A 138715-nucleotide genomic window follows, 5' to 3' on the forward strand; every position below is an offset into this window, starting at 1 on the left:
GAAAAGCAATTGCACATTGCCATAAACCAAATACATAATACGACTCAGGGACAAGAATGTCATAATTAAAGACCAAACACATGTTTCAGAAAGAAAAGAGGCAAAAGATGACACGAACCGGATAAATAAAACATGACAAATGATACACATGTATTAAGGATGTGATACCTGAACGTATTTGCGATTGAGTTGCTCCAACCAATCAATCTTCACGGTCACCTTATCACCAGAAAAGACATGGCTACTTCTTTTCAGGATGGTCGCGATTGTATACCCCAAAGCCATTAGTCCTCCAAGAAGGCGTACACTAACTTCGAAAGTTATTCTCGGTGAGAACCATGAAAGTTGGTTAGAAGCCTTAAAATTTACCACCTTTCGGTCAATCTTAAAGAATATTAAGCAGAATCCTAAAAATCAGAGTTAAAAGGCAAATAAAACACCCGAATGGCACTTTCGTCTTAGGTAAGGATTTTGAGAGAGAGTCCAAAAAAAAATGATTCAAACATCTCATTACCGATATAAAGAAGAAAGCCTTTATAGACTATGCAAATGCCACTAAATCTGTTAAGATTTTTAAAATGCTTAAAATTAAAATCCAACCTCGAACATGAGATTGTATTTGCCATCCCTGTTCCTCATCCTCAGATATGACTGGCATGCTTCAGGATCTTCACCCGGGGGTAGAAGAAAAATGTCGTATGTTTCCTCTACACTTTCTTTGTATTCCTCAGATATGACTTCCTTAATTTGATCCACTGTCACTGACCTTGTTGACTAAAATGATAGAAAACACCCGGTGGTAAGGTTGAGGGAAGAAATAGTACTACAATAAGAAATATACAACCATGTACTTTGAGATAGAAATATCGGAGTTAGAGCTTGACCTTCAGAATATAAGTAGGATTCTGAAATCCAGTGAATGGATTAAACTTGTTGATGATTTTAACATGTGCTGTTTCGAGATCTGGCTCGATAAAAGCCTTATACATAGGATATACCTGCGTGAAAGAAAGTACATGATAACTACTATAACTACTCTTTGTTTTAGGGAGCATTTGATGAAAGCATTCAAGGCTATAACTATGCATGATTTCGGAGAACAGCTAAACCAGACAACTATAAAGTAAATTAGGTAAGATAAAGAAACCGTTTCAGAGATTTGATGGATAATTTCTTCAGGCTCTTGGCCAACACGTTGGATATCTCGTAAAACTCGCTTGACAAGGTCAAAGTGAACTCCCCCGTGACAGATACACGGAGATCTAGATAAGGCCGTAATTTCTCACTTAAGGCATAGATTCCTTCAATAATCACAATGCGGGAGCTAGGCACTTCAAGTGTCCTGTAATCGTAATGAATAAAACTAGATCAAGAACATGCACATTACTCATTTCCAACTGTAAACACCTTCCTTTATTTTTCTCATTTTTTTTCTTCCTAGTAGGTAGAGAAAAGAAATTAAGAGAGACATGCAACCTGTATCCTATGCGAGAGCTAGACTTGAAGTCATATATCGGAACTTGAACAGGTTTCCCAGCTTTTAAACCATGTACATTTTCAAGCAGTGTGTTGTAATCGTCAGTCGTGGGTCTGTTTCATGATACTACAGTAATGAGATCTTTGCCATGCATCCTCCTCCAGTCATTGCAATACAAAAATCTTTCTAGTAATGAAAATGGATCCCACACATTGGCGCAATGTGTGCCGCATGGTAAAGCATTAGTATTAGATATACCAAACACTCAAGTTATCTATGGTACCAGTTTCAAATGTTGACCAAAAGATCTAAAAGCTAAAGAACTGCAATTAGTATGCAGAATAAATAATAAGAATTCAGTTCCACCTGATCAAAGGCCTACATTAAGAGATGTCAAGCAACCAAATATAGTTACTGCTCAAGACGTATATTTTGGTTATCTTTAGGTCTCCTCTAGGTTTTACTTTCTAAAGATGGTCCATTTCTTATTTGGATGCACTAACCTCAACGAAAACTTTGCCTTCTGCATTCCAACTACCCAATATTTAGGACAAAATATATCACTGCATTGGAACAAATTCTATGAGTTATGTTTTACGAAGCTATAGTAACTAAATCATGAGAAATCCCATTAACTATCATTATTTGTTTTGCTTAAAGAGGTTCCAAATCAAACTATAGAACACTGATAGCTAAAAAAAGGAGCTTAAGAGCACTTATAATGCTGCATTTCATGTTCCATTTTACATAACTAGATTGACTATCTCCTTTCAATTGTGCATCCTAAATTTTATTTCAATATGAAACACAACAGTATTAGTAGATAAAAAAAACTCCTAATATAAAAGCTCCCAAAAGCTTATTGTCCTGCAAATCATCCAATGTCAGAATGCAATATCGGGTGGCAACCATTTTTATCATATATAGAAACAAAACACCATAATTAAGATGGGATGGCCTTACATAAAAGTGTTTCTAAAATGTGAAGAATTTTAGATTTTACCATCAAAGTTCCCATCAATAATTCGGCTAGCATCATTGTAGTTGTCCATGGTTATGACGGCTATGCTAGGCATAAAGTTGAGCACCTTCTCTGTGAAGACAGTCTTTCCAGCTCCAGACGGCCCAGCTACTCCAACTAAAATCAATCCATCATTCTTTTGAGCCAATAATTGGCATGCACGAATTACGATGAAGAAACCTTTCTCAAAGGACAGTTTATCTTCGATTGGAACAATCTCATAGCGATCACAGTCTTTTCTTTTAGTCAACTGCACCTGGTCTCGCAGAAGACCAGAACGCCGTCGAGGTGATTCGGCAACAGAAGTGGTATCATGAGCCATTAAAAGATTATAGTAAACTTCTTCTTTATGCAGCTACATTGAAAGATGCAACTGTCAGATATACATTTTCACAGCAATGAGGATGACATGGGATAAAATCATAAAATCATGGAGTTTTTTGAGGTGGGATCATGAAATTTTACACACAAAGGGTGAAAAATCCAGAACTCCTGAAATTTAAATATAAGATAAACATGTTGCCGAAAATTCAACAACTTTTAGGAAATATAAAGTGGTAGAAATCTAGGAGGACTAGGGAAAATACGAAAAAGACACAAGTTTGGAATATGAACAAACTGAAACGCACATGAACCAGTTATAAAATAGTGAAACCAAGGATCTTAACCAATAATACACGCCCCATATTATACAGGAATCAGCAGCTCATGTAATGGTAACATTTAAACCAGCAAAGATAAACTGAACCGTCATATTCCTTTCAAAATTCTCACACTCATAATGCATTAAAGTCTTTTTTTCTGACCAGAAAAATGTTTACCCCTTCACCAGATTTAAGACCACTAGATCCTCTTTCTTTTATGGTCTTCCATGTCCCCTCTATATCTATATAATATATTCACACAGCCTACAAACTGAAAAAAATAGGACTCAAGATTGCAGTAAAATTTAAGCGATAAATTGATGAACCACCAAACATGATAAGTTAACCGAAAGTTTTAGGCAGTTTAGGGCACTTCTTTAAGCACCACGAATCATTAATTTGTTTAAGTAATAAGCAATTATCCCAAGAAAAAGCAACTAAAAATATGATCGAAGAAGCATGGTGTTCATTCCCTTTTTGGTGCTCTTGATTGAGCTAACACAACAAACCAGTCCAAATTAAAATCTCAAAAAGACAATAAACCATCCATAAAAAAAACTTGAACTTTCAAGCTCCTATGGATTAAATCCATGAAATTTAACAGCAAACAACAAAATAAACATCAATCCAAAATACCCAAAATCCAAAACAACAAACATTAAGCAAAAGATCAACTTTAAACCAATTCCCAAGAATCACAGTTTAAAGATCATACCTTTATCTCAGTCTTTAGTGTTAAGGACTTTGCAGTCAAGCTTTAAAGACCAGGAAAAAGGATGGACTTCAAGTTACTGGGATTTTTATGCAAAAGGCGAAGAAGCGCTTAAGATTCTTGTGATTGCTAAGCAGACACAGATATATAACAGCAGATGAGTTGGTTGGATGTTATTTGCAATAAACTAAAGGAAGAAAGGAAGGCTGCTTGCTTAGCCACCTTCTAGATTTCAGACAAACATGATATGGATTTGGGAGTTGGGACAATCTCGGAATAGGTTGGTTTAACTATAATTAATTCTTATTGGGCACATAATCATAAATAATTAAATTCAAGGAAAATGACATATTCGTAGGGTTATCTATTCACATGGTAAGCTTGACACGTATGTATCGAATTTTAATGGAAGGGGGTAAATTACATCATTTCTTATTTAACTTTACTTTTTATTTTATTTTCTCCTAATTAACTCATTATACTTTTAAACTTTTAATTTATCCAATAAATTTTTGAATTATTTTTATTTTGACCACTCTGAATTATTTTATTATTATTATATGATATTTTTTATTACTAAATATAAAAATAATTTAAAATAAATAATAAAATAACATTTTTATTATTAAACTTAAAAACATTTAAAATAATCAATATCCATCGTCAATCACTGTCGGCCTTCAAAATCGACAGTCGTTCGTTCTAAAATATTATGGGTCGTTTCGTCTCGACTGCATGAGTCCGGATCTGGTGATTGTTTCACCAAAAATGCCACAAAACCCGTGAATCTCAACTATAACACTTCGATTTCTTTACTTTCAATCTCCTATTTGAGATCTTCAGAGATATTTGTTGAACTATGTTTTATAATATTTTGATATAACAAATTAAGGTAAATATTTTTGGACCTAAATTGAATATTATTTAAAGTTTTCAAAAATAATTCAAAGTGCAACAAACTATAATTTGAGCAAAAACAAGTTTTTCACGTACAAAGTACTAATATTGTTCTTACAGTATCAATACTATATGAATAATACCGAAACTGTTCATGTGGTATCGATACCATATGTAAGAAAAATATTAATACTCTATAGGTAGTATCGATACTACCAGTTTGCTCAAATTCCAGAATGCAAAATAGGCACTGATACCCAAAGAAGTATCGATACCATGGTCACAGTATCGATACCGTCAGGCTCAATGGCTAGTATCGGCTAGTTTTATTTAAATATATTAAAGGAAGTACCGATACTCCATATCCTGGGCTATTTATTTTTACAGAGAAAACATCCCTAAACGATTAGAAATCATCCCCAACGGCTAGCAACGGCCACAACCTTATTCTAACATATAAATACAAGTTCAAGACACTTGAAGAATGGTTAGAACACTTATCCAATAAATCAAACACAATAGAAGAGTTTTTCATTCCAATTTTAATTTCTCTTGTAAATATTTTTGTTCTTGTGAGTTTTAATTTGTAAACACCCTACCTCGTAGAGATTTTATTGTTTACTTCTTTTATCCTTTTGAAAGGGGTTTTGGTTCTATATTAACCATTGAAAATATAGAGAGTTTGTAAAAGTTATCTTTTTGTCCTTGAAAAAAAATAAATTAGTGGATTTGTTGGAAAATTTTATGTGAGGAACTTTGGTAGTGGATGTAGACTTTGGTTGAGAAAGTCGAACCACTATAAATCGATGTGCACTAATTTTCTATCTCTTTTTACTCCTTACTCTCTAAAATTATCAAATAGCCAATTCACCCCCTCTTGACAATATTTTCGGTTGTCAATTTGAGCTTTATAAGTCCCAACAATATTTCGATAAATAGAGGTCAGATTTGAACTCAAGGATCGAGGAGAAGCGACCCATGAAATATGAGACCGAATGATCATCATCTACAGTGGTCGATGACGATCAACGTTTCAATATATTTTTTTATCAGATTTGGAGCATGTTCCAACAAAATAGAGATCAAATTCGATCTTAAGGGGTCGAGATGAAGTGACTAATAAAATATGGGATCGAAGGGTCACCATCTATAATTGTTGACGGTGGCTTTTAATGTCGACGAATAGTGGACGACCACATTTTTTATTTAATATTTTAAATTATTTTTATATTAAATAATAAAAAATCATGTTGTATTAAAATAATAATAAAATAATATAGAATGATTAAAATAAGAACCATTCGAAAGTTTAGTGAATAAATTAGAAAAACAAAAATACAATTAGGAATGTAAAACCAGGTAATCATTTAGGTTTCAGTCGGATCCTGTCAGGTCGGATAAAATATGATACAAGTCAAGTCAGGTCAATTTGGTACTTCAACTCGGATCAAGTTCGGTCCAAATCAAATCAGGACGGGTCATTTTCAGGCTGATTTGACATCATGTTCAGTTCAGGTTTAGGTATGGTTACTTTCAGTTCAGATTGATGTCAGTTCAGGTCCGAAGCAATTAAAGACTAGGTTAATTCAAGTTCGGATGGACTTCAGGCGAATCTCGTTCATATCGGGTCACATCATTGGTAGATAAAATTCAGGTCAGATATTTATCAGATACAAATCGGGTTCAGATCAAGTCAATTTTATTTTTGGATTAATTATTTTTTTTCTTTCGCGAATGTTGAATTGCATTTTGTAATTATATATGATTTAGAGTAAATTACTAAGAATATAAATAACCATGGATCAATTTTATGAAAAATATAAAATTAATGACTAAATTGAACAAATATGAAATTGCAAATAAAAATTTAAATAAATTTAAAATGTGACATTGAAATTAATATAGAAAATGATTAAATTATACTCATTTAAAAAGTTATGGGCTAATTACAAAAATATAAATAAGAAATAAGAATGGACCAAATTCAGATGCAACTATAGATTTAATGACTAAATTGAATAAATATGAAAATAAATGAATTAAAATTTAAATAAAGTAAAGAACACAAAAAGATGAAATCAAAATAATTATAAAATGTGAAGCAAATATGAAAAATAGATTAAATTACATTCATTTCAAAAGTAAAAAAAAAAATATCAATTATAATATATTAATAGATATATATATAAAGTATATATTAATATAATATATATAAACTATATAATTTGTATTTATAATTTTATATATGTATATAAACCATGCAATATATATATATATATATATATATATATTAATAAAACATATATATATATATATATATATATATTGCACAGCTTATATAATTTATATAATTATACTAATAAACTATATAATTCATTAGTATATATAAACTATATGGTATATATAAATTATATATTATATAGTTCATTATTATATATAAATTATATAGTACATATAAATTATATAGTTCATTAGTTTATATAAACTATATAGTATATAGTTCATTAGTATATATAAATTATATAGTATACACTAAAAATTTGTTATTAATACATATGTATTGAACTTGAAAAATATTTCTTAATCCACCACTACATATATTATACACTAATTAATTATACATAAATACACACATACATACATACATTATACATTAATAAATTATACACACATTATACTTATATATCAATTCATACAATATACATTATATATTATTAATTATGCATACATACATTATGCATACGTACATTATGCATTAATAAGTTATACATACATTATACACGTGTTAACTAACATTTTTTTAACAGTCGTGACGGATCAAAAATTTAAAAAAGTAATATTAAAAACGTTAGATACATACTTTAAATAAAAATTATTTAAATATATAAAACTAATAAATAATATAATTTAAACAATTATTTTTCCAATTATGCCAACTCAAAACTTGAAAATAAAGTCGAAATCAGTTGGCTCCAAATCACTCGCCTCTAGATTCCTTCTTTTCACATTTCAAAATTTAAAATATAAATTATTCCAAAATCCCAAATGGTTAAAAAATTTAAAATTGAGCGTATAATTGATCAAATAGCGCCAATCCCATGTTTTGAAAGCAAAAGACCATATGGTCCTCCTTATTTTGCCTCTTTTATTTTCCCTATGTTTTAAATTTTAAAGAATTATTTTTTATTAATTTTATCAATACCAAGTTATTAATTTAATAAAACTTTTGAATATATTTATAGACTACAAATTATAAATATAAAAAGAAAACATGTAATAATATTTAATTTTTAACTTAACGGTATATAAGATATTTAATTTTAAAAAAAATAATATAATCTTTTAATTTATTTTATATTCAATGTATTTTTTAAATTGAGGGAAAAAATTAGTTTAACCTTTTGACCCATGAAATCGAATATTGAATTGTTGATCATTACAATATAATATAGTAGTTCACGACACTAACATAACAATCCATAAATTATAATTGTTAGATAAATTTTCTTTGCATAATTAAACTATATAATTTACATTTAAAATAATGTTATTGATCATGTTCAATGCTAATAAATTACTCTAACTTGTAATCATTATAATTAATTTAATTAATATTGTTCAATATAGATTACTTAATAAAATAAAATTAATGATTATATTAAAAATTTATAACAGAAGAATCATAATTAATATAATAAGTCTATTTATTAATTTAATTATCATAATTAATATTTTATTATAACATTTAAAAATAATCATATTAATTAGTATGATTTATTATAAACTTAAAATCTCACAGTTTTATTAAAATCTTATAATTTCATCAATAATAATATATAGTCAGGTAAATGTCAAGTCAGGTAAATATCATATCATGTCAATAACAAGTCGGATCATTTACAGGTCAGGTTCATAAAAGGTAAGGTTGAAAATAAGTCGGGTAATACCAGTTATTATTAGGTCAATCTTGGGTTCGGGTTCATATCAGTCGGATGCAGGTCAGGTTCGGGTATAATATTTTCGGTTCAATTTGAGTTCATGTCATTCTCAGGTCAGGTGCAGGTCGGGTTCAGGTCAACACCAGTTCTGACTCGAGTTGGTTTCGGATCGCCGCAACGCATGTCAAAAATAGTTTTGACTCGAGTCGATTTCAGTTAGTTTTACAAGTCGAGTCAGCTTTTTACATCCCTAAATACAATAAATGAAATAAGAGAGTGGAAAGTTTAACGAGGAATATTGTATTTTTACTAAAAAAAATTAGAATATTAGTACTTTACAAAAAAAGTGATCTAAATTAAAATATTACTCGTAGAAAACGGTGTAGAAAAATTATGGGATTTAGACAAGATTATTGATAAAATTGTATGCATTTTTAAATTAAGAACATAAACCAATGTGTACATGTAATATGTTTTCTGAGAAATTTTTAATTATAATTATATTAAAAAAACATTTTGGTTTTATTCACGTTAATAATTTAATTATATTTTAAAGAAAGAATAATTTAAATATTGTTTGATGAATTGAAAAATAAAAATTAAATACTAATTTTTTATTATTGAATTAAATAAGGTTTGGATTCAAATAATAAATTTATTTGATATTTATTAAGAATTAAGTGTTGAATATAAATATAATATAATTAGTATAGATAAACTATAAATCTAAAATAAACCACCGAAATTAATAAAATTAACTTACGGTTGGCATGCAAATGAAAGCTGTAAATGGTGAAATCTATTAACTAAAAATAAATGTCCCAGAGAGAGAGAGAGAGAGCTTATTAAGATCCGACATTTTCACGTTTCTCAATTCTAACAGCCCAAAAATGAGATCTTTGATGGTGTAAAAAGGGATTTTTTTTTATGTTCTCAGAGTTTGAAAAGCAAAAGGGTAAACAATGGGGTGTACATTTTCAGGGCTGAATGCGTTATACGACTCCACGAACGTGGGAGGTGACGTTTGGATCAACGAAAACAGGTTCAAGATCGTGAGGCAGTTGGGTGAAGGTGGCTTCGCTTACGTTTATCTGGTTAAGGAATCCATCCCCGATTCTTCCTCTGCTTCAGCAGGTGGCTTAGCCAACAAAGTCAAATACCCTTCTCATCTCTCTGGTATCATGATTTGGGTGTTTCTCCATTGGATCTCCCTTTCAATCTTAATTCGTCATTGCTTTGTGTTTCTAATTAGTTTGAATCAATGGGTGGAGATTTAACTGAATTCATGTGTCAACTGCACATTGAAACCTTCTATGTTACTTCCAATGAATTTTCACGGTAAAATTCTGGGTTTGTTTGACTTATTGATCAGACAATTGAATATGGAATCTGAGAAAATTGGATTCATAATTACAATTTCGGTTCAGTTGAATCTTTGATCTCTATTCTGTTGGTAAAACTAAGGCATTTGACTAGAATTTCATACTTAAACACTAGTCAATCATGTTTTCAGTTTTGTGAAGGTTTGATTTTTTTCCTATCAGATTTCATATTTTTGCATTTTCCCCTTATCATCTTATCTTAAATGGATTTTCTATGCCATCTTCCAGATTTTAATGTGTTTGTGTTTCATTAGATCTTAGAGAAAATTAATCTGGTTTTGGAATGAATATTCTCGGGTTGCATTTGTAGATGGTGGAACTTATGCAATGAAGAAGGTTCTCATTCAGAATAATGAACAGTTAGAATTGGTTCGAGAGGAGATCCGTGTTTCATCCTTGTTTAATCACCGTAATCTGCTTCCCCTTCTTGATCATGCTATCATTTCTGTTAAGGTAATTATTCAAATCTCTTTGTAGTATACAGTGTAAAAGAAACTGTTCTTCAAGATGCATTATTCTTTCAGTAAATCACTTTTCATGCAATTGTATTCATCTGAAACAATTTGATTCAATTGGCTAGCCTACACAACAAGGATCATGGAATCACGAAGCATATTTACTATTTCCTGTTCATTTGGATGGAACATTGCTGGACAATTCCAAAGCCATGAGTGCTAAAAACGAATTCTTTTCTACCTCGGATGTTCTTGAAATATTTCGGCAGGTAAGTAAAACTATCTTACTTGTGAACCATTTCTCATACAGATTTAATTGATAACCATGTGGAACTTATCATCAGTGGATCCAATGCATTCTTCTATTTTCTCTTGCTATGTGTCCGTTGTGGTGTTTTCTTTTCGGATTCATCAATGCCATAACTGATTAGAAATGGCTATAAGCATTTTGACTGTCCCTAATTATTTCCACAGCTGTGTGCCGGACTCCAACATATGCACAATCTCGAACCACCATATGCACATAATGATGTCAAGCCTGGTAATGTTCTTATAACCCGCAGAAAAGGGGAATCACCTCTTGCTATATTAATGGATTTTGGGAGTGCTCGTCCTGCAAGGAAGCAAATTCGCTCTTGTTCTGAGGCACTACAGCTTCAGGTGCTTATTTCTCCTCTATTTTTCTTCGGTACTGAAGACTTTTCTTAGATTCTGTTCTTTGAAACTTCCTTTTCATCTTTGCTGAAAATAACCCAAGCTCATCTAGTTCCTTAAATCTGTATGCTTCATGTTCTTCCAACAAACATGCATGTCTTGTTAAGTACATAATTGGCTTATCTGTATGATGCGTTTAGTTATCTTCATAAAATATGCTAAAAAAATTCTTGATTTTAAATGCTATAATAATTTACTGCATTGGCTTATGGTTGTCATCCTTATATTTTCTGCTGAAATTTGAAATAATATTCATCTCTGTCTATCACAGCTTAATGCATCTTCTACAATGATCATGGTCGTTTTTGGTTTCCATATATAGGAATGGGCATCTGAGCACTGTGCAGCACCTTTCCGAGCTCCTGAGTTGTGGGATTGCCCAAGCCATGCAGATATTGATGAGCGAACTGATATTTGGTCGTTGGGGTGCACTTTATATGCGATAATGTAAGAATCAATACTTATACAGTGTTTTCTTTCGTTTAAACCTCTTTTGTTGTTGTACATTCTCAAACAATATAGTAAAAGAATTGTTTGAAGCCTTTATGACTGGAATTTCCCTTCTGGCTAAATCTCGGGAGTATATTTTAAGTATTTGGTTTTAAAGTCGCAGGTCTTCGTATTTTTCGTAAGTTGCCTGTTCATGTTGGTAAAAAGAATGTTGAAGTTTTTTTTTTCTAATCAGTTGCTGCTGTGTCAAATTAGTATGATGCTATCCCTACACAAGTTAAATCAGTTACAGGATATATACTTTAATCAGATGCTTTAATTTATCTTCGGATATGTACTCTGTATCTAACCATTCTGACATATGCGGTTAGCGTTCTTTTAATCTATTTATATCTTCCGTTGTCATTTGTTGCAGGTATGGGGTATCCCCATTCGAGTATGCTCTTGGGGAATCTGGAGGAAGCCTGCAACTGGCCATTATAAATGCACAGATTAAATGGCCAGCCGGACCTAAACCGCTGTATCCTGAAGCACTTCACCAATTCGTAACTTGGATGCTTCAGCCCCAGCCTACTGTTCGCCCTTGCATAGATGATATCATCTATCACGTCGACAAATTGATCTCGAAGTTTTCACAGTGAGATATCATATCGGGACTCGGTTTAGGAGGAGAGAGCATTCAACCGGTAACTTTAGATCTGATCATCCACAGTCCTGCAACTTGTTATAAACGTGAGTTTTGAAGTACTTCTGAAGTGAAAGCTGTAGCAGTTCCTTATTGAAATGTTACATGGTAGTCCTTTTGCCTACGGTACTCGGATTCGAGGGTGAGTACGAGTATAGATATGCAATTTTTCTATATATTTAAAGAATCATATCCCGTGTCCGTATCTGTATCCGAATACGTTAGATACGGGTGTCCGAAAGGTGTAATTTATGGGAAATGAAGAGACAGCTTTTTGGAGTAGTGGTGGTAGTTGTTCTTTTGTCATAACTATTAAACTTCATTTGAAAAATAAAGAATTGACACAATCATTTTTAAGGTGGGTCGATTTCTAAATTAAATTTTTATTCACTATTTTAGTTATTCAAGTTAATCATTTTTGAGGATAAGGTTTAGGATTGAGATCAAGGTTTGACTTAAGAATTAGAAGTAATACTCAATTTAGTATTAATAACTTGGACGCGTATCAGATAATGACATTCATTATATGTAGAGAAACAGAAATGAAAAGAAAGAAAGAAAAGAGGTCGTGGAATAGGAAAGGAAGGAAGATGACAAAGAAACAAAGAGAGATGTATGGGGCCATGGTGTCTGATAGTTCCAGTGTAAGAAACCCGTAAAACAAAGTGGTGGAATGCCACAAATCATGCTTACAATTCTTGGGACAAACATTGCCCTTTTCATGCAAACTCTCCTTTTTGTTCTTTCACTTTTCATATTTTTTTCTCTAATAATGTATTTTGATCGATTAATCTAAATCAAACATTATATATATATATATATATATATATATATATATATATTATATAAAAATTATTTTTATTCAATTTATTCCATTTATAATATTAGAATTCATACCCTTAAATTAAGACTTTAATCTTAAAAGAAATTGATCACTTCTTCACCATGTTTAACTTCTACCAATGATTCTTTCTACTTAAAATTATTAGGGTTAACTTCATGATTGATCACTTATGTTTGTGTTTTATCCACTTTTCCTCACTAATTTAAAAAAACATAATATATGGTCCCTTTGTCTTTATTTAATTAGGATGTGGTCACCAAGAGTTAATTATTGTTAAATATTTTAGTATAATCACACATTTGGTCCCTGTTATTTACATATTATCTCAATTTTGTCTTACTTTTAATAAATTAATTTTTTTTAATCCTTCTGTAAACACCCAAATCTGATCCTACCCGAAGTTCGGAAGGTTTGGACATTACATGGGACCATCGGAGTGGCTAACCCAAAAGTTTTCTTTAAAACATGTTAAATTCATAAATAAAAACCGTTCATTGAAGTTGCAAAGTAAAACATAATAGTTGAGTTTACAAACAGGGGAACTCCCAAAATAAATTCTCGAAATACATCAAAGTTTGTCAAAAGAGCTGCAACTCAATTCTACATAAGGTCTATGAAATACATGCCTACTAAAATAACCGAGGCATACTTTATAGCTTGTTGATATTTGGAATCCACAATCTGACGATAAGTTCCCAAATCGACACCTACTGACCTGCTAGCAGAAATAAATTCCGAACGCTTAGCTACAAGCTCAGTGCCATAAAGATAACTCTATTATACTACATGCATATATTAGTTGAGAAAGCTAACAAGTTCAGTCATGCGATAACAAATTGCGTCAAGAATAAGTCATAGCAAGATATCGAGAAAAAAAATCAAAATGCATGAGTGTATCACTACGTATACATATATCGTGGCTCTGCTATCGTATAACAAAAGTGTCTCACCACTAATACTAAAGTGTCACTACACTGATACTAAAGTGCATTTGCATTGATACTAAAGTGCCTCAGCATTAATAAGAGAATATAAGGATATCTCGATTCACAACCAGTAAGCAAACATTCATGCATTCAAGTAACTCAGGTGTCCTCAATATTTCCCGAGTATCAAACAAGGGCTAGTTTTATGTCATCCTAGCTGGTATCGTTTCTGGCTATAACCGCATTAATTACAATTCTCACTTGTAGTTTTATTAGAGATGTCCTAACGACTCTTAGTTCCCTTCTTGTACACTTGAATCAAATTGGGTTTTTTTATCCATTCTAGGACGAATGTACTGATATTGAGCCCTTCATTATTGAAACTAACCCTTGAGTACCGATACCCACCCTTGGTATCGATACCAAAAATGAATACTAGATTTTGAGAGAAATAGGTAGTATCGATACTTTAGCTAGGAGTATCGATACTCTAGCTAAAGTATCGATACTCCTCTACTGGGGTATTGATTAGAGTATCGATACTCCTCTACTGGGGTATTGATACTACCTTGAGTATCGAAACCAAAATTTGCCTCGATGTTTTAAAAATTAATCTAGTATCGATACCCTCATTGAGAATAACGATACTCTACCCTCAGTATCGACACTCCTATGAGTACTAGTTGGACCTATTTTAATATAACAAATTAAGAGAAAAATGTTTTTGGGCTTGATTGAATTTATTCAAAGTTTTCAAAAATAATTCAAAAACCATTTAACAATAATTTGAACATAAAACAATTTTCTGGCAAAATAGTACCGAGACTGTTCTTACAGTATCAATATCATTTGAACAGTACCGATATTGTTCTTACAGTATCGATACCAAATGCAAGAGAAGTATCGATACTCATATGGTAGTACTGATACTGCCTGTTGTTTTCAAAGGTGTTTAGATTCTAGTAGGCATTTTTGGTACCGATACTCAAAGGAATATTGATACTACTTTGTATAGTAGTATCAATACCACGAATTTAGTACCATATTGTTGTAGCCCAATGATCTTTAACGGCTAGTTTATTTAAAATTTATTAGGGCAGTATCGATACTCGTATCATGAGTACCGATATTCCTTACTTTGGCCAGTTTTATTTTTGCAACAATTAAGTTCCCAATGGCTAGAAACGGTCACAAACACATTCCAATATATAAAACAGAGTTGAGGACACTTGAAGAATGACACAACACCTATCCAAGCAATCTATATCAAGAGAAAATATCTTTCAATCTTATTTTTCCTTGTCTCTTGTAAATAGAGTGTTTCTAGTGAGTTTAAATTGTATACCTTATAGAGGTTTTCTTGTTTACACAATTGTAATCTTTTATAAAAGGGGTTTGGTTCTATCTTAGCCATTGAAAAAAATAGAATTAGTAAAGATTACTCTTGAGCCTAGAAAAAGAAAGAACAAATTAGTGAATTTGTTAGAAATCCTTAGTGAGGAGCTAAGGTAGTGGATGCATACTTCATTTGGGAAGTTGAACTACTATAAATCGTTGGGCAAATCTTTCCTATCCTCTTTCCTTAATTCCCAAATTTTCAAAAAGCCAATTTACCCCTTCTTGGCCATTTTTTGGTTAATTCATATAGCCCCAAATCTCAATAATTGGTATCAAATCTCGACTCATTTGAAGGTCTTACAACCTCTTGAGACAGTCTTTAAAGAAGCTTTATCAATTTTTAACACAATCAAGAAAATGTTTATGACTTCCGGCTCATACTACCTCAAGGACTCTCACTCCATCAAGAGGCCTTCTTACTTTAATAGTGCCAACTACTCCTATTGGAATAATAATGAGAGTTTGTTCATCCAAGCCACCAATCTTGATATTTGGGATGCAATCGTCAATGGTTCTCCTAACCCTTAAATAAATCGATCGGAATGAACCAATGAAGACAAAAAGCTCACCCAACTCAACACTAAAGCCATGCATATTCTCTTTTGTGTACTTAGCTTGGACGGATATAATATAATATCTTCATGTTCTAATGCTAAAGAGATATGGGACATGTTGGAGGTGGCCAATGAAGGAACAAATCAAGTCAAGAAGTCCAAGATTGACATTTTCACTCTCAACTACAAGAACTTCAAGATGAAGCCCGATGAAGACATAAAGGTGATGTCTGATCGGTTCACTTCAATAATCAATGAGTTGAATAATTTTGAGAAGGTATATCCCAATGAAGAAGTAGTAAGAAAGATATTTTCCTCATTGCCTACATCTTGAGAAGGCAAAACAACTGCTATTGAAGAAGCCAAGGATTTGCAGTTGTACACCCTCGATGAGCTCATCGGATCATTACTCACTCATGAGGTGAGACTCCAAAAGAAGAAAAAAAATAAGAGAATAACACGAAAAAGAAGGAGGTGAGAATCTCAAATCCACCAATGATGAAGAGGTGGATGAAGATGAAAACATGACCAAGCTCTTCAAAAGATTAAAACGATTCATGAATTCGAAAGAAGACAATAAGTAGTAAAACACCTTGAGCAGAAAGTCAATGTTAGAGTTACGAGTTCTCCTAACACGGTTTAGTTTGTCCAGTGAAAGTGGATTGTTAGTTGAATTACGAATTGAGACTTAGTTAGTAGGCAAGACCAAGAGATTACATAGTTTAGAAGATCGGTTAAAGGATTGAGTTGAGTAGGTTTACCAAGGTGAAACAACATGTTTTGAGTTACATGATGGGGATGTATTGTACTTTGTTGGTCTGTTGTGTGTACCCGCAGGCATTCTATTGCATAGTAAAATCTTCCATGAGGCACACTACAGTCCACTCTCAGTCCATCCAGGTAGTAACAAGATTTACTAGGAACTTTGACATTTGCTTTGGTGGCCAAGCATGAAAAGGAAAGGGTCAGAGTTTGTAGTTTGATGATTAATGTATCAGCAGGTTAAGGAAGAACACTAGGTTCCTTCAGGTTTACTTTAGCCTATTTAGATTCCTCAATGGAAATGGGACAGAGTAATCATGTACTTTGTGACCGGGTTACCCATGACCAGATAGAGACATGACACTGTTTGGGTCATAATTGACCGTTTAACCAAATTAGCCTATTTTCTCATAGTCTGGATGGATTAATCTTAGAGAGGTTAGCTCAGTTGTACATTCATGAGATATTGAGGTTGCACGGGCTACCGATTTCTATTATATACAACAAAGATCCTCGATTTACTTCTTACTTTTGGAAAGCCCTCCATGAATCCTTAGGCACCAAACTAAACTTCAGTACCACTTTCCACCCTTAGACAGACGACCAGTCAGAACGTGTCATCCAAATCTTAAAGGACACGCTTGGGTGCACCATCATAGATCTTGAGGTTAGTTGAGAGGACCACTTGCCGTCAGTGGAGTTTGCATACAACAACAAATATGGCTCTGTATAAGGCCTTGTATGGGCACAAGTGTAGAACTCTACTACGTTAGACAAAGCTCAGTGAGGCTAAGATAGTGGGTCCAGACTTAATCAAAGAAACCAAAGAGAAAGTTCGTTTAATTCAAAACCAGTTGAGAGAAGCCTCAGATAGGTAGAGATCCTACACATATATAAATCATAAGGATATAGAGTTCTTTGTAGAGGAAAAAGTGTTCCTCAAAGTTTTTCCATGGAAGAAAGCATTTCGTTTTAGTCACAAAGGAAAGCTAACTTTACGCTTCTAAGACCTTATGAGGTACTAGAGAGAGTTAGACTAGTGGCTTACCGGTTAGCCTTACCACCAGAATTAGAACACATCTACAATATGTTTCATGTATTCATGCTTGGGAGATACTAATCTAATCCATCTCACGTTCTACCTCTAGAGCAGATCGAGGTAAGCCCATACATGACCTATGAGGATGAGCCAATTAGAGTCTTAGCGGGAGATGTAAATGAGCTAACGAACAAGAGAATTCATTTAGTCAAGGTGTTGTAGAGGAACCATGGCATTGAGGAGGCGACTTGAGAAATCAAGGAGGACATTCAGCTTCAGTACCTACACCTCTTATATCCAAGTAAATTTTGACAACAAAATTTCTTTCTAAGAGAGGAGAGTTGTAACACCCCAAATTCGGGTTAAGAGTTTTGGGCTAACTCGATAGGGACTTGGATTAAACCCTTTGGCTTCTATAAAACCTTGACCCGAGTTGAGTAGAATTTGGACTTGGATCAAGCCCATTTAGAGAAGAAAATATGGTTTTTTGGAGTTATAATCAAAACTAGGAGGACCAAAGGAGAAGTTTCACCATTTTTATTTTCAAGGGCTGAAAACCTATTAATTTGGGTGATCTCACGCTTTTCTCTCTCTTTTTTTCTCAACTCTCATTTCCTTTCTTTTTCTCCCAAATTCTTCATTTATTCATTAGTAAACTAGACAAAAATGGTAACTTGGTGGTCTTGAAATCCTTGTTTGCTATTTTAAGGGTAAAAATCATAACCTCCATATTCAAAGCTTCAATTCAAGCCTTCAATCTCATCATTTCACCTTGGTAGCTAAATATGGGTTTTATGGTGCTTTATGAGAACTTTAACCACCTAGCCCATTTTTTAAGGATTTTTTTGTCTTATGTTTTTAATACCTTTCTAAGCTCCCAAACACATTAGTAATCCATGTGTTTATTTCTTGCATAGTGAGAGAAGTTGAAGAAAGCTCCAAGAAAACAGGGAAGGAAAAACTCACACTTGGTTGAACTTTGGGTGTTTCCAACTGCTTAGGAATCCCAAGTAACTCACTTCTAACTCAAATCTACCACATGTAGGTCATTAGATGTATTTGTATAGGTTGCATGAGTTATGAAGCATGTTCAAGGTAGAATTCAAATATCAGTGTTTTCCAGCATGTTTATAGACTCTTTATGACCCCTATATTTAACATAACTCTTTAATAATGTTTGGGGACCCTAATAGGATATTTAAGAGTATTTGGGAGGCATTTTCATGCCCAAATTTCTGGACATAAGTATCTATACTAGAAGAACAATTTAGGTGTTAAAAACAAAGGGTTTTGGGCATATAAGTATCGATATTCATGCAATGGGTATTGATACTATAAGTAAAGAATCAATACTCGTAGGATGATATCAATACTGAGTTCACTTAAAAGATTCCAGTAGTCAAATTCATATATCGATACTCATGGGAGTATCGATACCAAGGGTAGAGTATTGATAATCCCTAATAGGTTTATCGATACTTAGACATTTTTCAAAACATCGAAGCTAAATTTGGTATCGGTACTCATGAAAGTATCGATACTCCAGACCAAAAGTATCGATACTCAAGAAGGAGTATCGATACCAGCCCTTTGTTATCATCCTTTAACAAGTCAACAGTATCGATACCCAGAGGTTAGTATCTATTACCCAAAGGCCATTATCAATACTGAGGAGCTTAGTATCGGTACCCATGAAAAGTTCTAGGTAAGAAACCCAAGGGTTTTAAGGGTTAGAATTGAGGGGCCCAATAACAATAGAATTCCATGAAAGAAAACTACAAATGTGAACAGTAGTAAACTCAGAACAATTAGAAACAATAATAGTTAAGATGACATAAAACTAGCTTTGTTTGACGCTTGGGACACAGTCAGGGCACCCAGTTACTTTAGTAGATACGATCGTACAATTGGATATCTCAATCAGTGCCAAGGCACTTTGGTCACCAACTAGGAGTAAATGCCCCAAGACTCTACGGAGTAAGTTGACTGGGTGTACGTTTCGATGCAGCTTCAGATCTCACCCAAATATCCAATGGTATTTTAGAAAGGCTAGAGGGATGTGTGAGCTTCGAGATGTAGAACCCTCAGTCGCACCATGATGCCCTACATGAGCATGTTAGATCAATAATTATATGTCTTCATACATGTTCCACTAGCATGCGCATTTTGTGAATGCATGCAGTATAGTACAGTTATTAGAAAGACACTGAGCTCATAAGCTCAACGTTCAGAATGTGTTTTCCTGCGCAATTTCTTAGGGGATCAATTGAGGAACATTATCTTCGCCAGCAGTTCCAACTCAATCGAGACTTCAGAGTACGTCTTGATCTTTTATTAGAGGGCATATACTATTGTATACCCTTTGTATTCAGTCGTAACTCTAATTTGTTTTAAACTCAATGTATTATTTTGGGATCTCTCCCGTACTTGTTAAACAAATTTATTATGTTTTATTTACATTCTTATGGATAATGTTTTATATAATGATTTATGATGTTTTAAAGAAAAAATTTTAGGTTAGCCACTTCAGTGATCTCGTGTGACATTATGATCTAGTGATCTTCGGGTCGGACTAGATTAGTGTGTTACACTACTAACCCGGTTTCTGGGGTGTTACACCTCCAATCGAATGATGTAACATGTCACTGATATCATGTGTTGTGTCATGTGCCAACATTTGGTTGGAGGACTAACTTTATTTTAATTTATTATATTTTTATTTTAATATAGAGCTAACTTTATTTTAATAAATTAAATATATTAAATTAAAATAAAGTTAATCCTTCAATTTAATAGTGACACGTGACACGACACATGGTACTAGTGAAACATGACATCGATCGATTGAATGATTAAATTTATTTTAATTTATTAAAAGTAGAACTAAATTGAGAGAATATGTAAATAACGTAGATCAAATGTTTGATTATACCAAAATACCACGTTACCTAATCTGTTAACTGTTAACGATAATTAACACATGATGACTACATATTAATTACATAAAAATGAAAGTAATATATCTTAATTAAATAAAAACGATAGTGATCATATATTATGTTTTTTGAATCAATAAAAAATAGACAAAATACAAATATAAATGATCAACATGTAGTTAACCTAAATTATTATTTCCCAAATGTTTTATATATAAACCAAAGATTAAAAAAAGGGTCATTTCAAGAGTGAATGCAAGAAGTAAATTCTGGGGGAGTTATCTGTCTGATCAGTATCACTATAATCTTTCAGCAGAACATACCAGCCCCCTACATGGTTTACAGCCAATTCATTAATAAATTTTGTGTCACTTGAATTAAAATAATTAATCACAATTAATAAAGAAACTAAAATATTCCTTATCCGATAAAAAAACAAAAGACATAAATCCTAATTGTTGAGAAGACAGGAACATTAAATATTAGATGAAGACAGAAGAGCAGCCATCGAAAGCTATTTTGACTGCTTCAACTCTCCTCTTGCTCCATGTAATATAATCTTTTATTATTATTATTATTATTATTATTAATTTGATTTATTTATTAATCAAAATCAAGCTTTAGTAGGGAGAATCAAGGGATAATAATATTGAAAGGTATGCACTCTAGCCTTTATTTATCACACTGTTTTGACCAACTTTTATTGGATTTGCGAAAATGATCAACAAAATCTCAATACGATCTCTAATTCGCATTGCGATTTCCACTATCGCAAATTCGCGTTGCATTTCGTGTTGAGTGATAGAGAACAAGGGGGACTCTCGCGCGCCGCCGCCGCCGTCCGTCCGTCTCGTCTCGTCTCGTCTCGGGTCGTGGTCGTGGTAGTGGAGATCGCAATGCGAATTAGAGATCGCATTGCGATTTTGTTGGTCATTTTCGCAAATCCAAAAAAAGTTGATCAAAATCGTATATTATCTGGGATTTTTGGTCACTGAAGTTATTTTATAAATGAAAAACATTTCATTGTTTGTTAGTAATAAAACACATTCTTGATAAGAATTAGGGTCATTATTCTGTCGATGGAATCAAATAAAAAAATGAATTTGATCGAGTTTAATAGTATCATTTTATTATTTAAAAGTTTGATCAAGTTGAGTAAAAAGATAATTGCTCAAATTTCATTTCAAATTTAAATGTAATTGCTTATAATTTTATAATACTAATTAGTTTCAACTTCAACAAATCTCTCAAATCATATTGTTGTTTTTCTAGTGGAGAGATTTTAAAGATAAAGTATTGATGGAAAGATAGAATTTGTAAAGAATTACAATCGAAGGATCAAATTGAATAAAACACAAATTTGAGGGATTGAATTGAGAAAATAGTAAATTTATTATAAAAAAAGGAATTAAAATTATAATCAAATGACTTAACTAACAATAAACTCTAGGCCATTTTAATTTTAATTTTTTATTCCATTCAAACTTTACAAATTTAAACTCAAAATTTGAAATAAAAATTTAAATTAACTCAAATTTAAATAATATCTCAACTGCATTCTCTATTCTTTTTTCATTTTTTAATAGTTGGAATAATTATAAGATATTATCTGCTTAAAAATTTTCTTAATTATTAACAACGTACACATATTATATAAATATGATTGTTCGAATCTGAATGATTCCTAAACTTTAATTCTAAATACTACTTTGAATATTTAACTTTAAATATACATTTCAAAAAAGATGATGAGTAAAATTATAAATATCAAATTTAATAATCATTATTATTTTTAAATGTATTAAGGGCATACCGATCAACAAATCCATAACGAGATATGCAAAACCAACAACTCTTGTTCTTTGGTATTTAAGAAACACTGGTATTATTTAAACTTTTTGTAATTTGAATTTTACTTTTTTTTTTACTGCTTCTATAGCTGTCTTCTGCTTGATTCAAGTCAGAGAATTAATGAGTCTATAGATTTCCAGGTGGAGAATATATATATATATATATATATATATATATATATATATATATATATATATTGTGGAGCTTTCAATTAAGTGATGAGATGGGTATATATTGTGTAGATTTCCAGGTGTATTTGAAAAGCTGGTTTTGACAATGAGATGGATGAAGCCTGAAGGTTTTCTCATGCCTTCTCTAAATACATATCCTTAAATTTCATCTTTACTCATTAACAATTCCCATCCATCAAATCTTTTGTTATTTTCCTCTTGATTCTTGTTTCTTCTTCTTCTTCTTTCTGTTGCTGCAATTGCCCTAGAATCTGATATGGAGCCTTCCCAGACATATGGAGCCCAGGAAGAATCCCATAGCAGTGAATCAGGGTGGACAATGTATATTGGTTCCCCCATACACGGCGGCAGCGACGACAGTGGCAGTGAAAAAGCTGCTGCTGCTGATGCTGATGATCAAAGTGATGATTCAATGGCGTCTGATGCTTCTTCAGGTCCAAGACGTCAGAGCCATGGAAGTGGGACCACGACGTTGTATTTCAAGCATGACGATGAATATGATGTGGAGGAGGAAAGGGGTTGTTTCTTGGACAAGAGAGGTAAGAAATCAATGGAGAAACAAAACCTTGAGGCAATGAAAAACAAACAAGACAAAGAAGTGAAGAAACAGACGCCATTGAAGCCCAAACGAGCTCTATCCGATCCTTGTCCGATAGGTTCCAAGTTAAGACAAAGCATCTGGTTTGGTGAACGAAACTAGAAACTGCTTCCTTTCTTCTTTTTGATGGATATGCAGGGAAAATGCTTAAGTAAGAACTTATATGCATATGTATATTATTGAGACTCTGATATAAGAGTTCAATCAACAGATACAAGCTTCCATCAATTTCAATACATCCTCCGCCATTAACGATTATTGTTAATAAACCAACACCTTAACATTTTGTTATATTAAAAATGTAGATTGTACGAAGTTATAAAACTTTAAAGATATAAAATTAAATATTTCACAACTAAATCAATCATACCTACTTGACGTATATGAATGTTATACGTAGAGGAATGACAAATCCTTGGGCAAATATTATAAACTCACAAGATTTGTAGTATTCACGGATTACTTTTGTTGTAGAGATTAATAAACCCTAATTATAAACCATAGACAATAACAAAAACAAGAGTCATATTCATGCATTAGGAAGTTCCAATGGAGGGGGGACACATTGTCGTGCACGTGGGGTGAAGGGAATTTTAGCAACACTGCCAGAGATTTAGACAGTTCCAAGACGGCCACGCCGTTGGCCAACTCAACAACAACAGGTTCGGTCGAGTCAAGTGGAGGGTCCGGACTATTAGGGTGTTCGCGGCATGTTAATCGTACCGTTTAGTCTAAACAGTCCGGTTAATTGTTATAACGGTTACTGAATTTTACTATCTATAACCTAACCATTAAGAAACGATTGTGTAACCTATTACAATTTTTTTTTCACATTTTTACTCTTTAATTTAAAAAAAATACTAATTGACACTACATAATACTTAATACGTATACATACTACATTTGCATATTTTTATATTAGTTTAAAGTTCCAACACACACAAAAAATGTAATTAATCATACTATAAATTTAAGCACATATCAATTAACAATAGTCCAAAACATCATCAAAGTTTCAAAGATACCTTTACTAAACATAAAATAAACATGATAACTCAAAGTCTCTAATAACTCCAACATAAGGTAAATGAAACTTCTATGATGCAGTACCGCAAGCCACAAAAAATTAACTCTAATAACAAATCACCAATACCCAGGATCTTTGTTGGCTTCCTCCGAAATGGAATTTGTCTCATCAATCTTGAACCTAGATTTTTTTTATATGTTTTATTGTTTTTCTTATCAAGTAAAATATAAAATATATATTTCTAAAGTTAAATAAATAATTAAAAATAAAACATCGATAATAATAAAGTAGTTTGAAATCTTGAATTTACCTTTTCGTAGCAATCGTAACTTGATTTGCAGCACTCGTAATCAATTTACAGCAGTCATGACTCAATTTATAATAGTTATAACTCAATTTGCAACACCCTTAATTCAATTTGCAACTCTTAATTTGCAAGGTGAATTTGTCGGTATAAATAATTAGGCTGATATGTTGTTATATATATATAAACAAACCAAAAAAGAAAAATAAAAGAACGAGTCTCCTAAATTAATTTGAAATAGAATTGCTTTAAAGAAAATATAGTTAATTATAAAATTAACCTTCAATTTTTACTAGGATTTATAGAGCGATCTTTAAAATTTATATTTATAATTTAATAACAGTTAATCATTTTATCAAAATTTGTAATCATAACCATAACCATTAATCTTTATTTTTAACGATTTGGTTAATTGAAACCATTTAATCTTAACGGTTCAATTAATTAAAAATGTAACAGTTACACCGATTAACGGTTACAGTTAACAGTTACAAGTTAATCTACACACCCCTATAGATCTTGACCCTCACCATCGCTCCAGAGACCCAAACCAAACAATTGCATATCGGTTACAAATTCATAATTTTCTTAATATATAAACAACGTGCACATTCCCTTCTTATGCAGTAGCTCAAACTTGAATCTTTTAAAAAGAATAATATTTCTTTTTATCTATAAGATCATTTAATGAGTTGATTATATAATATCGTTACTTAGATGGACCCTCAAAGTCACCCATAAATACAATTAATTAATAAGCTCACTACAGGGGCATGTGAGCAGTTGTTGGATTTAGCTAAGCACATTTCACTTTCAGTGTTTCAAAAGAGCCAATCTCATTACTCAGTTAGGGCTCCACGGGGCTGGTTCCATCCCTATAAGCCCTTAGGGTGACCATGTTGTTTTTCCACCAACAATTGACTCGGTTTTTCTTTTTCTTTTTTTTTTCTCGACAAATTTGATTTTATTCATATAAACATAAAAACAGTTAACCCCGATTACGAGTCTCGTTAAAAATCTCTTTAATTCTAATTAGAGGAAAAAAAATACAACACAAACGGGTAAGAAACTAGATAACTTCAACAATACAATGTGCCACATATTTAGCGGATTGCAACACAATTCTAGAGCAGCTATATCCAACAACTAGCAAAATCATTTGAAGGTGATTATATAAAAAAAACTAAGTAATTGAATAAAAACTCCCACACATGTATATGTATGTAAAGGGTTGTGTAAAATTGAGCTTTGATTATTGTATAGGTGGTGGCGGCGGCACCAGCCCTTAAGGCTGGTTGCTGGCCGCCGATTCTTTTCTTTCTTTAGTTTTCTTTTGTTTTTACCTTTTATTAGGTATGCTTTTAAGCAGCAAGGTCGGTGTTCGGCGCCGTTGTTACCTTTCATCGTCTATTAGCTTGTTTTGAGTGAGTGTGTTCGTTCGTAAGTCTTTACCTCTCTTTCGCCTTCAGCTATTGTGTTTGCTTTGCCTAGATAGATGTCCTTTGGTGTTGCTCTTAGATGTTGTTCTCTGCCCGCTCCTGTGTTTGTGTATTTCACCGTGTGTTCCTTGTTGGCTCTCCGGCCGGTGGTAGAGCGACGTTTTCAGCGTTGTCGGTGATGAGTTGTTTCCTAGATTGCAGGAGGTTTCTGCTGAAGATGATGGTTTTGTGTTTCTGGTTGTGGAAATGAGGTGCTGTCGCTACTTGTTTATTCGTCGTGCCCATAGTGTCGATTGATGAGCCGCTTAGTACTGGTTTGAGAGTACAGGCAGTTTATATGTTTTTGGGAATTTTTTCCTTTGGAAATTCAGTAATGTTGTGAGGATCGTGCTTTCATTGTCGGATCCTTGGTCGATGGCGGAGCGTGGCTTGCAGTTGCTGATGTTATTGCGGACGCTTCTGGCTTCTTAAAGGCATGTGCAGAAGATACTGGTCTCGAGAAAGGTGGTATGGGGGATGGGTAGCTCAAGGCGCTGAGTCAGAGGAATCTTTTCGGTAGTGGAATGTTGGCAGCATGTTTGGTGCTTGCGGATTTCATCGTGCTTCGTTAGTGGTTTGTGGATATTATTATATTGAGAGACATCAGTTGAGTTATTGTATTGTACAAAGCAAGTGTAGCTGTTGCAGTTATCTAATTTGTTGTTGCGCCGTTTTCTGTAGAAAGAAGGTTTATAAGGTGGTCCAGTTGGCATCCTGTTTTTGCACTGCTGTAGCTGCATCGGGAGAGCTTATTTCTTCTTGGGATTTTTATGTCTTTAGTTTGCGTGATTTTCCAGCACTAGTTTCAGGGTTTAGATTTGAGTGGTCTTTGTTCCATTGGTCTGCTGATGTGTTTATCTTAGTCGGGGTGTGATTGTTTTTTGGTTGTTGTTCATTGGTGCTGCTTTTGTTTGAGAGCTGGGTTGAAGATTGACGTAGTTATGGTGTTGTAGTGTTATGTTGCAGTGTTTGTGTCGGCTTGGTGAATTTGGTTTCAGATGATGTTTGGATACATCCCATTGTTGCTGGTTTTGGCTTTGATCAGTATTGATTGTCTTGTTGGCGATGGTGTTCTTGAACGTGGCTGCTGTGGGAGCAGCAGCACTTTCAGCTGTGTTTTCCATATTGGGGCAAACGTAGCTTCAATGGATGATGATATGCAACATGTACGGGAAATTCTGCGACCAGGTTGGTGTTGGATTAGCAGTGGCACTACTGGTTTGCTTTATCATGGTGGTCCAATCTTGTATCTCTTCTTTTGGTGTGTTCCGCTTATATGGTGGCTATAAGGCCAAGTATTCTGGTGGGTGAAATTTGGGTGTCATTATGTATTACTTTGCTCACATTTATAGGGTAATTTCCAAGTTTTATTGTGCCAGCTGGTAAGATGTGTGGAACTTTTGCTCCTTGGAATTATGCTTCTATTCTTGCTCGTGATTGGTGACAGATTCTGCATGTTCGGTGTAGCTTCATTTGGTTGTCCTGCAAGCTTTTGTTTCTCCTAGTTTTTGATAAGTCAGGAAGCTCTTTAGATTTTGGTGCGTCAGGTTCAAATGATTCGTTTTAGCTTGCGAGTATCTCTGTTTCTCAGATATAGGAATCGTATAAATTAAGGTTGATGCTATTGTTTCGTTCTGATGTTTTGTCTCTTTCCGTTGGTGTTGTTGTTATGTGTTTGCTTCCTCTTTGGTTCTCAATTGGTGTATGTTCATTGTGTGTATTTGATTCTTACCACCCCAAGGTGCACTCTTTTTCTTCCATTTAGGATTAGGGAGGTTTTTTTAATGAGGTCCTTGAAGTGTACTTTGTAAATCTTATTAATATATATGTATGTAAAGGTGGATATTTGTATAAATATACAAGTGATACTATATAAGATCCTACTATAAGCCGTACTTAAACCAGATTAACATTTTGGGAAGTACCAAGTTGAAATCTCAGCCTCATCTATAAACAACCCTCACATTATGCCATAGAAATGTGACTAATTAATCTTCATGTTTAGCCACAATCAAGCAACTGCATGGATCAGATATCCCCCATGCTCCAATTGTATTCATTATTCTTTAAATCCACGACGTCCGGTTGTTGTTGACTGGGAAACAGTTCAACATTGTCGTGGTTAATTGACGAAATTGAAGAGTATGTTTACATGAATTCAGCAGGACTATTGCAGGTCAATTGGCTAGTGCTTTTTTGATAATCATGTAATGTTAATGAAGAAATTGGAGAGTACGTTCCCATGAATTCTGCAGGACTATTGCACGTCAGTTGGCTTGTGCTTTTTTGATGATCATGTAATGTTGATGACGAAATTGGAGAGTATGTTCCCATGAATTCAGCAGGACTATTGCAGGTCAATTGGCTTGTGCCTCTTTGATGATCATGTGACGTTGGGTTACTGATATGAGAAGAACACATTTCTACTTGCTTGTGCTTCTAGATTCGAGTCCTCCAATAATATTTTATTTCGTTATCCGTCCTTCCAGGCAGCTATTTTTGACCATCTACATGTACATATATATATTATTAAAATTTTATTTAGATTAGAGTACAAAATATAAATTAAAGCTTAAAATTCAATCCAACTGTTAAAATTGAATCTAATCGAATCATGCAGATTAAAATCAGAATACAAAATATAAATTAATAACTTAAAAATTCAGGCAGATTTAGAGATCTTTTTGGAGATTGACAATAAGTCGAACCCCACATTGCTAAATCCTAAAAATATGGCTTTAGAGAGGTGCACTTCTCTCTCTCAATCAAAATTCAAAATGTTTGTACTTCAACTCATAACACACACCAATGTGGGGTTTATAATTATTTGTTAATTTGTATATGAATAATGCATATATTGTCTAATTGGTGTGTAGTATGAGTAGAAGTACAAAATAATTCAAGATTCAGACAGTTTTATAATTATTTGTTAATTTGTATATGAATAATGCATATATTGTTGCATAACATGAACTAACCTGTTTCCCCACTTAGCATGCAATTCCTTGATCAAGAGTTGTGCTTCAAGAGTGATATTGCCTCGACGTACATCCGGGCGAAGATGGTTCAACCATCGGAGCCGACAACTTTTTCCCGTACGCTTCAACCCTATCAAAACAATTTATTTGATATCGTTAGGGTTACAGTGAAAAACTGAAGTAGCACTCTGCATGTTCTTCGATAAATTAGCTTTCTCGCATGGTTCATGAAAGCTTTATAAAAGTAAGCTTAAATTAAAATTAAAATATATTTACCAGCGGTTCTAACAAGATATTCCAACGAAGTCCACCAGTCTTAGCAATATAGTTGATGAGAATAAAATCTTCTTCAATTGTCCATGGCCCTTTTCTCACTTCAACATCTTGAGATTTACATTGTTTTTAGCCATAGTTAAAAAAAAGAGATGGAAATTAATAAGATAGAAATAACATATATTTATATTAAGTGATTTTTTATGAAAAAAAGAGAGAAAAAGAAAAGGGAGATGGAGAGAATCTGCTGGAAGGTAGATGGGGTTTATAGAGAACAAAATTAAGAAGATTTTTAGCAGTAACCTTTGTTACTAATTATCATTAGAGATGAGATATTTGAACTAACTATTGTGTTAATTACAACACATGCATGCATGGCCAAATACCTTTGCATTCACAGCATCATGCTATATACATATATAATATTATTTTAGGGTTAATATTGAATAAATTATCACATTTCAATATTTGTAGACTCCACTAGAGAGTTATTGAGAGAATACATACTCTTGCACTAACTTTATTATAGTCTTAATTCGATTAAATTTATGGATTTAATCCCTTTATTATAATTTGATAATTTTTAGCTCTCTATATTTTGTGAAATTAATTGTTTTTACCACTAATATAGAAAAAAACCATATATTGCTCCTCCTTTCTTGTGAATGTGGAAATTTATTTACATATTTGGTACTTATACTTTAACAATATATTCAATATGATGCATGTACTTTTAAAGTGTCTGATGCAATACCTTCCATTTGACAAACAGTTTAGTATGATACATGTACTTTAACAAAATCTCCAATATACTTTAACACTAAACTATTATTTTATGTATTATTATGGCACCTGGATTAATATTGTTAAATGTTCATCTTGAATTGAAGATTACCTGATTGCAGGGATTCATCATGCATTGGAACTTCATCAATACCTGCATATTCTGCCAGATGAACAAAAACTAAGGATAGAGCAATTAACTTATTATACAATATAGTTTGTACGATTAGCTTAATTAGCTCTGGGGGCTTTTTCTTTAAATTGTTTTGCAGTTTGTACCATTTGTAGCTAAACCTGCCTACTCTTTTAGTTTTATAGAATGATGAAAAGAACTTTTTAAAATCATAGTAATGCCATTCTTCCGCAGGCACTTGTTTTACATTCTCAATTCTTAATCTGCATGTGAGCTCCTGAAATGAACTACCTTAACATCGACCTCACTGAAGAGAGGATATTAGTTTCTTATCCCCTCTTCTTTTATGTACAGCCTGTAATGAATAATGCCAGTGCGGATGTGTAAAACAAAAACTGTATCGCCATCGGCATAATAGTTCATTACTTGCTAATTGTCAACATAACATAATGCACTGATCTAACCAGTGGTTGGTGTGGGTGCAGATACTTCAGTAGAGAAAATTGTTGGAGGTTCCCTGTCAACATGTTGATGACTAGTTCCTAGATTGAGACTGCTGCTATCTTTTACTTCTCCTAGGCCTCCACCAGGTTGTGTCTGAGTAACATCTAAATTACTATTACTACTGGAGGTCAACATGCTGTGCTGTCTAAGGTATATGTCAGTGGCATCTTGAAGCAATCTCATCATGCTGCCGGAATCAGAACCAGGTGAAAGCTCTTCTTCTCGCTCAGGTTGGATATTCAAGTCAATTTGGCCTTTAAAAGGTGAAATTGAAGATTTTACTCTGTTAGGATCATTGTCTGAACCCTCAGTGGCAACCTTTTTCGTCTTTGGGCTGCAATTTTCTGCATTCTTGCAAGGGGGAAGGTCACCATCCTGTTATAGCTCGAGAGAAATAAAGAAGAATTCGAAAAAATATGATAGAAGAATGAGAGAATTTAGAGAAAGAAAGAGTTCATTCATTTATTGCATAAGGAATTTTTGCAATCAAGGTAGGTAATTATTTAGTTACATTGTCATACATTCAATCTAAGGATGCCAGCTGTCCATCCTAGATAACAACTAAATAACATAATTATTCTTCTCTTTCCTTTCTTCTGCAGGTACTGGGTCGTTAGGTTTGGGCTGCTCCATCATACATTGGATTTGTCTGGCCTACTCCAACTGATGCGGTAAGTTCTCCTCATGCCCCTCACGTGATTCAATTCCCAAATCCCTATCTTCAATCCCTAACCCTCGATCCTTATTTCCCAATTTATCTTCGCTAATTCCTCTTCCCTCTTCTTGTCCAACCACAACAATACTCACTCCTCGAGACGAGCCTTGTCCCCAAGGATCAAACGTAGGAAACTGTCCTTTGAGAGTCGAATAATCCTCCCAGGTGTCATTCTCTTCAGTGAGATTCTCCCATCGAACCAAAAATTGAATCACAGGTTTGCCATTTCGATTTACTATCCTTCTACACATAATCTTCAAGGGTTTGATTTTAACTGACCTTCTTCATCGACTGCAGGAGGATCTGTGGCAGTAGTGGATGAATCACCGATGAACTTGTTCAAAAGGCTTACATGGAACATTGGATGCAAGCAAGAGGATTCTGATAAGTCCAATCGATAGGCTACTGCTTCTATTTTTTTTTTCCAGAATTCGATAAGGCCTATAAAACTTTGCTGCTAACTTCAAGTTTTTTCGCAGGGCTATGGATGTCTGTCTGTATGGCTGTAATTTCAGGTAAACCATATCTCCAATTTCAAAAACCCTTTATGTTCGATTTTTATCCGCCTATTATTTCATTCGATTACTAACCATCTGTAATTGTTGTTTAAGTAACTATCTAATAACTTCTCTATTGTTCACACTCTCTAAAACTGACTGTACTGTAGACTCTGTAGGCCAAACCATAATAGGTGGTTTGTACCATATAAGGCCTGAAAAGGAGTTAGTTTTAGAGCAGTGTGATAAGTGGTGTTGTACCACCACTCTGCATATGGTAACCACTTAGCCCATTGCTTAGGTTGATAGAAACAAAGGCCTCTCAAATACTGCTCCAAACACTGATTAACTCTCTCTGTTTCTCTATCTGTTTCTGGATGACAAGTAGTACTGAAAAGTGTCTTGGTACCCAACTGTTTCACCAATTCTTTCCAAAAAAACACTTGTGAAGGTCTTATCTCTATCAGAAATGGCCATTTTAGGCTAGCCATGTAGCTTATACACATTTTCTAAGTATAATTTAGCTATGTCTGCTGCAGAGTAAGGATGAGATAAGGACATAAAATGACTGTACTTTGTAAACTTATCCATAATGACCAAAATACAGTTTTCTTGAGTGAAGTAGGTAAACCCTCAATGAAATATGTCCACTGTTTATGAGTACTAAAAATAAGTGCGGATATATGTGCAAGTATACACAATCGAACAAGTAATACAGTGATAAGTGAGTATCGTCTCCACAGGGAATTGAGGGAGTCAAATAGGTTTGTCAGGGCACTTTAGTTTGTCACCTAAGTAAAGTTAGTGATGGTATGTGCAAATGAGAATACTGTGGAAAAATGGAATGACTGACGTGGAAATGGAATGGTGGTAGTGTGGTAGCAATTGGATAAGTCATGGCAAATTCAATTGTGATGAGTGCAAACAGATGAAAATGTCAAGGCAAAAGAAAATATAAAAACAAGATTTAATTTATAGGACTTTAGATTTCTCACATGACAAGCTGCTATGGGAATGATTGATAGGAGTCATTGGGAAAATCTAAGTCTATTTCTCCGAATGGTATTTCTTCTATGCCTAATCTACCCGACAGAGTCTACTAAGGTACCCTATGCTACCGCTCTTGCAGTGATCTTATCGTTCTGCTCAGCGATCTCCTTATTTCATGGCATTTCCCTTTCTCTTTTCCTTGTTCTCAATTCATGCACATTATTAGACAAACACCTTCCCCATAAGTTAGCACTGATGATGAATTAAAATGCCGCGTCAAACCGAATTCCACCACATGCAACTAAATGCTTCTAAATGCATCTATATGGTCCTAAATGAGCTCTTAGACATTCAATAAATTAAGTGAAAAGGTCCCAAAATGTGACCTTTTTACGGAGTTATCACACCCCCAAACTTAAGTTATTACTTGTCCTCAAGCAATGGATAGTATTAAGCAAAACAAAAATACCATGGCAAGTTCAAAAGAATAATAGTTACATGGGATAAAATTTCAGCCCTCAACATTTGACTTCTACATGCTAGACTAGTTTGAGAAATCAAGTATTGTCCACTAGGGAAAGATTCTTTGTGTGAGTGTGTGCGTGTTTGTATCCAGTCCATGCTTAACAAATCTAAAAATTTTCTAAGCAAGCTTTCTTAATTTGCCACGACATTTACAAATTTTTACTCCACATTGTTTTCTTTTCTTTCATTAACTCTGCTACGAGATGAGTCAGCCCATCACTCCTACCATCCCACACTCTAAGTGAAAGGGAGCATACCTTCCATCCCGAGCTAGTCAGGTTATGTCATCCCGTGACTTCTTTCATTCACTCATATGCCATAGTTGCCATTTATTTAACTGCAGTTTCCAGGAAATACTGTGGCATAGCTGAGTGTCTCTCTACAGATATGCCAAGGCATTTATTCACAACTTCATTTTTTTGTTCGGTTTTCATCATTCAAAGTTTTATGTCATATCATTTAAGAATTCTCTTATAAAAAATTTCTAAGTTTCTCAAGCATGGAAAGCATACAATCGTGTATTCAAGGGTTCCAAAAAAGCAAGTCCTAGAGTTGGTTCTATCATCCTCAACCAGTCATGTACATTCTATCATATCCATCAAGAATTCTTCATCATCGGGCATCCTTAATTTACTCCAGAAAACTAATTCTATATTTACTGATGTCATGACATATTCATTATACTAATACTATCATCCAATGATTCGGGAGCCCTACCTCCCCCAAACTTGAGAGAAACGTTGTCCTCAATGCTTACTAAAAACTAAGGTAAAACTAGACTACATGCTATGAAATGCAATGCAAGGTACCTTGACTTCATTCTTGTGGTGGTGCGGCTGTCGCGACGTGGGCGCTTTCGTAATTGTGTGGAGCTGGAATGTTCAAAATCTGATGCTGGTACGATTGAAGGTTGTGTGGACCCTAACCTTGCAAAGAAAAACAAAATAGTCAATTAAAAGGAAACTGAATATGAGTAATTTTAAAATTTCACGGCATCCTTAAGATGTTGGGCCAATATCAACTTCATGCAAGAGAAGTGCAGTTTTATCACGCAATGGTGGAACTCCTTGGTATGCCTTCAGGCGCTAGCCATTGACTTTAAAGATAGACCCATCGTCCATGTTCTTGATATCCACAGCGCCAAACTGAATATGAGTAATTTTAAAATTTCACGGCATCCTTAAGATGTTGGGCCAATATCAACTTCATGCAAGAGAAGTGCAGTTTTATCACGCAATGGTGGAACTCCTTGGTATGCCTTCAGGCGCTAGCCATTGACTTTAAAGATAGACCCATCGTCCATGTTCTTGATATCCACAGCGCCATACGGGTAAACATGGTGGACTTTGAATGGTCCTGACCATCGTGATTTCAGTTTTCCAGGAAAGAGTTTGAGCCTAGAGTTAAACAGGAGCACTTTCTGGCCAACATGAAAATGTCGTTGCAAAAGCATTTTGTCATTCCACTTATTCGTTTTTTCCTTGTAGAGCTTGGAATTTTCATATGCTTGTGCTCGAAACTCTTCCATTTCATTCAGATCGAGCAGTCGTTTCTCCCCAGCTAGTTGTGCGTCGAAGTTCAACTTCTTGATTGCCCAGTATGCCTTATGTTCTAGCTCAACTGGCAGGTGACAGGCTTTTCCATATACCATCTTAAAGGGCGACATTCCTAGAGGTTCTTTGAATGTCATCCGGTAGGCCCAGAGCGCTTCGTCCAGTCTTGGGGACCAGTCATTCCTTCGAGGGTTCACCACATTCTCCAAGATTTGCTTGATTTCACGGTTAGACACTTCAGTTTGCCCATTAGGTTGGGGGTGATATGCCGTGGAAATTTTACGTCGCACCCCGTACTTTTGTAATGCCTTGGCAATTAGCTTATTATCAAAGTGGGTGCCCTCGTCACTAATGATGGCTCTCGGTACTCCAAATCGAGTAAAGATGTTCTTGTGGAGGAACTTGAGTACCGTCTTGGAGTCATTCCTCGGTGTGGCAATCGCTTCAACCCAGTTAGATACGTAGTCCACCGCAAGCAGAATGTATAAGTCTCCAAAAGAAGATGAGAATGGTCCCACAAAATCAATGCCCCAAATAGCGAATAGCTCTATTTCCAAAATATTTTACAGCGACATTTCGTGTCGTCTGGAAATGGTCCCAGTGTGCTGGCATCGATCGCATGCCTTGCAAAATTCGTGGGCATCTTTAAATAGTGATGGCCAGTAAAAGTCTGATTGGAGGATCTTTGCAGTAGTCCTCGCACCTCTAAAATGCCCTCCACATGGTGCTGTGTGGCAATTATGTAAGATGTCTCGTTACTCCTCTTCGGGGACACACCGTCGAATCATTTGATCGGCACATTATTTGAATAGGTATGGATCGTCCTAAAAATAGAACTTGGCATCATGCATAAACCTCTTCTTGCCCTGGTTGTTCAAATCATAAGGAAAAACACCACTAACAAGAAAATTAACCAGGTCAGCGTACCACGTAATTGTCGTGGCATATAAAATTTTCTCGTCACGAAATTCTTCTTTAATATCAAAAATGCCATGGTATTCAGAAATGTTTTCTAGCCTAGATAAATGGTCTGTAACCTGGTTCTCTGTACCTTTCCTATCAACTACCTCTAAGTCGAACTCTTACAATAGTAATACCTACCTAATGAGTCTAGGCTTGGCATCTTTCTTGTTCACTAAGTATTTTATAGCTGAGTGATCGGTGTGAACTATGACTTTGGTGCCTATCAAGTATGACCTAAACTTGTCAAATGCAAATACCACGACAAGTAATTCTTTCTCAGTGGTAGTGCAATTCAATTGTGCCTCATTTAAGGTACGACTAGCATAATATATAACATGAAAAAATTTACCTTTACGTTGCCCAAGCACAACTCCCATGAAAAAATCACTTGCATCACACATTAATTCGAACGGTGTCGTCTAATATAGGAAAACCACGATCAGTGCAGAGATAAGTCTTTGCTTCAGCTCTTTGAATGTTCCATGACATTTCTGATCGAACACGAATGGCTGGTTTTGTTCCAGCAACGTGCATAAGGGCTTGAATATTGTGGAGAATTCCTAAATGAATCGTTTATAAAATTTAGCATGCCCAAGGAAACTCCGAATGCCCTTGAAAAAAGTTGGTGGGGGGAGCTTCTCAATCACCTCGATCTTGGCTTTGTCTACCTCAATGCCCTTTACAGAAATTTTATGGCCTAGAAAATGTCTTCGGTTACCATGAAGTGACATTTTCCCCAGTTTAGCATGAGGTTGGCCTCCTCGCATCGCTTCAGTACCTTTGCCAAATTGCCAATGCATTTTTTAAAGTCATCTCTCGAAACAGAAAAATCCTCCATAAAAATTTCCAGAAAATCCTCAACCATGTATGAGAATATGGCTTGCATGCAGCGCTGAAAAGTTGTCGAGGCATTTCAGAGTCCAAAAGACATTCTTCGAAAATAATAAATGCCATAGGGACACTTGAATGTTGTCTTCTCTTGGTCCTCTGGTGCGATGACATTTTGATTATACCCTGAGTATCCGTCTAAGAAACAATAAAATACCTTGCCTGCAAGTCGATCCAGCATTTTATCGATGAATGACAAAGGGAAATAATCCTTCTCGGTGGTCTTGTTGTGCTTGCGGTAGTCCATACAGATTCGCCACCCGGTGACAGTGCGTGTAGGTAGCAACTCGTTGTCTTCATTTATCACCACGGTCGTGCCTCCATTCTTTAGTACACATTGGATGGGACTTACCCAAGAACTATCCGAAATGGGGTAAATCACTCCAGCATCAAGCCATTTGAGAATCTCTTTCATCACAACTTGCTTCATGATTGGGTTTAATCTTCACTGTGGCTCTATGGATTTGTCGTGGCATTCTTCCAGAAGGATTTTATGCATGTAGATTGTTGGACTTATTCCCTTCAGATCTGCCATCGTCCATCCTAATGTTTTCTTATGCTGTGACAAAACACTTAACAAACTAGACTCTTGGTTAGGAGTAAGGGCAGAGGAAATAATCACAGGCAAAGTTTTATTTCTACCCAGATAAGCATATTTAAGATGTTGTGGCAAATTCTTCAGTTCAAGGGTAGGAGCATGCTGCAATGAGGGCTTGGGAGGAACAAACTCTTCAAAATTTAAAGGTTCAAAATGCGTACCTGGGCTAGCTTTGAGGAAGCTAGCTTGTTATTCCTCGGAAAAAAAAATCATTAGGCTCTTCGACCTTTAAGTCTTCCAGTAGCCTATCATCAGTATCCAACTGAATGAAATTGTCATGGAAAAATTGATCTGCTTCTTTTGCAATTATTATATCCACTTTAAGAATGCTTTTTCATTCTTCAGAATCATCCATGTACTTGAGAGATCGGAAGACATTCACGGTGACATGTTGATCGTCCACTCGCATGGTTAGCTCGCCCCTCGCAGTCAACGAGAATACGACCGGTGACTAAGAAGGGTCTCCCCAAGATTATGGGTGCTGTGGCATCGACCTCACAGTCCAGAATCAGAAAATCGACTGGAAAAATGAACTTTTCAACCCGCACGATGACATCTTCGATTCGCCCTTTGGGACGAACATGCGAACGATCAGCTAATTACAAGATGACGGACGCAGGTCTCACATTTCCTATCCCTAGCTTCACGAAAATTGACTTAGGCATCAAGTTTACACTTGAGATAAGGTCACATAGTGTCTTCCCAACAAATTTATCTCTTATCGAACATGGGATGATGAAACTGCCCGGATTATGTCTCTTTGGTGGCAGCTTGCTTAAAGAATAGCAAAATTCTTTTGCTATGGCAATTGTCTCGTACTGCTCTACTTTTATCTTATTGGTAACAATTTCCTTAAGGAATTTAGCATATGTAGGCATTTGTTCCATAGCCTCCAGAAAAGGAACATTGATTTGTAGTTGACTCAGAATGTCAACGAATTTTTTGAATTGAATATCTTCGTTATGCTTCTTCAGTCTTTGGGGAAAAGGAGGTGGGGGTCTGGATTCCTGTACTAATGGGGTGTGAACTGAAGTTGCCTTGGCATTTTTGTTTGCCCCCTCAGTTTCTTTACTTGACAAACCCTCAGCTTCATCCTCTTCCACCTGTGCTTCTTCTTGCACTTCTTGATCAGCTTGCACGGTTACAGGGGGTGAATCATCATTCGGTCTTCCCCCAAACTTGTCTTCAACATTAATTTTGTGTACCACTTCGGAGAGTTAGCACACAGTAGCTCTCATTTTCATGAGGTTTGGTGACTTCAGTGTCACTCGAAAGATGTCATGGTCGCCGCTCTTGTAATGCCGCGACAATTTGACCAACCTGACTCTCCAACGCCCTTAACGACGAACTGTGGCTCTGAAGCAAGGCTCCTTGATTTTTGATGGAGTCGCATTGTCTTGCAGTATTGTCTTCGTTGCTTCTATGAACTCATGCGTTGTGGCCTCCAAAGAATTGGTATTAGATGAAGATGGTCCTCCCTTATTAGAATTATGCCATGGCATATTCGATTGAAAACCTGGGGAGTCACTAAAATTATGCTACCGAGCTGGTTGATGAGCATTTCTGGTTCCTTGGTTTCCCCATGAAAAGTTTGGATGTTGACGCCATCCAGGATTATATGTGTTAGAATAGGGGTTATTGTTGCCTCGGTTGAAGTTGCCTATGAAATTGATGGATTTTTTATTGGTCGGGCAATCACTCTCATTGTGATTGTCGTGGCATAATAAACACGCTGAGTGGAGTGTCTTCACTTCTCTCACTTTACTTGGCCTTTGCAAATTCTTCAACATGTTGGTGATAGTAGCAAGTTGGGTGGACACGATATCCTTAGAATCTAGCTCGAAAGCTCCATATGATTTTCGCCCAAGTCCAAGCCTTGTTGATGGAAATTGATAATCATTCGTGGCAATTCGATCCAGAATGTCAAATGCCTCTGCTGGTGATTTGTCAAGTAATGTCCCATTTGTCGAGACATCCAGCATCATCCTCATGGGCAGATTCACTCCGTTATAGAACATCACCACTTGCGTCTAATCTTGAAAACCATGATTCGAGCATATCGATCCCAACATTCATACATCGACTCGTCATCAGCTTGACAAAAAGAAGCGATATCGTTCCTCAGTTGGGTGTTCATGTTCGGAGGATTATACCACAACAAAATTTTTTTGCACAGATCATTTCACAACTCCATTGAACCCGTTGGAACGCCACTCAACCACGCCCTTGCTCGGTCACGCAGAGTATAAAGAAATAACTTTAATTTCTAGACATCTTCGTGCACTCCTTGTTGGCGAAAAGAATCGCACACCTCCAAGAAGTTACAAATATACTGCCTGGCATCTTCATTTTTCATGGCCCCGAATTGCCCTATGGAATTCAGCATATTAAACATGAAAGGTTTGAGCTCGAAGTGGGTTGCCTGAATCTCTGGTGACACTATTCCAGGATTTAATTCATCTAAGATCCGGTTTAAGTGATCACGAATAGCACGAGGCCTGGCTGCATTCCCATAATTTAGATTTGCCCCAGCATTCTGATCATCCTCATAACCAATGCCTTGATTTCCAAGTTGATACATATTTGCACGTTGAGCACTCTTTTTTTCCTAAAAAGCCTCTTGATCTCAGGTTCAATCGGTTCTAATGGCTCGTCAGGGTTGCTTCTGGTCATATACTGAGAGAAACCTAAAAAAGACGAGGAAAATAAAAAGTAAAGCTAACTAAAAATAAAATATGAACAAGTAAAATAAAAATGCTATGACAAATCAATTTAACTTCCAGTTGCCAATTTCCCGGCAACGGCGCCAAAAACATGTTCGTTGTTTGTGAGTACTAAAATGAGTACGGATATATGTGCAAGTATACATAATCGAACAAGTAATACATTGATAAGTGAGTATCGTCTCCATAGGGAATTGAGGGAGTCAAATAGGTTTGTCAAGGCACTTTACTTTGTCACCTAAGTAAAGTTAGTGATGGTATGTACAAATGAGAATGATGTGGCAAAATGGAATGACTGATGTGGAAATAGAATGGTGGTAGTGTGGCAGCAATTGGATAAGTCGTGGAAAATTCAATTGTGATGAGTGAAAACATATGTAAATGTCAAGGCAAAAGAAAATATAAAAACAATATTTAATTTATAGGACTTTAGCTTTCTCACATGACAAGCTGCTATGGGAATGAGTGATAGGAGTCACTGTGAAAATCTAAGTCTATTTCTCCGAATGGTATTTCTTCTATGCCTAGTCTCCCCAACAGAGTCTACTAAGGTGCCCTCTGCTATCTCTAGTAAGAGACTTGACAGATTAAAGATGTCCTGGCAAAATCGATTGGCGTAAACTCCTGCAGTGATCCTATTGGTCCAGATAACAGGATATGTCTCGGTAATACCTTTTTGCAGTATCATTAACATCTAACCTATCATTCTTGCACAACTCCTTTTAGTCGAATGAAATCTTAACCTTATCTCTAAGGTGAATTAGGCATAGTTACTATCTAGAACCCCTTGTTTATATAGTTCCTCCCTAGCTCTCTCGAATACTAAGGATATTTTGCCAAGGTATTCTCTCAAACCCTAAAAACCTCCTAAGGAAATGATACTCTCATAGCTCCTACAACCTTAAGGCATTAAGTTTTATAAACAAAACAGATTAAAGCATAGAAAACCAACCATTCATTGAAATAAAAACTTAAACATCCAAGCGAACTCCAACCAAATAGGATTAGTTCATGGTGGGGTTCGAAATAGACAAGTACAAAGCAAGTTTCATTCGTTCCTTACAACCCAAATAACAAAATGTGAAAGCAAAGAACTAAGGGAAGGAGAGTAAGCCTTCGAATTCACTGCCGGAACTGCTCTTGGCTACCACAAACTGCCCCTAGCGAACTAGCTCCTCTCGAATGCTTAGAACGCCACTCCCTCAAGCTTGTCACGGAGAAATGCCACGGCAAGTCGGATTGACTGAGAAAAGTACGACCTTCTCTCTCTAACTTTTAAGCTCAAATCAGTGTGGAACCAAAGTTTTTTTCATCGTGGCTTCATCCTCTATATATAAGGGGAGAAAAACCCTAGGAATTGGAGTTGAAATTCCTATGATACCCCTAACTTTTCTTGATTCTCGTGAGGATTGGGCAGTGGTCCAACATAGGCAACTGGAAATGGCTTATACTGGGTAGTTGACTAAGCACCTGACATCTACAGCAAGGCGACATGGTCTAGTATGGGCATTTGCAGTGCTAATCCAAGTGGATTTCTCGCTCTTGGTGAAAGTGGGAGACAACTGGCTTCAAAAATATCTTCTCGCACTTCGCTCGCTTTCGAAATGCCAATCCAACTCGGTATTTTCATTCTGCTCAACAGTCTCCGATCTCCTTATGTCATGGCATTTCTCTTTCTCTTTTCCTTGCTCTCAATTCCTGCACATTATTATACAAACATCTTCCCTATAAGGTAGCATTGATGACGAATTAAAATGCCGCGACAAATCGAATTCCACCACATGTAACTAAATGCTCCTAAATGCATCTATATGGTCCTAAATGAGCTCTTAGACATTCAATAACTTAAGTGAAAAGGTCCCAAAATGTGACCTTTTTACAGAGTTATCAAAATCCATAGTAAAGATTTCCCAAGCTTGATTAGGAACAGACAGGGGCTGTAGCAAACCAAGCTTTGCTACATGTTCCACCTTAGTTTGCTAGCAAGTTTTACAACATCTCACATAAGTAGCAACCATAGCTTTAAGATTTGGCCAATAAAATTTTTACCTAATCCTATAATATGTAACTTGTGCTCCTGAATGTCCACCTTGAGGAGAATCATACAAGGTTTGAATAACCTTCAATCTAAGGCTTCCATTATCCCCAATATAGAATCCACCACTGTATCTAAGAACAACCTTAGAATACTTCCATTTACTATCAGTAGCAGGATTAATAGTTAGAATTGAAATATAATTCTGAGCTAGAGAATCACCTTGATAACTTTCTTCAATCTCTTGAACCCAAGTATGTATCAAAACTATAACCCCTATAGTCAAACATTGAGCTTGATCCTCACATCTTCTAGATAAGGCATCAACAACTACATTTGATTTCCCCTTTCTATACTAAATAGTATAGTCCAGTCCCAACAGCTTTGTTAACCCTTTTTTCTGAATAGTGGTAGTCAACTTCTGTTCTAAAAGAAACTTTAAGGATTCATGATCAGTCTTTATGATAAAAGGTCTACTCTCCAAATAATGTCTCCATTTTGAAACAACTAATAGAATAGCAAGATATTCACGTTTATAAATGGACATTGTTGAATGTCTAGGGCTTTAAGCTTTACTCAAATAAGCAATAGGTCGACCATCTTGTTAAAGAACAGATCCAATACCACCAAAACTAGCATATGTTTCTAGATAAAAAGTCTTAGAAAAATCTGGTAATACTAAGACTGAAGCTGAACACATAGTTTTTTTAAGGTCTTCAAAAGCATTACAAGCTGTAAAAATCAACTCAAACCCATCTTTCTTTAACATCTGTGTCAAGGGTCTGCTAATAATGCCATAGTTTCTGATAAACCTCCTGTACTACCCTGTTAGACCTAAAAACCCTTATAGCCGAAATAATATGGCCTAAATACTCCACCTTATTCTGTCCAAAAAAACACTTGGACAATTTTGCAAATAATTGGTATACTTGCAAAACTTCCAAAACCAGTTGTAAATGCTTAACATGCTCTTGCATACTACTGATGTACACCAATATGTCATCAAAGAAAACTAAAACAAATTTTCTAAGGAAAGAATTAAATAATTCATTCATAAGAGCCTGAAATGTATTAGGAGCATTAGTAAGGCCAAAAGACATTACCTTAAATTCATAATGGCCTTGATGTATTCTAAAGGTAGTCTTGTAAATGTCTTCTGGTCTAACTCTAATATAACAATAGCCTGATCTCAAATCAATTTTTGAAAAATAAACTGCCTCATGCAACTCATCCAATAAATCTTCCACTATAGGAATAGGGAATTTGTCTTTGATGGTCATATTGTTTAATTGTCTGTAATCCACATAAAATCTCCAAGTGCCATCATTCTTTTTAATAAGAAGACAGGGAAAGGCAAAGGGGCTCATGCTAGGTTGAATAACAGAAGAAGAAAACATACTAGCTATCTGTTTTTCTACCTCAGCTTTCTGATTGTGAGGAAATCTGTAGGGCCTTAGATTAACTGGTGTGGCATTAGGCTTAAGTGGAATAACATGATCATGAGTTCTCTGAGGAGGTAAGCCTTCAGGTTCAGCAAAAACTGTGTTGTATTTCTCCAATACCTGTTGGAGTTCAGTAGGAATAGGAAGAAAATTTCCTGCCATGGTCAATAGGACAATGTGACCCATAATATCTGAATCCCAAGCATTCATCTTAAGTAATGTAGCCCCTGCAATCTGTTGTAATTCTAATGAAGGTTGTTTTCCTTGAATACAAATCTACTCTCCTTGATGGTCAAAACTTAATGTCATGTTATTGAAATCCATCAATATAGGACTAACTAATTTCATCTAATAAACTCCTAACACCATGTCACTGTCACCCAATTTAAACAATCTGAAATCATGTATAAAGGTGTGTCCCTGCATTTGTCATTAAACTTTGTTGCATCTAGCAGAACTGAATAATTGTTAGCCATTAGCCACAATGATGGCCAAGGGATAAGGGGTAGTAATCTGTATGCCATCATCAACCCATTTGGGAGTCAAGAAACTATGTGTACTCCCACTATCAATTAGAATATTCAATGGTCTTTCCTGAATAGATCCTTGGATTCTCAATGGAGCCAGTAATAGCATTCATAGTGATTTCTAGGGTTTCTTCTTCTGTTTGTGGAGACTGATATGAGTCTGTAGGAAAAACTTCCAATGAAGGAGTGTCAACTTCTTCAGTAAGCATGTTCAACTACCTGTTTTTACACTGATGACCTGGGAGGAATTTCTCACCACATTTAAAACAGAGGTTATTTTGCCTCATATAATCAATAAGATTCTGCTTTGGGTTTGGTACAGATGTAGGTTTTGTATTTTTTGGCAGTTAAGTTGTTTTAGAAATATTAATGGGGTTTGGGTAGGGTGGGGTTTTAAAAGGATGCATCAACCTTCTATTCTCAAACTCAACAAACGATTCATAAAGCTTAGCTTGTTTACATGCTTCAGACAAGTTCTTAGGACCTAAAGTCTTGACCCCGTGTTTAATGTCATCTCTGAGTCAACTAATAAAAAGTGATACAAAAAATTCCTTAGTTAAAGTAGGATTCTGCAAAAGCATATGAGGTTGTAACTCCTCAAATCTCTTTTGATAATCTTCCACATACCCTTTCTGAGTCAATTTAGTGAACTTTTCTACAATATCAGAAAAAGATTTGTCACTGAATCTGTGACAAAGATCAGCTTCAAACTCATGACATGTTACATGGTGTTTCTGCATGATATAACCATCAAACTAGATTTCTACTTTGCTTGTTAAATACATAGTAACTGCCTCCACTCTCTGCTCAACAGGAACACTACAAATAGAAAAAGTGACAAAGATCAGCTTCAAACTCATGACATGTTACATGGTGTTTCTGCATGATATAACCATCAAACTAGATTTCTACTTTGCTTGTTAAATACATAGTAACTGCCTCCACTCTCTGCTCAACAGGAACACTACAAATAGAAAAATATTTCAGGCATTTTTGAATCCACCCCCTAGGATTAACACCTTCAAAGAATGGCAGTTCAATTTTAGGTCTATGCCACATAGTCTCTGGACTGTTAAATGAACCCCCTGGGCCTCTTCTTTCCACTTCATAACCCAACATATTAGGTATAGATTCACTGTTTCCCCCCATTTGATTCTCATGTTTAGATCTGTTCTTAAGGGCTAAACAAGCATCTGGTTTAGATTTTAAAATCTCAGGTTCATCAGTCTTATAAGTAAATATGGTTTTGTCATTCACCACGGTAACCAAAATAGGATTCTTATCACAATTTTTGGAAGTGTTAGGAGTTTGTACCTGTTCCCTAGCAGAATTTTCTTGCTCACCATTTCTTCCAGTTAAAATCTTTAACAGTTCTTAAACATAACCCTGATTAGTAGACATCCTTGACTCTAATGCAGTGATTCTGTTTTCTTGAGTTTCCCACCATTTAGGTGGATTAGTGTCCTCTTAACCTTGTTTCACCAACGCTGTTAATTCTTCCATCTTTTTTTGCAGAGCAGATAAATCAACTTCAGCCATATACTGATTCTTCTTTGTCATGCCCACTGAACTTGCCAGAAATCGAGGCTCTGGATATCAATCAAGAAATCGAGAGAAATAGAGAAGAATTCGAGAAAAAGATGATAGAAGAATAAGAGAATTTAGAGAAAGAAATAGTTCATTCATTTATTGCATAAGGAATTTTTACAATCAAGGCATGCAATTATTTAGTTACATTGTCGTACGTTCAATCTAAGGATGCCAACTGTCCATCCTAGATAACAACTATATAACAAAATTATTCTTCTCTTTCCTTTCTTCTGCAAGTACTGGGTCGTCAAGTTTGGGATGCTCCATTATATATTGGATTTGCTGGCCTGCTCCAACTGATGCGGTAAGTTCTCCCCATGCCCCTCACGTGATTCAATTTCCAAATCCCTGTCATCAATCCCTAACCCTTTATCCTCATTTCCCAATTGCTCTTTCGTTGCTTCCTCGTCCCTCTTCTTCTCCAACCACAACACATCCCCTATCTTATCAGGCAACGGAGTTTGCTGCTTCTTGCCAGTGGTTTCAGCTTCTTTCCGTGACTGTTTCTTCTCACGCCGCAGCATTAGGGTGCGGAATCGTCTCTTCACTGTTTCACAAACATTACATGTACATGTCTGCTTGTGTTTGGGACCTTTCCCACTTGGGGGTTGAATACATACGATACATGAGCAGCCAGGTCTATGCCGGGGGTGCTTTGTGGTGACTTGAGATGAAGTGGGGAGAGACTCACCCTCCCCCAAGATAGCTAGGTCGGCCAGGGTGTCAAGCCCCTCTAAAGCATCCACGTTTTCTGGTTCTGGTTTAGTGGCCTTCATTTTCTTAGAAGCAGCTGGATTACATTGTGGCTGTTGGTCTTAACTAGATCTCTATCTTCTGCCAATTGGGTCATCACATCTTTCTCCTTCTCGACTACGGAAAAAATACGCTTCGGATAATCTGGCTGATTTCCTAACTCAGTTTCATTTCGAATTCTAGATGTTAGGAGAAAAGAAAAGTTGTTCTATCCTCCATTGTAGGCACATATGGGAGGAAAAGACATGTAAGATACGTATTTCAAGAAATGTTCATTTTCGGAGAGATATCCTGGTTTCTATGTATTGAGTTTGTTGACAGAAAACAATTCGGAACATTAAGTTTGAGAAGAAACAATTACCAGGATTTGCTGCTTTTTCTTGTATCGAAGCTTCAAATACATCTACATATCCTGCCAAAGTCAAATGAACCAGGCCTTAGTAACAATTTTCCTCAATCAACCTTGTCTTTTAGGCATTGTATGGTTTCTGTTAATGTAACGTTTCTGATATAATTTCTAGGTCAAGCCAAATAGTGAAACTGAACAGTTGAGCACTCTAGTTCCCAACAAAGGTTTTTAAGGTAAAATTACTGATAGAATTCTTTTTACACTTTTCTTTGCATATTTACATTCAGCCTCTCTCTGAGCATTTATAAACACACACCAAATCAAGTATTAGATTGGCAAAATTGTTGTAAACTCCAGTCCTCTGAAATTTTCTGATGTAGGCATTAAACACCAAAACAGACAAAATAGTTATTCCTGTTAATGCTAAACTCAAGGTTCAGTGATCATCTTTACTCTCTAATTTGCATCAAGACTGATAATATGACGATCAGGGAAGGGATCTGACTCTTCACCTTTTGTTGAGCTGATAGTTTTGGCTGCCTCAGCAGCATCTTCCACTTCATTGACCCTATGAACATTGCAAGGTTGAGAGTGCAACTTATACAGCTCCCTGACATCCCGCCCATGATGGTTATGCGACAACTTCTGTGGCTCTATGCTGGTTCCTTCTACTTGCGTACAAGTGTGTGTTCCGCAGTAAGTAGTCTCAATGATTCTCGGGTCATCATCCATTCTTTGTTCTTGCTTTGTTGCCAAACAACCTTGGACATGGTGTGTGCGCCTGTAGTAGTTTCTGTAATCCAGAATGGTTAAACAAACTCTAGGATTTCTCTAGATAGTAGTGGAATGGAAGTTGCAAACCATTACCGTTTGAAACCATAGCTTAACTCAATTGACATATATATATATATATATATATATATATATATGTAACCAAACATTAAAATGTTGACAGTAAAGCATACACAGTTCAGGCTTTGCAAGCTAGGATTCTGTCAAATAGGTGTTTCAATTTCCATGGCTTAGAGTTGATGTGGAGCATGTCAAAGGTTAATTAATTGCTCTTTGATATATAAACAACTAGCAAGTATGCTTTAATCTGTTTGTTTGGATATTAGGAAAGGAGAACTGGCAAACCTTGGATATTTTGCTCCGAGTATATATTTTTGCGCATATTTCCTCCAGCAGAAGCCATCTACAGGATTTACCTTCGAGTCTGTTTCAGCCCTCACTCGGACATGCTGCGTAAATCTTGGCAGAGTTTTTCTGAATACATGAAACAGAAAATAAAGAAAGAAAAGAAAACATAATGAACCTATATTGCATGAGATATTAGTTATATCTTTATACAATGTGCTTTGATTTTCATCTTATATATACCTTTTCTTGGAGGCATCTAGATTGAACTCGTCCAGTTCTTTGAAACCACAGTCAGAGTCTCCACTCCAAGTTCCAGTATGAGAAAGAGGGATCGACTTTGTCAACTCCGACGTGATTTCTAGCACAGACGTTTGTGGCTCTGCTCCTGCTGTCAAAGAGGTAATATTGAACTTCAGTGCCATGTCATACGAAAGCTTGGATCCGTTGGACTAACAATTAGCAAGTTTCGTCAGAAGTAGTCAAGTAGGAACATTTAGATTACCTGATTGTTGGGATTCGCCCTCTGTTGAAGCTTCAGAAACACCTGCAAATTTTCCCAGTTTACAGTGCATCAATAGGAGTAGCATACTTGTTTTTCAAATGAACAGAAAAATAAGGATAATAAATCTAGCAATTTTTATAAGGATAATAAAACAAAATTTATATTACCTAGTTGTTGGCCTTCATTTTGTATGGTTTCTTCAAGTACATCTCTATCATCTCCCAATTGGGACATCACATCGTTCTCATTATAGATAGGGGAAAAGATATGCATCAGAAAATCTGGTCGACTTCCCCATTCAGTTTCATTCCAATTCATATCCTCCCACCACTGACATTCTCCTTTGATTATCTTCAAAGTTTTGCTCGACAATTCCATTTTTGATACACTTGTAAGCTTTGGGCAATTGTAACAGCCTATTCTTTCCAACTTTGGTGCTATAAATAAGCCACTGGAAATGCTGACCAGTGCAGGAAGGTAAAGAAGCAGCAATCTTTTCAAACTTGGAAGAACTATTTTATCTGACATCACTGGCTTGGCAGATGAATGACTTACAAGGCTTGTGACTTGAGGACAAGTCCTCAAGAATTATCTCCTCTAGGTTGACAAAATTTTCTAGCAAAGTATGACTGAAAATTTCACTCAGCCTGGGGCATGTATGCAATGCTAGGAATTTCAACTTAGACATACATGCAAATTCATTTGGTCCTCTCCAAATTCTCTGCAAATTCTCCATGTAATAAATGCTCAAACACTCTAGGGACTCGAGCACAAGGTCTACAGAGCCAGGGTCGGATGCATATTGATCCACTTCGTTTCTTTCATAAAGCACATATCCATCAATAAGTGTTTCCATTTCATTACAGTCCACCAACAAGCAAAATTTTAGCCCCTTCATATTCTCAATTCCGAATGCAGATAGATTCACAGCGGTTGCATGGTGGTCCAAGAAAAATGAAGTAGAATATTCAGCACCCCTTTTATTTCAATCGGGATGTTTTCACCATTCACAAACTTCAAGCATTTGTCCCAGTTTCTGAACTCCACTTCAACTTCATGAGGTACACGAGATATGATTCTTCTTTTATGATGACCAACAGTAAACCTAAAGCGTGACAAGGAAGGATATATCCATGAAGCATTACCTAAAAGCTCGAATTCCGGCAGGTACAAACTAAGAGTTCTCAATGTTTTCGAGTTGCATAGTTCTTTCACAACAGCTTCTACACAATCATCCCACCTCTTGTCTGCGGGATTCACATCAATGCTTAACTCGACAAGTTGTGAGAGAATTGATATCGTCTTAGGGTGAATCAAAATGTTTGATTTCGACTTCTTTTTGTCACACAAATGATAGAATGATACTTTCAGCTGTCTTAACTTCAGAAGTTTCCCAGTGTCTCTAGGCAAATCCATGATCTGAGTTTCATCAAGATCAAGCTCCTCAAGATTTTTGAGTTTCCCAACCTGAGGTGATAGTTCCATGAAGAGATCACAACCTCGTAACAAGAGCTTTTTTAGCGCAACCAACTTGGAACAGATTTTGGCAAAGATTTGATGCTAGTAAAGATAATCTAATACTTGGAGAAGGGCCATGCGCTGAAAGAATCGGGGAGGAATAGCTGTGAGTTCATAATTCCCTTGCAAATACAATGCAATCAGTGCAGGGCAGTTCGGACATCTCAGTAACTCAGACACTTCATTTATCATCCGTTAAATGAATCTCTTTGGCTGTCCATCCTTCTTTCTTTGTAGCTTGGTCAATCCTGATCCACTTGCCATAGGAACAGACTGTGCGTTATAGATGAAAACTGTCATGCCTCACAGAACACTGTGTGTAAAGCATGAATTACAAATTGTAGAAATAGGATATCATCTCCTTAATCATGTATATAGACCCAATTTTTTCGAAGAAATATGATTTTCTCTTGCATGTATTTCTAAAGTTTCAGACAAATAATTTGACTCAATAGGAGTAACGTCCATCATAATGATTACAACAATCCGGACAATACTTCTAAGAGTAACTTCTGTGACAACACAGTAAAATCAGTCTATTCTTTATTATTTTGTTATTATTATTTACTAGTCCACACTAACTATATTGTTTATAATATCACTATTTGATAACAAATACTCTTGTTTTATAACATTATTATTTGCTAACAACTAATGCTTGTAAGAGATAGGAAATGATCCATGCACACACAAAAATACTATTTTCTCAACCTTACTAGTTATCTATCTTCTTCTTCTTTCTTTCTAATAAAAATATATTAATTCGACTAAACAAAGATTATCATCAAACCTTTAAACGCTCGTATATTAATATGAAAACTAGAGAGAAAATAGGTAAACTAACCTGCAAGATTGTTTGACGAGGAGGAGGAGGAGAAACCCATGCCTTTTAACTAAGGTAGTCACCTAAATTTATAGGGTTCCACACATTTACAACTTTCCAAGGCCTTGCAATGAATCAATCAGCCAATTTCCTACCGGTTTCCAAGCAACTTCCTTGTAATTTGTTAGCACTCACCACATTTACTTTTACTTTCTTTTATGATCCATTAGTGGATCTAAAAGGATAAACTACCATATTGTCACTTATGTTCTCAATTTGTTATAATTTGATCACTAAGTTATTAACTCTCACTACTTTGATAACCTATGTTAAAAAATGGTTAAGTTTTAGTTTAACCCTTAAACTTTAAACAATATTAATTAGCCATGAATTTTCATTCATTCATTTTAATCTTCTTAAAAAATCCTAAACTCTCTCAATCCTAGATTTCAACCAAAATCTCATGTCATCAGTTGAACTAACCATCCTAGTTGGCTGCCTTTATTGGAAGTTGTTGGTCCCAAAAGATTTTGTTCACTCTGTTTGGACTTTTGGAACTAACCATCGCCGTTAGCTGCCTTTATTATTGATGAAGGGATGTCAAGTGAAGAAAAAATTAAATTGTAAAGAATGTAACATACGAGGGGGAAAAATGAAAAAGGGGATTTGGGAGGAATTGACTCAATTAGGGATTTGGAACGGGAAGAAATGGTGAACGAGAGGGCTGGGAGGAAACTTACCGTTGGGACCAGAGTTAAGGAGGAGATTGGGTCAGCTGAGGCAAGACATGGATCTGGATTAAATGTAAGCCACAGGTTGTAATCTGCTGTGACGCCAGCTACATATGATCCTGCATGAGTCAGCATAATTTAGTTATTTTGTTAGATTTACAGTACATACCAGCTGTGGGTACTTGTAATTATATAAAACTGTACCTGATTCCGTTGGAATCATTTTTTATGAATGAATACACAAGTTTTCTTCTAAATTCCTTTCTATCATTTTCTAAATCTCAATTTTCACCCCTAATTCGTGACAATTGGTAATCAGAGCCTAGATCCTGGTCAATCAGAAAACTGGGAAAGCAGAATAAAGCTCAAATAATGGCAGATGATCACCGTTGACTTCCATTCAATAGCATTAAGGAGTTACAAATCAAGTGGCAGATTTGAGAGATGATACCCAAATGCCAAAATGGTGGGAAAAGAAGCAGCAAAGGTTGGAGAACCTGGAATCTGAGTTTGCTGAACAGAAAGAATATTTTACTAGTATCCTGAAAATCCTGAGGAGCAAAGAAGGAGAGGAAACTTCTGAGAGGAAACAATGATGGTAAGAAGAAAGAAAACCAGGAAACTGATATCTCCAAGTCAACAATCAAGGTTCCTATACAAGTTACTGTAATAGGAGACAAAGAGAGGTATTCTTCAACCTAATGAACCATGCATTTAGCATCTAAACCAGTAGCTTTCCAGAGTTCTATGCCTATGAATAAGAGTTACAGCTAGATAGCAATGTAGCTAGTGCTAGTGAGATTAAAATGGGCAGTGAAGATATTGATAATAAAAATTCATCTAGAGGTCCTTTTGGAAGCTCAGGGTCTGTCTTACTCGACAAAAAATAGAGTTAAATGTTTGATGGTAGCAATCCTAGGGATGGATTAGAAATGCCAAAAATACTTTAATCTATTGGGAATTCCAGAAGAATAGAAAATGGAGGTAGTTGCCATGTATCTAATGGGGAAAGTTGAGACTTGGTTTGATGGCTAATTATGTAGAAGTATAGAGTAACATGGCATGAATTTGAGGCAGACTTGTGCCAGGTTCGTGACAGAAATTATTCATACATTATTGAAGAGTTTAACAAGTTAATGCAAAAGGGAAGTGTGGAAGAGTATCAAGAAAATTTTGAGGAGTTGAAACCTATTTTATACAACAGAATATGCATCTGGGGGAATATTATTTTGTTTCCATCTTTATTAGTGGGCCTCAAGGAAGATCTTAAGAACAAGGTTAAGGTGTTGGAGCCTAAAACTCTATCTGATGCATATAGGCAAGCCAAACTTTATGAGTTGGCAGATGAGATTGAGACTAAAAGTATAAAGTTCCTACCAAAAATTTGCTTACATACCTCTGAATACTCAGCCAAAGAACTTGAACACTAGTATGATGGCTAAAACAAGTCCCCGAATAGTATTGCTAAGTAAAGTTTGGTGGAGTACAGATCTCATAATTTATGCTTTAAATGTGGGGAAAAGTTTAGCCCTGGACATCAATGCAAGGTCAGACAACTAACTGTATGAAAGAAGAATAAGATTCTGCTGAAAAGGATATGACTGAAGAATAATCTGGAGAAAAAGAAGAAGTAGAGAAGAAGCTCTGAAATATCCCTTAATGCCATTACAGGAAAAATGGGTCACACCACTATGAGAATAGAAGGGTTTATCATGGGAAAGCCAGTGCAAGCACTCATAGTTTGTAACTCCTAAGTGGGCTAAGGAAGGAGTGGAGTTAGTAAACACTCCACCATTAGTAATTACAGTAGCTAATAGAGAGAACTGTACACAATGCTAAGAGTAAAATGTGAACTGAAAGATGCAAGGATATGAATTTCAACATGATTTAGAGTATTGTCCTTAGAGGCAGTGACATGGTGCTTGGTGTGGATTGGATGAGGGAATTCAGTCCCATTTTGATGGACTTTAAGACCAAGACTATCAATTTTATGAAAGAATAGAAGACTGTTGTTATTAAAAGAACTCAAAAATTACCCCTAGTTAGAACCATCACAAGAGAAAATTTTCAGAAATTAGCAGAAAAGGATACTGAATTGAGTGGAGAAATTTTTTGGTTGAGTGCTGAAGTTGCTGACAGTACAACTCTGCATCACTTCAGAATTTACTGGAAGAATTTCATGAAGTTTTTGAAGAACCTAAAGGAATGCCTCCAAGAAGGAAACATGATCATGCTATTTTCCTAAAACAAGACTAACAACCTGTGAATCTCAGACCCTATAGGTTTACACACCTCATAAGGCTGAAGTAGAAAAGTAGATTGCTGAAATGCTATAAGCTTCTATCATTCAAGTTAGTCAAAGCTTTTTTGCTTGTACTTGCCTACTACAAGAAGAATGATGGAACTTGGAGATTCTATGTAGATTACATACAGCTCAACTCTGCTACCATCAAGAACAAATTTCCTATTCCTATAGTGGAAGATTTACTAGATGAACTTAATGGAGCTGCATTCTTCTCAAAAATTGATCTAAGGTCTAGATATTGATAAATCATAATTAAGGAAGAGGACATTCACAAGACTACTTTTAGAACTCACCAAGGATATTCTAAATTTAGGTAGTAATGCCCTTTGGGCTTACTAGCTCCAGCTACTTTCAAGCATTGATGATGATTTATTTGGTGAATATTTAAGAAGATTTGTTTTAGTGTTCTTTGATGACATTTTAGTTTACAACTCTAGCTTGGCAGAACATGAACATGATCTAAGAATTGTTTTAAAGATCTGCTGAAGAATAAGTTAATGCTAAAATGAGCAAATGCTTCTTTGGACAATATAAGTAGTTTGGGAATGTGATTTCAGCACAGGAAGTGGTGATCCTACTAAGATTGAAGCCATGCAATAATGGCCTTTGCCTAAGAATTTGAAAGCCTTGAGGGGTTTCTTAGGTTGACAGGATACTACAGAAAATTCATTAAAGGATATGGAGTTGAGCAAACTTTTGACTAATATGCTCAAGGAAGGATTTTTATTGGACTCAGGAAGCAATGGCAAACATTGAAGAATTGTTGACTAATATGCTCAAGGAATAAGGATTTTATTGGACTCAGGAAGCAATGGCACATTTGAAGAATTGAAACAAGTTATGTGTAAAGCCCCAGTTCTGGCCTTACCTAATTTTGAGCAGAATTTTTTTGGAAATAGATTCTAGTTCAAAGGGCATTGGAGCAGTGTTGTCTCAGGAAGAAATGACTATCTTATCTCAGTAAAGCTCTTGGACCAAAGCATGCAGACCATTTAATCTATGAAAAAGAATATCTAGCAATTTTAATGGCAGTTTCCCATTAGAGACACTATTTGGAAAGTGGACCTTTGTTATCAGATAGATCATAAACCCCTAAAACATCTACTAAAAAAACTAACTACAACTATTCAAAAAAAGGGACTTACTAAATTGATGGGGCTGGATATACAATTCAGTACAGAAAGGGCAAGCATAATAAAGTAGTAGATGCTCTTTCTAGACAACAAGGAGATTCTGGAGAATTTTTACAAATGGCATAACAGTTATCACTCCTACTTGGATACAGGACATTGAACAGAGTTATGAGGATCATGCCATTGAACAAGAAAAACTACCTATTTTGGTTCTTCAATCAGATGCTATAGAAGACTGGAATTGGTTCAAGGAGTTCTATATTTTAAGAATAAAGTATATGCAGGCAGCAAGGGGGATCTAAGAGAAAAGATTATTCTGGCTTTACATGACTCAGCACTAGGAGGACACTCAGGTATTCAAGCTACCTATCAAAGAATCAGGTCCAATTTTTTTCTGGTCTAGAATAAAAACTATGATACAACAACATGTGCAGCAATGTGAAGTATGTTAAAGGACTAAAATTGAACACATTGCTAAACCAGGCTTGTTACAGCCTATTTTAGTTCCAAATATGCTTGGGAAGTCATTACAATGGACTTCATTGAAGGTTTACCAACTTCTATGAAACACACGTGCATTCTAGTGGTGATAGATAAATTTATGAAATATGCTCATTTCTTACCAATGTCACATCCTTATACAGTGGTAGAAATTTCCAAGATTTATTTGGATCAAGTCTACAAAACTACATGGACCTTCTAAAGCTTCTATTTAAGACAAGACAAGACTTTTACTAGTCTCTTTAGGCAGGAATTATTGAAGCAATTGGGAATAACCCGTTTTCACTACTGCCTATCATCAAATGGATGGACAAACAGAAAGGCTTAATAAGTGCCTGGAGCAGTATCTTAGATGTGTGTTTTATCAAACCATATTCATGGTCCAAGTGGCTACCTCAAGCAGAGTGGTGGTATATACTAATTACTATACTGTCTTGGGAATGAACCCATTTGAGGCACTCTATGGTTATAAAATTCCTACTTTAAAATGGTCAGGAGAGTCTAAGGTTGGGCAGTTCAAGATATGATGCAGCACGTGATCAATTAAATAAGTTGTTAAAGGAGCAATTAAGTAAGGCCAGTAATCGTATGAAACAGATAGATAGACATATAACAGACAGAGAGTTTAATGTTGGAGATGAGGTTTACCTGAAGCTTCAACCCTACAGACATACCTCTCTAGCTTTAAGGAAGAATTTGAAGCTGGTTGCGAGATACTTTGGTCCCTACAAAATCCAGCAACGAATTGGTCAAGTGGCATACATGTTACAGTTACCATCAAATTCAAAATTACATCTCGTATTTCATATCAGTTTATTAAAGAAAAATGTTGGAAAAGGACGAGTACCTTCAATTGATCCTTCAGATATCAAGACTGATGGTCAGTTAAAGGTTTACCCAACCATTGTGTTGAATAAGCGAATCGTCAAACGCCATAACCAAGCAGTCACACAACTACTCATTCAATGGACGAATATGGGGCCAACAGAAGCGACTTGGTAAGATTATACGGTGCTCAAGACGTAATTTCTAGATTTTGATCATTGTGGACAAGGATCCTCTGATGGAGGGGGTATTCTCATGATGAAAGAGGAATTAAAGTTGAAAAAGGGGAAATTGGGAGGAAATTGACTCAATTAGGGATTTGGAACGGGGAAGAAATGGTGAACGAGAGGGCTGGGAGGAAACTTACCGTTGGGACCAGAGTTGAGAAGGAGATTGGGTAAACTGAGGCAAGACATGGGCCACGGGTTGTAATCTGCTGTGACTCCAGCTACATATGATTCTGCATAAGTTAGCATAATTTAGTTATTTTGTTAGATTTCCAGTACATGCCAGTGGGTACTTGTAATTATATAAAACTGTACCTGATTACATTGGAATCATTTTATGAATGAATACACAAGTTTTCTTCTAAATTCTTTTCTATCATTTTTCGAAATCTCAATTCTTCACCTCTAATTCGTGACAGTTGGCTGCCTTTATTGGAAGTTGTTGGTCCCAAAAGATTTTGTTCACTCTGTTTGGACTTTTGGAACTAACCATCGCCATTAGCTGCCTCTATATTGATGAAGGGATGTCAAGTGAAGAAAAAAATTAAATTGTAAGAATGTAACATATGAGGGGGAAAATGAAAATTTTGCCAAAAAGATGTTAAGAATGAGATTTTACATATTTAGTTCCTTTTATAATATTATTATAATTTTCATGAGTTTTTGAGTATTATACTTATAGGGATCAAATTATAAATTTAGAAAAATTTAAAGATCAAATTGAAAAACTACCAAAAATTAAAATGAATAGTGTTGGATTAAAATCCATAATTATGGACATATTTATAATGCATATTGTTATCATAAAATATGACATAAATTAAATGACCAATTATGTTATAAAGTCATAAGGTATTAGAAAAGTCATGAAAATGAAAGTGTAAATATTATTAAAGTTGTATTTATAATTCGCTGAAGGGCAGAGTTATAAATATAGACAATAATTGATTCTTAAATCAGTTATATAAATGGGTTATGGTCCTCAAGAAATAGATAATCTCGTATTTACTCTTATCTCGTCAAAGAGTTTATACTTAAGGGAACTATATTTTCTTGGAAGATCACAACCAAAGAAATATTCAATGATTTCAACTTATTAATTAATTCTGGTACGCTTTCGCATCTAGTATTTATTTTATTATTGATGATTTGACATGATTAGACTTAGTTCTAACAAATAGGGGACAATGATAATTTCAACTAATGGTTGAAGAATTTCATTAGTTGAAGATTAAAGAAAATTGCATGAAAAAAAAGTAAAAAGACGCTAAAGTGAGATGTTTATACATTAAAGAAAAATGAAAAAAATGGATACCATACACTTATAAAGTGATTTTTTTTAAAGATTGTAGAGTGTATTAAATTGATAGAAATGACACTTCTTTTATATATATTTTCATTTACGTAATGAGTGTAGAAAAGAGGAGAAAGGGGCACTAATGCATTTATCATGCTAACTGTACTAAAGAATGATTACTCCTTCAGTGACTCATTAGAGAAAGCCCAAAAATGTCTAAATGATAATAAAAAATATCAATCCTAACTATACGAACCAAGCCACCTCAATAATAAAAGAATTGATGTTATTCTTTGAAGTCTCGAGTTTGAGCATCAGAGATACTAAAGATATAAACGTTTATAACATGTTTTGATTCATTTTTTATAACATTTTTTATCTTATTTTCAATCTTCTAAATTACATAATATTAAAGCTTCACGTATCACATGCTTTCTTGACACACATATTATAAACATATGAAACTTATCCTACCATATCTTGTTTCATATTTACTAACTAAATTAATTTATTTCATGCTTTCATATTAGACATATCATAGTCATATAAACTTACCGTAATATGTTCATGAAACAAATAAGCTTATCTTGATATTAACTTTGTCTTTCAATACTCTATGTTGAGCTCCAAACACATTGACTGAATTCACCTATAATAAATGATAAAACATCGAATTGGAATGACATCGAGTCACTCGAATACACAAATTATACTCATCGTATACTTCATATCATCACACCAATCTTGGAAGCTCGATTCTTCTCTCCAAATAAGAGTTCCTTCAACTGATTTACCTTATGCATAAGGTTAAACATATAATTCAAATCATTTATAGAAAACACATAACATCACTTTATACTAATTGACATCAACCCTAACTTTTCAAATGACTAGGCTTTGATGTTCTAATGCCTTAAAAATCATGAAAAAAGTTATCATGAAGCTTAGAATACTTATATTACAAGGATGACCACTAATTACACAAATCCTCATATTTAAGATGTATGACTCAAGAAAATTTAGGCTCCAAACTTATTAAAATTGGTAAAATGAAAAAAAAAAACTAAGATCATGGACTTACTAAATATGTACTTCGATTTGAAAATTAATGGCTAGATTGTGTTGAATTAAACTTGGTACACCAGAATCTTAAACGACTATCATATCAGTTATCATGTTAAACGTCCAACTTAGACAATCGTCAATTTTCTAACGAAAAAAGATGAGTTTCGAACACAATGAATAGTCGGATGAGCATTTTGTAGCTTTTAATAGTCGAAATACTTAAAAAAGCAACACTTTATAGTCGAATGACCATTTTATAACTTTTAATACTCGAGAAACTTAATAAAATAATATATAGTCAGGGAACCATTTGTGTATTTACTCTAGAATTTAACCCTAAATTGACTCTAATTACCGTGCGAGGAAGATAATTTGAATTCATAAAAAGTAAACAATGTGTTTGATTGTAAAAAAACAGTATCTTATTGCAAAAGATATGAATCCGATAAATTTTTTTATTATTAAAAGAGTGGCAAATAAACAATTATAAATTAAAACACTTGCAAACTCGTCATTCTCGTAACGAAATATAATTTTAAAATCTGGAAACAAAGGGCAGGAGGAAATGAAGTAGAAAGAAAGGGTCGTGTTGGCTTAGTTTGGTCGAGTGCAATCCCGTCGAATTTCGCCTTGATTACCCGTCAAAACCCCTACTCGGCCTAGCTTGGTCACTGCGGCCACGAAAGCCTGGTTAAAGGCTGCATTGCTCGATGCGAAAGGTTGACGGTGTTTCTCGACCTCGGATCCGAAAACAGTACCTGATCGGAGGTGAAGAGACCCTTCTTGTTGAAGGTTCTTGTAGTAGACATTGTCGAATGTTCCAGGTGTGTTCGGATCCATGTTGATGGCGATGGTGGGGTCGACGATTCTCGGGCACATTTGCCTTAGCTGCATGGCGTATTGGATGTTAAGTGTCGGGTCGATAGGGTTTCTAGGACTGAAGTTGTAGATCCTGTTGGAGAAAAACGACCGCAATGGGAGAACCCTAAGGTGTGTGCACCTGACCATACATATTCGAACCGAAATCATTACATTAAGTATTGATTTAAAATAAGGATGTTTTGAACATATATTTTATAATTATCTCAAAACTATTTAAAAAATATTTTTTTATTAGAAGAATTACCTGATAACGCGATCATATCGGTCTGAGAGAGACCGTGGTTGGCAAACATAGTATTGAGCTGGTTCAAGTTGAAATTAGGGTGAGGAAGTTGCCCTTCAACACTGGCTTTTGTGGATATCCTTCCGTCACGTCTCCCTAATTCCACAATGTAAAACAGTCCTCCCGTGGATAATTTGTTTCGAATTTTCTTGATTTAATTTTGTTAAAAAACTAATTATTATACGTAAAAAGAATGTGTGAAACGAGATACCAATAGTACGACTTCTCTAGTGGCAAGAGCTAAGATTTCTGCACAAGTCACTTTGTTCCTGCACCGAGGATTACTGTCAACAGCCGCCTTTGCTTTGATCACCGTATCGAATCCGTCTCTGGCGCGAGGTATATCATCAGGATGATCCTTCTCCACGTTACCACTTGCCGATGCCAGAAATACCGAAGCATCACATCACATCCCTGTGAACATAAAGTGATAAGCGACAATAACATATGTCATGTCTGTGATCACGATATTGATAAACTAAATAAAAAAAATCATTCTAACTAGTCATAAATTCACTTACACGAACAAAGCAATCGTGGAAAGAGTCGGAGAGTTGAGGGAGCAGTCACGAATGTTTGCCGGAACTTCTGTTGGACTGCGGCCGGACGATCGACTCGACATTGGGACATGTTGTCCCATAGAATTTGGTGTAAGCTTATTAACATTAATCATTCCTACTTCTCTAGCATGCACTAAGATGGAAAAAATTAATGGATTGATGATTTTCCTTTTATATGTATCACTTTTACTTATTAATTTTAAAAAATTAAATTTTAATCATTTATGTATTAATTTATTAAGTTTTGATCATTTATTTATGATTTATTATTTATATTAAAGTATGAAATAAAACTAGAGTCTTATAAACGTACTTTGGTGGCAGTCGATGATTACCTTTCTTCGGTGCAAGAGTGAGACTGTCGAAGATGAAGGTGGGGTGGGATTATAACTTGAAATTTAAAGTTTAGTATATAGTTTGGGGAATTATTCGGAGGGTTAGAGTTTGGATATGAATTTTAAGTATATGATTTAATAATTTTAAATTTATGTTTTAATTATAATCATGTGTTATCAAAATAATAATAAATATGTCACGTCATACATAAATAACAATAAATTAGTCAATGTCATAGAGGATCAAAACAAGAACAATTCAGAGACTTTAGTACCTAAATTATACCAAGGGTATGGCGAGTAAGGTGAGAAGTTCTGTTGGGATAAACTGTGTTACAGTGATCATCTTCATATTCCAGAGTTTATCCATCATCAAGATCTTGGTGGTTATTCGATAAATATGGCGAGGTGGTTGATTCTTTTATCCCTAACAAAAGAATCAAGGGAGGAAGCATGTTTGGTTTTGTTCGTTTCTCCAGATTGGAGGACGCGAGGAAGGCAATCATCTGTGCTGATAGATCTTGGATTCATGGTAATAAAGTTAGAGTTTTCATGGCAAGATTTAAACCTCGTGAAACTTTCTGAAGAAAGAAGTATTCTGTTTCAAAATCAGCTGAGGCCAAGAGTAGAGAGGAGGATGTTAGTCTTTCTGAGGCTCCCATTGTCGGTGTTGTTGACGAGGACAAGCTATTAACTCTTAGAGATAGTTTGGTAGGTTGGTGCAGAAAATTTATAAGAATGAAAGAGTAGGTTGCTCTTATGCACAAGGAAGGTTATTATGTCCGAAAATTATGAGGTTAAGCGGATTAGCATTTTTAATAATATTTGAAGATGAAGAGAGTAGGGATTTCACTCTAAATACTCAGATGGGGGCGTTGAAAACTGGTTTGACAAAGCGGAAGTATGGTCGAAAAACTTTCAGTGCAGCAGCCGACAGGCATGGTGTCATGCAAAGGGATCCCATCGTTTGTGTGGAGTCATTCCACCCTTCAGAAATATTGCAGAAAAATGGGGAGCTCTTATCACCATTGAGGAAGGGACCTTAAATCCCGCTCGTTTGATAGGATTTGATTCAGATTATAACTGCCAAGCTCGAGTGGAAGAATCCTTTGATTTGTTAATCGGGGAATGGATTTTTAAAGTATATGTTCCTGAGTTTGAACCTTGTTTCAAGCCAGAATCTGTCTGGGAATTCATCTTTGTTGGAAAAGCAGTTGCATCCCCGTTATCCACGGTGGGGGAGCCCATTGGTGTCTCGCCGTTAAAGTCTTCCGAGTTGGAGGTATGTGCTGGAAGGTCTTCACACAATTCCACAAAAATAGAGGAATTTCAGGAAGAAAATCGAGCGTTTATTGTTGGCTCATATACTGGGGGTGGAATGCGGCGTTTAGGTGCTGAGGAACCAGGTGAAGGTCCTTGTTTCGATGAAATATGGGCTTATGAAATATATTCCTCTACAGTCTTGTATGGGGTAGATGTGCATGGTTCATTTCATCAGAGGAGTGACACTTTTGATGTTTTGGAGGTTCAGTAGGGCGCATGTGGGTGCTGAGGTGGATTTGTGTGATGCTATCGTTGGTAATGGGAATGTGCAAGATATGCTTCACGCCTATTGATGGGCTAAAGAACATTACTAACGATAGTATTATGAGATTAGCTTTATTGGAGACCAAGTGCAGATTTGTTTTCATTCAAAATTGCAGATGAATGGCGTTTGTCTAAGTCTCAGTTAGGGTTAATTTTGTTTACTCAATTGAAAAAGAGTTGTTCACTAGGAAAAAAAGAAGAAGAATTTGGTTCTCTTTTGGATATTCATGACAAAGTCCTATTGAAAGCCGAGAAAAGAAGAGATCGAGTGTGGAAGAGATTCAATTTTTTGAAATCTGATCTTATCTCATCTGTATATTGGGTAGATCTCTGTTGGATTCGGATTTGAAGAAAAGGTGGGGCTGCTGCTTATGACGAAACGGAGGAGACACTGCCAGTAAGTAAGTTTTTTTATAATAAGTCAGGTGATGCTCCCCACTCAACAAAATTATGTTGAGGGTGGTGAGTGACAATCAGGGTTGCGTGAGGTCGAAGGTTCTATTCATAAAGTACTGTTGTAGTTTTTAAGGAATTGGAGTTTTTTTCTTAATAGTATCGTAGTGTAAGGTTACTAGTACATGATTTTGTGGGTTCAAGTTTTGTTGGTTGGTAAGCTGATTCTGGTGGAATACTCCAAGTGTTCTCTATTTGTTCAGATTTTCGTCAAAATGTAGGATCTTCGGTCTTAAGGAAAGCGGAATTTGAATGGTCTTGTTTGCTAATTCATATAGTTCTCGAGAATTCATTATTGGTAGGGCGAGTATGTTGTGTTTTGCAGGAGATCTTGTGGTGGCAAAACTCGGTCATCTTGGAAAGTCTAAGGGTATCAATAGTGTAGGAGCAAAAGGTTGGTAGGGCCAGTTTCTTTGGAGCATTTAAAGGAAGTGTTTCATGGAATGCTTATGCTGTTTTTTGCGTGCTGTTTGAAGAGCGATGTAGTCATGGTGTTATGTAGTGTTTATTAGGTTTGGTGAAACTGGATCTTGCTGTTGTTCAAACACACCCCATTGTTGTTGGTTCGTTTTAGTTCAGTTTTTGTTGTCATCCTATTCTTATTTTTCTGCTGCATGGAATGTATGGGTGTTTGTGTGAGTTTTGTTGTGGGTTTAGGTTATGTTTGCTTGTGTAAGTGATATCCTTGTATATGATCCTTTCCACCTCTTGGTGCACTATTTTCCTCCATTTAGGGTTAGGAGGTTTTTTAATGAGATTCTTGAGGTGGTATACTTTCAATTTGCTTATAATACGTACCCTCTTTCAAAAAAACAATTCAAAGATTGAATGATTAAATTAAAAATTCAAAAACTTCAGATATCAAAACAGAAGTGAAAAGATAATTGAGCTGTGAATTCTGTAGTTTACCCTTTTAATTAATAGAGAAACTCGGCAAATTAGAGACTAAATCGCCCTTTCGAAAGAAACTATGGCGACGGTACCGTCTTCCCCACCTCCGCCATCAACTCCTTCCATCTCCGCTTTCCATTCCGAATCTTCCGTCACTCTTGCGGAAACGCTGCCTCAGGTTGATGCTACCGCCGAAAATGGAACGCTCAATGTCGATGACCAAAACCCTCAAATTGGGAATCATTTGCGTGAGTTGGCTTCTTCGATCTGCTCCTTTTAAATATGAGGTTTTTTCCAGTTCCTTTCTTCCCCAGAAAATGCATGCATTTACCATTTTTGTTTCAGTTTGAGTATATTCTTTTAGTGGTGAAGCAAAAGTTTAAGTTACAATTCAACAGAACACTGGGAAGTTAATAAGTTTGCTTCAAATCTCTATAAAGCATGTAATTTTGATTTATCCCAGTTCTTGAACAGTAATTTCTTGTGTAAGCGGGTGATTTTGAAGAAAAGAAACGATTGATTATTGGCTGTAATCGATCAAAAGCACCCTGTTTGTTCGAAGTTTTCTTTTTCCAATATATATATTGTAATCAAGGATTCAATTTTTTATGAATTAGAGAGAAAAAAGGTTTGGTCCTAAGATGAAATTATTAGTGACAATTGGTTGTATTTCATCCAAATTTGCAATAATACCTTGACGCATGGCCAGATTAAAAGCATTTTATACATTTTGGGATCTCTTACATACTTTTGAAGGATGTTATATAATCTTAAATAGATGTGGCGATGATATTAGAAGAGCAGAATTCTCGCTGATGCCGGTACATATGAGCATGGATACTTGAAACTCTCTAGATCGCATCGCCCCTAACAAATGATTTCGTTATCCTTTATGAACAAAATAACAATGCACTAACACAAAGAAAGGGAACTAGGTTTCCAGAAACCAGTTGACATATCTATTTCTCCGCGGTTTTACGATTCATTGCTCGAGCAAAGCTCACAATCTTATTCAACCCATGGTTGGAAAAGGCTTTTATTTATATGTTTTGGTTTCTAAATAATTATTTTGACCCTACCCTTTGTTTTAGTTGTCTATTGAAAAGCATTTGTTCTCACTTTCACGAGAAGCTATTATTGTTTCATTTGCTTTCCTAATTGAATTCTGCTTTTGCTTAAAAAAAGGTTTTAGTTTGCACACTTTGCATGTAGCATAGGTTGTGAGTGTTAAACCTTTAAAACTCAGTTAAGAGCATCATTTTGTTTAAATTATGCTATTCTTGTATTGATGTTCTTGGTAGATGACAGTCAATGTATTAAGTTATTCGAGTTAGCCGCTGCATATCACACCATTTTCGGTTCATGAATAAATAACCTGATTCATGAAGTGCACTATTCTAGAATCCATGGTGTCTGGCTACTATAACATGAACTGTCTTTGGATGATTCAACTTTGAGCCTGGCATTCACAGTGGTTATTTTAACTTTGAGCCAAGGATTCAAATCGCGGTCGTGGTCATGTTTTCGGTCATGTCACGTTACCGTGATTGCGGCCATAGTGGGTATATTGAAAGGCAGTGCTACCGCTATTTCGTGGGCGTTATCACGGTCGCGGACCGCTATTAAAACCCTCAGTGAGACCATATTGTCAAGCAGGTAAGATGTGATTTCTTTCAACATGAATAGCTTAGAAGTCTAGAGCTTAATCATTAAATGTATCTTGCCTTCTGAACTGTGTACAGATGGCCCTGCACTTGATCTTTTACAGATCCGGTTAATGCATTCAAGGATCAGAGCAATGGTGAATTCTTTTCATTTTTTTTCCAATTTTGAATTATTTATGACTGAACATATAAAATAAGTATATCATGTCAGCATAAAGTATACATTGTCACGTCTCTATCATGTCAACACCATTAAAATTTTAATGGCTGATCATAATTGAACATTCAAACTGCTTTAGTAGAGTAAAATCCTGATTAATACTTAAACTTCGACGTATGCAGTCCGAAGACTTCATTACATTTATCAAACTATATGTATCTTCCGGTCCTCCAATTTTGGCAGAATTGATGGCAGTGAGGAGAGGTTGAAACTGTTCCTGGATTTGGGTTTGTCGGTGAATCGAAGGCTTATTTTATCCACTGTTAAAGATATTGCAAACATTGTGATCAATAAAGGTCATTGTTCGTCATGTGGCGATAGTAGCTAATTGCGAAGCGGATGAATTTGCCAAACTAGGGATTGGTTAAATTATGGGGAATTAATTAGGTTATTGTTTTTCTATTATTGGTATATCGGGAAGATTGGGAATGGTATATGTTTGTATCTGGTTGATTAACCTAGGAGGTAGTTTTTTTGTAAGGTATTAACATTTACATGTAGGTAGTGTTGTTTTGCACTATGTTGAGTGGGCTGCCATCGTTTTTGGGTGGTAGTGTGTTCTTATTGTACTTGGTTTTATGCAACAAATTTCTAAGGCATTCTTTTCCTCCTTCCAATGTCCGTTGAGTCTTTTTTCTTGACGGTTTGAAGGAGGTTTTTAACGAGGTCTTCCTTTCTATCAAAAAAAAACTATAAGTATGATACCTATTTAGCATTTCTATCAGTAATTGAATGAGGCCAATATTGATTTATATACTTTTAAGTTATATTAAAAAAAGCAACCCATAGCCAGTTTATCATCCATTTTAGCCTTAGAAGTTGTTCTACTTCTATGTATGTATGTGTACAAGTATGATACCTATATTAGCATTTCTAAGAAGTTGATTTAGGAGTCATGGAGGGATCATTGGAATTCCTGAGAGGTGCAAACACATCAGAAAGCACATTGTGGAGAGTAGAAACTCTCTTTAGCTGAAAATTTTCTTGGAGGATCTCATGATTGTTCTCCAACAGATTGATCACCTTTTGCGAAAGCTGACGGTTAACCGTTTGAAGTTTATTAACCTGGGATTGAGGCCCTTCGATTTGCTGCTTCTTTCTCATTCTTGATCTCCTCGTAGAATCCCTGTTCGATATCATTCTCAGCCCTTCTCGTTGACAATGATGCTCGGCTGACGCACTCTGGCCTCGTCTTCGTTGCTCAAACACGATGCGTTGGGCGAAAAAGATGAGTGTTGGGTGACAACCCATTGGAGAAAATGCCCGGATCAGGGTGCTGAGAAGATGATGATTTTCCATTCCATGACTCCATGTTTAAGTGAGCTGCTGCAGAGGTTGTTAATGTTTTCTGGGAAGGACAGAAGGCGAAGAAGCTCTGAATCAGGCTTCCATGGGGTTGATGATCGCGATGAACATCGAAACGGGCACCTCCATATGGATTGAATATTAAGGTGACTGAGAGAAAGAGCTTGAAGATGGTTCCAAGGTTTTTATAGTTGAGGATTTAGCAATCTAACAGCGGTTTCTTGTTGTGCAAGCATTTGTTTTTCTAGAATTCCAGTATTTATTTGATAGTTATAATGGATTTCAACTAATTTCATAATCAAATTAAGTCGATTTTTAGTAAAGATGAAATTATTTATATATTTGTTTTTTTTCTCACAATTTTAACATTAAAATCTTACTTAAAGAATAGGGTAAACTACATGTTTAGTACATAAACTATTACTTTTGTTCCTTTGTGGCACTTAAACTTTATTTTTTTCAAAAACATACCCAACGTTTAGTTTAAGTTTTATTATCGTATTCCACTACTAAAACTTAACGTAATGTTGATGTGTCATCATAAGATAATATCACTTAACATTGAAAAAAAAAAGTTTTATTATGTCACATCAATAATTCTACTAATTTTTTAATGACTGTGTTGAATTGAAACTTAAATTAAACGTTTAGTATGCTTTTGAAATAAAATAAAGTTGGATACTAAAACAGAACAAAAATAGTTTATGTGTTAAACTTGTAATTTACCCTAAACAATATCAAATTTGGTAAAACTAGAATCAACAAACGTTGGTGTATAAGCAATATTTTACTTCTTTTAGATCCACTTTTTCCCCAGAATCATTGTCCTGTAATTCATGGCAACTTCGTTTTGAAATATTATATTGATGCTATTATTTGGGATTTCTTTTTATTAGCTAAGTTTTTACAAGTAGTATTTGTTCTGAATACTCTCAACCATTTGATAATAAATGGTCAATCACTTTGGTGCAGTCGTTGATGCTCGAACTCGTAATCTCTAGGAACATTAACGATTCCTTTAGTAATTAAGGTAAATTGGTTCGTACATTTATTTACTATAAATTTATTTTTTCTTAATAAGTATGAGATACAAATATATATATATATATATATATATATATATATATATATATGTAAATTTATTTATTTTCAAAGTTACTTTTATCATACTCCACATTTATAATACATAGTATATAAAAACATATTCATATTTGAATATGTGTATTTATTTACTGTATTATCTTATAAAAATTATTATTAACGAGATTGATTTAAGTGGTAAGCAATTAAGTATCGCTTAAGTAGATTTCGAGTTTGAATCTTTATATATGTACAAAAAAAATTTGGATAACTTCCTCTTATTATTATCCAAGAAGCAGTAGACAAATCACTGCTACAACAAATACAGACCACCCAAAACAAACAGAATTATCCTTCTAGGAGGAGGTAATCCCCCAAGCCTGACAAAGTCTACGATTAACTATACTACTTTTAATCACAATTCTAGCTGCCTTCACCCTCACTACCTCTTTAATACAATTCACCACATTATCTATATCCCTACTCACTCCTCTAAACTGTTTATAATTCCTCTCCATCCATATCAGTAAACATAACCACACCAAGCAATTCTAAGTACAAACAGAGAAGTTTTACCTTTGAACCTATTAACAGCCCAATTCAGTTCCTCATCCTAGGTCCCAACAGCTCTGTTAACATTGCACATGCGTGCAATCCCCTCCCACACAGCATTCGAAAACGAACATTCAAAAAACAAATGGCTGCGAGTCTCAGACACAGCTTCACACAATCTGCACTTGTCATCCACCTCAATCCTCATGCGAGCCAGCCTATCAGCAGTTGGAAGCATGTCAAGTATTGCCATCCAGGTAATGAGGGAGTGCTTCGGTATGTGCATAGGAAACCAAACTACCATGTGCCATTCAACTTTCACTCTTGTCTCCCTAATCTCCTGCCAAATCCAACGAGCATTCACCTTGACCCAGTCTGTTGTCCCTGAAAACAAAGATTGCAAATCATCCCTTGTTTTCAGAATTTTCCTCATACTTCAGCTGAATGAAGCTTTACTTTCAATGTACAAAATTTTTATTGAAATACTTACTAAAATTAAAATGTATAACACGAATTAATCTAAATTAATCTAAATTGCCATCTAATATTTCTATATTTATCAGCTTATTTTTTTCTGAAAAATATATGCTTAATGAATTACCAATGTGATTACTTCTATCCAAATTTGGAAACATAAATTAATAAAAGTAAAACTCATTTATTTGACCCCGATAGTATTTGTTCATACTGTATTTAATTTCTATAAAAATATATTCTTGTATTTATATTTGAGTAACACGAGGTACATAAAATTGAACATAAATAATCTAGAAAAAAAATTAAAAAAAATCGAGTCAGGTGGCCAAAATGATTCAAAATATCCACACTGAATTGAACTCGTGTTATAAATCAAAGTCGAATCGGGTTTGTTTGATCATTGGTGCACTAGTTACATTCAAGAAATCAAAATTTAATATTCAAATAAGACTTATTACAACCTTTAAATTTGTCTTAAATATTACGATCATATTTCTAAGGTTAAATTGATTACTGTAGTGATCTAAAAATAATCTACATTTAAAGATTTAATTGTAAAATAAAATGAAATAATAATATTTTAATATTTTAACAAACTTATAGTCAAAATTTCAATCCACTCGAAATGATAAAATATATGTATGAAATGTAAAGTATACGAAAACATATTACGATCTATGCAAAAGTAAAGGAAATAAATTTATTATTTAATGTATTAAAATCGAGACTCATAACCTCTTAATGCAAAGTTCAATCATTCACGATGCAAATCATTTGAAAATAAAGAAACATTAATAAATCCGTATCAGAATTGATAAATCTTTAACTATTCAATCGTCTATTAATTTGTACTTGTATGAATTACGTGACATCAGTGATTAAAGGGATAATTATTATCTCTAAATATTTCGAGTTCAAGCACCAATAAAATTAGTATATTTGAGCGTTCATTGTGAACTAGTTGAGAGTATTTAGAACATATATCACCACTTATAGTTACCCGAGACTAATAAAAAAAAATCGAATTTAAGCGCGTGGAACTTTACCAGAAGTTGAAAATTTTTTAGGTAACTTGTTAATCAAGAAATTAATTTAGTAAATGCCTTTGACAAATTACACTATAATATAGGTGAGCATTTGATCGAGTCGAGCGAAAAAAAATTTGAGTTGATTAGTCTTATTTTATAATTCGGAGTTGATTTGAAATTTTTTTGTTTATGTTTAAATTTAATTGTAAATTAATATTATGATATTATTTTATTCAAATTTAAATGGTTTTTTATAACCATATACAATACATATATATTCTTCATATTTTTTTCATATATGATATACGTATATCATACAGAGTTGAGGTACTCGACTCAAACTTAAAAATTAATCCACTAATTACTCAAAATTTTGAATTACCATTCGAGTTGTATTTTACAACTCTGTTTGAACTTAATTTTTTTATTCGATTCGAGTTTATGAAACTACAATTTGAAGCCAATTCGAGTTGAATTTTCTCGAGTCGAGTAAAAAATCTATTTTCCGAATTAAGCCGAGTTTTTTATTCGATTCGAGTTTATGAAATTACAATTTGAAGACAATTCGAGTTGAATTTTCTCGAGTCGAATTAAAAAAATCTATTTTTTGAATTAAGTGCAGTTTTACTCGAAGCATCAGAGAGATGGTTGAAGACTTTTATTATATTATTGATAGGTTAGATTTGCTGTGAGACAACTACTTTTCCACGCTCTAAATCATTTATTTCTATAAAGGCTGGATTTGTTGAATCCGCATATCTTTGCTCAAATGCTATTTCTTTGAACAAAGACCAAGCATCATCATCAGACAAGCCTTTCAAAACATAAGGCTCACATTTACTAGTAACATTTGCTACTCTATGAGAGCTAGTGTTTACAATTATCCTTCTTCCTCTAGCTCCACCCATCGGTAATTTCTGTAAGCTAAACCACTGTTTTCTCTTCTCCTCCCAAACATCGTCCAAAACAAATAAGTTTTTGTTTTTTCATCAATTTTATCACGAAGTTGATTTTGCAGTTGATCTATTTCGAGATTCTTATCAGGAGATTGTTCAGTAACAGATTTGATCATGTTTGCTACTATTATTTTAAAATAAAAAACATCAGAAATGCAGACCCACATACTCAAATCAAAGGGACCTTTGACCCTTTCATGATTATAGACAAACTGCGCCACTGCAGTCTTGCCTAAGCCTCCAATCCCCACTGTTCGAAAGTAAATCGAGTAAACAAATTCATGTATGAAATGTGCAATTTTGACCCCCTTTCTTTATTCCAATGGTGGTGAGATTTGTGAGCAAAGAAACCCAACTTGGACACTTCAGCTATTGAGATGATCCTTAAACCGATTCATCTCTGGAATGCAAAAGTTAATGGGAACATAAACAAGACATTTGATCTTAATCGGGTACAATTGTTTTGTCTTAGACAGAAACACCTACATCGTCATGGTATTGCCTTAACAAAACACTATTGAACACACAGTACAAGATACATTTAGTAGGAATTCTCCGCATTCCTACTAAACACTTTACAAAGAAAAATACAATCCCAAAAACTTATTGGTGAGTAGTTTTGATGCTTCTCAAACTCATAAAGAAGTAGTTTTTGAGTACATTTGATGTTCCAAATTGATAAGGAAGCGGTGGCGGGTTAATGAACGTTGCTCTTGTTGAATAATCAAACCTAGAAAGCTCTAGACTCGATGAAGAACAAAGGGGTGAATATGGGAAGGTGGTGGCAGCAACTAGGGTCTTTTAGAGTTTCTTTTAAGTGCTGGAAAGAATGTAAGAAACAAGATTAGAACAAGATAAACAAAAGATAAAGAAATTAAAAATAAAATAAGATAATAAAGAAATCAAAAGATCTCCCTTATGAAGGTGAACGGTAAAGATGATGATGGTGAGGATGGATTTGTGGAAAATAGATGGATAAGTGTCCTATCGAGCCCTCCTAGTCGCGATGAAAAGGCAAATTGGAGTGTGAAGATTAATCTCTCCTCACAAGAACTTGAAAGAACTCAAGGAGAAGAAGCTTCGAAGGCACAAGGCAATCAGCACTTCCAAAAACGAACTCTCGTTGTATTATTAATCAAAGAAATCTTGAATTACAAAGTTTAATGAAGCCTCCTTTATATAGGGGCTGAGTTCTAAAGGTCCTAAATAACTAATGATAATAAACTAAATATATCATAACTCTAATTCCTAATAAAATAATAATAACTAAAGATAATATTTTTAACCCAACCTTAATTCCTAATAAATAATAAATCTAATCCTAAAAGATAATTCATCATCCTATATTAAGTTATATTACAAATAATCAATAAAAATATTGAAAATTCGTAATATTTACAAAATCCCGTATTAATCCCGTATAGGATTTTCTGCATCGTCTTCAGTAAAATAGCCATATCTTGAGTTCCCGATATCGGATTGATGCGATTCAAGAACCGTTGGAAAGATAAGAGACAGACGGTTGTATCTTCAGAAGACATCTTGACTAAATAAGATCAGGATCCCATTAAAAAAGTCATCGTAATTCTGCTTCTGTTCTGATCTTCTTTTCCAATGCTTAGACTAGTGGATCATTTGGAAGAGTTATTACTTCTTCCTTTGATGTGAGCCTTGTGATGCATGTATCATCCTCCCTTTCTTCAAAAAGATTCGACCTCGAATCTGAAACATTAAAGGGAGCAACATTAGAATCGTTTAATGATTCATTCACATTATACTTACCGAATAGATATGCTTTGAATCTTCGAGACTTTGTTCTTCTAATAGGTTCGAGTAAAAACATTAGTCCAAAGAAGCATGTATTATGGACTCTGGTGCATGTATCATTCCCCCACTCCTCAAAGGATTCATCCTCGAATCTGAAAATCCAAAAGAAAGGGATTTAATGTGTTGAAAGAACTTGTGAAACATTTACCAGGATCAATGTCTTTATGCGTTTTAGTCGAGGTTTCTTCTTTGTAGGAACTGATTTATTAAGTCTTGAAATCCTCTTTTGCATACAAGTCTTGTAATATGATGTTTTGGTTGAAATTCAACATGACGCCGGCCACTGTTGGCTTTATGTATGATTTCAGATAATTTCTCCATGGTTTTATTTGTGTGTGGCGAGAATGAGTGTTTAAACCATGTCAACTGGTTTGTTAAAGTAATCCCTTAAGTCTCCTAAGTGGGGTTCATGAATTAATGATTCCCGGGAGGAGCTTTGTGGACTGTAGAACCTGTTTAGTTGGCAAGGAAACTCATATACAAGAAAGCTCATTAAAAACACTTTTAAATATGGGTAGAAATATCAAAAATATCCGAGTTATCGTGATATAAATCTTTGATATGTTCAATTCTCGGAATAGTAGTATGAGTTTGATAGGTAAGAGTATACCTTCGTGGTAGTGTATCGTCTACTGTGTTTTTTCTTACCTCGGTATGTTACGCACTTAAAGGAGTTGTGTTTAGTATGGATGACAACTTCACGAGCCTTACCTTGTAAGAAGAAAGAAGTATGTTTCAATGTCATTAAAATGAGTAATAAAATACTTACCTTTGGACTCTCGTAAATCATGACTCTTCATTGATATAGCATAGTGATTAGGGCTTTTAGGTGGTAACCTGTCAGGAGGGTCACCTAGCACTATTAGACAACTCTTGGCGATAGAAGATGGTGTGGGCCAGTCTCGTGTTGCTTTTACTTTCTCATCATTTACATGGATTCCCTGTGCATGAACTATAAAGCATGTGGAGTTGTTCAAGTCATGTTTCGTCATTAAGATGACGTTACGACTAAGGCTTTCATGGATGTAGCCTTTTTGTAACAAATTTAATTCTTTGGTTTCTTCGAGATTGTATGTTTGACGAGGTATGATGGAACCTTGAATTAGATTGGTTTGGTGTTGTTTTCCTTTTTTCAGTGGTAATCCGTCAGGTGGATCACCTAATTCTTCTTGAAAATCCTGTAACAAAGATGAAAACACACTAGGCAAATCCTTGTTAATGTTAGAAATCGAAACAATTGATTCTCTAAAGCAAACAAGGATGGAAGGTTGTTTGTAAAGAATGTTCTCTCTCAATTCTTTTGTGCTCACACATAGATTTTGAGTCACTATTTTCTTCTCACAATTAGGTTCACTCACCTCCCATGGGTCATTATTCTTTTGGCTTTTGTAACTAGTGACCTCTTTTTCTTTTGCCTCTTTCTCAGCTTTTTCTTTTTTTGCTTTCCCTACCTCCTCACAAATTATCATTTGATCTTTAGGGGCTGGAAGTGTCATTCTTTGCTGGTCGTTCTTTCTCCTTGTCAGGTTTGTCACCTCTTAGCTTTTTTAGAGAAGATGGAGCAGAAGACGAGGAAGGATTTGAAGGATTACCTTGGTAAGAGGATGAAGTACCTTGGTAATGTCTCGGAATCTCCTTTGGATTTGTACTTCGATTGTCATTGCTTTCTTTAGTGTATCTTCAAGGTTTTCGTACCCATGGAGGTCAAGAAGATCAGTGATGTTTGAGTTCAAGCCAACAACGAATCTTGACACGGTGACCTCTTCTTTTTCGGTTATGTTAGCCCTATTGAGTAAGGACTGCATCTCCTTGTAGTAGTCTTCAACTGAACTTCTACCTTGTCGAAGTCGGTGTAGTCGTAGTTTAACTTCTCGTGTATAATGTGTCGGTAGGAATCGCTTCCTCATGGTTTGTTTGAGGTCGGTCCAAGAAGTGATTGTTGGAATTTGGAAATTCTGGATCTTTTTCCTTGTTTGCATCCACCAAGTTCGAGCATATCCTTCGAATTGCATGGTGATGAGGGGAACTTGTTTAGCTTGGGGGTAGTCATGGTATGCAAATATGAGATCAACTTTTCCTTCCCAATCGATGTACCTGTCCGGATCGTTTTCTCCTTTAAAAGATGGGATCATGAACTTTGGTTTTGCAAAGAGTTCGGGTGCTTGGAAACGTGGTTGTTCTCGCTTGGGTACCAAAAGTTCAGCATTTTTTAGTCTTAGATTCTGGTTTGGTAGATCCAGTTGTGGTTCTTGTCGTTCTCTCACAGTATGGTAAGTTCATCAATCTTTCAAATTGAGTCGTGAGTCGGCAAGTGCGGCTAAGATAGCCGTAAGTGTCTTGTTGTTATTGTCCCACACCCTGAAATCATAACACTCGAAAGAAAATTTTAAAGTAAAATAAAATAAAAGAAAGAAAATTCAACAAAGCAAGAAACCTCACAAGTCACTCCAAGAAAGTAACACAACGAGGCAAGTAAGCCGATCTTGTACTCTTTAAAACTCACTTTACCAAGTAGTTTTTCACAGTTCGTATCGGAGTTTGATTACTAGCAAAGGCGATAAGAAAAACCTAAAAGCTCTAAGAGGCCAAACAAATGTTAGACTCCAAGAGAACGAGAATGCAAAGAAGGAAGAAGTATGCAAACTCTTTAGTCCTACTAACACAAGGAAGATAATGTGTTAGATATGCAAAAGAACAATAACAGGGAAAAACAAAAGAACCTAAAGCACTAAAGTCAAAGAAAAAAAAAGACCAAACCAGAAAACCTAGAAAACGCTGGATCAACTTGAGTAACGTTTTTGAGGGGGTTACCGGTATCCAAAAATTCTGGAAAAACTCTTGAATGTCTTTCGATGCGTCAAGAAACCACCTGTAAAATTTCAAAACCAAATACCTTCAGTAGTATCCAGTAGACTCTGTTGAATGGTGAGTCCTCAAACAATCTATTTTTCTTGATCGCTTTGTTCGAAGTTGTTCTTGAGCTCCAAAAATTCTGATTTTTTGTGTAAATGATCTCCAATATATGGAGTTTCAATCTGGAAATTTTAACCGCAAAATTCCTTCTGTAGAATTTTTAAGAAATTCGACAATATTCTAGACTGAATCTGCCGATAAAACTTGAATGATGTATTTTAAGGATCTAATGAACTATGATCGAAGTGAATTTTGTACTGGAGATTAAACTTAAGACGAATATGTATCTGGAGAAAATCAGCCCTAAATACCTTCGTTTGCAATTTTTTTGAAATTTTGTCTTTTTGTGTTTTTTTTTGTTTTTTTTAAATAGCAAACTAACAAGAAGGATTTGAATCTAAATTAAAATTAAATAAAAATAACCTGAAACAATGAATCTTCTCTGAACTAGCTCCGTTGGGGTACCTTGACGGTGTTGTGTGCAAGAACAAACAAGATTGCTTGCTTCTTTCCAAGAATCGGCCCAAATTTGATACTAATTGATAGGGAAGTGGTGGCGGGTTAATGAACGTTGCTCTTGTTGAAGAATCAAACCTAGAAAGCTCTAGACTCGATGAAGAATAAAGGGGAATATGGGAAGGTGGTGGCAACTAGGGTCTTTTAGAGTTTCTTTTAAGTGCTGGAAAGAAGGTAAGAAACAAGATTAGAACAAGATAAAGAAAAGATAAAGAAATAAAAATAAAATAAGATAATAAAGAAATCAAAAAATCTCCCTTATGAAGGTGAACGGTAAAGATGATGATGGTGAGGATGGATTTGTGGAAAATGGATAAGTGTCCTATCGAGCCCTCCTAGTCGCGATGAAAAGGCAAATTGGAGTGTGAAGATTAATCTCCCTCACAAGAACTTGAAAACTCAAAGAAAAGAAGCTTCGAAGGCACAAGGCAATCAGCACTTGCAAAAACGAACTCTCGTTGTATTATTAATCAAAGAATCTTGAATTACAAAGTTTAATGAAGCCTCCTTTATATAGGGCTGGGTTCTAAAGGTCCTAAATAACTAATGATAATAAACTAAACATATCTTAACTCTAATTCCTAATAAAATAATAATAACTAAAGATAATATTTTTAACCCAACCTTAATTCCTAATAAAATAATAAATCTAATCCTAAAAGATAATGCATCATCCTATATTAAGTTATATTACAAATAACAAATAAAAATATTGAAAATTCGTAATATTTACAAAATCTCGTATTAATCCCGTATAGGATTTTCTGCATGCACCGTATTCAGTAAAATAGCTATCTGAGTTCCTGATATCGGATTGATGCGATTCAAGAACCGTTGGAAAGATAAGAGACATACGGTCGTATCTAAAGAAGACATATTGACTAAATAAGATCATCCCATTCATCGTCGTAAGTCTGCTTCTGTTCTGATCTTCTTTTCCAATGCTTGGACGAGTGGATCATTTGGAAGAGTTATTACTTCTTCCTTTGATGTGAGCCTTGTGATGCATGTATCATCCTCCCTTTCTTCAAAAAGATTCGACCTCAAATCTGAAACATTAAAGGAAGCAACATTAGAATCATTTAATGATTCATTCACATTATACTTACCGAATAGATATGCTTTGAATCTTCGAGACTTTGTTCTTCTAATAGGTTTCGAGTAGAAACATTAGTCCAAAGAAGCATATTATGGACTCTGGTGCATGTATCACAATGCATCAACTTCATGGAGGATAACAGCCCTCTATAAATACTCTAATAGAGATGGTAAATCTCATCAATTTCGTATGTGCAACAACATTGAACCTGCAAGTTCAGTACTCTATGTTAAATTTGTCATTTAAATCTAGCCTCATCGGAATGTAGAAGCACTTGCTGTTACTAAATAAACAATAGGCGATTTCATCGGAGTAGATGTCGTGGAATGGATCAGCACTTGAATGCATGTCTTCTTTTGGATATTCATTGAACTCATGCTATAAAAACGAACATTACTACCCATCAGACGACAGCAATTATGAGATTCTTACGATTTATAAGTGTTAAGCAGTTAGATAATTACTGCCTCTTTTTGTGCATATATATTCTTGAAATACTCAAATGCCCTACTGTAGGTCTTGCACCCAAGTCTGAAGATAGAAAACAAGTAAGCCATATTCACATGTTGAAAAACAGAAAACACGGTATATGTTGTAAAAGTTGTTAATGAAAGGGTAGGAAGCACCAACCTCATTTGCCCAAATATGTGGGATGTGAGCAATCTTATGCCAATCGGTTCCAATGTCTTCCTATATCTCTCCTCCAACTTGGGAATATCTTGCATATAACAATGTGTTCATTCATACTGGTGTCTAGTTGATAATCAAATCTGAACAATCTTTTCTTCATATGGAGACTATTCTGAGAGCTTTTCTTTAGGAATTTTTCCTCCAATGCTTTCCACATCTTACTTGCAGAAGTCACGTTCTTGTAGCCATACTCCTGCTACCTGGAAAGACAAGATCGAATCGTGTTGCACGCCAAAAGATTGATTGTTCCCCATTCTTTCTCCTCCATATCTACGATCTTTTCTTCCAAAATGGCGATGTCTAGACCTTGTTGGAATAAAGCGTCTAACACCTCGCCTTGCCATATGCCAAAATGATCGGATCCATCGAACAACTCCACCTATAAGTTTGCATTTGACAATACCCTCCTTATCGATTCAGATGAAGAGCTCGATGTCTTAACTGATCTGTATTGTGGCCTTATAATTCTAATGAACAATATTCAATAGCACGAATGTATTTTTCAGCAACGGGACCACCATGATAACCTCAACCGAAGCTCAGGAAAACCAAGAAGGAGAGCAAGTACGAAGCAACAAAGTTCATGGTGGCAAAAGGTCGCTCGAAAAGTCAAAAGAAAAAGAGGAGAGGGAAATCAAAGTCGAAGTCTAGACTGGGAAAAGATGAATGTGTCTTTTGTCATGAGAAAGGCAATTGAAATAAATATTGTCCGAAGCTGAAGAAGAAAGAAAAAGATGCTTCAGATGCATGTGTTGCAGAGCATGATGCCAATGACTCTGACATATCATTGGTTGCATCATCAACAACATTTCATTCAGATGAGTGAATATTATATTCGGATTGCACCTATCATATGTCCCCTAATCGGGAGTGGTTCCTCGATTTAGTATAACTAAATGCATGATTTGTTTATATGGACAATGGCAATGCCTGTAAAACTGTTGGGATAGGTTCAATTTGATTAAAGAATCAATATGGATCAACCAGAGTTCTGACTGATGTCTGGTATGTGCCAGTTTGAAGAAAAATCTCATCTCTTTGGGAGCCTTGGAATCCAAAGGCTCATTAGTCACTGTGAGAGATGGTTTTAAAAGTCACATCTGACGCACTTGTGATGATGAAGGGCATTAGGAAAAATAATTTGTATTACTACCAAGGTAGTACAATTATTGGAGCAGTTGCAGCAGCTTCCAAAAGCGATGATTTGGACACAACCCAGTTGTGGCATATGAGGTTGGGACATACTGGAGAGAAATCCTTGCAAATTTTGGCAAAGAAAGGATTGTTGAAATGTGCAAAGGCTTGTAAATTGAACTTTTGGAGCATTGTGTTCTGGGAAAGCAGAAGATAGTGAAATTTGGTACCACTATACATAATACAAAAGGTATTTTCGATTATATTCACTTAGATGTGTAGGCTCCTTCCAAGACACCGCCTTTGGAAGGAAAACATTATTTTGTAACTTTTGTAAATGACTTTTCCATAAGAGTATAGGTGTATCCGATGAAGTCTAAAGATGAAGTGCTCTGAATTTTCCTTAACTGGAAAAATATGATCGAGAACCAAACTAGTAGATCAAACGTCTTAGGACGGAAAATTGAGGGGAATATAAAAATGAATCATTCACTGATGTTTGCAATGAGTATGGTATTGTTCGACACTTCACTATTAGAGATACACCACATCAGAATGGGGTGGAAAAGCATATGAATCGAACACTATTGGAGAAAGTTCGATATATTTATCTTATAATGGGTTAGGTAAGACATTTTGGGCTGAGACTGTGACATATGCTAATCATCTCATCAATCGTCTGCCATCATCAACGATAGGAGGAAAACACCATTGGAGGTATGGTCTGAAAAACCTGCTACTGATTACGATTTCTTACATGTATTTGTATTCACTGTTTATTATCATGTGAAGGAATCCAAGATTGATCTGAGAGCAAAGAATGCTCTATTTATGAGAATCACCCTAGAGTGAAGGAATTCAGCCTTTGGTGTTTAGACACTAAGAAGATAATTTATAGCAGAAATGTTACATTTGATGAATATGTCATAGTAAAGAGGATAACAAATGAAGCTCCGTAGCAGATGAAGCATACTCCAAAACAGGTGGAAAAAAACTATTGGAGGTATGGTCTGGAAAACCTAGCTCTGATATAAATTATTGGGTAAACTGGGTTATTTCCCACACGAACGTAGTTTCAAAATTGATCTGAAATGTCAAAATTGAAACCACCTAAATTGCACAGCAGACAAACCCGTCAAACTATTGAAGATTGAAATACAATGGAGAAAACCAAATAATGAACATACAAAGTAAATAATGGATAGAACCACCAAATTTACGAGGTTCAAAGAAAATATCGTCTACTCCTCGGGCAGCACAACAGATGATAATTTCACTATCAACAAAATATTACAACAAATAGAATTCTTTAGAATTCCCAAAATACTACAAGTTGTAAAGTCAACAAATGTTGGTCAAACTTGGTAGCCATTGAAGAAGTCAAATTCAAATTTGTTACCACAACATTAAATTCAAGTTGACAAGTGGCTATGATGGACACAAAGGTTGGCAAGTTGACAAGTTGGCAAGTGGTTACCTTGTGCACATGGGAAAATTCATTTGGTCCTTAAACTATTAGGTTTTTATAAGTTTAGTCCTTAAAGATCAACTATAATATGCCTAAGCACTTCCATTTGAAATCATCCCAAAAAAAATTCTCTCCCCCCATTTATTTCTCCAGTCTCTCACTTTGTAATATGTTGGGAATTCTAAAGAAGTGTTGGGATAGTATCGAAACTTTCAGTTTGTTTTGGGCAAAAATGTCAGTTTTTAAGGCAATTAGTCTCTCACTTGTAGTCTTATTTGATGAAAAATGAAGTGTTGGGGTACCTCGAGTCTAATTGCCTTAAAATGACATTTTTACCCAAAACAGACTGAAAGTATCGATACTATCCCAAGAGTATCGATACTCCTACAAAAGTTTTGATATTTTATATAAGTTCCGATACTTTTAAACACTCTGTTATGCCCAGTTTCGAAACTTTCTGTGAGTTTCGAAACTATGACTCAAAGTTTCGATACTCTTGAAAAAGTATCAATACTCTTACCCAGAAACTCACGAATTTGCCCAAAACGAAGAACAAGTAGTGATATTATCCCTATAGTATCGATACTCTACCTGCAGAATTCATAAAACAAGTACGAAAAACTCTATTTTTCAATCCCAAAGACCTTAGTGTGGTCCCCAAACATGATTAAAATTTTATTTGATCAACAAGGGTCATAATAGAGGCTTTAAACACATTTATAACTCTAAAACAAGAATTTCACCATGAAAATGCTTATCATGCTCAACTCAAAGATTTTCTGACATGGGACCGATCCGAAAACCCGAAAAATTTAGCAGGCCGGGTAGTCGACCTGAAAATCAAGTATTTTCAAAATAAATACCCGATATTTTTTAACTGGGTAGGTAGATCGATGGATCGAGTCAATCATGTCGGGTATTTTTTTAACACCTAGTTGAGGCACGTCCTTTGCAAGACTTTTGGATGTAGCTTCGAATCCTCACTCTCCCATTTATGTTCTTTCATTATTTTTTTTATTGATTAGGTGGTTCGAAAAAAAATATTTAATTAAATAAATTAAAATAAAAAATATTCTCCAATTAGGTGATAACACTTGTCACAATCTGATTGGAAAACTAATTTATTAAATTAAATTAAAATTAGGATCAAACTGATAGAATATATAAGTATTGATGACTAAATGTAAAATTATACTATTTTTATTAACTTCTGTCAAGTGTTAAATAATTAAGTAGTCTTACAAAATTAAAAATCGATAGTAAATAAAAGGGTTAAATAGTTGAGTAATCAATTATAATATTAATGAATAAGTATTATTTTAAATAGGAAAACAAATCATCGAGGTCTAGGCCTTGAGATATGCATGGGGAAGGCCTGCCGGCATTTAGAAAAAGAAAGCCACTCCATTGTCATCTTCTCATCTGAGTTAAGCTGGTTGCATCAAAACACCGGATTTTAATTTCCAGCAAGCAGCTTGCCAATCGTTTTGAGCTTGGAAATTATTAGACAGTTTTTTTTATTGGCTTATGAATGGAGGATGGACTAATTTGGCGGTAAATGGTGGCCAATCAGGAAAGAAATAAGTGGAACTCACTAGAGTGAGTTCCGTATATCTTTTGTCTTCTTTAGTTGAAATACAAAATACCAACTACCGGAAGAAAGGGAAGTGGCGGTTTGGAAGACAGAGAAATGGGGTGGGCAATTGCTATTCATGGAGGCGCCGGAGACATCCCTCTCTTTACTCCCAGAGAAACGTCTTCCTCGTGAAGCTGGCCTCCGCCGCTGCCTTGACGTTGGGATCGCCGCCCTCAAAGCCCGTAAACACCCCTTGGACGTTGTTGAACTCGTGGTACATACATATATAACTTGGCTTTACTTTTATGTTCATTCAGTGCATCTCTAATATGGGTTTATGTCAAATTATTAGTTTCTTTTGCAAGATGGTCGGTGTCGATGGGCTATCGATAATTGGGACTTGGGATGTTCTGGTTGTAGTTGAAAATTCTTTTTAACAAACACTTGTAGTAACTTTTGGGGCATGTTTTGATTGTGAAATTCTGCAACTTTATGAGGTTATGCCATTGCCAGCATGAAATGGATTCTTGTTTTCTTTCGTATTTCGTTCTTTGATAATTTCCTGGATGCAAATTGCTATCTTAATGCTCTAGAGAGTTTAACGGTCTGCTAATAAAATTCATCTACACCTCTTTGCCCTATATCTGATTCTTAATATAACAAAAATAGGCCTTTTATTCTAAGCAGATTTTGAGAAGTTCTGGATTTATGCTGTTTATTCTTACATAGGTACGCAAACTGGAAAACAATCCGTCTTTCGATGCCGGAAAGGGGTGATAAAATGTTCAGGTTTTATGTTGCTTGTGTTTTGTAGGTACGGGAACTGGAAAACCATCCGCATTTCAACGCGGGAAAAGGGTCTGTACTGACCGCAGGTACCGTTGAGATGGAAGCTTGCATCATGGACGGCAAAACAATGAAATGTGGAGCTGTCTCGGGTGTCAGCACTGTTGTTAATGCCATATCCCTTGCGCGGTTAGTCATGGAGAAGACTCCTCATATTTATCTGGCATTTGATGGTGCTGAGGCCTTCGCAAGGGAACAAGTAAGTGACAAGCAAACTCTGAGTAGCTAATGTATTTTATCTGTCCTTTTCTTTCTTCATTGCACTTTGTTCCTACTGATGTAAACAAAGGGATTTCAAGTATTTGAAGTTATTTCTCTAATTTGTCTAAAGTTGGCAACATATGCTTCCTTTAGGTCGGTTTCAGTTTCGTCATGTGATCTTTCTTCTACAAAAGTTTGATACGACCGAGTTCATCAACTGTGTTGTTTTTTGTGTTTCTTGTTTGTTCAATTTAATTGGAATGAAACATATCATTAGAGCTCGGACTCATGTTTTCTTGTTCGAACACATATTCAGACATGCATGTCGAGTATGATCCTCCAAATAGATGGAAATGGTTAAAATTGTGAGTATATCCATGTTACACATATACTTGTATATGACACACACCCTCTATTCCTTGATAATTGGCCGAAAACAAACCCAATATGTGGTGCTTATAGCTTTCGAACAAAATGATTATTATCCGCTTTTATTATGTCTATTTTGTTTTAAATGGGGTCAGGGTCTTGAGACTGTTGAGATGAGCCATTTTATAACTCCTGAAAACATTGAAAGGCTTAAGCAGGCACAAGAAGCTGACAGAGTTCAGGTATTTTTCTCTCTACAAGTTTTATTTTCAAAATATTTTTGTGGTCTCCAAACTGTCTATTACTTTTAGATATTTCAAAGATATAAACTTATGAAAACATTGAACATCAGACCTTGATACTGCTTAAAATATCTTAGTATGGCATTGAACGAAATTCTTCTGTGTTTATCTTTGTGTAGGAAAATGTTTCCCCTGCATCTGATTTGTTCTTGTCCAAAGCTTGATTTTGAAGTGATAAAGCAATGAAATGCTTCAGGTTTTAAGTGTTTGGTTTTGTTTTAATCTGCAGATTGATTACACTCAACCAATTCAAAAGAAGGCGCCTAAAGACGGTGCAGTTTGCTGATGGTGATAGCCAAATTGGCACTGTTGGATGTGTGGCTGTTGACAATGAAGGGAATTTGGCTACTGCAACATCAACTGGTGGACTAGTGAACAAATGGTTGGTAGGATAGGGGACACACCAGTTATTGGTGCAGGGACTTACGCTAATCGTCTCTGTGCAGTTTCTGCTACAGGGAGAGGAGAAGCAATAATCCGTGGTACTGTCGCAAGGGATGTTGCTGCTGTTATGGAGTTCAAAGGCATTCCCCTCAAGGAAGCTGCTGCATACGTTGTAAACCGAGTTCCAGCAGGCACTACTGGGTTAATTGCCGTGTCTTCCACTGGAGAAGTTGCCATGCCCTTCAACACCACCGGCATGTTTCGTGCCTGTGCCACCGAAGATGGATATTCAGAAATCGCCATATGGGATTCTCCATCAAAATAAGGACTTGCTGAGTTTTGGATATTTGCATCCATTTGCCTGGAAAATTGTTCTGAAAAACATGACTAAAGGCATTTGGAAGGGTGAAATGTTATCATGTGATGGCTTTTGAATAATAATATGTTTCGAAATGGTTTAAACAAAGAACGAACATTGACTCTCAGATATGCAAAGGCCGTGAGCAAACATTGAGAGCCAACTTAAAAGTAATCGCACAAACACAATCATAGAGCAAAGGGTAGAAAAACAGAGATCATTTCTGAATCAGATCCCCAAACAAAAGCATAGTTCAAAGGGTAGAAGAACAGAGAGCATTTCTGAACCAGATCTCCATCATTCACTTATAGAGTCAATCCCGATCCGCTCAGCTTTGACGCTGTTATCTGGTCCACCCGAGCAGCCATTTCGGGTGTCAAATAATTCTCCAATCCTCAACCTTCCCTTTCCGAAAATAGTACTTATTTTCAGTCATCCCGTCACGACGTTTCCCACTTTTATTCACTTCCAGGTTGCTTATTGTCTCTCGAAACTACACAGCTTTACAATCTTTCCAGGCACCCCACTTTCTTCCTCCTCCGATGAGAAAGGACAACCAATAAACTCCGCCAATCTCTTAACATATGAAAACGGTATCGTCCATCATTGCTTCATACTTGAAGAACAAAATCTTGTCCGGATGCTCCTGACTTGCTTTCCAGTACCCCAAAACATGTTCCCAATAAGGTCCATAGAAACATTCACCTTTGCAAAGCAGCTCAAGTGCCTCATCAAGGCCAACAAGTTGAGTATTTTGGGTTCCAAGGAATCTGACAACGAAATGATACAACGAAACAAACAAATCCTTGGGGTCCCTGCAAACATAAACAATTTTACAGCCACAATCGACTACTGATTTGGGCAAGGAAGAATAAGGCAGGTGGGTGGACAAAACAGGGACCCCAAGATCACGATGAGTGTGAAAATGGGCATGATCGAGCTCCATGAATGGCACGCATTCATGTGAGCTCTTTGAAAACAGAGGGCTGGTGGAATCATCGTATGATGCTCGGGTAATGGTGGCGAAAAGGAGGGACTTTAACCAGGTTGTGCCGGCTTTAGGGGCGCTGGAAAGGATGATATCGGTGGGTTGAGCTTGGAATTGTTGTTGAGCTGACATTACTCTTTATTATTTTGTAGTAGTGCCAAAAGTCTTCGTACTGTAAAAGACCGTCGGGAAGAATCTATATTATCTCTTCTAAGGATTCCATGAAGAAATGGCGTGCGGATACTCGGATAGTATTGAAGAATGACTATATATATATATATATTTAGAATTAAATGTATTATTATTTGAGATCCATTAATTGATGGAATCGAATGATTAAAAATATTTAATTTATTTCATTTTGTATGGGATAAAACCCTAACAATTGTTTTAAAATATACATCTTTATTAAACCAAAAAAAATATTAATCCATTACTTCAAAAAAATAAAATCAAACAATTCAAATAAATGATAATAAAAATATTGTAGACGATGAAAAGTAACATTATCAAGAAATGATTTTAAATACTAAAAGAACTAAATACTAAGGGAGTGTTTGGTTCAAGGATTGTGCGATTTTCATGGGATGGGAATCCCACATTCCCATGTTTGGTTGGTCGGGAATCTCATTCCCGGTAATGTTTTATTACCAATAGTAGATTTTTTGGGGTATATTACCGAGAATGTCATTACCTCCATTCCCTTAGATATTGTAACATTACCGGCGTTTTTGACTAAAATGTCCTTAAATTTTTATTTTTTTTCAAAAATATCCTTCTTCTGTCATTGAATAATAAAAATTCTACGAAGGTTAAATTATAAATTTATCCTTAAATTATTTTAGATTTACAAAAAAAAATCTATAATTAAAATTTTATATAAAGTTCAGAGGTTAAAAAAATTTACCCTTTCATTAAACTTTTTTTATATTTTTAATTTTGTAAAAATAATTATATAAATATTATGAATTTAATTTTTTAAAGAAAATATATAAATATTTTACAATTTGTAATATTATACAAATATATAATAAGGATAATTTGGTCAAATATATATTCTAATAATTTTTTATTCCTTTAACCAAACACGGTAATCTTACATTCCTGCTAAACCAACCAAACACAAAATACAACATTCTCAGTAATCCTATTCCCTAATAATCTTTTATTCCCACTAGTAGTCTTACATTCCGTGAACCAAACGCACCCTAAATATATATTTTATCCTCTAAAGAAATCACTGAATGGCCCGAGGAAACAAGATTGGATTCTTGATTTTTATTATTGGGGTCACAGTCACATGGTACATGCACAACAAAACACGACAATATACACCATAGAATTAGTGATTTGACCAAATTGACATATATTTATTGAATATTTACCTTTTTAGCACCGTTTGATATATATTTCCCGAAGTGGCATCCTTTCGGCTGAGCTGGCAAAAGGCGTGTCCCCGGGGACGCGCTTTACCCGTGTTTTCGCTGAGTTGGATGCCACGTGTGGAAGGCGCATCCCCGGGGATGCGCCTTCACGAGATTCTGATGACTCGACTGCCAAATGCCATAAATGCCCCCATCCGTTTTCCCTAACTACCCCTCCTCCTCCCCTATATAAACCCCCTCAACCCTCCCTCATTCTTCACACCAAAATCATATTCTCCTCTCTTATATAACTCAAATTCTCCAACTATTTGAGTTTTAAATTTGTTATTAGTGGTAAGAAATTTATTTTTGTTAGTATTTTTTAAATAGTTATTATATTTTATATTAATATATTTATGTAAATATTATTTTTTATTAAATAATATTTATATAATTATTATTTATTTAGAATTTTTTTTTGTGCTAATTATATTATTTTGTCTACAGTTATAATGAAAAACGAAATGCTGTTGTGATGGATATTGATCATATCTCCAGACATTTTAGCGATATGGTAATATTTTTTATAATTAATGTTAATATTTAAATTTATTTTTATTTTAAAGTTATTATGAATTTATATTAATTTTTATTTTTTATAATGTATATTATTTAGGATACTGATCGTATTTTAGAGACTTTTATTAAAATCTACGTATACCGACACCGGAACGTATTTTGCCATATTTGGCTTCTGTCGGGTTCGGGTATATTGCAACAATTATTGGCGGTTGCAAACTCGAACTTGTCCTAATTTCTGCACTGATTGAGAGGTGGAGGCCCGAGACACTTTTCACCTTCCATGTGGAGATGCCACAATTACATTGGAGATGTCTCTATCATCTGGGGCTTCCCGTCGACGGAAATATGATGTGTGGTATGGCGAATGGTGATTGGCAGTCAATGTGCATTGATTATCTTGGAGCTGCTCTGCCAGAGTTTAATGGAGATAGAATATCTTTATCTTGGTTGAAAGCTAATTTTGAGGTTTTAAATGAAAATGCTTCAGAGGATCAAGCAAAGGCATGTGCTCGGGCATATATTCTACGAATAATTGGAGGAATATTGATGCCCGACAAATCTCGCAACTAGGTGCATTGTATGTGGTTGCGGCATCTGATCGATTTTGATGAAGCTGGAAGATATAGTTGGGGCGCTGCAGTTTTGGCATTTCTCTTTAGAGAAATGTGTCGGGCGACGAATTATAAGAAAACTGCTATCGGTGGATGTCTCCTGCTTCTACAATCATGGGTGTGGTTTCGCATGCCTTTCTTATGCCCGATCGTGAATGAATCATACGTATTCCCCTTATTGTTGAGGTAATTTTTGAACTAAATTTTGATTTAAATATTTTCAATTAAATAGAGTGATATTTAGTTTATATTATATTTTATAGGTGGTCGATGAAAAGAAAGGACCATAAAAATATACCTACTGGGTTAGAGGAAATTCGTTTACTTATTAATACGAAAGCTGGGTCCGAGATATGTTTTTAAATTTGTTTAATTATTATATTTTAATTTAAAATGCTAGATATAATTAGAATATTTTATTTATTTGAATTGTATATTTATATTCAGTTTCAGTGGATACCTTATGCGAGCGATGAAGTGAAGGCTTGCATCCCACCCCACCTTAGTGGGTCATTAGAGGTATGGATATCATTGCCCTATTATGTCACTCATGTCTCTCGGGGACACTATTCATATCAGTACCTATTATTTCTCAGGGGACTTGAAGGTGCGTTCCCGGGGGCGCGCCTTCTATTATTTTATCAGAGAATATGTTATCATTGCCCTATTATGTCACTCATGTCCCTCGGGGATACTATTCATATCAGTACCTATTATTTCTTAGGGGACTTGAAGGAGCGTTCCCGGGGGCGCGCCTTCCATTATTTTGTCAGAGAATATGTTATCATTGCCCTATTATGTCACTCATGTCCCTCGGGGACACTAGATGGATTGTGAAATCAGGTAAATTAACCAAAATTTAACTTCTTTTGAAAGTTCAGCAAGTTAAGAATAAATTATACATATAGATTAATTTAAGTACATAACTTAAATTAAAACGTTATCTGAAGTTTGAATAAATTAGATAAAATGTTATGGATAAATTGAATAAATGTGAAGTGATAAGTTGATTGTGACATTGAAATTGTATGGAATGAGCATCGAGATGTTTTTACGAATAAATGTGAAGTGATAAGTTGATTTTAATGTATACGTTTTAATATATGTAATGATAAAATCATATGTATGGATAAATTTAATTTCAATTTAAGTATTGTGAACTATAATTGGAATATAACTTTTAATTCGAATACAATTGGAATATTAAGTTGAAATTTAATGTTAAATTTCGAATACTATAATTTATATTTTAATTTTAAATTTCGAATAATATTATTTTTATTTTTATTTTAAATTTTGAATAATATAATTTGTATTTTAAAAACATTTATCAAATATTTAATGTTAAATGTGAATAAAAAATAACATTAAAAATATGTATGTAACAACCATGAAACATTTAAATAACATAACCAAATTACATAAAATTCTGAAATATAACTATTTAAATAACATTAAAATACAACTGGATCACCGATGTCGTCTTCTCGAATGAGTTCCACATGGCGGTTGTCTATTTCGTGGAGGATTTCTTCGTGGAACTTGTTCTTCAGTCCCCTCATCTTCACTATCATCATCAGCAGTATTTTCTTCATTTGGTGTAGATGACGCTGAAGGGCCTGTATAAAATAACGACCCTGGAGGAGTGCTAGTAACAACCCACCGCTCCCCGGGAACTGTGAAAACTGTGGAAACATTGGCATCGATGTCTGTGATCCAGATGGAGATTGAGGTGTCTGCGGAGAAGCACCACCAGCCAAATAAGATGCATATGAACCATATGTTGGATCATTAAACATAGTCGTATATGCACCTCCATATGGTATAAAACCCTGCGGGCTAGGCATGTAACCTGGCGGGCTAGGAATGTAACCCTGCGGGCTCGGAATGTAACCTGGCGGGCTAGGAATGTAACCCTGCGGGCTCGGAATGTAACCCTGCGGGCTCGGAATGTAACCCTGCGGAGATGGCATATGAACTGGTGGGCTTGGCATATGAACTGGTGGGCTTGGCATATGAAGTGGAGGGCTGGGCATGTACCCCTGCAGCATCGACGGATAAGGATGTTGTGGTGGGACTGATGCAGAACCGGTAGCGCTTTCTCTCCGTCCACGCGTCGGGGGACGATGATATTGAGACGGTTGACGTCTTTCTCGGCGCCTAGGAATGTTAACCCCTCGTGCTTCCGTCGAAAGTAGAAACGGCTTCCCATTTTCATTAAACCAGTCCATATAGTTATCCGTAACCATATGACTAGTTTCAACGTAATATTGTCGAGGGGCCAACAGTGCATATCGGTTCTCCCAAAGCGCAATCCAATCTCTGTGTCTCACCACCCAGTTAACATCTTTCTTTCCTCGTCTATCTATGTTATGCATGTTGTCTAAATTCCTAGGTGCTCCAGGAATATATTGCGTACAACCATACTGACGGAGCACGCGATCAACTGGATGCCACTCAAAAATAGCATAACATATAAGAGGTATAACCGATATCCATACCTCTAATGACCCACTAAGGTGGGGTGGGATGCAAGCCTTCACTTCATCGCTCGCATAAGGTATCCACTGAAACTGAAATATAATATACAATTCAAATAATAAAATATTCTAATTATATCTAGCATTTTAAATTAAAATATTAATAATTAAACAAATTTAAAAGCATACCTCAGACCTAGCTTTCGTATCAATAGTAAACGAATTTCCTCTAACCCAGTATGTATACTTTTATGGTCCTTTCTTTTCTTTTCATCGACCACCTATGAAATATATAAACTAAATATCACCCTATTTAATTGAAAATATTTAAATCAAAATTTAGTTAGAAAATTACCTCAACAATAAGGGGAATATGTATGGTTCATTCACGTCGGCATAAGAAAGGCATGCGGAACCACGCCCATGATTGTAGAAGCAGGAGACATCCATCGATAGAAGTTTTCTTATAATTCGTCGCCCGACACATTTCTCTAAAGAGAAATGCCAAAACTACAGCGTCCCAACTATATCTTCCAGCTTCATCAAAATTAATTAGATGCCGCAACCACATACAATGCACCTGGTTGCGAGATTTGTCGGGCATCAATATTCCTCCAATTATTCGTAGAATATATGTCCGAGCACATGTCTTTGCTTGATCCTCTGAAGCATTTTCATTTAAAACCTCAAAATTAGCTTTCAACCAAGATAAAGCTATTTTACCTCCATTAAACTCTGGCGGAGCAGCTCCAAGATAATCAATGCACATTGTCTGCCAATCACCATCCGCCATACCACACATCATATTTCCGTCGACGGGAAGCCCCAGATGCATAGAGACATCCTCCAATGTAATTGTGGCATCTCCACATGGAAGGTGAAAATTGTGTGTCTCGGCCTCTACCTCTCAATCAGTGCAGAAATTAGGACAGGTTCGAGTTTGCAACCGCCAATAATTGTTGCAATATACCCGAACCCGGCAGAAGCCAAATATGGCAAAATACGTTCCGTGTCGGTATACATGGATTTTTAATAAAAGTCTCTAAAATACGATCAGTATCCTAAATAATATGCATTATAAAATAAAAATTAATATAAATTCATAATAACTTTAAAATAAAATAAATTTAAATATTAAAATTAATTATAAAAAATATTACTATATCGCTAAAATGTCTGGAGATATGATCAATATCCAATCGCAACAGCATTTCGTTTTCCATTATAACTGTAGACAAAACAATATAATTAGCACACAAAAAATTAATAATTTAAAAAAAAAATTAATAAATATTATTTTAATAGAAAAATAATATTTACATAAATATATTAATATAAAATATAATAACTATTTAAAAATACTAACATAAAAATAAATTTCTTACCACTAATAACAAATTTAAAACTCAAATAGTTCGAGAATTTGAGTTATATAAGAGAGGAGAATATGATTTTAGTGTCAAGAATGAGGGAGGGTTGAGGGAGTTTATATAAGAGAGGATGAGGAGTAGTTAGGGAAAACGGATGAGGGCATTTATGGCATTTAATGGAAGGCGCGTCCTCGGGGATGCGCCTTCCACACGTGGCATCCAACTCAACGAAAATACGGATAAAACACGTCTCCGAGGACGCGCCTTTTGCCAACTCAGTCGAAAGGATGTCACTTCGAGAAATATATGTCAAACAATACTAAAAAGATAAATATTCGATAAATATATGTGGTCAAATCGCCATAGAATTACAGCTTGTCAATGTTCCAATAATTATGCGGGGGCCAACTTACTTTTTAGGAAACTTGGCAGAAACAGAGACATCGAATAAATTCGAATTCAAATCTTAATATTTGTAATAAAATTTTTCCAAATAAAACATAATTTTCTTATAGTTCTACACTCGGTAATAATTATGATAAACAATATAATGTATCCCCCTCCAACCTGCAAAAACCTTCTTCGATCCGAAAACCCTAGGGTGCTAAACAAGATGTCAGCCGCTTAGCTAAGAAGTCTACTTCGAAGCTCCGTTGGGAACCTCGGCGGATTTCGCACCAGACGGGTTCAACTCATCCCACGCTTCAATCCATGTCACCATAGCGTCGGCGAGCTTATTGAAGTAGTCATCAACCTTACTTAGTTTTGCCTTGACCTGCTTCGAGATTTCGATGTAGCATTGCTGAACCGTAGTGCAGTCCTTAGGAAGGGTAACGGACTGGAAGAACGGGATCAACTCTTCTTGCCAGTAAATTCCTTTGTATTCTTTCTTAAGATTCACAAAAGGGTTGCTCGCTTTGCTGTGCCAAATGTACGGCAATCCCGTCTTCACTCCCAATCCGAGGTGGTCGCATATAACCTGCGTGTGAACCGAACAAGCTATTAACAGTTGCAGTGTAATAGGAAGCTTATACATATAGCCCCAGGAAACTTTAACATTAAAGATCCACCGGATAGGTGGTGGCACGAATGATAAGATACCTTGGTACACCAGCCGGCCCACATATCATCGTATCGTCCAATAGGCTGACCATCACCCATCAGTCCAAAGTACATTGCAGGGCCGATCAATTCACGGTTGAATGCCAGATTCATACCACACATGGGAAAGAGGGTTCCTTTGGGTATTGTCATAATAGCATCAACATACCTGATAAAAATTAGATGTCGGAATTACTCTTCATTTATAGGAGCAAGTACATTGCACAAAATGTGAAGTGTAAATAGATATACCTGGTGTTCCTCTCAAGAGGCTTGACAAGCTGAGTCGGTGCATCGTAATCCGGGATGTTGAGCCAAAGGCCATGAGACAATGCAGTGGAGCACCCTCGCGGAGACTGAACGGGTAACCACGAACAAAATCTGCGCCATCTCGGTACGGGTCGTAGAGAGTGTTGAAGAAAAACGGAGTAGATGGACACAGAAGGTTCTTAATGTGCTGCTCCAGTGCGTTAATGTCTTTGCCAGATGGATCTTTCGCAACCTGTAAACCAACCAACTTCAGACTAACTTTACATACATGACAACAACATTTCATTGTCAGATCTCAAGAAAATGCATCCAAAAGTAAAGGGAAAAAAACAATTGCACGAGAAGGATACGATCACTTACAAACACAGGAATGTTTTGTTAAAACAAATAAATCTCAAGCACATTCCAAAACCTAATCAGCTTAAGACAATCAAAACTCATACCAAAAGCAGCTAGAAGAAGGCATTTTAATTTACCTATGTAATCAATCAAGGATTTAGTCACTTCAAACAAACAGATAATACAGAACACCAAAAATGTGTCCGATAATCGAACATCGAACATGAAGAAAACAGCAAAAGACCATGAAATTATTAGGAATGGCTACTAAGACTTACATCACCATTGTCAAGCAAATGAGCAAAGGCTTAACATTAGTTAATGACTAAAATGCAGGATCACTGTCACAAAAGCGCAACAAACCAAAGCATTAATCTATAGAAAACAGAACAGTAAACACAGATAAATATATGTTCTTTACAGATCAAGTAGCAAATCAAGATCGGGAAATAGCACCGAATTGCATTAAAATAACAGCTTTTTTAAAAAGAAAATCAAGTCACCAAAACACTAAACAAAATTCAAAGTTTCCAAATCACATCAAGATCTAAACTTCCACACCCAGAACACTAAAACCTGGAATCAAGATCCAAAACTTAAAACCCAGATTCATAACAGTAAAAATAAATAAACCCAATCGCCAAATCCAAAAAATTGAGTGAAACCCAGTAATCCAAAAACCCCAACCCAAAACTTAAAAAGAAGAAGAAGTAAGGAATGATCTTTTATCTTACAAAGCAGTCATCGTCAATGGTATAAATGTACTTCTTCTTGGAAACCATATAACCGAAGCAGCGACAAGCAGAGTCCTTGAAAGAGATGCAAGAGGACTTAGGACCAAGAATCCTGTTGATATCGTTCCTATTGTAAAGCTCGTAATCAAAGCCTTCGGGAACTTTGATGGTCTTCGAAGGGTCACCGTCTTGAACGATGATGAGATGGTAAGGCTGGAAAAAGGGTCTCCACATCTCCAAAAAGTCCAAGTTTCGAATGGTGGGAATCACTATGTCGAGCTCATCTTTCAACAGAGGAACCGGTGAGATTGTGGACGGTTGGGCCATTGGCGAAAGCTTGGACTTGGGGAACCAAATCAGAGAGAAATGAAGGGATGGGGGCGGGTTTGACTGTTTGAGATATGGGATGAAAGAGGGGAAATGGCGTTTCTATAAGAGTTTTTCTTATCTTGGGTGGCACGTGCCAACAAAAAAAACGGCGACTTTTTGGTTGGAAAACAGCTCAACTTGATTCATGCTGTCATGTTTTTCGGTGTAACAATATTTGACAAATCTAATAAGGTTAAACTACATATTTACACATTCATTTATTCTTATAGTTTTATTTTAGTCATTTATTTTAAAAAAATCATATTTAACATTATATTTTGATTTTATTTTAATTATAATCATTAAAAACTTAATGGTCGTATTGATATGTAACCAGAAATTAATGTTACATCATCATTAAAAAATTATTACATCAATAATTCTGTTATTGTTTTAGAATGATAGATCAAAACGAAATAAAACGTAACATTAAATATACTTTTAAAAAATAATTGGGGGGCTAAAATGAAATCATGAGAATAGATGATTGATTAAATACGTAGTTTACCCTAATTCTAATAAGAAAGTTGGCGCATGCGAGATGAGCGTGGTCAGCACGATCAAGTGCGGGTAACGGTCGTGTCTGAAAGCTCCAGGTACGCGGGATGTGATCAAGTACTTGAAAGTTTCAAAGTCTAGGAGAAAGCCAGGTCAATGATACACACGTGGCAGGTTAGTAAACGAAGGTCACTTTTCTAAATTTGCTCAGTCCCTGTAATTTTATCTTTTAACAGACTGGGTCTCATTATCGTATTCGTCCCCCCTCAATTCTTGGGAAAGTCTAAAAAATAATAATTTAATTTAAAGATAAAATTTATGAAAATAGAGATATCGAAAATATGATAAAAAGACATTTTAAGTTGGAGTAATATAAAATATTAATTTTTTATAATACTCTCTATTAAACTTTAAATATTATTTTTTCTATAATATTTTATATGGTAATCGAAAATGTTACATTCTTTGTACCGTTTTAAGTCCAAAAAAAAAAAGGAAGTATATAACATTTCAAATTACGTCGAACTTAAATGTTATGTTTTTATCACATTTCGATGTACTCTTTACCGTCATTTTTTAGTCTTAAATTATTAGATTGTACCGCATAATTACCCCTCACTTCTTTCGTGCTAATATATATATATATATATAATTCTTTTAAATTTTTTAATTTTTTTCAGAAATATATAAAATTCAAATTAGAAAAACAATTATTTCAAAATAATAAAATGTATTCTTAAAAAATGAATAATTAAATTTAAAGCATGATAATTTTATTAGAGGTCTAAGAGCAAAGTGGGCTTTATAACTATCCACATACTGCGACTCTCGGTCAGAACGAAGTGGGTTTTCATTAAAGTGATTGTATAAACCGACCGAGCTAAACCGGAGTTTTTTCTCTTTAACCAATATTGCGTGAATGATATGACGTGTGTGTTTTATTCACATTTCTTATTAATTTTAAAAAACATGGTGTATAATTATTTTTGTTTTTATTTAATTAAGATGTAATCTACGGATTAATCGTGTTAATAATTAGATAGGTGACATAACAGTTAATGTTTTAGTATAATCACATTTAGTTCATGTTGTTAATATCTCCAATTTAGTCATACTTTTAATAAATTAAAATAAATTTAATTATCCAATTAGATAATATGTGTCACTGGTGTCACATGTCCATTCAGTTAAAGGACTAGCTTTATTTTAATTTGTTTTTAATTTAAAAATATATAGTTTATGTTAAAATATATTAAATTTATTAAATTAAAATAAAATTAGTTTTCCAACCGAATGGTGATATGTGGCACCAGTGACACGTAACATCATTCAATTGGAGGATTAAATTTATTTTAATTTATTATAAGTAGAACTAAATTTAGAGAATATAAATAACAGTGACTAAATGTGTGATTATACCAACATATTTAACTACCACACATCACCTAATTTGTTAACTAATAACGATAGTTAACTTGTGTGATCACATCTTAATTAAATAAAAATGAAAGTGACCGTATATTATTTTTTTTGAAATAAGTGAAGAAAAGTGAATAAAATACAAACATAAGTGATCGATCATGTAGTTATCCCTTATTTATTTTCACATCGTCATATTATTCATCTAATTAGAGTTTCTTTTTCTTATTATCCATCATCACAAAGAATCGTTGTTTTCTACGTCTTTTGTGATCATCATAGATATCAATAAACTCGTCTCATTATCTTTTGTTTCTTTATTGATTTTCTCAAAATCTCTTTAAAACTCACAAAATTAAACACACACAAAATAAATTATTTTTAGGGATTTAGGAGCTTAGTCAGACTTGAGGTTTTGGGGTTCGTTAAAAAATTTGAACAATAAAAAATATTCTTCTAAGAAATGAACAACATATCTCGAAATTAACCTCATCGAACAACTATCAGAGAGATTCGAGGCATTAAAGGTTGAAGTTTTAGATCTTTTTCGATTTTGATTGAGTTAAAAAAAACTAGATCATGGAGAAGAAGTGAAAGAAAAATGTTAATGTTTTGATATTAATCTTGTTATAAATGACGACAATCGATCATAGGTGACCACAATAGTAGCTTAGAGTTTTCTTTGGGAAAATGGAAAATAACCATAATGTCATCACATCGTTAACAATTTAGCAATACAATGGTAAAAAAATCAATTCGAAAAAATTACTGATAAAACTGAAACTTCTTATAGTTTAGTGACCAAAACGAGACATAGTCTAAAGTTTAGTGACTAATAGTGTAGATTACCCTAGTTTATAATACAAAGTGATTATTTCATTATTTAGCAATTTAAAATATTTTTATTGAAATCTAATTATACAAAGTACATATTAATGTGAAAAATAATCTTTAATATTATAATAAATAGTGATCCAAGAAAATAATAAAATTCAAAGGCTAGCCTTTATACGTGTGTGTGTGTCTATGTATATATATTTCAGATTTTGGTTCACTTTCAATAAACCCTACTCATGAGTGATAATTATAAATAAGTAGGTTATTTCAGGACCAACAAGACACCTACCTTTTATCTTTTAATTTTGCTTTTCTTAAGCATTTGAATTTGAATTTGAGCTGAGACCTCATATTCAGAAAGAGATACAATTTGCCCCCTGCTCCCCACCATCCTACCAGTTTCTTGCTATTGAAGCAATCAAATGCCTGATTCACATGGCTAATTGCAAAGCTTGAATTCCCATCGTTTAATGTTAAACTTTTGCTTCAGAATGCAGAAAACTAAGACATTTTCTTTAAATAAATAAGATGGAAATATGTAGGAAAATAAACATCCCATGAGGTGTGAACAACCAGTTGGTAGGACATTTCCAAAGCATTGTTCTTTCCCTTTTTAAACACAATGCAATAATGCAAAGCAGCTTACGGATTACGAGTTCTTTGCGACGATGACATTCTGGGAAATGGGATTCGATCAATCAACCGAAACGTGTTATTATTGATGTCGGAGAAGCTGCCTTCCAGGAATGAAGTCCATACGTGGTCTGGTTGTTCTGTTTCTTGTTATGCTTCCTAGTGCAGGTAGTGTTTCTGCAATTAGAACTTCATGTTTGATCTATTTTATTACCATTGGTTTCTGATTCTGTGTTTTTTTTTCTTTTTATGTTTTTAGTTTCATATGATCCATTGGATCCTACCGAAAATATAACAATAAAATGGGATGTTGTCTCTTGTACAATGGATGGCTATGTGGTGAGTTTTTTTTTTATGCTATTGTACACTTTTATGATAATGTCCGATATTCACGTCCGACACATTCAAACATGATCGTATCGATTGATGTATGAATCCGAGAAACATATAGTTTTTTTTTTTTACAGGGAGAGGCATTGATCATGTTGTGTATTGATCTTTTGTGATTCTATCAGGTTGCAGTGACGATGAGCAACTTCCAAATGTATCGTAGCATCGTGAGCACTGATTGGACCCTAGGGTGGCAATGAGCTAAGAAAGAAGTGATATGGTCCATGGTAGGGGCTCAAACCACTGAGCAAGGAGACTGTTCCAAATTCAAAGGAAATGTGCCTCACTGTTGTATGAGAACACCCATAGTGGTTGATTTGCTCCCCGAAGTTGCTTACAACCAGCAGTTCTCCAATTGCTGTAAAGCCGGCATCGTGTCTGCTTGGGGACAAGATCCTTCCGGCTCCGTCTCGGCCTTTCAGGTTAGTGTTGGATTTGTAGGAGAACTTCAAACAAGACGGTAAAACTTCCCACGAATTTCACTCTGCTCGGTCCAGGACCAATCTATACTTGCGGACCTGCTAAGTTGTGCCTTCCACGCTCTACCTCACAATTGATCATCGGTGAAAAACTCAGGCATTGAGTAAGCATTGTTCCACCTGCAATTTTAGTACTGAAATTTCCAAAGTTAATGTTTTTTCCAAAGTTGATGTTTTCAATTGTTTGCAGTGACATAGAACGTGACATGCACTTAATCGCAATTTCTTGCCTCAAGGAACCCGAGCTGTTGCATTTCCTTCTCGTCTTTCTATAACGAGACCATCACACCTTGCCCTAAATGTGCTTGCGGTGGCCAAAACAGAAACTTTGTGTAAGCCTCTCCATCAAACTGTATATTCGAGTGTTTATATTGCAAATCCGGACGATAACTTCATTGCCGTGCTCAATGCTCATGATAGTTCGATTTTGCAGGAGTGATTCAAAGCAGGCACATATGAAAGGGATAAACACTCCAAGGAAAGACAATGCACACATCATATGTGCCCTATAAGGGTGCACTGGCACGTGAAACTCAACTACAAGGACTACTGGTGTGTGAAGATCGCGATCACGAATTCTAATCATCGGATGAACTACACACAGTAGACGCTCATCGCACAGCATCCGAATCTCAATTCCGTCACCCAAGTCTTTAGTTTCGATTACAAGCCTCTAGTGCCGTAGGAAGCCATAAGTGAGTGCCTGAGACTTAATGAAACTCTTTGCAGAAGTAACCTAGATAGCAATATGGAACCCGGACTCGACTAACACCTTGATCGACTCAATTTATGCAGATGACATGTATGTTTTACGGCATGAAATTTTACAATGACTTACTAATGGAAGCAGGGCCCCAAGGAAATGTTCAGTCTGAGGTGCTCCTGGGGAAGAATAAGGACACAATTACCTTCAAGCAGGGTTGGGCATTTCCTCGGAAGGTCTACTTTAAAGGTGATGAATGCTTGCTACCACCTCCGGATACCTACCCTTTTCTACTAAATTCTGCCTTTGTAAATCCGATCGCAATGTCGACAATGGCAGCCTATGTAAATCCGATCGTAATGTCGACAATGGCAACGGCAACGGTCCTTGTGTTTATGCTAAGAGAAAATCGCCTCAGTGACAAAAAATGCCTTATAATATACGATTTTAACCAACTTTTTCCGGATTTGCCAAAATGACCAACAAAATCGCAATGCGATCGCTAATTCGCAACGCGATCTCCATTATCGCAAATTCGCGTTGCATTTCGCGTTTCGATAGTTGGAAATCGCGTTGCGATGGTCTACAGTGTCGTTGCGATTTTCCCAATTCGCAATGTGAATAAGTAAATCACAACGCGAATTGGGAAAATCGCAATGCGATACTGACTATCGCAATGCGATACTTACTATCGCAATGCGATAATACAAAATCGCAACGAGATACTGACTTTCGCAACGTGATAATACATAATCGCAATGCGATTTTCAAAGCGCCATTAGTATCCTGGCCAAGTATTTTATTTTTAAATTCCAAAAACGAATATTAATATATTGGAACACTGAACCGTCCACAGTATATCCGTAATGCAACTCATAACCTAAAACCTAAAATCACAACTCAGTCCCATCTCCATCTCTCACTCTCTCACCCATCTCCGACGAAATCCGTCCCCATCTCCGGCGAAATCCGTCTATCTCCATCTCTCGGAGCCACCCTCACAATCAGAAATGGAAAATCAACCAAATCAACCAACGAGGGTTAGATTTTTTAATTTTTCTTTTGAAATTTTGCATTATTATTAGGTTTTTCATATTGAAATTGATGATAAGTTTACTGGTAATTTCAATAATAGATTAACCTTCACTTAGATTGCTTATTATTAACCGAGAATCGCAACGCGAAATGAAAATCGCAACGCGATTTTAGTTTCGCGTTGCGATTCTCTCGTTGCGATAGTCAAATTCGCGTTGCGATAGTCATTTTCGTGTTGCGATTTTCATTTTCAGAAACTATTCTTCTTATGCAAATTGAAACTTGAATGAATTGCATTACTTCAACCAAAAAACAAAGACAAATAAGAAATTCACAGTGTTGCAAATTTAAGTTTGAAGAATAAACTACTACTCTTTATGTTTATTATTGTTTTTGGTATATCTTCACAGTGTAGTTTTTGGTATATCTAACTTAGTATGTTATTGTTTTGTAGAAATTTTATTCGGCTCAATTAACCTTAAAGAAATAAAGTCAGCCTGGCCAAAACAATTGCGTCGAAGCTTTCACCTGCACAAAGAAAAATGTTTGATGATACTTGCTTCGGGCCATGGCTGAAAGTACAACATCCCGGTGGAGATGCGATGTTGACACACCTATTTCTTCAAACCATGACTAGGGATCTACCAGATACTATACAACGTCGTGATGAAGAGATATGGTTTGATTTTCCACCGGCGTATACGTGTTTTGGGCGGGAGGAGTTTTGCTTAATCACTGGTCTACGCTTCGGACACGATGATGTAGGTCGGTACACTAGACATATTACCGCCCATCATGGTTATCCCGGGTTTTTCCTGAGCTGAGAGGCCGAATCTACACGTGGAAGACCTGACGATATTATTGAATAAGAAGATGGTTTTACTCGGATGGATGACGTCGACGTTGTCCGAGTATGCCTTCTAATTCTTTTGCATGCCGGCTTTTTAGGCAGAGAGGCCACAAACCTATTCCAAATGATCTAATCAAATTGGTAAGACCTAAATGCGTGGAACCTGTTTCCGTGGGGCTCGTATTTATGGAAAGCTACATGGAATAAGTTATCGTCTGCCTTGGATGATCGAAAAAGTTTGCATGGCGATGGTTCCAAATACACTTTGACAGGCTTTATTTGGGCCTTTAAGGTAAGAATTTGTATATAATGTTTCCAAATTATAAGTAATTATTTAACAATTACTAATGTTTGTTTATATTGTTTGTAGATTTGGATATTTGAGGCATTTCCCGCCATGAAGACATATGCAATAAAAACTTCAAATAATATTCCCAGGGCTATTTCCTGGAAGAGGAAACGGACCTTGCAATGGGAAGATTTACTACGGTATACGACAATAAATAATGTAAGTTAACATAAATACTACCATATGTTTATAACAAGTTATTACTAGTACACGTTTAACTTTGTTTGAGCTTTTATATATTAGGAGGCCAACACTCCTCTACAGAGGCTGACACCCGGAAGCTGAGCTTGCCACTGATTGGTGGCAAGCTAGTAAGCGTTTTTTGATTGAACGGTTGATGAGCAGCCTCCACTTCGGGAGCCATCACATCGCCCAGAGCTATCACCTCACCAGAGCCATCATCTGATCGACCCGGCTATACACCTCCACAACGACATCCATCACCTATTATGTCACATCATCGAGCCTCTTCTCCACCATCACCGCAAGATAGGCGACCAGAAAAGATGCCACGACGTTTATCTCCCTGTTCTCCACCTCCACCTCAACGGGATGAGTTAGGGGAGTTACGTGATGAGGTCAATGCCTTGCGTGAGGAGGTCGGTACTTTACGCAAAGACGATGGTGCATGGCGTATTGAGGTGTCTACATTACGCGGTGAGGTAGCCGCTCTACGTGAGATGGTAGCATCGTTGCAGAATGAGGTTCATACTCTACGCAACGAGGTAAGTTTAAGATTTTCATACTCGTAATTCATTCGGTTGCTGCTAATACTGCTAAACTGTTTTGTTAGTATTTATTTTTGGTTTTGTTTTTGTCTTTTGGTTGAAGTAATGCAATCCATTCAAGTTTCAATTTGCATAAGAAGAATAGTTTACTTTCGCAACACGAAAATGACTATCGCAACGCAACGGATGGCTATCGCAATGCGAAATGAAAATCGCAACGACAAATCGCAATGCGAAATGAAATCGCAACGACAAAATCGCAACGCGAAATGAAATCGCAATGCGATTTGTGTTTCGCGTTGCGATTTTGTCGTTGCGATTTCATTTCGCATTGCGATTTTGTCGTTGCGATTTTCATTTCGCATTGCGATAGCCATTTTCCGCGTTGCGATAGTCATTTTCGTGTTGCGATTTTAAATTTCGTGTTGCGAAAGTAAAATTCTTCTTCTGGAATGTTTTATATGTTGTCCTTTTAAATGTTTATATAAGTGCTTACTTCTGGAATGTTATCTGAGCATTTGTGAACTATGATAGAATAATGACTTGGTGGTGAATACAATGCTAGTTTGAAACATATTTGTCTTTGTTAATATCATGTCTGTTTATTTACTGATTTATGTATTAATTTTTTTTAGCGGCCCGATAAACGCATCAGACGGCGTGGACGTGCTATTACGTCTCCGTTCACCCCAATGGTGCGAAGACTCCGCAAGAAGAAGCCCGACTCACCGGTCACCCTCAAGAGTCCCCTCCAATCGTTCAAGAGACCCTATCCTCCCTCAAGATTCCCCCCCACGTTCAAGAGGCCACTGTCATCGTTGAATAGGTTCCTCCCACCATTCCAGAGCCCGATTCACATGTGGTAATATCGAAGTATTGAGAAACCCCCACCGGTTCCGGACAGATGGATGAGAGTTGGCTCTGTATGAGTTACCGGCTAGTACCCTTCTGGTATCTGAAGTGGAGAGGAGAACTCTACCGGAAACAATTGTGGATAATACCCTTTGGGCTAAGACCGCAGTTGATTTTTATCTACATGAGCGGAGCCAAGGGTGTTACACTGACATCAGCAAACTCAACGATGAATGTTTTTGTTGCTTGATCGGTCTTGGTGGGGTGTGCTATTAGGGTTGAAGACAGTGGCTATTTGGATGGGGAGGTAAGTCTTATATTTGTCTATATATGATTTGATTAATTTGTTTAAAATTAATGTAATTCCCATATATGTATTTTTTGTAAAACAGCATATCGATGCGTGGGTGTCACGTCTACTAATAATAAGGAAGCTTAGGAAAAATAAAAAAATTCGCTATATACAATAATGTCGGTGGCTTTTCACGCAGTTCACTTGAAGAATCAACGAGATGAATCATTTTCGTTGGGCAATGGACAAGCTAAACTTTATCCTGCATGGTGGGAGGTCGATAAGGTTAGTGTTTATTTTGGAACGTCGTCACTGGCTTCTCGTCCAACTTCAGCTCCCATCCCTGAAGATAATAGTGTATGACAGCATGATCAATTACATATCACTGTCTAATTTGAGAGATATGTTCAAGGGATGGAGCTCTCATTTGGCTAAATTCTTTGATGTGATTAATTATTAGACTCATTCTGGACACAAGAAGCCAAATAAGTTCAATGTCACAGTTGTCAGAGACGAGACCGCGCCACAGCAATCGCCGGGAGCCAGAGGGGATTGTGGTCCTCTCGTATGCCTTTGCTTGGCGCGTTTGACGACGGGAAGCACAGAGTTTTTACCTCCCACCGATAGAGATAGAGCTGCAGTAGGCTTGTGGTTTCGGCATTATATGGCTAGAGCAATATATTCGAGACGCTGTCTACCTGCATCCGCGTTATGAAAGTTTTCATTGTTAATTGGTAAGTCAAATGCAAGTTTTGTTAACATATATATTCCTTTTGGTTTTAAAATGTTTGGTTAAGTACCTAGAATTCAATAATTTGTTGTTTGTAGGTTTTAGATGTGTAGGAAGTCTTGTTTGAGCAAATGTTTGGTTTCTACAGGTTAATCCTTAAGTGAGCTGCGTGAAATGTACGGGTCACAAAGTTGTTGATTCATTGATTCAATAATTGATGAAGAAATAAGAATTATTATTATTTTTTGATTGTTTAATTGATTTGTAAAAGATGATTTGTAAATGTTGATTTGTTTAATTGATGTATACATAATTCTTATTTGTGTTGAAATGTAATAGTTGATTTGTTGATTTTCAATTTGTATTATGTTGAAGGCAAAACAGACTATCGCAACACAAAACTGACTATCGCAACGAGAGAATCGCAATGCGAAATGAAAATCGCAATGCGAAATGAAAATCGCAACGAGAAAATCACAATGCGATTTTCATTTCGCATTGCGATTTTGTCGTTACGATAGTCATTTCACGTTGCGATAGCCATTTTCGCGTTGCGATAGCCATTTTCGCGTTGCGATAGTCAAATGAATGTCTAATAAGTGATAACAACTGAACATATTATAGCAATGTTCAAACTCAAGTTACTATTACATGCCTAACTGAAAATGTTAAAAGTGCACACATAAAATACACATAATGCAAGTTTTGTTAACATATATACTCCTTTTTCATTTCGTATTGCGATTCTGTCGTTGCGATTTGCATTTCGCATTGCGATGGTCAAATGATTGCCTTTCGCAACGCGATTCTGACTTTCGCAACGCGATTCTGACTTTCACAACGAGATAATACAGAATCGCAATGCGAGTTTCAAAGTTCGCAACAGGTTTTAGTTTCGCAAGCCAAATTTTTTGTGTATATATCTACACAGCAGCAACAACTCATAACCTAAATCCCTAAATCGCAACTCATTCCATCTCCATCTATCACTCTCTCCGGCGACATCCGTTCCTATATCCAACGACATCCTTCCCCATCCGGCAACAGGTCTTAGTTTCGCATTTCGTTTGTTTAGTAAATTAATTTACAACCATGAAATCATCTAATGTTGATCATGTTTGGATAGATTTGTGTTTTGGAGGGTCATGGGAGAATGTTCATGGTGTTTTACAATATATGCCTTTACCCATGAATCTTCACTAAAACTGTCATTAAAGAAGTTAACTTATGAAACTCTAATGTTACGTGTTTCAAAGAAATTGAATTTAGAGTCCCTAAGTGGATTTAGGCTATCTTATCATAGAAATGGTAAAGTTTATTTGTTAACCGACAATGAAGATATTGAACGATTCATTGCTTACATTAATATTCAAGTGATGATGTTACATTGTATGTGTTGAACCTAGAAGTAGTATTGTTGGGTCAGTAGCGGGTAGTAATCAACTAAGTGGGTCTCAAAACCCACAACCTTTCTCTAATCCAAATCCAAATCAACTTTCAGCACCAAATTCCGGTTTTCGTATTGACCAATTAGACGATGATGAGCCAAGAGAAAAAATTGTGAGTACTAGTCAGTATTCGAAATTTGATCTTGGTAAATACCCGGACTTTGATATTGGTCAATACTCGGATTTTGATGATGTTTCAGAAGAAGAAACAGACCCTGCGTGTAATGATTTTGATATTGGTCAATACCCGAATTTTGATGATGAAACACCCGTTGCCGAGGAAGATGTTGTTGATGATAATGAGGAGGAAGTTACGACTGTGAATGAACATGTTGAACATCCATTCTGTAATTCATATAATCCTGAAGAAGAAAAAGAAGAAGAAAAAGTCCCCGAAGAAAAGAAAACGCCACGGGAGTATAACTGGAATATGCCAGAATTACTTCAGCTACCGGAAGAAGAGTTGGCAAAGAAAGCAGTTGATTGTTACACAAAAGTTATTCGTATCAAGAAATATGATTGTTTTGATACAAAGGAAGACTTGAAGATAGCTTTATACGAAATGTGTGGAAGATGGCTATCAACTAAAAGTTAACAAATCAAGCAAAGATCGTTTCGAAACAAGGTGTATGATTGACAAAAACTATACGTGGCGTATGATTGCAAGAGGATAAAAGATTGCGAAATGTTTCAAGTTAGGACTTTATGATAAACATACATGTTCAAGAACCCAAGTTTTTCCTAAACATAGACAGGCAAACAAAAAGGTTTTGGGTGGTTTTCTGGCTGAGTTAATGTTTTTGAATGGCAGGGTATATCGGGGACATGAAATTATGACTGACATGAATGCTCGGTTCAAGATTAGTATATCATATTCTCAAGCTTGGAGAGCCAAATGTTATGCCTTGGAATTGTTGAGGGGTCGCCAGAAGCATCGTTTGTCCAACTGCCGGCTTATTGTCACAATTTAAAGCTGAAAAATCCTGGTCGGTAACTCATATCAAACAGATAGAGAGGACGCTTTGAGTTGATGTTTATCGCCATTGGTGCTGCGGTTAGTAAATCAATATAATTCGTTGACTCATTTCTGTTAGTTACATGCATTTCACATTTAATGATTATATTTATTGTGTATATTATTTTGTAGATTCGTTCGTCTATTACTTGCATGCGCCCAGTTATTATAGTTGACGGAGCACATTTGAAAGGTCGATACCTTGGAGTAAACTTATTAGCAGTAGCCATAGATGCTAACAATGGGATATTGCCAATAGCTTACGGGGTTGGCAAATCTGAAACCTCTGATTCATGGACATGGTTTATGGGGCATCTTAGGGATTGCATAGGTCCTATTAGCAATATGACAATCATATCCGATAGGGCAAACTCAATTGACAACGCTGTTAGAAGTGTTCCCAGATGCTTTTCATGGACTTTGTGGTGTTCATTTGTATAGAAATCTAAATCAAGGTCTGCTGGTATAAAAAAGCACAAATGGACATACTGGAAGGCTGTAAAGGCTGTAAAGGCTTATCGGTAAGTGGATTTCAATAAGCATATAAACTGTTTAAGACGTGTTTTGCCTCAGTGCTCAACACTAGAAATGTCGGGTTTGAAAGATGGTCAAGAGTACATCAACTTGGAGCAAGATATGGTTTCATGACGTCTAATAGTGCAGAATCAATCAACGCTCTAAGTCGCCATTCCCGGAAATTACCCATTACTATGTTAATGGAGTTTTTTTGAGCCTCTATTCAACAGTGGTACTACAAGAAAAGAAACCATGCAGGTATTATTTCTTTGAATTCGTAACTTATCATATATTTTACTAAGTATTATTTATTTAATTTACAAGAACATTGGAACATCGTGTTACACCATGGACTGAAAAAAAGATAACGAAACGTGTTGTGAAGTCAACGTCATGGAGAGTTGAACCATGTTCAAACACTTTGTTTGAAGTACTGATAATAACTTAAATGAGCTTGTCGATCTAAATGCAAGGACGTGTAGTTGTATGAAATGGCAATATCTGGTTATCCGTGTGGTCATGTTATAAAAGGTTGCTCTTCATCTAAACCAAGATGATTCAAGCATACGCTATGGATTGCTACACTACAGAAGTATATCGACAGACTTATGCCGAGATTGTCTACCCTATTCCAATCCTTCTGAGTGGGACATACCAGATGACTTACAAACAGTTTTACCACCAGCCATGGATAAAGGCTACCTGGCCGACCAAAAAGTCACGATCGTATACCATCTAAGGGTGAAGAGAAAAGAGATCGACATGTAGTCGGTGCAAGGAAAGTGGTCATACAAGGTTGCATGTGGATCACCAGTGCCATCACAATCATCTTTTCCTCTACCAAAATATGGATCATCATCAAAATCCAAAGTTCATATGGTGTCAAGAAAAAGGCAATCAAAATCGCAATCATCTTTAAAATCCCAATCACAACTGGCTTCACCTTTTGGGACTGTTAACTTAGGTGATTTTTAAATGCAAACGCTGTATTATGTAGATTTTGTGTGAACTTTTAACATTTTCAGTTAGGCATGTATTAGTAACTTGAGTTTGAAAATTGCTATGATCTGTTTCAGATGTTATCACTTAATAGGTAATCATCTTAATGTCTATCGCAACGCGGAAATTACTATCGCAATACGAAATGAAAATCGCAACGAGAGAATCGCAATGTGAAATGAAAAATCGCAACGCTAATTTCGCAATGCGAAATGAAAATCGCAACGAAAGAATCGCAATGCGAAATGAAAATCGCAACGCGAATTTAATTTCGCGTTGCGATTTTCATTTCGCGTTGCGATTTTCATTTCGCGTTGCGATAGTACTTTTTGCCTTCAACATAATGCAGATTGAAATCAACAAAATCAACCATTACATTTCAATCAATTAAACAAGTACAAATAAGAATTATGTTAACATCAATTAAACAAATCAACTTTTACAAATCACCTTTTACAAATCAATTAAACAATCAAAAAATAAGCAATAATTATTAGAAAAAATAACACTTCTACTATTGAATCAACTTTTGCAGCCATACATCATTTTCACGCAGCTCACTTCTGAGATTAACCTGCATAAACCAAACATTTGCTCAAACAACACTTTCTACATCTAAAACTACAAACAGCAAATTATTGAATTCTAGGTACTTAACCAAACATTTTCAAATCACAAGCCTATAAACATACCAATTGTTTATGGACAATTTTATAACGCGGATGCAGGTAGGCAGCGTCTCGTATATATCGATCTAGCCATATAATATCGAAATCACAAGCCTACTGTAGCTCTATCTATATCGGTGGGAGGTAGATACTTTATACTTCCTGTGATCAAACGGTCCAACGCCAAGCATACGAGGACCACAATCCCCTCTGGGTCCTTTCGTTTGTTGTGGTGCGGTCTCGTCTCTGCTAACTATAATATTGAGCTTCTTTGGCTTCTTGTTTCCAGAACGAGTCCAATAATTTATCGCATCCAAGAATTTAGCCAAATAAGAGCTCTATCCCTTAATAATATCTCTTAAATCAGCCAATGATATGTAATTTATCATGCTGTCATATACTATTACCTTAAGGGATGGGATCTGAAGCTCGACGAGAAGCCAATGGTTACATTCCAAAACAGGGATAAACACCTGCAATCATAAGTAATAATTCATTCATTTGCGCACTTATTTATGAATACCTTTAAACTCAATCTAAAATAAACACTAACCTTATCGACCTCCCACCATGCAGGATAAAGTTTAGCTTGTCTATTGTCCAACGCAAATGATTCATCTCGTTGATTCTTCAAGTGAACGGCGTTAAAAGACGTCGGCATAATTGTATATCGTGTATTTCTTTTATTTTCCTTAAGTTTCCTAATTATTAGAAGACGTGACACCCACACATCGATATGCTGTTTTACAAAAAAAGACATATATTAGTAACTTACATAAATTTATAAAAAAAAATAATCAAATTAAAATATAAGAAAAATATAAGACTTACCCCTCCATCGAATAGCCATTGTCTTCGACCCTAATAATACGCCCCACCAAGACCGATCAAGCAACAAATAGATATCATCATTGAGCTTGCATATGTCAGTGAAACACCCCTGGCTTCGCTCATGTAGATAAAAATCAACTGCGGTCTTAGCCCAAATGGTGTTATCCAGAATTGTGTCAGGTAGTTGTTCCCTCTCCACTTCAGATACCGGTATGGTACTGGCCAGTAACTCATACGAGAGCCAACTTGAATCCATCATGTCCGGCACGTCAGAGGGTTTCTCAAGATCCTACATATGACGCCATGTGAATCGGACTCTTGAATGGTGGGAGGGACCTCTTCAACGATGACAGTGGCCTCTTGACGGTGGGAGGGGACTCTCGAGGAATGATAGAGGCCTCTTCAATGATAGGAGTGGACTCTTGAGGGATGACAGTGGCCTCTTGAACGGTGGAGGGGACTCTCGAGGAATGATAGGGCCTCTTCAATGATAGGATGGACTCTTGAGGGATGACAGACGAGTCGGGCTTTTTCTTGCGGTGTCTTCGCACTATTGGGGTATACGGAGACTTAATAGCACGTGCACGCCGTCTGATGCGTGAACTCTGTCGTGCAAGAAAAACCCGACGTAAAACATCCACCATATTGGTCCGCTAAATAATTAAATACAAATATCAGTAAATAAACGGACATGATATTTAAACAGTGAAAACAAAGACAAATATCTTTCAAAACTTCAACCAAAGACAAAACAAAGACAAATACTAACTTCACAGTGTTAAAGAATACACAGTTTAGCAGAATTGGCAGCAACCGAATAAATTTACTTCAAACCAAAGACAAACAAAAAGACAAATACTAACTTCACAGTGTTAATAAACAGTTAGCAGTATTGGCAGCAACCGAATAATTTACTAAGCAATCTAAGTGAAATTGTTAATTTAAGTGAAATTACGATTTATCATCAAGTTAAATATGGAAAATCTTAAACTTACCTCATTTCGTAGAGTATGAACCTCATTCTGCAACGATACTACCATCTCACTTAGAGCGGCAACCTCACCACGTAAAGTAGACACCTCCTAGAGTATCGATCTCCTCACGCAAGGCATTGACCTCATCACGTAACTCCCTTGATTCATCCCGTGGAGGTGAAGAACAGGGAGATAGAAGTCATGGCATCTTTGCGGTCGCCTATCAGAGGTGATGGTGGAGAAGAGACTCGATGATGTGACGGGATAGTGATGGCTCTCGTTGTATAGGTGTATAGTCGGATCGATCAGGTGATGGCTCTGGGTGAGGTGATGGCTCTCGAAGTGGAGGAAGTGGAGGAAGTGGAGGCTGCTCATCATTTGTGCCATCAAGAAACGCTGACTAGCTTGCCACCAATCAGTGGCAAGCTCAGCCTCCGTGGGTGTCAGTCTCATTAATGGAATGTTGGCCTTCTAAAAATATAAAACTCAAACAAAGTTAAACGTCTACTATTAATAACATGTTTATATATGATAGTATTTGTGTTAACTTACATTATTATTGTCGCATATGGTATTAAGTCTTCCCATCCAACAGACGTTTCCTCTTTCAGGAAATAGCCCTGGGAATATCATTGAAGTTTTTATTGCATATGTCTTCATGGCGGGAAAGGCCTCGAATATCCAAATCTACAAACAATATAATAACAAACATTAGTATTGTTAATAATTAATTATAATTTTGAAAACATTATATAGAAATTCTTACCTTAAAGGCCCAAACAAAGCCTGACAAAGTGTATTTCGACCCATCGCCCCGCAAACTTTGCGGTCATCAAAGGCAGACGACAACTTAGTCCAGATAGCTTTCCATATACGAACCCCACGGAAACAGATTCCATGCATTTAGATCCTCTACCAATATTAGCTCCTGAGGAAAAGTAGTATAAGGTATACTCGGACAACATTGACATCATTCATCCGAATAAAATCATCTTTCTTATTAAACAATTTCTTAATGTCGTCGACGTGTAAGTTCGACTTCTCTATTGACTCATCAGGAAAAACCCTGGATAACTATGATGGGCGGGTGATATGACAAGTGTACCAGCCTACATCATCGTGTCCGAATCGTAGACCAGTGATTAAGCAAAACTCCTTCCGCCCAAAACAAGTATACGCCGGTGGAAAATGAAACAATATCTCTTCCTCACCACGTTGTATACTGTCGGGTAGATCTCTAGTTATGGTCTAAAGCCACAAATTGGTCAAATTAACATCTCCACCCGGATTCTGTACTCTCAGCCATGGCCCGAAGCAGGTTTCCTCAAATAATTTTCTTTGTGCAGGTGAAAGCTTCGAAGCAATTGTAGTGGCTAGGCTAACTTTATTCCTTATGTCAATGAAGCCGAAAAAAATTTCTACAAAAACAATAAACATACCAGGTTAGATATACCAAAAACTACACTGTCAAGATATACCAAAAACAATAAACATAAATAGTAGTTTATTCTTGAAACTAAAATTTGCAACACTGTTTTGTCTTTTGGTTGAAATGAAAATCGCAACGAGATAAAGAGAATTGCAACGCGAAATGACTATCGCAACGAGAGAATCGCAACACGAAATGAAAATCGCAACGCGAAATGAAAATCGCAACGAGAGAATCGCAACGCGAAATGAAAATCGCAATGCGATTTTGGTTCGCGTTGCGTTTTTTTATTTCGCGTTGCGATTCCTCGTTGCGATAATTATTTACGCGTTGCGATTTTCATTCTCGAAACTATTCTTCTTCTGCATTACTTCAACCAAAAGACAAAACAAAGACAAATACTAACTTCACAGGCTAAACAATTTAGCAGTATTGGCAGCAATTGAATGAATTTAATAAGAAATCTAAGTGAAATGGTTAATCTATTATTGAAATTACCAGTAAACTTATCATCAATCTCATATGAAAAACCTAAAATAATGCAAAAATTTTCAAAATAAAAATAAAAAAAGCTAACCCTCGGAGGTTGATTTTCCATTTCTGAATGATTGTGAGGGATTTTTGACTATGAATGGTTGTGAGGGATTTCGCCGGCGATGGGGACGGAAATCTTCGTAGATGGGGACGGATTTCGCCGTAAAGAGTTAGAGATGGAGATGGGACTGAGTGTTGTGATTTTGGATTTGAGGTTATGAGTTGCGATTACTGTGGACGGTTCAGTTTCCGATTTATTAAGAAAAAATTCGTGTTTGGAATTTGAAAAAAAAATACGCGTTAATACGAATGGCGCTATGTAAATCGCGTTGCGAAAGTCAGAATCGCGTTAAGAAAGTCAGTATCTCGTTGCGATTTTGTATTATCGCATTGCGATAGTAAGTATCGCATTGCGATAGTCAGTATCGCATTGCGATTTCCCAATTCGCGTTGCGATTTACTTATTCGCATTGCGAATTGGGAAAATCGCAACGACACTGTAGACCATCGCAACGCGATTTCCAACTATCGCAACGCGAAATGCAACGCGAATTTGCGATAATGGAGACCGCGTTGCGAATTAGCGATCGCATTGCGATTTTGTTGGTCATTTTGGCAAATCCGGAAAAAGTTAATTAAAATCGTATATTATAAGATATTTTTGGTCACTGAGACGATTTTCTCTTATATTAATCCTCTAGAGGCCATATGCAGTGAAGAATATTTTAAGAAACAACTACAACAGAAAAAGAAGAGCAATTTGTTTATCGTAAAGCATCGATCGGGTCCAGATGGGAAGATTCATGATAGTTGTGAGAAAGAAGAAGCTTGAGAGCTGCATCAATAGAGCATAAATGCTATAAACTTGTTTTTTGGATATTCTACAAACAAAAATGATCCTGTGTATGATGTGAATAAAACATGCAACAAAAGCAATTGACTCCACAAAGAAATGGTGTAAATTACAACTCTAATACATAAATAATACACCAAATGATCATGCGGACCAGAGATTGTGCACCAGGATTCTTTTTTAGCGTGTTATTTGCTGCACCAAACTATTGGAACCCCATCAACTTGATCATTAAAAGCTTTAGTGTGATAATACGAAATCAGATGCAAACTTGACATCAATCGTCGAACGTCAAGCAAATAGTTTTAGTGGTCTCACAGACGGTATTCATCACATATAAGCCCATAAGAAGACACATGATGCCAAGAGTGTCATGATTGGCTGTAGTAGAGAGATAACTGACCTAAAACAAGCATTTGGCAACCATGGGTAGGCATCAGGAGGTGGCATGACACAGTTATCGCCATTGAAATAAATCCTCCGTGGAAAAGCCCATCCCTTTTCGAAAGTGAAAGTCGATGCTTCTTTTCTGAATAATAGTTCTGATTGCACGTTCCCAAGAGGACCGGCTTCATTGAGGAAATCATTATAGAACTTAAGTCCCCATAACATGGCAGTATCATCTGCATGAGAAAAGTTAATCCTATTCAGTTAATGAAGGATTCTGGAAATGAAATGATGCTACTACCATGAAATAATTAACGGTGAACTTTGACTTACTTAAGCCGGCATATGGAGTTAATGGTTTGTAATTGAAGCTGAAAAGTTGTGTAAGATTGTCAAAGTTGGGATGTTGCACAACAATATTCCACTGCGAGTAATTCATTGCATAATTGAAATCGGTGATCGTGATCTTCACACGCCAGTATTCCTTGTAGTTGAGCTTAACATGCCAGTGGATTCGAACTGGACACATATGGCTTGTACACTGAAGCATAGGTGCATAGGTGCATTGGTAGATTTGCCTGGACCCGAAACAGCAGAAGCTAAATGTGAAGACTTTTCACTTCAAGGTGCAATCACCAAAAAAATAAATACAACCGCAAAATGTTAAAGAACAATTAGAGGGAAAGGGACAGAACAAACGAGAAAACTTACTTTACACAACTCCCAGAATCGGTTGCGTTATTACAGCCGCAAGCACACATTGGGCAACTCACAATGGTGTTGTTATAGAAGGAAGAGAGCGAGACGCAACACGTAGGTGTCTTCTAAGCCAGGAATTGAGAATATGTGCATGTAACATTCCATGTCACTGCAATTAAATGCAGTTAAGATGAGACTTAACTCAGAAGATCATTCCTCCAGGCTGAATTATAACTAATAAAAAATAACTTACTCGTAGCTTGTGTTATTCTCCTTTTATCGGCCGTTATGAATTTAGTCGGTTTCCCATCCTTTGCAGGCCCACAAGTATATCCCGGACCTGGTGCTTTCAGGGTAAAGTTTCTAGGCACTCTCACAGTTCTGTTAGTCGTTCCTGCAGCGCCTACACTAACCTGAAATGAGCTTGCTGCATTGCCAGGGTCTTGAACCCATGAATTTAACACCCCGCCTTTGCAGCAATTTGCAATCTGCTGGTTATAAGGAGTTCCGGACAATAAATCCACAACAGTGGGATCCTTTTTCCAGCAATGCTGGACATTTCCTTTGTACTTTGAACAATCCCCTTGCTCTGTAGTCTGGGCTCCCATCATGCTCCATATTACTTCCTTTTTGGCCCATGTCCACCCTAATGTCTAACCGGGTGCCTGAATATGGATACTGTTGGAAATTGTACATTGTAACAACAGCCTGCCAAATTCGTATGGAGGATAAATAACATTATCAATCATAAGAAGTAAAAGATAACTTTTTCAACTGCAAAATAAAAAATCATGGAACTGCAATGCTGAATTGGCATGTTTTCACCTCAAACGTCATAAGCTCTGAATGTTTTGAAGAAGAATCTATAATTTTATTGAGATTCAAAAGAAAATGGAAAACACAAAAAGCAATGTGGCATCGATTGTTCTTTAGGCGGTTGTATATAACGTATACGTAAGTATGTATGTATAAGCGATGTTTATTGAAACTTTAAATTAGATCACACATCATGGTAAAAAGAATGCTTTGATATCTAAACTTCTGGTAGAAAGTTGGTTCTGTGAAGGTAAGTCCTTAGCCTTTTGTAACATAAAAGAAAATGGAGCCCCAGTAACACTCACAACATAGCCATCCGGGGTCCAGCTTATTACATCCCATTTGATAGTGATATTGCCGGTTGGATCAAGCGCATCATAAGCATCTGCAGAAGCAACCAAGAAAAGATCTCAAAACTACAAATTACAAGACATTCATCGTTGAGTTTTGAATGAAAACCATTGATGATGATTTAGATCTGGAACTGGATCGAAATCCAAAATAAACATGAAAAAGATAGAAGTATGCACATCGATAGAGGCTTTCCCTTTCGGCCTCGGCCCCGATCCCGATATAGTCATAGACCATTGGTCTGTCAAGCATTACCGAATAGAATGAACACACACAGGATCCAAATAAGAAGCGAAATGCTAAGATAGCCTAATGGCAAAGATGTAAAGCAGATTCATAATTCCATGAGCTATGATTGTTATGATGTTGACTTCAATTCCAAGTTTCAATAAGCATCTCTTGCATTATGACACTATATCAGTTAACACTGACCGTACAATTTAACATACACTTTTGACTGCACAGATCTAAATTAATTGGAAAAAAACACATAAATCTTGTGTTCAACACTTCACCTCTGTAATTAGTCTATTCTTCCTGTCTTTGATACTCAAAAAACCCCAAATTAGGTAGTTTTTGAACAAGCATGGAGACAGTAAATGATGCAAAATCAGATAATTGAGTCCAACTTTCCAAATCAAATCAACACACCGTATAAAGGAACTACTAAGATCAAGTTATGAAGCTAATTTCAACAACCCAATTTGCATTTTACCTCAACAAACTCAAATCCCAGAACTAAAACAGTGAAAACAAACAAGCTTAAGAAAAACCCAGCTTTAGCTTTAAAAAAAATGTTATCTTTAACGTTGAAGGGTTACCGGTAGAAGTGAAAGTGGAGCAGGAAAACAAGACGAAGAACAAAACGGTGAAGCTGAGGAGCTTGGAAATGACAGTCTCCATGACTGTTGATGGATTAGCTTATCAGATCCTTTTCTTTATGAGGTGATTAAGCTTAAGAGCTGCACAGAAAAGAAAGATCTTCCTTACATCAAATGGAAAGACAGAACAGAACAGAACAGAACAGAACGGAACAGAACGGAACGGAACGGAGTTGTCCCAGAACATAACAGAGAGATTGTTTATTGAAAGATCATAAAAGCATCTCAGTACTGTGTCTGAGTATGAGACAGACAGAGATCCATCCATCCATCCATATGTGTGCAAGCTGTCAGTTACCACTCGTTGGTTAAACATGCAGCCTCGAGTCACCATCTTGCCCTTTCTTCAATTATTTCCCTTAACGAAATAGTTCGTTTTTAACTAATTGGAAAGTATATTATTAAAAAAAAAGCCTGATATAGGAGAAATTATTTCCCATAACGAAATATTTTATTTAGCTGGATTTACGAGATAATGTTGTGAGAAATTGAGATAGGGTATTTGCTATAGTTCGAATGAAGGTCGTCAGGTGGTCTGGGCGACCAATGAAAGTCGTCGGGTGGTCTGGGCGCCATGCCGTTTGAGTCTTCCTAGTCAAACAATAATTGTTTGGGTTAAATGCAAATTTGGTCCTCATAACTTTGCACTCTCATACATGTATTTATTTTAGTCACAAACAATTATAATTTAGTCATACATGTTTCTTGTTTATCCTATTTTAGTATGTATTTATTTTAAAATTGATTATTGGGATATCTTGTTTTGTATTTAGTATGTATTTATTTTAAAATTGATTATTGGGATATCTTGTTTTGTATTCAATAATTTTTATTTGTTCTACGTTTATTTATTTCGAGTATTTTTCACTATTTTTTAGTTTTATTTAGTTTTATTTTATATTGGAAAAATTTGCGAAATAATATCGTTGGTAGGGAGAAATAAATACATACTAAAATAGGATAAACAAGAAACATGTATGACTAAATTATAATTAAACATAAATACTAAACAGTGGCTAAAATAACATGTTTACAAATTTCATGGCCAATTTCGAAAATTAAGGAAAATATATAAAACACATGAAATCAGTGATTAAAATGAAAACTAAAAATATTATGATCAAAATGAAGCATACACAAACTTGACAGAATAAACAACTAGTGACTAAAATATATTATTAAAATACATGCCTGAAACAAAACATTAAAAATGTCACTAAATGATTAAACAAATAGATTACAAAGCATAGGGGGACCGAAAATGCTATTATCCCCTAAATATTAAAACACGCATATGAGAGTGTAAAGTTGTGAGGACCAAATTTGCATTTAACCCAAACAACTAGTGTTTAGTGTTTTGTTTGTGAAACAACCCGCATGACGCCCAGCATTGGTCGCCCAGACCACCTGGCGACCTTCATTGGTCGCCCAGATCACCTGGCGATCTATATTCGAACTGTAGCAAACACCTATCTCAACAATTAATTGTTGGAACGCGTTATCTCGTGAATTTTTTTTTCTCACAACATTATCTCGTAAATTCAGCCTATTTTATTTTTTAACGCTGTTATATTAAATTAATATTTTTATAATTATTTGAACATTAAATGATGTAATCTACTATTTTATCCTCCGTGTCGTAACAAACAGAGGGGTAACATTGGAATTGAACCCTATTTTACAGTTTGTATGTTGATTTAATCAATTTTTTTTTGTCTAAGTTATACCTCAAATTAATTTTTGTATTTTGAGATTTTTTTCGTTAAAAATATGTGTATAATGTTTCCAACATTATATTTTTAGGTACCTAGGTTGTAACGTCCGTTAAATTTAATTGTTATCTGACACATATCACACATATAAAATTTTAAAAAAATAAAATAAAATAATATCATAATTTAAAACTACCCCGAAATTTCACCATCGATCTGTGGCCTTCACCTTGGACACTATCAGAATCATCTCGCCTCAGCGACCAAAACTCAATCCTCACTCACCAAAATCCAACAAATATAGATGGTTAAATTTTCCTTCGTTATTTTTCGACGATTCCGACAACTACAATGGTCGTATTTATATGACTGCCACCAATGAATTCCTCACCATGCTCTGAACAAAATACAGCAGGTAATTCGGTTCAGTCGGCCACCGAATTAGTTCGGTTGGGAAACGGTTAATAAATTTTTTAGAATTTGGTTAACGGTTAATTCAGTTCGAAATCAATTAATTAGCCGAAATTAAATTTTAAATACATTATATATAACATATGGGCTCAGTTCAAACCATTTAAAACTCAATTAATAATGTAAGATCCAATAACTTTTAAACATAAATCAATATTAATTAATTTTAAAAAAATCATATAAAACTTTTATTTTATAATTATATATATTATTTAAATTAATTGTAAACTGTTTTTTGAATTAAAAAATATTCAATTTTTATATAAATTAGAAAATTTAAAAAATTTCGGTTAATTCGAAAATTAATCAAAATTTATTCGGTTAGGTTAATATTTTCAAAAAAAAGTTCGGTTCTGTTAACGGTTAAAGAAAAAAATTCGATTAATTCAGTTCGGTCGGCCACCGTTTTAACCGAATGAACCCCCCTAAGAACAACACGAGGAGTTTGATTTTTTTTTTTGAAAATTTTTCTTTTAAAAAAATATTTTTATCATTAAAAAATAAAAATATAACGATAAACCTCTAAAAATGTAACATAAAAAATGTTATATACTTATTTTTAATAAAAAATTATTTAAATACCAAAAATCAGTTTAAAGGTATAATTTAAGTAAAAAAAATGTATTAAGCCTTGTATATATTGTATAATGGTGTAATTGTACCGTCGGTGGGTGGGCTTGTTTACCAGGAGAAGGAGACGTTGTCCTCCAAATGCTATATTATTATTCCAACCACCAGGCTTAGCTATTTCTATTATTAATATATCATTCTTCTCGCCACAGTGTGGACCACATTTAATAAAAAATCTGCAATTTGTTGGAAAAAAATATGTCATGCACAATGTGACCCATTTCAATCGAGATTTTTGCCGACACTCATCTTCATTTTTTATTCGATTTTGGACTCCAAAACTACCATCCTTAGTTTCTTTTTATACTTCAAGCATCTTTCTTGCGGGAAAGGACAAAAAAGTAATTGTCTTCTTACATGGACTCCTCTTGGCCCTCCAAGCCATATTGTGTTTGCCAAGAATCACGCGAGACTTCAGCCTTTAACATAAAAGGGTTCGCACCCTCTAATCGAAACTCCGACCAACAAGTCCTCAGCCCCGACACCGGGATAACATCTACACGAACAGAGGCTGCCTTCTTATCCGATGAGATCGACTCGTCTGTTCGGTTTTCGGAAGGGGAACCCTGAGCACATGGGATGATCACAAGAGCTTAGTTCAACTAACTTGGCAAAGCATTGCCGCCTATGGGATCAGTACATATCGATTTTAAGATGAGACGAATGGTTCCAGTTGTTGTATAAGTTCATGATGAGCATACAGCATGTGACCATGTATACGTACCAATATCGAACACTGAAAGATGCCGCCTAGGCAACAGATAGGAAGCCGAAACCTAAAATGATCCGAATGCTTAGCCATCTACATTATCATTTCATCTCTTTCATATAGCATACGGAACTCTTTATCTCTAAACTTAGGCTAATTCCAACATCTTTAATCATATCGAGGAACAAAGATGTGCTCATCTTTACAATCTCTAACCAGTTGATCAACAAAATAGCAAAAATAGCCGGTTGATCACATTTACTGTAAGGGTGCGTTTGATTCACGGAATGTAAGATTATCAGTGGAAATAAAAGATTACCAGTGTGAATAAAAGATTACCAGGGAATAGGATTACTGGGAATGTTGTATTTTGTGTTTGGTTGGTTTAGCATGAATGCAATATTACCATGTTTGGTTAAAGAAATAAAAGATTATTGGAATGTATATTTGATTAAATTGTCCTTATTATATATTTGTTTTTTAACAACTTGAAAAATATTTATATATTTTCTTTAAAAAATTTAAATTCATAAAATTTATATATATATATATATTACAAATTTGAAAATATAAAAAGGTTTAATGAAAGGGTAAAATTTTATTTTAATCCCTAAACTTCATATAAAATTTTAATTATAGACTTTTTTTGTAAATCTAAAATAGTTTAAGGATAAATTTGTAATTTAACATTCGTAGAATTTTTATTATTCAATGACAGAATAAGAATATTTTTGAAAGAAATTTTTTTAAGGGCATTTTAGTCCAAAACACCGGTAATCCAACAATACCTAAGGAAAGAGAGGTAATTACATTCCCGGTAATATACTCCAAAAAATCTACTATTGGTAATGTAAGATTACCGAGAATGACATTCCCAGCCAACCAAACGGGGGAATGTAGATTACATTCCCCCAACCAAACACACCCCCGTTTGGTTGGTCGGGAATTTCATTCCCGGTAATCTTACATTACCAATAGTGGATTTTTTGGAGTATATTACCGGGAATGTCATTATCTTCCTTTCCTTAGGTATTGTTGGATTACCCGCATTTTGGACTAAAATGCCCTTAAATTTTTTTTCTTTCAAAAATATCCTTATTCTGTCATTAAATAATAAAAATTTTACGAATGTTAAATTACAAATTTATCCTTAAACTATTTAGATTTACAAAAAAAGTTTATAATTAAATTTTATAGAAGTTCAGGGGTTAAAATAAAATTTTACCATTTCATTAAACCTTTTTATATTTTTTAATTTGTAAAAAATATATATATAAATTTTATGAATTTAATTTTTGTAAAGAAAATATATAAATATTTTCCAACTTGTTATAAAAACAAATATATAATAAGGACAATTTGGTCAAATATACATTCCAATAATCTTTTATTCATTTAACCAAACACGATAATCTAACATTCCTGCTAAACCAACCAAACACAAAATACAACATTCTCAGTAATCATATTCTTTGGTAATCTTTTATTCCCACTGGTAATCTTACATTCCGTGAACCAAACGCACCCTAAGGAACTATGCATCCTCCCTCTACTCTTTTTTACAAAACTTAGTCGGATTTGCATAAGACTTCTGGCCCGAGTTGTTTTAATGTCAAATAAATTCCTTTAAACTCAATAAAGATATAAAATAGAGTAGAAAAAAGAAAGTATGGGTCGATCAACAGAGACTTTATAATTGTTTGATTTAGATGGTTTTGATTTTGATCAGGGCGAAAAATGAAAGAAAATAAATGGGTTTTTTAATAGGTAAAAGAAAATAAATATTTAATTTAAAAAAATTAAAGAAAAGAAGAATTTTTATAAGACTAAAGAAAGAAAAGAACAAAAGCTAAATCAAAGAATGAGATACATGTTTTGAAGCCTACCTCGATGGGTATTTGTAGCTTCCTAAAATCTTAAAAATGTAAAAAAAAAATTAAGGGTGTGCAAAAATTCTGATCCGAATGATCCAATCCGAATTTTTATATATCCGATCCAATTTTTTAAATAATTTGAATCGAATATATAATAAAAATTCCGGATAATTGAATAAGATACGGATTGGACAAATTTTAATTTTAAATTATTCAAATATCCGAAAAATAAATGGACTTTCAGCCCTAAGCCCAGTAACCATATATTTTACGGGGAGCTCTCCCAAAGACCAACCTATATTTCAGGTTTTTTTTGGATAAATTATATTTCAGGTTTGAGCTACCTGCTTGTTTCTAGTCTGTATCTGTGTATATATATATATATATATATATATATATATATATATATATATATATATATAATGGCTTAAACCACCTTCCAAATTAGTATTTAAAAGTTGGTATTTAATTTTTATTCAATCAATTAAATAAATATACTTTAGGTAAATTATCTAAACAGTCACTTAATTTGTAGAGTGTTGATGTTTCCGTAAGAATATTCCAAATTAGTTATTTTAATTTATATTTTGATTATTCAATTTTAAATGTTGGCATTTTAGTCATTCGACTCTTTATATTAACAACTCAACCATTCTAGATAAAATATTTAAACCTAATTTATCATTTATATTCTGATATCTCTTATTAGTAATAATTTTAGAATTAATTTATCATTTATATTTTAACGATAATTTTCTAATTCTATTTTTCTTTATTTTTGACAATTTTTTATTTTTAAATTATAAAGGATATGTTTGGATCGGATATTTAGATATCTGATCCGAAAATTTGGATACCCAATTTTTTAAAATCATATTCGGATCATTAATTTAGTTATCCGGATTTTTGGATCGGGTCGGATCTGATTTCTGAATTTGTACACCCCTAACCGAAATGACAATAGATAATCTTTGGAAATTGTTTGAATTAAATCCTAAAAATAAAGATAATTCCTAATTTGAATTTGCGATTGAGTCTCTTGTCCTCACGATACTGCTGACTGGACCTTCTAGAAGATGCTGACTGGATGCCACGTCAGACGCAATCATACCCCAAGTCATGCCCACTAAGCCGACCTTGATTCTAAAAAATAAAAAATAAAACTTTAGAATCGCGCCATTTAAGTGTCGTTTTTGGAATCCAACATCATGCACAGAAAACAAGTAAAAACATCCAAATCAACAACAAAAATCGATTAATCAAAGAGTATTTAACAATAAAATAAAACTATTTAAAGCACTCATCAAATTCCCCATCACTTATTTGATGCTTATCCTCAAGCATTTCTCACTTAACACGTCTGAATCACAAGTTGCCACCTTTTATTTCACAAAATTTCCAAGAATTCCAAGTAAATCAAAATCATAGCAAATGTTGAAATCCAAGAACAATCAAGCAAAGGCACAACTAAAAGCAAATATAAGAAAAGCATGACAATCCAAGTATTAGTTAATCTCAAATAAGCAAGACTTAGTAACTCATAGTGTTTCACTCATTCCGCTCAAAGTGTTTCGGGTGAAAGAATCACTCAAGCCTAGATAATCAAAACATTACCATTAGCTTGTAACTAAATCTAATCTCCACTACTAAAAATTGAACATAATGCAATAATATAGATGTCTTTTAAAGGGTTGTAGCAGGGCTAAGGTTTGGGTAGGTTAAAGGCCAAAAATCGAGTTAAAAAGATTCAAGACAAAAGGAAGATCATTCCATAGTTTTATTCTAAAGGAAGCAAAGTGAAAGAAAGGAAACAAGGAATCAAACAATCAAAACTTTATTCATCTTTTTTTTTCTTTTCTCTTTTTTTCTTCAAATATATTTTTTTCTGCTGTTCGAACCAAAACTACACTATTTTTTGCACTGTTCGAATTTGCACTATTCGAATAGTGTAATTTTTTTTCGAACTATGATTCCTTTTTTATCGAAACAAACTTACCTCTGTCTTTAAAAAGGTGACAAAAGAGGGGGGAAATTGGCTCGAGTTTATAATGTGGTAAACAAAGAAAATGTTATAAAGCTCAACATCGGCTAACTAAGGGGAAAATAAACAAAAGGCAGGCTATTGTTTTAAAAGAGAAAATGTTTAAATCCTAATGTCATATCACATTAAAGCATCATATTCAAGTATTCCACTACAAGTTCTAGAATGAATAGAATTAGTCGGTACACTCAAATGAAACAAAGAGCAAGAAAGCTAATGTATGCTCATTAGGCTCAAAACTCACATGAAAGGTTCAATTGTACTAAATCATGTAATCAATTCAATTAACAATGCATGGAATGCCAAGAAAAACTTTCAAGAAAATCAATTAGTCATGCCAAGTGTTATCATGCATCCTAAATTCCAACAAAAGCAAGATCAAAATTCATAAGTAAATCAAAGAAGCAAGGTGAAATATGAGATAGGCAACAAGAAATTCCAACACGTTAAATCAAGAAAAACTCAATTCCAACCAATCGAATAAGCAAGACAAAAATTTGATGCAATGCTACCCCTCACTTAAATCATATTGTCACAATATGAGAATGAATGTAAAAGATAGGTGGTAGAAATACTCCTTGTTCTAGTGACGATCACGGCCGTGATCGCGTTGAGATGTGCCTGGGCGAAGGTAAGAGAGGATCTCGACAAGGTTGGTCTCAATGGAATCAAGTTGACCGTGCACTTCATGGATCTCATTGTGCACATCTGATTGTGGGTGCTCTGCCGGCATAGGTTGTTGTGCATTTCTATGAAGAAATACTCGCGTAAATGATATCGAAAAGAATGATATATGGCACAACGAGAGTGCCAATTAGAATTCCTATTATGTCCAGACACTGTGCATCCAAATGATCTATTGAAAAAGTGTAAGTAAATTGTTTAATATCGAAAGTCAATGGAAATAAGCGAGATGCAAGATTAGTGATATAAGAGTCGAGAATCACTGGGAGATTGGAGCTCACAACACACTCGAAGCGAGGGTGAACCAAAAGCCTAGATTTACCTTCGTACTAGTTTACATATACCATAAGAAAAATAATTTGGCCTTACTCAAATAGGATGTCGTATCATTACATCCAAAGTAGTTGTATGTGAGGAATCAGTGTATGTAACGAAGAGCGAGGTCATGAGTATGCTACCCTTTGGTGGTGCGAGCATCGAAAGTGGCACCTGAAGATCCAGTGAGTACCTCATAAGCCATAATTGTGTCAAAGTCCTACGAAATCTTACGTAAAGAGGTTACATAGCCATAATCTGTGACATCCATCTTGAATCCCATTGAGAAATTAAAATTTGAAAAATACATAGTAAAACGATGTCCTAATAACTAAAAATAGATAACACCAGGTGAATCAATTGTGACGATGCGATTAGGTAGGGACATAAATGTAGTATATAACTAAAAATCAATTCATAATATGTACTACATCTAATTTCATAATATAACATCCACACAATTCCATCGAAGTACATTATAACAGAATCGCACAAATGTAAAAAATCAAGAGTGCGATCGGAGATATACTTGCAAACCTGAAACTTACGGTGTTAGAGTATGCCCAAATATTAATCATATGATGATTGTAATAATACATTTGTTTACCAATTTTATTGAATGAAGGCATTGCCACTATTATTTTCAGTTATATGTATGTATTTAAAATAAACTGAAATATAATAAAATCCATATAATAACATTATTATTATTAAAAGATTCATAGTCAAGTATTATTATGTGCATGGACAATAATAATATGCTTAAGACTAACATGTTATTGATTGATGACAACAAGTTGTCATTGACATATATATATCAGAATTGTTACATGATTATATTGTTAAAGAACAATGTATTGGATTGACCCACCATGAGCATATGTCTTGGATTATTATGTAACGGTCATAACATTGCTCATGGTGATGACTATAAGTATGATCCTTAGACTTGAGATCAATGTTATCCCAACATATATTGTTGTATGGTTTGATACAATTAAACATGCTCCATAACTGGTTGAACTATAAAGACTGTTATTGAATATATCTCGATATATGTAGTGGGTGCGTATGATTAATATAGGATTTTTCCTTCCTACATAATAGGAAATATATCACATACCACTTGATTGAGTGAGACTAGAAATGTATGGCCATGCTCGAATAAGTTGATATGAGATATCACTAATTATTCGTTAATTATAGTATACTTTAGATATCAAGAAACAATAGAATGGCTATATAAATGTAAATATTTCAAGACTTGTTCCTATTCTATATATAAAGGACAAAAGGATGTAATACATAAAAGAGTTAATCACGAAGATGACATGTCGAATCATAATTTCTTGTAACTTAGGTGACAACGATATATTGGTAGATGTCACTCATTGTATGCAATATTAAAACTATTATAATAATTATTACTAACGTTACAAGAACCTACAGGGTCACACCCTATGATTGAAATAAGCAAACAATTTGTTGTATGTTACTAAAATATATATGGAGTTAATATATGTATATTTGATATACATATGATTTTAATTATCCCAAATATAATAAGTAAACATTAAAAGAATGTAATTTTGATTATAACTCTTTTAATCGATATTTAATTCGGAATAATTAAATAAGAGTTTAAATAAACATTAAAGATTATAATTCAAATTATAAGTCTTTAATTGATATTTAATTTGAATTAATTAAGATTTTTTTTATTAATTTGAAATAACTTAAAATCCCTAAGAGGTTAGGGTAACTGATATATTTAAAGTGAGGTAAGGTCTAGCAACGACTTCTTCTTCAGCCGTTTTTCTCAAAACTATTTTTGGGAAAAGAAAAATTTGCTCTCAATCGGGTGAACTAAGTAGAGGCCGAGATGTGTTTTAGTGGATGCTTACGATTCGAACCGTTCGTGATCATCATTAGTCACTGCTGCCTTTGGTGTTTTTCAATGAACCCATTATAAGTATTTACATCCTTACCTCCCGATTTCGTTTTTTCTGTTCTTGGATCACTGGTGAGATCGTCGAGTTTTGTTTTCGCTGTGTCATGGGGTGCATCGACAGTCCCAACAGTGGTATCAGAGCCACTTGTACGATCCGAATTCGAGTTAAATTCTTGGTTGATCCGATATGTATGAGATGCATGTTCTAATTTTATCGTTTTCAGTGAATATGTATGATATTATTGTTCGATTTGATAACCGCAACGATTAATATGTTAATTTCTTAATATGTTTTGTACAATTTGTGTGTTGCTGTGGATTTTACGAAATTCATATATCAATTGTTGACATTATGATTCGTAGGTGTGCGATAACAGATCGGGTTTGGTAGTGAAACAATGGTTGTTCCGATGCACAAAACCTTCAGGATTAAAAATCCCAAAACACGATTCTGTTGATAAATGTTATCAAATCGTGAGGTTTTTATATAGAAACGGAAGTACTGTTTTTTAAAAATATCCCACCTAAAACAAATCTCCCCTTGACTCTTCATGAGCAGTGTATAGATTGTATGTCCATATTAATATTTTTAACAAAGGCACAACAACGTGTATATATATGATATGTTTGTTTTTCACGGTGTTTGACATGCATGGTTATAGCCCTTATTCAATTTACAATTGGTTGAATTTGAAATACGGCCTACGAGCTGTGCCTTTCTATATCTCAATTGTATTTCACTTTCCATCTTACTCCCTCGTATGTAAAACGAGTTTCTTTTAAAATTATAATCCTATGAAGATTCACAATGAGTAGAAGAACGTACTGAACTAAAGGCGAGAAGATACCTAGAGAGCATTCTTAGGTTTTAGGATATTTGGTTCTCCTATTGGTTAGGGATGAGCCACCTTAGTTATTGTTTTTGGCCTATAATCATTGCATCTTATTTATTGCTTATATATGTTATGTGGGTAATGCAACAAATACTAAAATAAGAATGAATATTGATGAGATTAATAAGGGTCTAACATTAAAACGAACAATGATGATATATTTATGCAAATAACTCTTTATAATCTAATTTAACTTAACCGTCTAATGTTTACCCTCGTTAAGGCTTCAATTGATATTGTCTGGGCTTTGCCAAAGTATTGACACATAAATATATCTTGGTTAAACGTGAAGAATAAGTAAATGATACTCACCGGTTGAGATATTGGCAATAACTTAGCTAGGTTATTTTAATAGGATTAGAAACCTAGAGGTTAATGTTGAAAACATTTTGATGTTTCGATATAACAAATTAAGTTTAAATGAATTTTAAGATTTTATAAATGATTTTCTAAGTATATTCGATTCAATTAATTGAATATCAAATTATTACTCTAAATCTTTCAAGATCAATTTTAAACCTTACTAAATGTGTAAAATTGTGTTTTATACTTAATATATCTTTGAAACAACTTTCACAAAGTATTTTGAACCAAAATCAAGCCTTAAATTCAATTATTCAAAGGCATGCATCGATGCATCAAACTATGCATCGATGCACTGATGATTTAATTGAACATCGAATGCATTTGATGCATCAATGCACATACCATGCATCGATGCACTCAGGGTTTTATAAAAACATCGAATGTATTTGATGCATCGATGCACATACCATGCATCGATGCACTCAGGCTTTTTCAAAACATCGAATGCATTTTATGCATTAATGCACTCTTAGTGCACTGATGCACTGAGAGCCCAACGGTCAAAATATTTGAATTTTACACTTGATGCACCAATGCACCTAGGGAATGCATCGATGCATGAGACGCTCCCAACTAATTTTATTAATTGTTTTCACACTTAAACGACTCTATTGACTCCAACAATCATCCCCAACGTTCAGAAGTGATTCAATATGTATTTAAGCAAGCTTAGAAGCCATTGATCAATAACAAGAAACATCAAGCAACTAGAATCAAGAGAGAATCAAAGAGAAAGCATCAAACCTCAAGTTTGAGCATTTCAAGCCTATTTTTCATTCAATATTCATTTTGCTTTCAAGAACACTTATTGTGCTCAATTGTATTCATTCTTGAGTGTTCTTTTCTTTGTTCTATAATTGTGCAAACAATCTACCTTGTGAGGATTTCCTTGTAAGTTTGTAAATTTGTATTGTTCTCTTTGGGAGATAGTGTTCTCAAGAATTTGGGGTATAATTCTTGAAGGTTTGTAAGGTTACTCTTTGTCCTCAAAAGAAAGACAAATTAGTGAATTTGTGGAAAATCCTTAGTGTGGATAGCTAAGGTAGTGGACGTAGACTTTGGTTGAGAAAGTCGAACCACTCTAAACCGATGTGCAATTTTTTTTAATTTTCTGCAAAAGCTTCCACCAAAATTTTTATTGCCAATTCACCCCCTCTTGGCCTATTCCGTCAATCGATTAACTCAACAATTGGTATCAAAGCCTAACTCAATTGAAGGTTTAATCGCCTCTTGAGTCAATTCGGGAAGAGTTATATCGATAATCAAAGTCATCAATGGCCTCTACTTCAAACTTCGACTCCGGTCTCGATTCGATGCATGTCAATAAGCCTCCTTTCTTCAATGGGGATAACTATGCCTATTGGAAAAATAGAATGATGTACTTCATTCAAGAAAGTGACATGAGAGCATGAAATGTCGTAGAAGAAAGATACTTCAAGCCTCTCACTCATCCAAGATTATGGAGTGAATGAGAGACAAAAATGTTCCAGCTCAACTCCAAAGCCATCCATATTATATTTTTGTGCTCTTGGACCATATGAATACGGAAGAGTTTCATCTTGTACAACCGCCAAAGAAATATGGGACAAACTTAAAGTCACTCATGAAGGTACCGATGAGGTAAAGAAATCTAAAATTAGTATTCTAACGCATAGCTATAAAAATTTCAGGATGAAACCAAATAAAGATATCAAAGCTATAACGGATAGATTCTCAACGATTGTCAATGGTCTCAAATCATATGGAGAGATCATTTCAAATGAAAAACTTGTGAGGAAGTTAGTTTACTCCCTTCCAAAATCATGGCAATCAAAGAAGACGGCAATCATCGAGTCTAAGGATCTAACGTCCTTAACACTTGAAGAGCTAATCGGTTCACTCCTCACTCATGAAATGATGCTTGAAGATGAGGTGGACCTCGATAAGATTGAAGAGACACCAAAGGAGAAAGAGAATAAGAAAAACATTGGAGTTGCTCTCAAATCCACAAAAGATGAGAGTGATTCGGATGAAGATGACGATGACGAGGAAATGGCATTGTTTGCCAAACGGTTCAAAAAAAATGATGAGACCTTACCGAGGAAGAAAATTCAAACAAAATGAAGGCCTCAAAAATGAACCAAAAGAGAATGACCCAATCATTTGCTATGAATGCAGAAAGCCAGGCATGCCAAATATGATTGCCCACAATTGAAGAGAAATGATCAATCAAAGAATAAGCACAAGGCTCATGTGGCTACATGGAGCGATGAAGAAGGTTCCGATGAAGAGGAACAAGAAGTAGCAAACTTGTGCTTGATGGCATTCGGGGAAGATTCTAAGGTAACCTCTAACTCATCTGATTTTGATGATATATCTTATGATGAGCTATTAGAGAAATATAATGGTTTGGCTTCGGATTATGAGAAATTGTTTTTAAAATATAAAAATGATGTTTCAAAATTGAAAAATGAAAATAAACTCATATCCAAAACCAACAACGATCTTGAAAGTAAAATTAAAGATTTGCAAATCAAACTAGAAGAGTTTGAAAAGAAAAATTTGGATTTGCAAAATTTACTTTCAAATGTCAATGATGATCATCAAAACAAAATTGATGATCTTAAAGCTTCTTTTGATAAAGTTGGAACAAAACGTTTTGAAAATGGAGAAAATTCAAAATCCAACTTTGTTAGAAAAAGTTTTAAAAACTACAATCATAGAGGTCTCCAAAGAACCTCTAATAGAAAAATCGTTAGAAGTATATGGGTTCCTAAAGAGCTCATTACTACTAAAGATAAGGATATCCTACACAAATGGATACCTAAGGGGACTAGAATTTTGGAAACTAATGAATATGGACCCAAAAGAATTTGGGTACCAAAAATTAGAAATTAATCTATGTTTGTAGGAAAAGGAGCATTGCTACAAGGCACGGGAAACAAATCCAAATTCATGGTACCTTGATAGTGGATGCTCAAGATACATGACCGGAGACAAAAACTGGTTCATTGAGCTTAACGCCAAAAATGGAGGAGAAGTGACTTTTGGTGATGATTGAAAAGGTCACATTGAAGGTATTAGTACTATTGGTAATACCTCTTCCATACAAATTAAGAATGTTTTATATGTGAATGGATTAAAGCATAATCTATTGAGTATTAGTCAATTTTGTGATAAGGAATTCAATGTCATGTTTGATATTAATGGTTGTAAAGTCATTGACATTGCATCTAATCGGATTATGCTTGTTGGTCATAGAATATGAAACATATACATGGTGCATTTAGATTCTATTGATATGACTATTTTGTGCCTAGTTACTAAGGATGAACATGACCGTTGGTTATGGCATAGGAGACTAGGACATGCTAGTATGAGTGTTTTGCAACGGCTAATTCAAGGTGATTTAGTTCAAGGGTTGCCTAAGCTTAAATTTGATAATGATAAAATCTGTGATGCTTGTGCTAAAGGAAAACAAAAGCGAGTTTCTTTTAAATCCATTAATGATGTATCAACTACTAGTAGAGTATTACAATTGATCCATATAGATCTTTTTGGGCCAACTAGAACTACTAGCTTGGGTGGAAAACAATATGCATTTGTCTTGGTAGATGACTATTCTAGATATACTTGGGTTCTATTCTTAAGTACTAAAGATGAAGCATTAGAAAATTTCATCACATTTTCAAAAGTAATCCAAAACGAAAAAGGTAACTCTATCACTAGTGTTAGAAGTGATCATGGCACTGAATTTGAAAATCTTGGATTTAATGAGTTTTGTAATTCTAATGGTATTAGGCATAATTTTTCAGCACCTAGAACCCCTCAACAAAATGGAGTTGTTGAGAGGAAAAATTGAACTTTAGAAGAAATGGCTAGAACCATGCTTTGTGAAAATAATTTTGCCAAAATATTTTTGGGCGGAAGCCACAAATACCGCTTGTTATGTTGTAAATCGAGTAATGATTAGGCCAATTTTAAAGAAAACTCCATATGAAATTTTCAAAAATAAAAAGCCTAACATTAGCTATTTTCATCCTTTTGGATGTAAATGTTTTGTTTTAAATAATGGTAAAGAAAACCTTGGCAAATTTGATGCTAAAAGTGATGAAGGAATTTTTCTGGGTTATTCCTTAAATTCTAAAGCTTATCGAGTATTTAATAAAAGAACTTTAGTTGTATAAGAGTCTATACATGTTTGTTTTCGATGATAATCCCCTTCCAAGGAAGGATTCTTGTGTGAATGATGATGTAGGTATTATAAATACAAATGAAGTTAGACATGACATTGAATAACCATCATCAAAGGAAGAAACAAAAGATAAGGTAACTCATGATCCTCTTGAGAATCCAACCATTGAAGAAATGGAAGTATCTTATCCAAGAGAGTACAACTATATCAAGGATGGTGAGATTATAGGTGATCCATCAAAAGGGGTAACAACTCGATCTTCTCTTAGAAATATTTGTAATTATGTTACATTTATTTCATGCATAGAGCCTAATAATATTAAAGAAGCATTAAAAGATGAACATTGAATTATGGCTATGCAAGAAGAATTAAATAAATTTGAGAGAAGTAAAGTATGGACATTAGTTGAAAGACCTAGTAATAAATCTACTGTAGGTACTAGATGGGTATTTAGGAATAAGCTTGATGAGAGTGGTAATATAGTTAGAAAAAAGGCTAGACTTGTTGCTCAAGGGTATACTCAAGAAGAGGGCATAGACTATGATGAAACATACGCTCCCGTAGCTAGGATGGAAGCAATTAGAATGTTATTAACATTTGCATGTCTTCATGAATTTAAATTATATCAAATGGATGTTAAAAGTGCATTTTTAAATGGTTTTATAAAGGAAGAAGTGTATGTGGAACAACCTCCAGGTTTTGAAGATTCAAAATTTCCGGATCATGTTCTTAAATTGACAAAAGCGCTTTATGGTTTAAAACAAGCTCCTAGAGCTTGGTATGAAAGATTGTCAAACTTTTTAATTGAAAAAGGTTTTTCAAAATGGAAGGTTGACACTACATTGTTTTTAAAGCATAAAGGTAAAGATTTATTAGTAGTTCAAATTTATGTTGATGATATAATATTTGGTTCTACTAATGATGTTCTTTGCCAAGAATTTTCTAAGCTAATGCAAAGTGAGTTTGAGATGAGCATGATGGGGGGCTCTCATTTTTCTTGGGACTCCAAATCAAGCAAAGAAAAGATGGCATCTTCATCAATCAAGTTAAGTACGTCAAAGATATGCTCAAGAAGTTTGGACTGGAAAATGGCAAACCTCATGACACTCCAATGAGCTCTTCAACAAATCTTGACTTAGATGAATGAGGTAAATGTGCAGATGTTAAATTATATAGGTCAATGATTGGCTCTTTGCTTTATCTAACTGTAAGTAGACCGGACATTATGTTTAGTGTTTACTTATGTGCTAGATTTCAATCATGTCCTAAGGAATCACATTTACTAGCTGTGAAGAGAATCTTTAGATACCTTAAGGACACTCCTAGTTTAGACTTTGGTATCCTAGAGACTCTAGCTTTAGCTTGCATGCCTTTTCTGATGCAGATTATGGAGGATGCAAATTAGATAGGAAAAGCACCTCCGGTACTTGCCAATTCCTTGGAAATATGTTGATTTCTTGGTTTTCAAAGAAACAAAATTGTGTTGCATTATCTACCACTGAAGTCGAATACATTTCAGCTGGTAGTTGTTGTGCACAAGTTTTATGGATGAAACAACAACTTTTTGATTATGGAATTGAAGTAGGTACCATTCCTATCAAGTGTGACAATACTAGCGCTATTTGTCTCACTGAAAATCCCATCCAATACTCTAGAACTAAGCACATTGAAATAAGACATCACTTCATTAGAGACTATGTCACTAAGGAATATGTAGTTCTATAATTTGTTGATACTTTGCACTAATTAGCAGATATCTTTACAAAACCTTTAGACAAGGAAAGATTTTGGACACTTAGGAGAGAATTAGGTTTGACCAACCTATCTTCACTTAGTGTTTAAAATAATTTTAGCACTTTTAAGACTAAATGAAAAATGCTTAGAATAGTAATTTTTGATTGCATTCATTGCTATTAGTTAGGGGGAGTTTATAATCCTTGATGAAAATTAATTTTATGTTCAAATAAATATTAATTGATTGATTGAACATGATTAATTTTTAATATATGAGTTACCAATACCACTAGAGCTAATTAATTTAGCATTTTAAGTATTTAAAACGGATTTTTGACTTTTTGTGCTTCATGCACCGATGCACTTAACAATGCATCGATGCATCCCTTTGAATGTGCATCGATTCATCATGTTGATGCACCGATGCACACCTTGAAAGTGCATCGATGCACAGGGTCATGCATCGATGCATCTGTCGGGTTTTGGGTTAAAATGTCTCATTTTCATCATTTTCTCAAAACCTAAAACTAAAACTCTCCCGCCGTTCATCCCTCTCTCTCTCTAAATCCTCCTCTTGCTCAAAAATCAACGATTTTTCATTGGAATCTTCAAGCTTTTCAACTTGCAAACCTGCTTCAATCATTAAATCATGCAAAACAACTACTCATCCCTCTCAATCCGAATTTTCAAGGTATTTTTCTAAAAATCTTCTATTTTACAAATTGTTTATTTTAGAACTAGTTTTAATTAGTTCTAGAATGTACATTATGTCGAGCATTGATTGTTTGTTGGTTCTAAACTATATTTTACTACCAATTTTGTCAAAAACAAACAATTTTTTAAGATTTTTTTTAATTTCAAATTTAAAAAAAATTCAAAAATTAGTAATATTTTTTATTTAATTGTTTTGTTTTCATGAAAACTATATTGTGATTATCAAATATTATTTTTCAATAGTTTTCAAAAACTTTGCCCATTAGGATTGATTTAGAGAACCTTGAAATATTGAGGACTCATTTGAGTTTTGGGATTGATTATGCATACATGTGTTTCAAATTGCAAGTGATATTCCTTATTTCGATTTCCTTTAATCATGTCTAATCCCAAACGCTCTAGAACTTCGTCTAGTCGTTCTCATTCAAACCAACCGCCAAATCTCGTTCCTTCTCCACCAACTAGTCTATTAGGATCTTGTTTTAACATGCCTGAGCGTCGTAGAGATGAATTGTACTCTAGGTACAAAAATTCTTTCCAATCCTATAGAATTCGGGAAGAACGTATTCCCTCACTTCAAGCCATGATAGATATTGATTTTGAATACCTTTCGATTCTTCAATCTTGGAAGTTTGATAATTTGTTTCGTCTTCAACCTGTCGTTTTCCATCAATTAGTCCGCATTTTCTATTCTAATGCGGTCTGTATTCAAAACGAAACTCAATATGGAACTATAGGAATTAGATCCTATCTTCTAGGACAATATATTCTTGTTGATTCCACAACTATAGCTTCAAAATTTGGGTTAGATGACGATGGTGTTTATGACGAAAAAGAAACTGTGGAATATCCATATCTCCCAAACGCTAGTGTCAGTACCCTCCGATCTCATCACGATCGTTTTCTTCACTTAATGATCTCGTGGTGGTTTCGACCATCCGCGGGTAGGTACTCCACTCTTCGGGCTAGGGATTTATGGTGGATATATTGTATTAAGAATAAGATCAAAATAAATCTTCCACACATTATCTTTAGTGTGCTAGTCGATATCGTAAACATTATCCCATCCAAACACGTTGAAACACTAGTTTATGGTTGTCTTCTTAGAAATCTTTTTATCAAACTCGGTATGGATGTCTCTCTTAACAATCCTATTTCTCTCCAAAACCCAATCAATCTCACATCTTTGAAGAAAGCGGATTGGAAACAAGACGCGGGTAACCGGCCAATGGGTTTTTAGACCCGACAAGCAAACTTCGGGAGCTAGTTCCTCACGAACTGCTCCTAGCTCCTCTCGTGCTCCTCCTCCTCCGGCTCCAGCTGATGACGATGAACCTGAATTTCAACAGCTTATACAAGACATCGATGATCACGTACCCAATGACGAGCCTGCACCAGAACCAGCTCCACAAGAGGATCAAATGCCTCCATATTTTCGATCGTTCTTGGAGACATTTGATCTATGATATGCTTCCATCAAATCACACTTGACTGCAGTAAATCAACGCTTAGACACTTTGGAAGCTCGACAGATGGAGTTTCAAAGAGAGATGCTTGCATGCATGAATACTCTCTCGCTTGAGATGCAAGCCTGTTTTCCTCCGCCTCCTTCCGATCCTTCTATAGACGAGTAGATTTTGTTTTGGTTTATGATCATCTTTGAACTTTAATTTTAATTGTTAAAACATTTTGGATTGTCTTTCTTTGATTGTTGGATGTTTGTTTGATGGATATTTGAAATTTTATTTCATATATATTTTGGTTTGTTTCAATATATGCATCATTTACTTTTTAGTTGAAATATGACCAATTTACAATTTCACATTTTATTATGAATATTGATTATGAAACTAATGGCTAATCTCTCTTTTGATTGTGATCATAGCAGCTTAAGCTATATATACATATATTTTTAATCAATTGGCTATATTTTTAATATGAAGCTTTTTGATTTAACAAAAAGGGGGGAGAAATGTTAAGTGTTGATATGTTTTTAAAGGGGAGAAGTGTTATAGTAAGGGGGAGTAATTTTTCAAAATTGATTTCAAATTTTAGAAAATCTTAAAATAACACAAATGTTTTGTTATATCAAAAAGGGGGAGATTGTTGAAAACATTTTGATGTTTCGATATGACAAATTAAGTTTAAATGAATTTTAAGATTTTACAAATGATTTTCTAAGTATATTCGATTCAATTAATCGAATATCAAATTATTACTCCAAATCTTACAAGAACAATTTTAAACCTTACTAAATGTGTAAAATTGTGTTTTATACTTAATATATCTTTGAAACAACTTTCACAAAGTATTTTGAACCAAAATCAAGCCTTAAATTCAATTATTCAAAGGCATGCACCGATGCATCAAACTATGCATCGATGCACCGATGATTTAATTGAACATCGAATGCATTTGATGCATCGATGCACATACCATGCATCGATGCACATACCATGCATCGATGCACTCAGGCTTTTTCAAAACATCGAATGCATTTTATGCATCGATGCACTCTTAGTGCACCGATGCACTAAGAGTCCAACGGTTAAAATATTTGAATTTTACACTTGATGCACAGATGCACCTAGGGAATGCATCGATGCATGAGACTCTACCAACTGATTTTATTAATTGTTTTCTCACTTAAACGGCTCTATTGACTCCACTAATCATCCCCAACGTTCAGAAGTGATTCAAGGTGTATTTAAGCAAGCTTAGAAGCCATTGATCAATAACAAGAAACATCAAGCAACTTCAAGCCTATTTTTCATTCAATATTCATTTTGCTTTCAAGAACACTTATTGTGCTCAATTGTATTCATTCTTGAGTGTTCTTTTCTTTGTTCTAGAATTGTGCAAATAATCTACCTTGTGAGGATTTCTTTGTAAGTTTGCAAATTTGTATTGTTCTCTTT

General features: G+C 35.1%; 7 protein-coding genes, 1 long non-coding RNA gene and 7 pseudogenes across 8 annotated transcripts; 6 read left to right on the forward strand and 9 right to left on the reverse strand.

Annotated features, from left to right (window-relative positions):
* The window catches only part of LOC120215940, a 6259-nt pseudogene extending 2120 nt beyond the window's left edge, over nucleotides 1-4139 (reverse strand).
* Nucleotides 4140-9505: 5366 nt separating this feature from the next.
* On the forward strand, nucleotides 9506-12657 carry LOC120215942 (serine/threonine-protein kinase 16-like). Its single transcript, XM_039213469.1, has 6 exons — nucleotides 9506-9865; nucleotides 10382-10524; nucleotides 10652-10795; nucleotides 11001-11186; nucleotides 11563-11687; nucleotides 12106-12657. The coding sequence occupies exons 1-6, from the start codon at nucleotides 9652-9654 to the stop codon at nucleotides 12329-12331; spliced, it is 1038 nt and encodes a 345-aa protein (XP_039069400.1). The 5' UTR covers nucleotides 9506-9651; the 3' UTR covers nucleotides 12332-12657.
* A 10129-nt stretch (nucleotides 12658-22786) lies between these two features.
* Nucleotides 22787-23605, forward strand: LOC120215889 (protein SOB FIVE-LIKE 3-like). The gene is made up of 2 exons (XM_039213416.1): nucleotides 22787-23334; nucleotides 23388-23605. Exons 1-2 carry the CDS (start codon nucleotides 23133-23135, stop codon nucleotides 23417-23419), a joined length of 234 nt encoding a protein of 77 aa, XP_039069347.1. The 5' UTR covers nucleotides 22787-23132; the 3' UTR covers nucleotides 23420-23605.
* A 4826-nt stretch (nucleotides 23606-28431) lies between these two features.
* On the reverse strand, nucleotides 28432-30857 carry LOC120215763 (annotated as a pseudogene).
* LOC120215945 (B3 domain-containing protein Os07g0563300-like) lies at nucleotides 30755-46748 on the reverse strand. Its single transcript, XM_039213473.1, has 2 exons — nucleotides 46438-46748; nucleotides 30755-31329 (listed from the first exon to the last, which is right to left on the reverse strand). The coding sequence occupies exons 1-2, from the start codon at nucleotides 46522-46524 to the stop codon at nucleotides 30910-30912; spliced, it is 507 nt and encodes a 168-aa protein (XP_039069404.1). The 5' UTR covers nucleotides 46525-46748; the 3' UTR covers nucleotides 30755-30909.
* Nucleotides 46497-49535, reverse strand: LOC120215944 (probable WRKY transcription factor 3). The gene is made up of 7 exons (XM_039213472.1): nucleotides 48912-49535; nucleotides 48745-48786; nucleotides 48483-48630; nucleotides 48240-48368; nucleotides 47615-47895; nucleotides 47115-47165; nucleotides 46497-46909 (listed from the first exon to the last, which is right to left on the reverse strand). The coding sequence occupies exons 1-7, from the start codon at nucleotides 49270-49272 to the stop codon at nucleotides 46773-46775; spliced, it is 1149 nt and encodes a 382-aa protein (XP_039069403.1). The 5' UTR covers nucleotides 49273-49535; the 3' UTR covers nucleotides 46497-46772.
* Nucleotides 49536-56057: 6522 nt separating this feature from the next.
* LOC120215764 lies at nucleotides 56058-56757 on the forward strand. The gene is made up of 2 exons (XM_039213338.1): nucleotides 56058-56165; nucleotides 56251-56757. The coding sequence occupies exons 1-2, from the start codon at nucleotides 56058-56060 to the stop codon at nucleotides 56755-56757; spliced, it is 615 nt and encodes a 204-aa protein (XP_039069269.1).
* A 2910-nt stretch (nucleotides 56758-59667) lies between these two features.
* LOC120215765 lies at nucleotides 59668-61891 on the reverse strand (annotated as a pseudogene).
* A 2331-nt stretch (nucleotides 61892-64222) lies between these two features.
* On the forward strand, nucleotides 64223-66520 carry LOC120215875. The gene is made up of 3 exons (XR_005524996.1): nucleotides 64223-64447; nucleotides 65562-65816; nucleotides 65903-66520. It is a non-coding gene; the product is annotated as an uncharacterized LOC120215875 (long non-coding RNA).
* Nucleotides 66521-66917: 397 nt separating this feature from the next.
* On the reverse strand, nucleotides 66918-67343 carry LOC120215766 (basic leucine zipper 43-like). Its single transcript, XM_039213339.1, has one exon. It carries the CDS (start codon nucleotides 67341-67343, stop codon nucleotides 66918-66920), a length of 426 nt encoding a protein of 141 aa, XP_039069270.1.
* A 15421-nt stretch (nucleotides 67344-82764) lies between these two features.
* On the forward strand, nucleotides 82765-85254 carry LOC120215946 (annotated as a pseudogene).
* Nucleotides 85255-85430: 176 nt separating this feature from the next.
* Nucleotides 85431-86245, reverse strand: LOC120215947 (annotated as a pseudogene).
* Nucleotides 86246-92963: 6718 nt separating this feature from the next.
* LOC120215948 (probable UDP-arabinopyranose mutase 2) lies at nucleotides 92964-95291 on the reverse strand. Its single transcript, XM_039213474.1, is given in 5 exon segments — nucleotides 92964-93499; nucleotides 93622-93790; nucleotides 93874-93961; nucleotides 93964-94123; nucleotides 94965-95291. Coding segments are annotated over 5 exon segments (1086 nt in total). The 3' UTR covers nucleotides 92964-93157.
* Nucleotides 95292-98685: 3394 nt separating this feature from the next.
* On the forward strand, nucleotides 98686-114386 carry LOC120215950 (annotated as a pseudogene).
* A 39-nt stretch (nucleotides 114387-114425) lies between these two features.
* On the reverse strand, nucleotides 114426-117667 carry LOC120215949 (annotated as a pseudogene).
* Between the last annotated feature and the right edge of the window lie 21048 nt (nucleotides 117668-138715).

This window comes from Hibiscus syriacus, unplaced genomic scaffold (genome assembly GCF_006381635.1).
Source record: "Hibiscus syriacus cultivar Baekdansim isolate YM2019G1 unplaced genomic scaffold, ASM638163v2 tig00110156_pilon, whole genome shotgun sequence".
Classification (NCBI taxonomy): domain Eukaryota; kingdom Viridiplantae; phylum Streptophyta; class Magnoliopsida; order Malvales; family Malvaceae; genus Hibiscus; species Hibiscus syriacus.

Coding starts and splice junctions, on each gene's coding strand:
- LOC120215945 (XM_039213473.1), bottom strand. CDS start 46,524: ATGCTGCGGCGTGAGAAGAAACAGTCACGGAAAGAAGCTGAAACCACT. Junction 31,330..46,437: donor CGTTGCCTGATAAGATAGGG/GATGTGTTGTGG, acceptor GAGCTATAACAG/GATGGTGACCTTCCCCCTTG.
- LOC120215766 (XM_039213339.1), bottom strand. CDS start 67,343: ATGGAAAATCATCATCTTCTCAGCACCCTGATCCGGGCATTTTCTCCA.
- LOC120215764 (XM_039213338.1), top strand. CDS start 56,058: ATGGATGGACAAACAGAAAGGCTTAATAAGTGCCTGGAGCAGTATCTT. Junction 56,166..56,250: donor CTACCTCAAGCAGAGTGGTG/GTATATACTAAT, acceptor TAAAATGGTCAG/GAGAGTCTAAGGTTGGGCAG.
- LOC120215944 (XM_039213472.1), bottom strand. CDS start 49,272: ATGTCAGATAAAATAGTTCTTCCAAGTTTGAAAAGATTGCTGCTTCTT. Junction 47,896..48,239: donor CTCGGAGCAAAATATCCAAG/GTTTGCCAGTTC, acceptor TCTGGATTACAG/AAACTACTACAGGCGCACAC. Junction 46,910..47,114: donor AGAAAAAGCAGCAAATCCTG/GTAATTGTTTCT, acceptor AAACTGAGTTAG/GAAATCAGCCAGATTATCCG.
- LOC120215889 (XM_039213416.1), top strand. CDS start 23,133: ATGGAGCCTTCCCAGACATATGGAGCCCAGGAAGAATCCCATAGCAGT. Junction 23,335..23,387: donor AAGACGTCAGAGCCATGGAA/GTGGGACCACGA, acceptor GATGTGGAGGAG/GAAAGGGGTTGTTTCTTGGA.
- LOC120215942 (XM_039213469.1), top strand. CDS start 9,652: ATGGGGTGTACATTTTCAGGGCTGAATGCGTTATACGACTCCACGAAC. Junction 9,866..10,381: donor ATACCCTTCTCATCTCTCTG/GTATCATGATTT, acceptor TTGCATTTGTAG/ATGGTGGAACTTATGCAATG. Junction 11,688..12,105: donor TGCACTTTATATGCGATAAT/GTAAGAATCAAT, acceptor CATTTGTTGCAG/GTATGGGGTATCCCCATTCG.